Here is a 121896-nt window from a genome sequence, read left to right as displayed (position 1 = left end):
GCACAGGAAATGAGTGGCCGAGGAGAAGCTCACTGCAGTGTGTATGAGAGACAGTCTGCGCCACTAGGGTTGTACGTTGTACGTGTTCTCAGACTCTGTCAGTCACGCTTCCTTCTCTTTAAGTGTGCCCATTCACTCACAAAAGCTGAGCCTCTTTGTCTTTTCAAAAGCGATTTAGCTCCTTTTCCTCCAGAAGGCTTTGGCCTTTGTGTAAAACTGCATGTGTATAGCAAAGGGGAGGCGATGCTCAATGTAAAACACATGGCTGTTGTGTGGCATATGAGCATGGAGGGAAAGAACATGATTCTTGTATGTGTATGTGTATGTAATGCTCTTCATGCAAGAATGACTTCATAGTCTGAGCGTGGTAGGGGATACTGAAATCCTCAGGTCCACACAAAATATATAAAAGAAGAGGTTCATATAGTAAGACTTGAGGCTGAGAAGAGGAAAAGTTCTCGTCCTTGGCCAAAAATCATGGAGCTTTATGTACACATGGGCATCAGTATCGTTTCTGATCAAACTGGTTTGAAGATGGATTCATCACTGAAGACCCAATGTTATGAGGATGATGATGGTAAAGATGAAGGTTGCACTAGGAACGTATGCCGCCCGTGCTGCTCCAGGTATGGAAGCTCCGCCGCGTCCGTCTTTAGCCAGTCTGGGAGTCAGGAGCAACTCGTGAAGTGTCAAGTCATCAATTGCCAAGTTATCTGCCAAATCTTAGAGAGAGAGAGAGAGATAGAGGGAGAAATTATATGGATGGATATGCACAGCATAAAACTGTTTCAAACTGTTTATTCTATGGCTTCAAAAGTCCCATATAGAATGCATGGCTCTAATGAGTCAGTTCTTTTTACTGAATCAAACACATTTTGGACAATCGGTGTAGTCTGATTGCTGAACGAATGACTACTCTGTCTGTATTATTTTAAGTTATGCAAACAAATACAGTGCAACTAGTGTAGTCTGATTCCCGAACAAATGACTCAAGTTGGGTCAAACACATTACGAACAATCAGTGTAGTCTGATGCCTGAACAAATGACTCAAAGAGTCTGTTATTTTAAGTAAAGCAAACACATGCAACACAACCAAATGTAGCATGTAGTGTAGACAATTAATAACTCATTAATCATGAGTAATCATGATCATTAATCATGACTGAATCAAACACATTCTGAACAATCAGTGTAGTTCAATTCCTGAATTAATTACTCTGATGAGTCAGTTATTTTGAGTGAATCAAACCAATGCAGCACAACCTGACACAACCCGAACGAATGACAAGAATCAGTTCTTTTTTAGAGAATCAAACACATCAGACTATAACTATCATAACAATCATTTACGTTTTTTACAATTCACTTTCCTACTGTTTTCTGTGTGTGTTTTCTGTGAGTTTTCACAACTGCAATGTGTCACTAAAATATTCAGTAGTTATTTTTGAGACATGTATGATAGAATGTATGTGAATCTGCTCTTTTTTTAAGGTGTTTGTACCCCGTGATTATAACATGAACCTTTCCAGTCATCTTGGCGACGTATGTGTGCTTACTTAGTCTGGAAAAATAGCTACTTCCATCCTCTAATAACCAGTCATTAGTTTTGTTATGTCGTCATCTTACTGGAGTGAGGAATATGGCAGCATTCCATTTTAAAACCATTTAACAATCGTTTTCTTCACTAAAAGAAAAAGATCTTTTCATTTATCTCAGCATCTACAGATGAGGTGTATTGTCTGGGAAATCAGCCATGAGGGAGACAGAACTATGAGGTGAAAATTATGAAAAGGAAAGAGGATATCAAGTATGGAGAAGCACGCCAGCTATTTATCCCCTGTGAAGTGTCCCTCTACGCTGAGGAGAATCTTATTCGTTCAACACACACACACACACACACACACGATCTGTGGCAGATATATACACACATGCTCCCCTGCCTTATGTAGCACATACCTCAAATTCCTGCTCTCCATCTGACATAACTAAACCATATAGGCAATATACACTGAAATAACTGAATATCTACGATTTAAACCTGGAAATAAACAGTGTTTTAGAATTTTGTAAAAATGTAAACGTAAAAATAGACTGAATAGGAAAAGACTTTAAGGTCACTAATCAAATTAAGTAGATTTGTTACATTGATCATGTGACTGGGTGGAAATGGTCAGATGTTATTAAGGAGTTCATGTTGCTCTTTGGATCATTTTCAAATCATGCTGGAGAACACAAACCCGTGGAGTTCATGTCAACTTGAGTGCTGCTGTCATTAAAGAAAAGGGGTCAAACCAAATACTGAGACGTTCTCAAATTCGTTCATTTTTCAGTTAAGCATTTCAATCAAGTTATGCTGCAAAAACTGTAAACTTAAAAAAAAAAAAATTAGACAAATGGAAAACAGAAGTAAAGATTAAAAGTGCTTTACAATGTCATATGATCAAACAAAACTGCAAGAATAAGAAAATACATAGAAAAATGGTAGATCGTTCTCACAATCTTATTTTAATTTGCCCTTATGAAAGGTGCAGTGTGCGATTTCTGAGAAACACTGTTGATATTTGAAATCAACCCAAACAAACACACCCCTCCCTTCATCGTTCCACCTCCAAAAGGCAAGAATCTCTTTATTATAGCAGAAGCGAAGCAAAATAACGCTTCGCGAAAATATGACGAATGAACAACAAGGAAGAACAAAAAATAAACAGACAGTACACAAGAGTATACAAACAAGAGTTGGTTGTTATAGTCGCCAGCAGCACAGACAAACAATGACACTCAAAACTGTTCTGTTACTATAGCTTACATTATTACAACAACAGGATATCTTGGTTCTGTGAAACAGCAAAACCAATGTTACTCACGTATGGAGCAGAAGCAACGCAACCTCGGCATCCATTTTCAGGCCTTCCCGCTTCAATCACTCCAGCAATTGAAAGCTTTTCTAACATTAACGTGGGTCCTAAAGCTCTTTTCTGAACACAACCCTTCTTTCTCCAGTGATATTCCTCTGACCTTTTCTCTTTTGTAATGTCTCTCAGCCATCTCTCTTTCTACAGTCAAATCTTCCTCTTGCTCACTTTCTCCCCTCTCCCATCATGAGTGCACACACCCCCTACTGCTGATTGGCTACAAGTGTGTTGTGATGCTTAGTCTGATCCACTTTCAACAGAGCTTACTGCACCTTTGATATACTTCTTTCAAATATATATGCTTAAGTTATATATATTGTAATAGAATTGCCAATAGTCTGAAGTCTTTTGTGCTCATTTAATTATCTGAACACCAAGATGAGAGACGCATTTTCACCCCACTATATACAGATGTAAACACAATAACCGAGCATAACAAATGCAGTCTGTGTTTGTCATGTAGTGCTTACCTCAACATTGTTGGAAGGCTGCGAGCATTTTAAAAAACTATAGAAATCAGTTTACACAACATAGTGGGCATCTGGACACCTGTTTGTATGCTAATATTCTCTGCAATACATTGACTGGAAACTAAGATGTATTCAATCTCATCTACTAAGATCAAATGCCATATTTAATACCCTCCTCACCAGCGTCTTCAAGTTGCTTCCTTCGTTTGTGGGGAATTTTAACCCCACAGGGAGGAAGTCCACCATTTGGGCCAGCGGCTGCGTAGTGGTGGGATCAACAGGAAGGCATACAGCTTAATTAATTCTAGGCCCTGAACTCAGCATGCCAGCCAGTGAGAACCAGGCCGAGAGCAGGGAAAAAAGATGGAGGCCGTCTCTCAGGGGGTCCTCTGGATGCCCGGGGGCCCATTTCAGCACAGTCGACTTTAAAACAGAGGAAGGAGGCAAATAAATAAAGCCTCGGCGCTGAAACCTCCTTGAGATTTCTGTGCAATTACGACAGAGCTTGAACGCGAGCCAGAAAACAATTAACTTTTTCTTTCCCTCCGTCCACTGACAAGCCAGCGGTTAGACATTCCACGGACCCTGAAAGGCTGATTTTTCATTGTGACAGCGGCACACTGTACCACTAGTCCAATTAAAGCAGAGGTGTAATTCAATACAGCTTTTATATACACTACACCCTAAATCAGACGAGGTGTCGTGTGCATAGGAATGAAAGTGAATAATGTGTGTGTGTTATTGTTTGCTGTGTGAGTACGGAGAGGTGTGAGTCACAGAGTAAAACCCCAAATGTTCATAAAAATAATAGGGGTGGGGGTCTGGCTGCAGCAGCCAAAAGAAACGACACAGAGCGCAAACTGTGTATAACCCAACTCCACAATGTGACCAATAATATCCAGTTATAATGAGCCGTGAACACTTGCGAATAATAATGTGAGTGACGGGATCCAGAGAATGGTTGATGGTCCGGTTGACATTTGTTTTGGATCTGATATCCACACAATGGCAATTAGTTGGATGGATATGTGAAGGCTGGCATGCTAAATATAGAAAACAGAAAATCCTACAGACAACGAATGAGCATGAGATAGTCTAACCAATAGCACAACGGCTTGCAAAGGCTATCAATTTTCAGCAGTATCAGTCTCCAGGGCTCTCCTCCACCATGCATGCAGAGCTCTGACTGGCTTTATCACAGAGTTATGAGCTCCAGTTACGACACGGGTCAGAGGTCAACAGTCAGCCATTGATTGCTAATGGTGGGCTTGGACCAGCTCAATCCCCGCAGCGCACTACATCACAGGCACAGCAAACAGGAACACAGAAACAAGTTTTAAATGTTTATTGCAGCACTCCATAGTAAGAATAAGACATTAGCTGACTGCTTTAGAGGACTAGTTTGTTTCAAGACCTGGTTTAAGAAGATTTATAAGCTCTTGCTGTTTAAAGAGAGGCGATGAGGGTGTTTAAGTGCTTTGCTCTCCTTAACTCAAGAGGACAAGCTTTGTTCTTCCAAACAACAAACAAACCTACGCCAACCCAAGCGTGAGGATAATTCTTATTAGGGTGCATCCTACTACTACTACAGCTCATACTTGGGGATAGAGATTTCAACAACTTAAACTTACGTTTTAGAGACCTTTTGACATTAATAGGGTTTTGTGGATTTTAGTTTATGTCTAAGAGCATTGAATCTACACTAGCGCTCAAAAGATGCTATAGATGTAATATTGTGAAATATTATTACAATTTAAAACAACTGTTTTTAAATTAATGTTTTATAAAATTGAATTTATTCCTTGTGATGGCAAAGCTTCATTACTCCAGTATTCAGTGTCACATGATCCTTCAATAATCATTCTAACATGCTGATTTGATTGTCAAGAAACATTTATTATCATTATGAATGTTGAAAACAGTTGTGCTGCTTAATATTTTGTTGGAACCGTGATATCAGATTATTCTTTGATGAATAGAAAGATCAAAATTACTAAGGTTCCATTAGTTAATATTAGTTAACTACTTTAGTTAACATAAACTAAGAATGAGCGTCAATACGTCTACAGCATTTATTAATCTTGGGGAATGTTAATTTCGACATTTATTAATACATTATTTAAATCAAATGTTGTATTTGTTACTCAGCAACAGCGACATCCTGGGAACCATCCACAACACAATAGCATCATTACTCTGGTGAACACGGTCACATTTTCTTCATAAGAAAAGTAATACATAACTAGATTTTAAACTAGAGCTCATTTGGCACTAAAGTGTACACATATACTAAGCTCAGAGGTATGGTTCTGATGAATTAAAAAGAGAAATACTCACAAAAAGAAAATATGCCTCTCTCATCAGTCTGGCCTACATAGTTAACAATGTATACAGTCTCCATGCAGAACATTCATCAAAATCTAATAGCTCTTTAGAGAGATTCAAAAAGTTTTGAAATGCAGTTCATCACAGAGCACAGGATCTCTGCCAACTCCCAGACAGACCTCCACTCCACCTGGACATACAGTTGCTGTGTTTATTCTGGAGCTCCCATCCGCCTTACAGGTGTTCACCAGGACTAGATAAGTACATGGAATGTCAGTCTCCAAACACAGGTGCTGCTTATGAAAGTGGCCAATACTGCTTTACATTGCTGCTACATTTGTGAAGCCGGGGTTATGAAAACACACAGAACGACAAAAATGTTATAGAGCATTCCTTCAGCATAAATGTCTTTTAGCTATCAGACAAGACGCAGCCATCTGATCATTAATCTTCCCAGATATCTTTTTATTTTAATAGCAGTTTAAGTATCATATATAAAGCCACTTTATTATAAATCACAAAATATCATTAGACTGTGCTACTGACTTGGCTTTTATGAGCGATTATGGTGATTTAGATGCACTGCCTGGAACCAATAAAGCACATTTCGTGCTGTGCAGGTGTCAAATGAGACATTTTCATTTCCAAATGTTTCATATCAATATCCTTTCCTGACAGACATTAAGATACAAAGCATACAGACTTTTATTGCCAGACCCAAAATGTTGCTCTAGGGTTACACTCAATGAGCATACAAATGATTTTATTGCAAAAAACGAATTTCTGCAATACGCCGCCATTCAAAAGTTTGGGTCAGTACGTTTTTTTTTAAAGACATTAACCCTTTTATTCAACAAGGACAAAAGTGACAAGTTATTTATAATGTTACAAAATATTTCTATTTTAAATAAATGCTGTTCTTTTGATCTTTCTATTCATCAAATAATCCTATAAGCAGCACAACTTTTTTTTAACATTGATAATAATGAGAAATGTTTCTTGAGCAGCAAATCAGCATATTAGAATGATTTCTGAAGGATCATGTGACACTGAAGACTGGAGTAATGATGCTGAAAATACAGCTTTGCCATTTCAGGAATAAATTACATCATCACTGTATTTTGATCAAATAAATGCAGCCTTGGTGAGCAAAAGAGACTTCTTTCAAAAATATTTGAAAAACATACCGACTCCAAACTTTTGAATGGTGTATGTCATAAATAAAACCTGATATTTCAGTACCTCCTACACCTCTATCTCAACAAACGTAAGTGAACACACTCTATGCTCACATATGCAGCTCAGTCAGTGTCTCTGGCCGAAGCTGCTGCTGGTTCTGGTGAGGACAGAGGGAGGAATGTGAGCATATGTCTCCACACCCATCACTCTGACCACAGGCCCACTCCAGCAGGCAGCTAGCAGCTCGCCAAGAAAAACTAGCCAGCCATGAGGAGGCCAAGACACAGTTACAGAACACTGAGACGCAGCTAAAGCACATCCAGACAGAGACGCCACTGCTGCACACTGAGCAACAGCAATGCTGTGATATGTTGTTTACAGCGGGAATGATTCTTTTGTACCTGCTTCAGTTATAGAAAAAACACTGAGACATTGTGTAAACTACCATTCAAAGTTTGAAGTCAGTAAGAGATATATATATATATATATATATATATATTTTTTTTTTTGGAAATACATTAACATATGCTTCTATTCATCAAAGATGCACTATATTAATCAAAAGTGACAGGGAAGACATTTATAATGTTTCAAAAGATTTATATTTCAAACAAATTCTGTTTGAATTTTCTATTAATCATGAAAAAATGGTTTCCACAAAATATTCATTGATAATAATTGTTTCTTGAGCATCAAATCAGAATATTAGAATGATTTCTGAAGGATCATGTAACACTGAAGACTGGAGTAATGATGCTGAAAATTCAGCTTTGTATCACAGGAATAAATTACATTTCAAAATATATTAATAAAGAAAACTGTTATACTTTAAATTGTAATATTACTTCACAACATTACTGTTTTCACTGTATTTTTGATCAAATAAATGCAGCCATAGTGAGCATAAGAGACTTCAAAGGTGGAAAACAGGGTAACACTTTAGTTTAAGGTCCAATTATCACTATTAACTAGTTGCTTAGCATGCATATTACTAGGATATTGGCTGTTTATCAGTCATCAGTATCAGTATTCCGTTGTCATGTAGTTGTTTCAAAACTATATGAATTTCTTTCTTCTTCTGAACACAAAGGAAGATATTTTGAAGAACGTCGGTAACAAGACAATTGATGGACCCCACTGACTTCCATAGTAGGAAAAAAAAAAATTAAGAAGGTACATCAACTGTTTGGTTACCGACATTCTTCAAAATATCTTCTTCCGTGTTCAGCAGAAGTAAGAAATTCATACAGTTTGGAAGCAACTTGAGGGTGAGTAAATAATAACAGAATTTACATTTTTAAGTGAACTATTCCTTTAACAACTACCTTAATAGCTAATAATAAGCAGTAATAAGGAGTTTAATGAGGCAAAAGTTGCATTTAATAGTTAGTTAATAGTGAGAATTGGATCTAAAGTGTGACCGAAAACAGTTTGTGGGAGGTAAAGCAGAGAAAGAGGGAAAAATCTTTCTTTCGCAAGGAGTCTAACACAGTATATGATTGTTCGTTTGAAGATAACTGATTCTTTTCCTCTGTGAACCGTCCTAACCCTATGTCAGCATTCCCCATCAAAGCCCTTCAATGGGCGGCATTGTGGGGCAAATTCAAGTCAACACATATTAATTAGCACAACCCAGTGTGAGCGAGGCCACTGGTGTCAGCTATATGGCTCCTCTCACTAAATCTGCTCATAATTAGATTTACTCAAATATATTTTTAGCCTCTAAAATTCAGATTAGACACAGGGAGAAATGGTCACAAAAAGGGATAAAACAGATTCAGAGACAGATCTTACCACAGTGGGAATATAATTTCCTCTGGTATGGTGAAGGTCTAATTGCTGTCTCACCATGAGAAATCACCATGTAAAGGTCATTTCAATGAGCTGAGCTGATGGCACACATGAACTCACTGACCATGAAACGCTTAGAAATGCTCCAGCTGCTGTGAGACATGCTGACTGAGATTTAAAAAAATGGACCAGCAGAACCTGAAACCTCATGGGAATGAGGACTAACAGTGACTAAGACAGCGAGTCTGTACTAAAAATGTAACATGGCAACTATATTTTCTTTCAGATATAAGGAATTAATATGGGATACTCTATATAGTCATTCTGTTATTTTGTTTTGTTTATAGTAATGGCTAATACCAAGAAAAGCATGCGGTGCGTGTGCGTGCAAAACATGGCATCATGATGCTGCTGTGTTGTGGGTGGTTGTCAGAGTATAGATATGGTTGCTAGGGCATTTGCTCTCTTCAACAAGCCAGGCCAGGTTCATGCCCGTACCACAAGTGTTTTTGAGTGTTTTGTAATTCTTTTATTGAAAGTGTTTTTACATTTTGTGTTTTTACATTTTCCATCACAGTGGAACTAAAGAGTTAGCTTAGGAAAGTTTTGAGTATTGTGAGTAAACTACTTGATATCCCTCTAAGAGGTCTAGAACAAATTTATCAAATCAGATGCCTTAGTAAAGCTATGAAAATCATATGAGACATAATAGGCAACCTCTGTTTAATAAATTTGAGAGATTACCATAGCGGGAAAAAATCCTTCCTGCCACAATCAGTAAAATCCTTAAATGAAAGGTAGTGTTGGTGTTTACTGAGCAGGTCTCAGTGATGATAGTTTTTTCAGTGGGTGCTTTCGTGTTTTTATATTTATGTAATTTGTTGGTTCTTTGTGTGTACGCATGTTGAAACACAAGCAACAGAAATTTTCCCATGGGGATAATAAAGTAATCAATCAATCAATCAATCAATCAATCAATCAGTCAGTCAGTCAATCAATCAATCAATCAAGTATGAGTGCAACAGCCACTGTCCAAGTTTTTAGTCTTGGAAAAGTATTTTTCCCATTCTTTTTTTCCATAAGGATTAACCCTTAAACGTATATCTTGGGTCTTTAGTGGCCTGCAATGTCCTTCACTACCCTTCTCCTCATTCATTTTTAAAGTTAGACTGCAATCTTCTTAGTAATCCTCAATCAATTCATTATAACATATATTAAAAATAAGACAGAAAAATTATAAAAGAATGCCACTTTTCCCATTCATTTTTCGTAAAAATTGTATAGGGTCGCTAACGACCTGAGGTGTGTAACAGTGTAAGCAGTGTAAGTAACTTTTTTACTCACCGGCCAATTTGGCTATTACATTTTTAAGTTATCGGCCATTCAGAACTTCTACTAGCCAAAAAAAGAAATGAACTAGATTAACTACGTCACAGCTATATATATATATATATATATAATTTTTGGTCCTTTTCACCAAAAATTTGTTTTAGGTGGGAAGATCTATACAGTACAAAGAACATGTAGGATGTTGGATAACAATGTCTTTTCTGTTAACCAAATGCTTTTTAATCATCGCTATTGCTTTAATGTAAATGAACAAGTGCTGCGTTTTTTGTTGCGTAGTGACAGGCATGTTCCAGTAAGCCAGATATGCGCAGATTCTGTGCAATACGCTGTATTTAATATATCATGATGACTACGAGTTGAGTATTTGCACTAAATCTGCGCAGATTTGACTTGCATGAACTTCCCCAGCAAAGTGAGTAAACATAATAACACGCCAAATTGGCTAGTGATATAACAGCGGTACCCGCCACAGTTGATTTTTACCCGCATTTGTGTAAGTTTTCTGCACAACAATTATTGAATCTTTGATGACTGAATAAGTGCAATTCACATTTATTCCACAAGGTGTCAATGTCTGATACACTATGATGAAGTGACGTTTCACTCATAGTTACCGCAGGCAGAAAACAAAAGAATAGGAAGTATCATCAGCAAAACTTGAAATGGCTCAGAGATTTACTGCAGATTTACAGCTGAACGCAATCAAATATTATTGTCACTGTCACTGGATCTGGTGAAGAAGCTGTCAGTGATCAAAATATTGATTTTGAAGATGTTTAAAATGATAGTTTTGAGAATATGTCTGAGATGGCGAATATGAGCTGAATGTACTGGGAAATGAGCTCTGACGAGAACAGTGATGATGGTATAAAACATCTGCTCAAACTGAACCCTTCCAAGATCCAAAAGATAACAAAATATGCTTAATTTTATTCTTCTGTAATTGTTACTCTAATATGAGGAGAGTTTTATATTATCGCGACAGGTAGAGATCCATCCATGTTAGATATATAAAACTATTGATTTATGCAATTAAGATTGCTGCTAAGCTGTTTTGGCGTGGTTCGTTTCTACAGTAAGGGCGACTTGTTTAGAAGGATACTTTAATTTATACCTTATTATTAAACATTTACTCTTAGTAGTAGGAGTAGTGTGAATGGGATTTTTACTTCAGAACCTGACTGTTACACTATATAGCGATGCTTGTCGCAAACTAGAAACTAGGTTCACTATCGTGATATTTTTCGCACTGAACAGAAACGACTGTCACTAATTAAATCCCTGTTAACCTCAAATGCAACCTCACAGCTCTTTCTGTGCCTCCTGGCTTACGGATGAACCACAGTAGGTGAGACACAGTTTGTGTTTCTAGTCTTTAGGGTGACGGACAGACATGACGCAGAAAGATGTCTGGAATCAATTCTGGACATCCTGCTAATGTAAATAAAACCTTCACACAAACAAACACTTTCTTTTGGAAACTCTCAGACACAGAAATGAATTGGAAGGAGAAAAAAGGTGTTCTCTGTGTGAAATATGAGCTTAATTGGTTTATTAACTTTTGCCATAACACAACTGTCGAGCTTCCTTTACTATCCTTTTCCTTAAATGTGACAGCACTTTTGTTAGTGTTTGAAACCAGCCTACCGTATACAACAATGTTTGGTGAGATGCCATAAACTCCCAGCCACCATGTTAAGCCTTCCACAATGGGAATGACTGTAGATGTAATCCATCTAGCTCCTGTGCATATTGAGTCAGGCACTGTTTACACAAATGCTGGTTAGGTATCATTATTTCTCTGTGTATGTGGTTATCTGTTAAGTGCATATGGTTGAGTGTGTGTGTGTGGGGAGGGATTGTTGTTTATATACAGAGGAAGAAATAAGGATCCCTTGTAGAAGGAGCCAGATCCATTGGGCTGTTTCTCATGGCAAACTTCCTCTCTCTGTGATCAGGATTATTTGCAGATGCGATGGTGCCATTGCTTCTTTCTCAAAGAGGGGGGAAAACCCACCATCTGCTCTCTTCCCGTTTACTGATCTCACTTTTCTCATCTCATCTCATTTTACAAACAGCCTTGGATGAGCCCTAATCTAACTCTACAGGTCACAAGTGGTGAGATTTGACCATTTTCAGTTGTTAAGTGAGAAATCTTAACATCCTTGAATCTATTTTCTATTTTGCTCACTACAGTGCCCATTCATTCTCCTGGTACCTTCTTCATAATTTGTCCTACTGTGTTCTATAGCGAAATGGTCCTAGGGTGAGTAAATGATGACAGATGTTTCATTTTTAGGTGTACTATCCCTTTAAGAGTTGGGCGCTCAAAGAAATAAAGATATAAACAATTTCTAAAGATATTATTGCAAAACAATTAACATCAAAGAGAGAAAGAAAATTGAAGCAGGAAGTGGCACACCAGTACACCAGATGATCCTTAAACTTCATTGGGATGTTAGAAAATGCTAGAAAACATATATTATCCTTAAAAAAACTAAGAAAACTATCACCTGTTTAAAAGTTTGGGGTCAGCAAGAACGCATTAAATTGATAAAATGACAAAAAATAATATTTATAATAAATAAAAGACATTTTGTTCGTTACAAAATATTTCTATTTCAAATAAATGCTGTTTTGAACTGTTCAGAGTCCTGGAAAAATGCATCACGGTTTCCATATAAATATAAAGCAGAACAACTTTTCAACATTGTGATACTGAAGACTGGAGTAATGATGCTGAAAATTCAGCTTATTAATTACATATAAATTAAACTTTAAAATATAATTAAATAGAAAACAGTTATTTTATACAGTAATAATATATATATATTTTTTTTCAAATAAATGCAGACTTGATGAGCATAAGAGGCTTCTTTCAAAAACTTTTCAACGGTCATGCTTTTTCACTTTTTCATTACTTAGCATAATCTCTACAGAACAGGGCTGAACAAAGACTTCATACAAATTATTTCAGAAAATTAATAGCAAATTTCATGTGACCGTATTTTATTACTAAGACGTAAATTTAAGAAACATTCTCAGTCTTATTGTCTGGGTTTTGGTCTTTCAGGGTTGACATTCACCATTTATTAAGGGAAGCTAAAGATAACTGAGAAATGACTTTACTTTTGCTCATTTCCTGAACATTTTGCCCTATTCATTTCCAGGTGTGTTTCAGGTTGATTTCCACATTACACTGAGCCGACATCTGTGTTGTCTATCGCTCCAAGCACCCGGGCCACTGCAGCCAAACATCTGCAGTCAGAACACCACTGAATATGCCCTTACATACACAAACATGGACATGCATTCTCATACCTGCACACAAACTCCTGTACAACAAGAACACACACACACATTCACACTGTTCACTTATCTAAATGAGGTCGTACCATAGACTTAAGATACATAAATCTAAACATAAATATTGCAGACTAACTCAAACCCACAACCCCCCCCCAAAAAAGAAAGAATGAAAAAGATATAGAAATTGATAATGTTATAATTTAGTAAAGTAAAGTAAAATAACAATTTACTACTGTTTGTTAATGCAACAGCTAACATAAAAATAACAGCAATACTTTACAATAAGGTCCCATTAGTTAATGTTATACCATGGTCTGGGTGAATACTCGATTCTGATTGGCTGCAGGGTGTCCGTTAAAAAGTGATAATGTACACCTAAATAAACCGTCAGGCGTAACCAAGGAAACCAAGTTATTGTTTGTAACTTGTAACTTTAGATTTCGATTGTAAAACTAATTAAAATATAAACTAATGTTTTAAAAATGTGTTATTTGGCAAGTGACCATGGTTAATGCCCTTCGAGGTGTCCATTGTCAGGTATTAATGGACTTCGGCGGAGGCAACCGTCCGACGCGCAGCGCAGCCGTCGTCCATTAATACCTGATAATGGACACCTCGTCGGGCATTAACCCTTACTTAGTCAATGCAATCATTTATTGCAGTATTTATTCATCTTCATAAGCGTTAGTTAAAAACACAACTGTTCATTGTTAGTTCAAGACAAATAGATAAAACTTTTGATTTTAATAATCTATTTGTAAATTGTCAGGGTTCTCGCACTTCGCTAGTTCGGTTTCAGTGTCAGGGTTCGGATATTCATGTTAACTAATGTGGTTAACTAATGTAAACAAAATTGGAATCTCGTTGTAAAGTCTTACCAAAATAATATTTAACATTGCTGTGTAACATTGATGCATATGCTGTTTCATAAAGTTGTATACTTACTGTAAAGTGCCACCAAAAAACATTAGTTTATTTATGAATCTTTTTTTCACCAGATATGTTCTCAAATGTCCCTAAAAGGGAGGTTTTTGTCATATTTAGCTTCTCGGGACAAATTTCTCCTCAAAAGCAGAGCTAATTAAACCCACCCACCCTCTCACACTCATATAAATGTATACTTCCTCAAATAAAAAAACACACACACACTAGGCAGGCCGGCCTCATATGCAGCTTGTTTACGGCTGTGTGCAGAAAGCTTGTGCCGTAATGTTCCGTAATAGAAAACGTGTGCTTTGCTCCTCACCTATCAGGTGCTAGAGGTCAGAGGCGACACATGGAGCCTGTTAGCATTCCAGCCTCAAGATCAGAAGAAGGATGAAACTATGTATGCTGCAAGAGTAGCGTATGCTCCGTGCGCTTGTGTTTGAATGTGTTTGAATCGTTTTCTCACAAATTCACACCATCCATCACAAAATTTCCTCTCCTCTCCATCCCTCTTACTCTCTCCATATCTTAAGTAAATCTGCAGCAGACCTGAGACTCGGGCCCTGCCCAGGCTCTCACCGCGAGCTGCATGTTTCACATTACAGGCATATTTCCACATTGTATTTTGCTAACCCTCGCCTGCTGATAAAGGGCCAAAGAGCTTCAAAGAAAAAATGCTCCTCAGCACTTACAGTGACCAAACGTCTGCTGAGCACTGGAAAATAACAAGAGCTCTTTTGACAGGACCCATGCTGTGCGGCGGAGTGGTCAAGGCTGCGGAGCCCGGCGCACTTCGACCAGCCCTCTCGAAAATCCCCCGACTACAGGAGTTTGGCCTTTCAGTGATAGCTACATTCATCAACTCCTCCTGGGTTCCTCCTTGATAAAATGAGAAGGGAACCAAGGAGCGCAGAGAGGGTGGGAAATGTAAGCAAAGCACTTGCAACAGATGGGCTGAATGAGACACTTTGTTTTAAACTACATGGAAACACAAAATGGGGTGATCGTTCAGGGTCTCGATGAAGAAAAAGATGAGAAAGTGTGATAGAATGGGGCGGAAGCTCATAAAGAATGAAAGGCAGTGATGACAGCTGGGCACGAGGTTTATGGTTTGGCTTAGTGCAGACGGGCTGTCCCAGCTAAAAGCGATGAGACTGAGAGAGCAGGTCTATGTCTGGTTTATCTTTCACACACTCACCACTACACACAACAGTTCTCAATTCCACTTATCTAATACAATTTTGTAAATTAAAAATGAAATCCATTCCTCTTATTTGATTGGCCAAGCACCATTTCAAGAATACTGATATTTCTTTTAACATTAACACTTTACAATAAGGTTCATTTTTTTAAAGCATTTGAATACTTATGAATAATAATATATTAATAATTCTATATAATAACAATAATGTACACTAATTTTACGTAATATCAGTTATGAATTGTATTTAGAATAGTATAATTAATTATTACATTAATTTTTAATGATAATTAATTTGGAATAATTCACTTTATTTATTTATTTTAACAATTGTTGAACCTAGGCTAATGTTAAATTATAAATATACTGTTTATATGTTGTTCATTGTTAATCTATGCTCATTCATAGTACATTCATGCACATTTACACAGCTTAAAAATGTACTAATATGTAAGTAGAAATGAACCAACACTGTTTATTGTTAGTTTATGATACAAAATGATACAAACTGCATGACCTCATGTTAAAAAAAATGTAACCATGGGAGGTTTCACTTTATATCACTTTTCTTGTTTGTGTTCAGTCTCTGTGTTGTTCTGTGACAACGCTTGACCCTGCTTTTGCCTTTTTTTCACTATTTATGTTGGCAGTGAAAAAATAAACATAATAACTGGCCAGTTATTCCTTATTAATGTTTTGTTTACAGAACTGTTGCATTACATATACTGTATATATCACACTTGAAACCAGAGTGTTATTTTCGTTAACAAAAACTGTTTAACAAAAGCTTTTTTCACATGAGTAAGAGAAGATGATGATGAGACGACAAGAAGGTAATTTAACAATAACTGTGACTATATTAACATCCAATATTGTAGACGAAAAAAGACGAGACTAAATGTAAGTTTAAAAATAAAAACTTTACCAAAACATCTCTTTATTTTTGTAGGGGGAAAAAAGAGGAGACATAATGCAGACTTGGGATGCCACAATTCTCAGTATAATATTGAACTGTTCGTCATCCACGGTGCAATACGTCCTTGTGAATTGCGTCCCCCCCCCCCCCCCGGCTTTGCGTTTAAATAATTAAATAAGTGCATTCTATCTCTCTGCGAACTAGCTCTGTTTAACCATTATGCAGCATGATGAAAATGTGTTGACTAAAACTAGACTAAAATAGCCAGACCTGGTTTCACAGACAGGGTTTAGATTAAGCCAGAATTAGGCCTTAGTTGAATTAGGACATTTAAGTAGCTTTCATAAACGTGCATTAGAAAAAAGCATTACTGGTGTGCATCTTGAGACAAAACAATGGCACTGACATATTTTAAGATATATCAGTGCAAGTTGCTCTCATTTAAAACAGCTCAAACATGCATTTTAGTCTGGGACTAGCTTAAGCCTTGTCTGTGAAACCAGGGGTTAGTTGACTAAACAAAAACGGGACAAGGTTGACTAAATATGATAAAAACTAAAAAGTACATTTGACACAGGACTAAGTAATATTATCAATATTTGACATCAATATTTCACATTAAACAACTAAAGTAACACAAACTCTTTCCCATAAAGCATCATATAATATATGACAACAGCACGTTTGATTAGCGCTAGACTGCTCTGTTGGCCACATTATCTTGTCTAAACGGGGCGGCTGACATTAAAGTGAGTTTGGTGAGGCAGATGACAGGACCTCAGCGCTGGCTGTGTGTATCTCGGGGTGTGTGCATATGACACACACACAGCCCGTGTCCTGGAATAGCTCTGCTGGCCTGGAATGCATGGGTTGGTATGGGGGTTGGGGGCAGTCCTGGGGGGTGAAGAGGCCTGGAATCTGTACCCCAGATGACGATTTATCAATCAATCCGGATCACTCAGAACATCCTCAAAATTACTGGCCGGCTGACAGCTTTGATTTACGGGGGGTCTGGGCCCAAGCTGCGGCCTGTCTGCACCTAGTTGTTGTTCTACCCATCACGTTCCCCAGACCCCTGCGCAGCGCCGAAGCCGTGTCTCTTCCACAGAGCTCTGAGAAACCAGATCTACGTCGTCCATCTCAGCGCACCAGGCACAGACAGGACTTCCATTAGTGAACCTGCCTAACCTTTGGCATTCTGACTTCCTGACCCCTCCCTAAACGACCAAAATGGGATGAAAAGACAGCAGGGCTGAAGCATGGTTTACTGGGTCATCAGCTTTCTGCCTATCTGCTGTTATCTATGTACCTGTTTCATCAGAGGCCTAAAGGTCTATACTAAAACAAACAGACATATTTATACAACACTTGAGCAAGTATATTGGTCAAATATTGCACAAAAAAACATGAAACTATAGGCAAAACAAAATGTACAATTATGAACAATAGCTGGATAGAAAAACTGATACTTTTGTAAATGCATTAACAACAGCAGAGAAGCAGAATTTAGCTGTACTTATTTTTTTAAAATAATCTTTCTATATCTTACTGTCTCCTGTGACATTTAAACATGAAATGTTGTGATGCATGTCAAAATTTTTAAGAAAAAATGCAGCAAGAATCCCCCCCCCCCATGTTTACAGTGGAAAGCAAAGCATTGGAATGCAAAAACACATTCTGTGTGAATGTGATTTACATTTTTTGGCAAATATTTGCTTGTAAAATCCAGTAAATTAAACAGGAATCCACGCGAATGGGAAGTACGAAAGATTTACCCACACAGATTTTCCAACAGGTTCACAAAGACCAACAGGAGGCTGCTTGCTTTGAAAGTGATACATTGCTACACTACTGACAAGAGACAATGGACCTTAACACTTGGAACAAACATAGGCCTATACTGTATTAGCTTTAGACATATAGCCATATAGCCAAGTGATATATAAACTTATGCCAAAACACCAGAAAGATTGATTACAAGACATCTCTTGTAATTGTCCTAACCTGCATGATTGATTGTATGGTTGCAGTTTATTATTATAAATATTATAAATGCTAAGCATTTAGCACTGTTTTACCCCGCTGTCCATGACACTATCAGAACAAATCCTGTAATCCATTCTTAGGTCACAAACCACTGCCCTAACACACACACAAACAAACAGCGAATGAGAGAGGACTGAGGGATATAAAATTCCAAGACAGGAAAGATATATGGCCAACTGTTCATCCCAGCGCCCAAAATGCATTCTCTTCATTCTTAATGATTAAAGCAGTAAATCGTCTTCGAGAGGGAGGGAGGACGTGCACACAAACACCACCAGCTCGCAGTTCATAGAGCATTCAAACTCAGTGCTCGATGCTGGACGTTTTATCACCGGTTCGCTTCCTCTGTGTGAATCTGAGTGCTGATATGTGTTATCCTGACCTTCCACATGTGCTTTATATGTGGGATTCTCAGTCAAGCCCTGGGCCCCTGACGGCGCTACCCAGAGCGCCCAAATCTCTGCCACAACAACACGACCAGGACGACAACTCCCTCTGTTGTGTTTGCTCAGCTGGTCCGGCTTTGTCAGTCAGTATCAAACTCCTTGTTCTTGCCCCTCTGCTGTTATTCTTTGCCTCTGTTTAGTTTCTTTGCACTAACATGGTTTGTTGGTTCTTTTGTGCTTTGTTTTGCATCAAAGGGAACATCTCCCATGTACCCTGTTTGTTCCCTTGGACAATGATAGGGTCACGGGGTCACTGATAACAGACAGCTACCTGTAACCTGTGAAGTTGAGGCAACCAGGGCATGACAACAAGGACTGGCTGATGGTCCAGTGCCAGCGTAAAGGATGATGGATGTTGACGGAATTGTCAAGGTCCCAATCGGGCACGTACTGAATTGTCATAAAAGTTTATCATTAGCATGTGTTTTTAAGTCTTGCCAATTTAAACATTCAACTGTCTGAGACAGTTTTGTGCACACACACACCGAAAATGCTTGCACAGGAAGCCGCCTCTCAGACAGCGTGCAAATACCAAACTGAGTTCTCTTTTGTGTCTTCTTGTGCTTGAACGGACCAATACACACAGAAATATGCCAAAATGTCTTGGAGAGTATTCTAGTAAACAACATAGTCGGTTATGTCTTAGGTCAACTTAAACAGTTGAGAAGAAAACGCATGAGTATAAGAATACTGAATCTGTGCTTTATGTCTTAAAGCAGGGGTGGTCCTGGATGGCCCCTGTCCTGCAGAGTTTAGCTCCTAACTTGCCTCAACACACCTGCCTGGAAGTTTCTAGTATGTCTAGTAAGACCTTGATTAGCTGGTTCAGGTGTGTTTCATTTGGGTTGGAGCTAAATTTTGCAGGACAGTGGCCCTCCAAGAGAAGGATTGGACCTGTCTTAAAGTGACAGCAGCCTAATAAACCTGTTGCTGTCTGTGTTTTTAATGTTTATTAAACAACAAATCACACTGCTCTTGACTGAATGACTTTTGTAACTTTAATAAGGATTAATCTATATTTAAATTATACAGTGAAGATTATGTGTTAATTTACATTTGATTGTAAGCTAGTAGTCTTAGCTTTGGTATCGAGAATTGTGAAATTTCACTAGTATCTAAAACCTTATTTATTAGAATTCATGATTAAATGAGTCAAAAACAATGAAAACAATAACTTTTTTATTTTATTTTTTTAGGGAGAGGCACTAGCCTGGCTAACGTCAGACCTCGTCTCATTGAGACGTGGTCTGGGAACCACATGTTCTTTTTCTCGTATTTGAGGCGTGGTTTACGAATGCCCAGAGCCATTTATTGGGCGCTACGAATGTCTATCAAATGCACCTGTACGTAGCTCATAGCCAATCGTTTCAATTATACCAGATGAAGTATGTAGAGCGACAGAAATTGGACGAGGAAGAAGACGAAATAAACTTGCGTTCTAAACTACTTAGAACACTATCTAAGGCTGCATCGAAAGGTAACTTCGCGTCTGCTGCCATGTTGGATCCATAGATATAAACAAACTGCTTCGGTGTGTCGCATAGACGTCGTCATCGTCTTGCTGCTCCCTCCCCGTTCTGTGGTTGGTTCCCTTTTTGAGGGGAAAATCTGGTCCATGGTATCCAGGCTGCCTAGCAGCGTGAATAAAATCGCGCTGCGCTCAAGGCAGCATGGGGAAACCCAGGCTAGAGAGGCAGGGCAAGTAAAAAAATTTAACCATTACCCAACCGGGCCAGCAGAAATAATCCTTAGCGTTGAGCCCTGTCAACTTTCACAAATATATTAGCCAATATAATTTACAGTAGCACAGTATAAAAAAACACATGGCGTTGAGTCTGAGTGAGTGCTATATCACTGACCTGCAAAGATGCGTAGGCGTTTGCGTCTCGGGGGTGGCCCGAGTCCTGAAACACCAGTACACTCATCTTCATCATCGCAGTCCCCGCTTTCTAGACCCTCCTCATCCTCGTCTGCCTGGCCTTGTCCGGCTGGGTCTCTTCTCGCATTGCTCCCTCCTGGTCGAGCCCTCCATCGCTTCTCAGGCAACGTCACCATCCGTAAAAGCTACAGATAAAAAGACCATTAGCATTGAGAATGGTGGAAAAACGGAATAAAACATTACACCTTGATGACTACAGAAGTATGCTGAACATATTATGCTATTAACCGAATCAGAGAACCTTCAACATGAAAATATGTGAAATTATTGTAATATTAACTTAAAATATCAAAAGGTACTTCAAGTAAATAGCTTGGGTTAAAGAGAAAAAAGTTTGGGAATCCATGCTCTAGAACATGTATCATATATCAGTATGAGATTAGGTTTATGGATTTGTGCTCAGATCACAATGACACTGTAGATGAAATCTGCCAAACAAAGTCATGGCCAAATATTTCATTTCAGCACACTAAGTAAAATGGCCGACATCTGGAGAGAAACTAGTTATTTACTGGATATAGTTGGAGTAAAATCTGAGAGATTACTGTAGAAGACAAAAGAACAATAGCAGAACAATGGACCAAAAAATTAAGTTTAGATGTTTTGCGGTAGGTGACAATTCTGAGCATGGCATGTCCTAAGGTGTCACTTCAAAAACAACTATTTTAAACACCATTTTGTGATTCATTTTATAATTATTATGCAAAATAATCAATCTGATATGACTTTATATTATCTGAAAAACTACAAGGAATATTTATATTGTTAAAAATTCATCACTCTGCAGGACTATTTAATAAAGTGAAAAGTTGCTTATAAATGCAAAAAAAAACAAAAACAAAATCGGTTATGGAACCTAAATTACACACTTTCACTATTATTGATTGAAAAGTCTGCATCAATCACCATCTCCTTTTGATTTTATTAAACAGGTCAGCTGCTTCCTGACAAAAAATTTAATGTCATATATATATAGTTGGATACAATGGTATGTGTAAAACTTCACACTGAGAATTGATTTTGAGCTTGATAAGGTTAAATATATAAAGTTAATGAAATCAAGCCATTTATTTCCAAAATACTTTTTCTTGTCTTTCTTTTTAAAAAGTACTGCACTCAAGTAGAGTCAGGCATAAAAAGATAAACGTTAAAAGAGTTGATTCTTGCATCAACCGCTGTTTTGTTTTGCCAAACTATAATTGCTGAAAATTCCATCGTCCCCCTCCGTCTTCTGCTTTTCCTTTAATCTTTCTACTCTGTCTCCCTCTTTTATTGATTTCCTTCCGATGTGCGGACACAAGCATGTGCTTGTTGTTGTTGCTTTTTTTCATTGCTGTTGTTGTTTTTGTCTACAGTAGAAAATTGAGATCAGATGGGTCTGGCTATGTATGGTTTCCCTCCGAAACAAATCAGAGGGCAACAGCTTCTGACCAGCACACAGATCTCTCTCTCTCAGAATAAAAATGGATAATTATTATACTATACCCCTCAGAAGATAAACAGGCCTTACTAAACAAACAAACCTCTCCATCTGTAATTTAAAGTCAGCACATTCTCAGGAGGTCAGCAGGGAAAGTCATACAACATGTTCCACCAGAAATCCACACAGGCCTCCATTCAGGCCCGAACACGGGAGGCACAGACCGCCTCTGTTTGAACAAGTCCGCAGGGTCGGTTATAGCACTGACAGAGAAACTGATTCATTTATGCAGTTTGCCCACTGGCAATGACACCAAAAAGCATAAAACGGACAAGAGACGCCTGGTAACGGTGTGAAAATGGATAGCGCCACCTAGTGAAACCGCACTCCCATCAACGACTTCTGCTGTTCATAAAATTGAAAGAACAACAAACGTGGCTGTTTTCCCTGAGCAGCATTACAGCGAGGAATGGGCCTTTAATGCACTCTTGTTTCAACAGCATGTTTTTGGAGAGCTGCATGAGTTTAAGCCCTAAGCACATTTACTGAGGGCTCTGAATTCCTTCCTGAAGACCGTTGCCCAGTAACGACGTGAGACGGGCCGTCCCCACAAACCATTTAAACTCTGAAAGCAAACAGTCTTAAAGAGAAAAAGAGAGAGAGAGAGAGAGAGAGAGAGAGAGAGAGAGAGAGAGAGAGAGAGAGAGAGAGAGAGAGAGAGAGAGAGAGAGAGAGAGAGAGAGAGAGAGAGAGAGAGAGAGAGAGAGAGAGAGAGAGAGAAACGCGGTCAAGGGTATTTTAAAACAAACTCTAAAAAAGGTAGAAGGAGAAAAAAAAAAAGAAAAGCTTATGGACAACTGTTTGGCACTGGATATATGGAGAGAAGGCCAAATGGATGGAGCACAGCTACTTGCCCCCTCACACACACACACACACACACACACACACACACACACACACACACAGTGCAGTGGCCAGCTGAGGTAGCACAGGATGCTTTGGTTTGGCTGGTTAGAGTACATTTCTAGACCGTGCCATTGTCACAGTGAAGGAAAATGGGGGAACTTATTCAATGCAGCATGCATTTAATTTGCCTACCATGTTGACAGGTTACAAAAAATAAAAATTCACATTGTACACATACTGCTGCGTAAAAGAAGAGTAGGTGCAACCATCGTTGCGAGTCTATTTTTGTCACACGTGGCGTGCTGAACTTAGCAGAAAACAATGAAAATGCACTGTAAAACTATTTAACAACTCAGTGTTTTGTAATATATGCTTTTATGATGCAATATAAAATAGTGGAGTGAATTACTCACCCATATTTTGAAAAAAGACATCTGTCACACAGTGACAGATGCACAAACAGTCTATTCAGTCAGACAATTTAAGTAGTATGTAGTCTATGCTCTGAGCAATGGGCTCGTTCCATGGTAAATGTGGCCATGTTTGTAATAAACAGTTTGTAATAATCGCAGGTTCAGCTGGGGTCCGACAGGTAGGGGGAATCAACACTGAGCGTCAAGCGATGGTCTACCTTTCAAAAGTTTGGGTTTGATAAGATAAAAAAAAAACTGTAATATTGTGAAATAATATTACAATTTATAACAACGGTTTTCTCTTATAATATATAGAAATTTTATTTAGTCCTCTGAAGTCAAAGCTGAATTTCTTCACACATGATCCTTCAGAAATCAGTTTTATTTATGCATCTTTGCTAATTTCTACTAATTTCTTTATTTCAAAATAATCTAACATCTATTTAAAATATGTTTTTAATAAGTGTAGAATACACAGAAATTAGTGAGTTAATGAAGTTTAAAATACCAACCAAATGAGAACAGCACCAGTTGTAAACACTGCATAACCTACATATTGCTGTGTGTCTTTAACCCTTAAATGCATACCTCGGGTCTTTAGTGACCCGTGACGCCATAACCCCCTCCTCATTCATTTCTTAAAGTTAGACATCAAACGACCCGAGGTGTGTAACAGTGTAAGTATATTTTCTGCGCAACAATTATTGAATCTTTGATGACTGAATAAGTGCAATTCACATTTATTCCACAAGGTGTCAATGTCTGATACACAATGATGAAGTGCCGTTTCACTCATAGTAACCGCAGGCAGAAAACAAAAGAATAGGAAGTATCATCAGCAAAACTTGAAATGGCTCAGAGATTTACAGCAGAGCAAGTACTGAACGCAATCAAATATTATTGTCACTGGATGGTGGATCTGGTGAAGAAGCTGTCAGTGATCAAATGTTAATTTTGAAGATGTTGAAAATTATTGTTTTGAGAATATGTTTGAGATGGCGAATATGAGCCAGATACTGAATGTACTGGGAAATGAGCTCTGACGAGAACAGTGACGATGGTATAAAACATCTGCTCAAACTGAACCCTTCCAAGATCCAAAAGGTAAGAAAATATGCTTAATTTTATTCTTCTGTAATTGTTAATTTAATATCAGGAGAGTTTTATATTATCGTGACAGCTAGAGATCCATCCATGTTAGATATAGATCCGGGATTCCGGGTCGCTAAAGACCGGAAAATGTAATAATGATTGTCATTTAAGGGTTAAGCTTATGTTGCTGAATGAAAGTATGTGCCTTGATAAACAAGCATGGTTAAAATGCAAAGGGAAAAAATGTGAAAGAGCAATACCAAAAAGTGTGTTATGTTCCTGCGTTCCCACTAATAACTCCCATTGCCCAACTCCTGATAACCATTTTACAATTTATAGCAGTTATTAAAAGAAATAGATATCACTTTATTTTCTGTGTGAAGACACAATGCAAGCCTGAAGCTGCAGTGACGCTACTGCAGTGAATACTGGAGAGCCTTTAAGAAGCAGAGGACACAACTAAAACAAAATATGCTTGATAAATCAAGAACAAGCCTCATATTTGAGGACTCCCCTCCTCCTCTTTCTCTCTGCGGTTCAGAGGCTTTGGGAACATGGAGCTCATGGAATGCAGTGAAGCTCAATGCAAAAAATGCAATTAGTGTCTGTTCAGCCATGCGATCTCTCCTTTTCCTAACTGCACAGAATGCAAACGAAAACTCCACTCACAAACTCATACAAAAGGCTTACATATGGCAAAGTGCTCAGGGCAGAGCAGTCGCGAGAGAGACGCAGTGACCACAGACCTGTTGCTGAGCCCCGCACCAGGCCTGAACTCTGCTCAGGGTCAGCGCTCAGAGCAATATTGTAATGCCACATGGCAGTTTACTGTTTAATCAAGCAGACAAGCAATGGAGCGTATAAGAGGAGAAAACTCACAGATGGGTTTCTGGAAATTATAAGACCATGACTAAACAATGATTAGCCCAGTGCAGATCTCATGCAGAAAACCTGCTGGCACGATGATATGGTCTTGTGGGTGAGTGTTGCATTGGGTTTGCTAAGGTGTTTGTAGTGTTGTTTTAGTGTGTTGCCATGCGGTTGCTGTGTTTACTTCCTGACCCAAGACAATGATTCATAGAAGTCTGTGATAGTCTGGTCCCTAAGTATGGCTCAGTATCCCTCCTTCAATGTAAGTTTATGGGATTTATAAATATTATTAGACCACCACATGAAAATCTTACTCTCTTCCGAAAATATAAAGGTGGCTATATATTTTTATGTACATGGTGTTTAAAGGTTTAGGGTCAATAAAATAAAATAAAACTTTTATTCAGCAAGTTTTTTTATATTTTGTAACATTTATAATGTTACAAAAGATTTATTTTTCAAATATATAAATTATTTTAAAAGTTCTGGAAAAAAATGAGCAAATCAGCATATCAGAATGATTTCGGAAGGATTATGAGACACTGAAGCTTAGAGTAATGATGCTGAAAATTCAGCTTTGCCATCACAGGAACACACAGAGGTGAACAAAGTACACAACTTTCTTACTTGAGAGAAAGTACAGATACTACAAATATTGTAGCCAAATATTACTCCGTTACAAGTAAAAGTTGTAAAGACCGTACTCATTTTTAAAAGTACTTAAGTATCAAAAGTAAAAAGTAAATGTCAATGCATTGTTTTATCATGGTTGCATTGTTGAATGTAATACAGTACTTTATGCCTCTGAATCAATGCCTGCCTACCTACCCTCATATCAATATCAAATTTATTTCTAGAACACAGTTCCAGTAGTGGGATTAAATGTGAGATTGAATAAGTGCACTCAATAACGTCCACAATGGTTTCGGACACCCAAATGGCTGTTCCCTCAAATAGTGCCCTATTTAAAGTTTTTTGGCTTTTAGTATGAATATGTTAGCCTTACTGTTATCTATAAGCTAGTGTGCTCCGAAACAATGACAAAATTTGCATTTAGAAGACCAAACCCGGCGTTGAAAATGAAAATCAGGTTGATGTCAGAATCCAACGTCTGATTGACGTTAATCTCCAATGTTGGACAGACGTTGTTTTGTGTATACGTTGTTTATAACCCATCTTTCATTTCCAACCAAGATCCAATGTCTGTCCGACGACGGATTCTGACGTCAACCCGACTTTCAAGGACTCAAGGACCTTAACAGAAATGTAGTGGAGTAAAAAAGTATGATATTTGTCTTTCAAATGTATTGAAGTTAAAGTAAAAAGTTTCCAGAAAATATAATAAACACGTAAAACTCAAAAAGTGTACTTAAGTACAGTACTCAAGTAAATGTACTTTGTTACTGTCCACCTATATACATTACATTAAAAAATGTATGAAAATAGAAAGCATATTTTAAGTGTGTGTAAAATGCTACAAGGAAAATATTTCTAGGAAAGCTGACACTATCTTTAAAAACATTTTAGAGTACTGTCAGATGTAGAAACCTGAAGAGAAACATAAAACTTGTCTTGTCAATAGAATAAACAATTGTGATTAATTGGATAACGTCTGTCAAGTTTTCAACAAATTCTATAAATAATTATTTATTTTGATCTACATACCCCTGCAACCCCTTTAAAAACTCTGATTTGAGATACATGTATCTGTAGCATCAATATAAAGTGAGTTTAAACCTAAAGTTAGGGGTTTGTTTAAATCCTTAAAACTTAGTTTGAGCAAATAGTTATTCGTAAGCACCTTTAAATATTCCTTAACTCCATTCCTTATTTCTGATTTAAAACAGAGCTTGTAGCTAAATTATTTTTTCTTTTGATCTCTTCCCTCAGTCAGTCTCGCAATTCATCTCCAACACAAAAAAAAAAAAAAAAAAAATCCACCTACTGTGGAGAAAACATGAGAGGACAAGACTTTTTTCCTCCGTCTCTCTTTCTGGTAACCACAACACACGCTGTGGGGCGGCAGTGAGCAGCTGAGGGTTGTGTACGGCCTGGGTATAAAGACCCCAGAGGGGACAGAGATAAACGCCTGTGGTTTGGCCCTCACACTGCAGCACCATATCCAGCATGTCACCGCTCTGAAGTGTAACCCAAACAGGGTCAGTACAGGGACACAGCTTCCTCCTACGGCAGCCTACATGTTTGTTTGCTAGAGAGAAACCGAGGAAACCGGATGAAATGTAGCGAAGGATGGATTTTTTTCCATTCTACCTCTGATTAGCATCATACCGTGTATCGTGCCTGGCCTGCTCGACACGGAATACGAGCATGTCTGGACATGCGCCGTAGCTTGTGGTCTGTTCATAATGTGTTCTGCATGCTGTCATACTATATATAGGCTACGCAACAGCTACACTCACATTACCGCTCAGAAGTTTGCGTTCAGTAAGATTTTTTAAAAAGAACATAATTTTATTCAACAAGGATGCATTAAAATTGATCAAAAGTACAGTAAAGAAACTTATAATTTTATGATATCAGTTTAAAATAAATGCAGTTCTTTTGAACTTTCTATTCATCAAAGATTCCTTCACAGAAATGTATCAGGGTTTCTAAAAATATTAAGCAGCACAACTGTTTTCAATCTTGCTAATAAGAAGAAATGCTTCTTGAGCAGCATATCAACATATTAAAATGATTTCTGAAGGAAGACATAAGTATTGAAGCTGAAAATTCAGCTTTGCCATCACAGGAATATATTACATTTGAAAATATATTCAAATAGAAAAAATAAACAAATGCAGCCTTGGTGAGCGTAGGAGACTTAACTCAAAAACATAAAAAAATCGTACCAACCCAAAACTTAGTGTACACCACTTCTGTGCTTGAAATACGAACACTCAAATGCTCGCAGCGGACATCGTTCTTCAGAAAAGAATCTGAATAATCGAATAAGCCTGGTGCTTAACCTCAGTGTAATTTCGTTTGAATTGTAATTTCCTGCATTCTCAACATGATTACATTATGACCTCTGCCCTACATAGAGCGCATTCAAATGAAAGCAACCAAAGGTCACGCACGCATAAACAGTTGCGAATTCTCCGGAAAGAGGTTTTTATTTTATAGATAGGTTAGGACCTTACAACCACTTTAGTTGTTGTGGTTCATACTTGAAGAAAGAAGGGATTAAAAACAGTACATTTCCACTGTGTGAGTCATGGAAACTTCAATACAAACCCGCATGCGCGCACAGATTTCATGCATTACTCAACATTTATTGAATTTGAGGTGATAAAGAGGGGGTTTTGTGGACATTTATTCCTTCTCTCTCTCTCTCACCTGTCTGAAGCAGAGGCAGTCACGCATCTGAGACAGATGAAAGAGACAGATTCATTTCCTAGAACTAATACCTGTTGGGACAGGAGCACAAAGAGCAGGCCTCCTCTAGTGGCCTTGGGTGTGGGCTTCTCCAAAGATGATTTATGAGTGTTTTACCACATTTGTCTGAATCAGTTCCTTTGCAATCTAAACAAGTCTCTGTGGTAGCTTCCCCAGTGCTGTAACAAAGCCATTGATCAAAGAAAGCAAGCAAATTACAGATTTGTGTGCCTTTGAACAATGATATCTCTTTCATTCGAAGAAAAAAAGGCAAAGCTACACAATTTCAGACAACTGGGCTTTCTTGTTTTGCTACAAATGTGCTTTTTATTGCTTCTATAACAAAAAAATGGATGGAAGAGCTGTGACGAATTAAACACACACACATGCTTTAACCTTTAGAAAGTTGCACTTTTCCGCACTAAATAATTTAAGTTAAAAAAAAGAGGAGAATTTCCCATCCTTTTATCTAGCAGTGTAAATGTTGGCATGTTTGCAGTAAATGCAGGCGATTGTTTGACAGAGAAGTTGGAGCTAAAAGAGTTTCTAAATCGAATTAGTGTCTGAGGACAGGCTTTGCTTGTCTTCTGCTGCAGGGCTTGACATGTTATCACCAATCGTTCCCAGAGTCATGTGGTCTGTGAATCTGATATCACCATCTGATTCCCAGCTCAGCATTCTCTCATGGAAACACCATGTGTGCTTTAAAGGAGTGGTTCTCAAGCAGAGAGCCGAGACCCACTAGGGGGCCACAGCAAACATCCAAGATGACTTAAAAAGATTTAAAACAAGACAAAACAAGCATTAAAATAAGCTAAAACAACTAAAAATATATGTTTCTTATTTTAATTCACCCCCTCAATAACTTTTTTTCTTTAAAGAACCAGGTTTCTAGCCTGACTATGTCAGACTGAGTACCTCCGCTCAATTTCATTTCGCTTCTGTACTCAGTCTGACACAGCGTAATAGCTTTCCGTTTTCCTCCAGCCTGAAAACAGCCGGCCAATCAACGAACAGAGGGCGGGCTGAGAGCCGTGACGTAGACACTGATTGTACCGTGGATGCGTAGATTTACTTCACATAATCGGCAAAAGTCGTTCACAGCCATGTTCACTCCGGAATTTCGCTCGATGGTTTTGTTTTCGCATCATACATGTGTTTACAGTGGAAGTTAGATGCAGCTGAGCATGTGCATAACACACGCCATAACCAAACGTTATGTGATTGGCTTACGGGTAACCAATGATTTTAAACTTCAGACAAGCGCCACCCAAATCCCCCCAGGTTTCCCATGGTCTTGAAAAATTGGATATATAGCCTAATATTAAAAATGTGATGTACAAAGAATGTACATTTTCCAGTTATGCCAGACTCTACAATATTCTATAATGATTTGTAAAAATCCTTATTCAGTAAATCACAAACAATGGGAACCTATAAATATGGTTGAGGACAATGGGGGGCCAAAGTCCAAAAAAGGGAGTCAAAGGGAGATTTTTCATTTTAAAGGGATAATTCACCCACAAATAAAACTTCTGGCATCTTCACGTGGCTCCAAATCTGACTTACTTTATTTAGTGTAATTCAAAAGAAGATATTTTGAAAAAAAATGTGCTGGCTGGTCTTTTCTATTACAATAAACAGGCATTGAAGCTTTCAAGTATAAAAAAAAATTAGTCCACATAACTCACTATGCGCTACAGATTTCTAAGGCCACACAATAGGATTGTGTGACAATAAATCATTATTCAGTCAGCTAAATAATTCTAGGTAAAAAATGGTCAGATTGATCATTTTTGCCACTAATTGATTATATTAATATTGATTTGATTAGTTAGGGGTAACTATGTGTTCATGTTTAATTTTAGACTATTTCAGTTATCTAGCCAAGAGAAGTTGTGATTTTCTTATCTAATGTCTATACCTGAACACTATTATCCTCATATGTGTACATTATTGTTACAGACCTGTATAAAAGCCTCTTGTACATCGTGTAACTCCTCAGGCTCCCTTTTGTTTTAAAATGACTTTGACAACCATACATTTTTCACATTTATGCAGACAGATGTAAAAGTATAATATGATCTATACAAGTAGCTTGAAAATATCTATCCATACAGTCTTGAAATGTGTGTGTGTTTTCGCAGTAACGTCCCAGGTCTTATCATAAGCACTGACACTGATCAGTACGCCACATGTGTGAGCATGCACTCCTTCCTCTTCAGTCTCTCTCATACATCGCAGAGACATCGATTTGAGTTGTGAGGCCCTCGTAACAAAAGGAAAGAGAGACAGAGGAGACCCTATGATGACCCTGCGCGGAGAGGAAACAGGAAGTGAGACCTCTGACCCGCCGAGAGGCTCCTGTTGTGTTTTCCGGCGAGGGTGCTGATGGAGCTCTGCGATTCTCTGAGGTTCCTCTCTCGGCTCATGCTGGGAGATACGGACGAGTCATGAGAAACAGCACATAAAGCCAAATCTCACAGGGAGCCCAAGGGAGGTTTGAGTTACACTATAGCCTGAGAAACAACACGACCGTAACCCTTCCACCTGTAAGCTTCTCTCCCTCTCACACAATCACATCTCAAAGTATTCAATCTACAGCATTCTCAAGGCAACACAAATCATGTTTGTCAGGAACACTGACCCCCGAGACGTGAGGCAAGGCTCCTGGTGGGGGGACAGAGCATATCAGGGGAGACCGGGGTTAAACAAGAACTAAAACCAAAATGTAAAACTAAGCTAAAATAAATAATTAAAGGCACACTATGCAGTTTCCACTTTTCTCAAACAGCGACCCCTAGAGTACTTGTAACGTTACGGTCGTAAATACCACTCACGCCCTACTACGAGTTCATCATCGAAATTATTTCGAAGCTGTTATATTAAAGGGGTCATGACATGAGAAACCAAATTTGCCTTGATCTTTTGGTATATAAGAGGTCTTTGTACCATTAAAACGTCCTGCAAGTTTCATAGCTTAAGACGTCCTCCCCATTATAAACGAAGCATTTATTTAATCAAGCTCTAAATACAGCTCGTTCTGGATCCATGGTATGAAGTGACGTCACGGTACGAAGTGACGTAGCAGTCGTTTGCATATGACCGCTTCCAGCGTAGACAACTACGCTTCAAGCGCAAGATAACTAGGCTACCTCATTTCATCATCGAATCTGTCACGCGCTTCACATGTGTTCAGTCGACGTGCAGGAGTGGGTCTATTTACAAGAAGATTGCGATGTCATGCATGTGCTGTTCCTGGCTGTGGACAAACAACATGTTTGAATAATATACGCTGCTGAAAGATCCAGACGTCAGGGGAAGATGGATGCAGTTTATTTTTCGCGGACGTCCCAGTCACGGCAGTGTTAATTTAAGCGTGTGTTCTCCACATTTCAAGGATGAGTGACAGTTGAGAACAATTGCAGTTTGATGCTGGCTTTGCCAGAAAACTTTTGTACAAGATAAGGCCGTGTGGACTATTCTGGGCTACACAACTATGACGCAAACTGTAAGTAATGTAGGCTATTTAAAACGTAAAACTTTTTTAAAACGTTAATTGAAGTTTAATTCATTATGAATAATCACCATGTTTTTTAGCCTACTTATTGTTTTATAACCGTCATGTTCATGCCCCGTAGGCTATTAAAAGATGTAGGCTGTTAAACTGACAAAATAGTTTCACACTTTCTATGTGGACGGGCTGATACATTCTTAGTTGTGTTGATGGTTCGTTTCCTCTGATTCCGACTCAAACATCATTGCAATCGCCATCGCCTCGCACGCATCACCCGTTACTATGGTAACGGTAAACACAGCTCCGCAAAATCTGCACGTTTTGACAAGGGGGCGTTAACAATTGGTGCTTCACAGCACCAATCTTGATTTTCAGCATCATTACTCCAGTATTCAGTGTGTCACATGATCCTTTAGAAATCATTCTAATAAGCTGCTCTTTTTTCAGGATTCTTTAATTAATAAAAAAGTTGAAAAGAACAGCATTTATTTGAAACAGAAATCTTTTGTAATATTCGAAATGCCTTTACTGTCACTTTGATCATGTTAATGCATCCTTGCTAAATAAAAGTATTAATTTCTTCTTCTTCAAAAAAGTCTTTCTGACCCCAAATTTTTTACCTGTAATTAACAAAATGATTAATAAAACTAACTAACATTAAACTGAAATTTAAAACAAATTTGAAAACAGTATTAAAACAAAAAGAAATCTGAAGATGCAAAACTCTAATAGTCTTAACAGTCTGTAATCAGTCCAACATGACAACTTCTGGCTCAACCGTCTGTCTGCACAAAGAATGAGGTGATATAGGTGTTTGTGAACACGTCAGCCATCTTAATAGGCCCTACATGCAGTTTTGTTTATTTTGTTTCGCTATTAGAGTAAATACTGTAGTTCTGGTCTGTCAGGGTCTCAGGAAGTGCCCTCTGTAACATTTCCATGTCATAGGAAGTCTTTCCAGCAGAACAGGATAACAAATATGTCCTGTTAGTAAACAAGTTTGTCGTTGACCATGTAGGTGTAAGCCCATTTCTTTCAGCGCAGATGAGCTGGTTGTAGGGTTGTTGTTGGCTGGCTGTGTGGTAATTGTAGCCAGTGGGGTGGCTGAAGTGGGTGGGGGTAGATTGGTGGCAGTAGGGGGGCACCAAACTTCTGGCCTCCGGGATGAGGGGGCTTTGCTGAAAGGACCGCTGGGAGGAGGGACTGCGGGCTTCAGCCTCATTAGAAGCTGACTAATTGGAAGGAAAAGACCTCTCATGTGCTCTGTCTGACCTCCTAGACAGCAGGGGAGAGAGGAACAGATAGATGAAAAAGAGAGGGGGTGGAGAAGAAGGAGGGAATGTGAAAACCTACTATAGAGGGAACGGCAGAGGAGAGATGTAAGAAAGTGCCCAGAGGTTGCCAGTTTCATAGCTCAGGTGACTTCAAGTTCATGGGGTTTCATTTAACTATAAATTTGGTCTCAGATGTTTCTTGTAAAATTCCTTGGTGCATATAAAAATAGACACAAATGAGACAATCAGAAACTTCTTTGAAACTAGCTTGTCAGGCTGCTCTTTTGAAAACGTAGTTTAACTTTTTCAAACTACAGAGAAGCTATAAGGCAGCAAAATCCTTTTAAAAATACATCGAACTGATATGACTCTCAAATGAAATCTGAGTCTACTTTAAAGCTGCACTATATTTTTTTAAGTGTTTACACACTGCTTTTCTGCATGAATGAATTGGATAGTTTGAGGAATCCACCTTATTTTTCAACACAGAATTAAGGTTTTTTTTTTTTGAGAATGTGTCAGACTTTTGATTTATTAGCTGCTATAGGGAAGTAACGAGAAGAATATATCAAATTGCAGTAAACTTTAAAACTGTTTGACCTACAAACCAGCATGTTTATAATTAAGACACTACATAAAAATAATACGGTAAGAAATAATACCAGTTATTAATCAATATCAAGCAGCATAACAAGTTTTGTACTATTACAAATGGCCATTCCCACTCTTACCTGTAAAATAAGATGGATACCGATGGTTCCCTGTGATCACCATATTGGTACAGATCTGTCATTCTACCACAAGACCAACTAACAGTAAGAAGAAAGGCCTGCAAGGTATATATCTAAAAATATGTCATGGAAGCAAACAAATAGCCTATCTGCTACATCAGAACTTTTTTCTCTGTTTACGGACATGGTGTAACCATGCAAGGATGAATGGCATATTCCTGAAATTGACTGTTGTGGGAAATGGCAAATTCCTGAAATTTTTCACATTGTTGCAGCACCTCTCTTTCCAGTCTGTCAGTAACGCTCTGTTTAGCTCCTGTCTAAAAGCGCTATGCACTCTGATTTGTCGGCTGGACTGGACCAATGTGTTGTGATTGGTCAATCGGTTCGAGCATGTTTCAAAAATATCACAGCCTTTACCATAACAGCAAGTTTCGCCAGGCCTCGCCCCTTTTTTATGCATGGGAATTATTTAAATGAGCAATACTGTGACATGTGCCTTCCCGGAAGAAAACTGAAGACTACAATCGAGGCATTTCAGGGATTTCAGAAAAGTGTTTGCTGATGACTACCTGTGGAGTGACTTTTGGCTTTGTAACTTTGCAGATCTTTTTCAAGCTCAAACAACACTGCACACTAAAAAGTATTAGGACCCATTGAAAGAGTTTTTCTTACCAATGAATGACAATCAGAAAGGGAATAGGAAAACTAAGGAGAAGAAAGTGTAAAAAGTGGTGAAGTTTTTGAAAGTAAGAGAAAAAGCTGGAGGAAAGAGACCACACAAGACAGATCAAGGTTGTCAGAACAAAAAGTCTGCATTAAAAAGGACTTATTTTCTAAAAGAAAGGATATCTCTATAGGAGTTTTTGGTGTGAGTGCCACAGCAGATCAAGCCGTTGAGAACAGAGGCATGCAGAGGTGATCAGGAGCAGCGCTGGGATCAGGGTCAAGCCAAACCCCCATTCCACTCTGGATTTATGGAGGTCTTTCTAGACTGCTTTAATGTCAGGTGTCAGTTTATTTGAAAAACCCTCACAGTCGTGCACCTTCAAACGGACCAGCATCCACTGAAACACACATTAAGCAGCCATTTGAAGTGTGCACATGTGTGTGTGTGTGTGGATGTGTTTGTGTGTACTAGACTCAAGCAACCATGGCAGGGTTCGTTTAATAACCTTTGAACTACCACCCAGTTAAATCTCATTTACCATCACAGAAGTACATTTTTACCAGTAAATTTCATATTATAACAATAGTACAATACAGATAAATTTGCATATTGGATGAAGGTGGTCTCAGGGGGCTGAATAACTGAATAACTACCATCATAATGGTACATCTTCAAAAGGTCATGGTATTACCATGGTACATTCAACCAGTAAGCAAGCTAAATGTGTCATTGGCAATAAAAAATAAATAAAAATTCAGGGTATTACCATGGTGAATGTACACTATAGTGAAAAGTTTGGGGTCAATAAATGTTTTTGAAAGAAGTATCTTATGCTCACAAAAGCTGCATTTATTTGATCACAATACAGTAAAAACATGACTATTTTTAAATATTATACTTGAAATAATTACTATTTTTTTATTGTAAAATAAAATGTATTCCTGTGATCAAAGCTGAATTTTCAGCATCATTACTCCAGTATTCAGTGTCACATGATCCTTCACAAATAATTCAAATTTATATTCATCTGCAACTGTTCCCTTTTCCAATTTGCTTCTGATGTGAAGAGGCATTTAGAGTGTGGTACTTTTTGGTACTTTTTATTGGAGTCGATGAGGTGTTGAATATAAAGGTCCTGGTGGAGTCAGCGGCAGCGGGACGGGAGGCTGCGTGCTGGAATGTGGAGCTCTGGTTTGTTTTGCCGTCTGCTCTCCTGCCTTACCTGCGGCCCTACCCTAACCCTCTCTCTCTCTCTCTCTCTCTCTCTCTCTCTCTCTCTCTCTCTCTCTCTCTCTCTCTCTCTCTCTCTCTCTCTCTCTCTCTCTCTCTCTCTCTCTCCATCCCTCCATCTCTCCCTCTCTCTCTTTCCTCTCTCCATCCCTCCATCTCTCCCTCTCTGCCTCTGGATCTAATTAGAGTGAAGGAGGGCTGCAGGACTGGAGTGTGTCACATACAACTCAACACAGTCAGGAAGGAGAGCAGGAAAGAAAGTGGGATTAACATGGGAGAAAAAGCATAAGAAATGTAGGGTGGAGTTCAAAGAGAGAGAGAGAAAGAAAGAAAGTGAGGGCATAAACCAGGGAAAAGAAATGCAAAGAAAAGTTCCAGCCAGGAAATGAGAGAAAAAGTGAGCGTGCGTGAAAGATATCTAGCCTAGAGTTGTTTCCCACAGCACATGAAAAAAGAAAAACAGAGCATCTAATTTTTCACAGAACATTCCACAAATCTAGGACAACATGAGAAGTGACATGTAATATATGCTCACCTCTCTGCCCTACACATGGCAGACACATCTCAGCGCTGGAGGGAACTTCTATAATCAAAGGCCAATCAGATAATTGCAGTGTTTTACCACTATCCCCTGAGCTCCGCTGGGAAAAGGCTTTTTAGAACAGTAACTCAATACCCTGGAAAGTCCAGATGGTCCTAATGACGGCACCAGCGGAAAGACATATTTTCCTAAATATGAAAATCTAATTTGGCAATATGCGTAAATTAAACTATATGTGACGGCAGCGGTTGACAGAGAATTAGCCGATTTTCTTTCGTTGGTACTCCAACATTATAGGCTTAATATATGACAGCACAGTACAAAATCTGGTAAAAGTTTAATGTAATAATGCACAGTAACATCCAAGTGCTTAAATTTCCTTATCGATCTCCATTATGTCACCAAAAAGTACATTATTTCAGTCAGACTGGGTTTCAAATAACTCATAATAGCATCATTATTATAGAAATATCAGTCCCACTTTAAGTACTATGTACTTACATTGGCTTTAAGTACTATGTACTTACATTGAAATTAATAATTTGATACAATGTACTTATTGTGTAACTACATGTTTTTACATTGTACTTACATTTTAAAAATTCCTGCATGTAATTAATTAATTTATGTAATTACATTTGTAATTACACAGTTGACCCTTCCCTTACACCTTAAAGGGATAGTTCACTTTGAAATTAAATTTTGGTATGTTTTAGCTTACCTCAAGGGCATCCAAGATGTAAGTGTCTTTTTTTCCACAGTAGTTTCAATTTTGATATTTTTAGGTCAAACCGTTCTTGTCTGTCAGTCATATCATGCAGGTTTATGGTCACTGTCTCAAAGAGCATGCACAGAGTCCAAATTAAAACAATTCCCCATCGTAAGTACACATTGATGGCCTAAGACACGAAACGAGCGGTTTGTGTTTGAAAACGAACAGTATTTATATCGTTTTTACCTCTTATAACACAGCCACGTCCAAGTGATTTGAGGGCGCGGGCGCTTCCTGCTGTGTGACCTGTACGCAGACTGGTGCATAGATATATACACTAGAGTCGCATTAAAGACATTCGTTCCAATGAACTGCCGTAGCCAAGGCGACATCTAGTGTATATATCTATGCACCAGTCTGCGCACACTTCACACACCAGGAAGCGCGCGCGCCCTCAGATCACTTGGACGTGGCTGTGTATAAGAGGTAAAAACGATATAAATACTGTTCGTTTTCAAACACAAACCGCTCGTTTCGTGTCTTAGGCCATCAATGTGTACTTATGATGGGGAATTGTTTAATTTGGACGATGGGGAATTGTTTTAATTTGGACTCTGTGCATGCTCTTTGAGACAGTGACCATAGACCTGCATTATATGACTGACAGACAAGAACGGTTTGACCTAAAAATATCAAAATTGAAACTACTGCGGAAAAAAAGACACCTACATCTTGGATGCCCTTGAGGTAAGATAACACATACCAAAATTTAATTTCAAAGTGAACTATCCCTTTAACTCACCCTTAAACCTACCCAATCCACCACACCTGTCCCTAACCTTACCTGTATCACACCTCAATAGCAGCAAAAGTGTTTTACAATACAACATGAACACAATAAGTACATTGTACTTATTTTTGGATGTAAGTACATAGTACTTAACGCCACTTAATATAAAGTGGGACCGAAATATCTAAACAAATCACAAACAGTAATGTGCTTGGCCTTACACCACGTCCTTACAGGGGACAACATGCTTTTCTTTTTTTTTTTCTGTTGGATGCTTGGTTCATTTTATGCTGACAAGAACCACACACTATGACATCACATCAGTACAAAATTCCAACCCACATAAATGAATAAACCTTAAACCTCAAAAAATATTCTGATTGACTGCTTTCATTTTGGACTGAAGATTTACTTATGTCTGTCTCTGGAAACTTTGTTTCACCACATTTGTCCTAAAACTTTAACGCAGGGGGATTTATCTCAGCAAGATTGTACACATTTCTTAAATAACATTTTTAATAAACTGTGGAGGAGGTTTTGTAGTTTAACAGCTCCCCTTAAAGGAAGTAAACTGTCCACAAATGACGCACCATTCTTGTATAAACACAAAGAGACGCAGCAGACTTTACAGATCAGCATGAGTGAATGTTTGACAGTCATGGGAACAAACACAAACACACACGAAGACAGACTGGGTGTGTGCTATGATCTTCATCTCTGAACATCTCTGCATTTCCACAGCACAAATAAATGGTTGATAAACACCAGCATATTATGTATGCTCAAGCACTATAATATACAGGGTTTGAAATTAACACCCAACTCGCAAAACGCATGAGAAAATCAACCATGGCAGGTAACAATTAGCAACTCACTAGCCAATTTGGCAGGTTATGATTAATTAATTAAGTCCCCCAACATTATCAAACGTACGCTAGGCGAAACCTGTAAAATTCAAATATAGCTATCCATTTACTTTGTATTATGAAACATTTGATACCATTTTTACCAGTCTGTATAAATGTTTTTTTTTTTACATTAAAATCTTAGTATTTTAAAAATAAGGTCTCTTGTAAATCATCATATTTGGGGGGCCTTGGAATAAAAAAAAGAATGAAACACCTGAAGCTTCAGCGCAAACTCGCATACATTTAGGCCTGAGAGACCCGTCTCTGACTGAGTCATGTTTAGGCATGCAGATAAGAACACACAGCCTCTTTGAGCACTTGCCCAGTTGGAATAGTTTGAGCACCAAGTCATTTTTTTTTTTCATTTATAGAGACGAGCTTACTCTAAACTTGGCTCAGAGCAGCCATTACATCAGCCGTATTAGGCGTGAGAAATTGGGGTCTGCAGAGCTGAGGGAGGGTAAAGTTTTGTCTTTTGGTGTTCAGTGCAGTCCCCAGTGTCTGTCTTTCAGAAGAGGCCCAAATCTAAGGCAACAAGCCATCTCTACTGCCGCTAAACTAACACTCCTTGGGACACGGGCTTGTCACGCTATATGCCCCGGGAACAGAAATTTTTCAAACACTGTTAAGAGCTTCCAAAAACCTTATTGCTCTATAAAATCAAATGGGTCCACACCCAGAATGTTTTATAGAACTACAACTGCTGGAGAACACTTAGAAGCCCCCTTAGAAGCACAGGCTAAAAGTAACAAGCCTCCCAGGCTAGAAGATGAGATGTTGGCTTTCTGAAACACTAGGAAAAGTCTGATAGGAGCGTTCTGTCTGTCCGCTCTGGGAAATAACTCAAACCCCTGGCTATTGGAAACAAATGAGAACACACATTAGCACAGTGCCAGATAACACCAGATGTAAACTATTATCACAGGGTTAAGTTAAACTGAACATTTGATTAAAACATGTTTGAGTTTCTGCTGATGTAAAGGACACACTACCAGTCTCACTAAAGCCCCATTCACATTGACAGCGGTTTAATCGAGGAAGGACAAGAGACAGATGTGTCATTGGTAGTTAGTAAATATTATGTCACTCTATTATGACAAGGACTGAGTTTAATCGGAGAAAGAGTTTGTATTGACAGCAGCAGAATGAACACGATTTTTCCGATTATTATGAACCAAAAATCATTGGTACACTGTAAACCCAAATGCTCAAAATAATTAATTGGTTTGAGTAGGACAAACTTAAATTAAACTAATTAGCTCAGTCAAATGAACTTTTATGAGTATTTAGCACTTTCTTTTTCTTTCAAGTTCACAGAACTGATATATTTTAAGTAAACTGAACTGTTTCATTGTTTTGAGTTTTATGAAATGATTTATTTTAATTTAAACAAACTTAAGTTTAACTGAAATGGCTGGGATTGATTGGAGAAAGAGTTTGTATTGACATAGCAGCAGAATCAATGAACACGATTTTTCCGATTATTAACGTATGAACCAAAAATCATTGGTAGAAGCTAATTTGCATAAAGTTAAACTTTTCTCAACTTTATAGAGTCACCATGATTAGAGTTATTTAACCAATAATTAAATAATGAGTCATTTATGATGGATTTAAACAGTCTCTGTCAGGGTGAAGGGGGCTTAATTTGGTTAGGCTTTGATTTCTAAGTGTTGCTTATGCCGTTGGACGTTGTCGTGTCTTGTTCTATCTCATTTAGGACATTGTGTACTTTCAAACGACTTAACTGCAGTATTATTCTCATGTTGGTCAGAGAACGCATTGTAAAGACATCACATGTTCACACAGTCCAATAATCAATTCTGGGTTTCCTTTTCTCACACACACAATCATCTTGTTCTACATGACTACTTGTGAGGTCTATGTCCATACAAATATAGTGAAACCTGTTGAACACTGACTAGTGAGCTGGTAAGGCCCGTTCACACCAAGGACGATAACTATAAAGATGACGATAAAGATATAATTCTAAAAATCTTTCTCCATATTAAAGAATAACAGAGTTCACACCACAACTATAACGATAAAGATATGAGGAACGATATCGTTGGGATCACTTTCAGAACGATTTTTTTTCCAGCTGTCGAACGATAAAACACTGACAGCCAATCAGAATCCATTCTAATTTAAAGGTCTAGCGCATTTAAAATGGATCTGGATCATCCGGGAGTGCGCGTGCTTAGAATAAAAAGACCGTTATCGGTCGTTGGTGTGGACGCATATATAGTTATCTTTATCGTTATCTTTATAGTTATCGTGCTTGGTGTGAACGGGCCTGTACTCACTATTTAAAAAGGCATATAAATCAGGCAATTCATGTTTATATTTAAATCTAGTGTTTTGCACAGGTTTCTGTAAGGGTTATGTTTAGGGGTCGGGTCGGGTTAGGACATTAACCTGATATAAAAACAATGAAAGTAAAGTGAAACAAATGTGTGTGTGTCTCTACATTTGTTTATGTGTTTATAGGGGCAGCTGATGTGTTTATCTATGGTTCACAGATGCCATAGAGGTCTTTTGAAATAAGCTTGCCATTTGCCTACCAGACATGAACAGCACTGACATCATAAAGTCACCAGACCTACAGTATATCATGTGCATCTGTGTGATTATACAATATCACAATACAAACGCTGTTATACTGAACATCAGCATGAGGTATTCACAGCCATGCTGACATTCAGATCAACCACAAAATTTTGAGTGTGATATTATTGAATTATTTCTCTTTTCCCCTTTCTAACACACACAACAAGTCTATAGTACATCTTCATTTTGATCGTGTGTATATTTGTCATGTACATAAATAATGTGACATGTATCTTGAAACAACAGCTGGACACTTCACAGGTGCAGTGCAGGAGGAAGAAACTGATAGAAGATGATCAGTATTTCATGGACAGAAAGAGAAGAGAAGAGAAGAGAAGAGAAGAGAAGAGAAGAGAAGAGAAGAGAAGAGAAGAGAAGAGAAGAGAAGAGAAGAGAAGAGAAGAGAAGAGAAGAGAAGAGAAGAGAAGAGAAGAGAAGAGAAGAGAAGAGAAGAGAAGAAAGTCTGTTTGTAGAGTAACAGAGAACGAAGGCCTGTCCCATGGAAGGCTTGACCTCACAGCCCGAGGGCAGACGAGACCCACAGCTCATCTGAGCCGCTCTGATGTCTCTGTGGTCTGTTTAAACAAGAGCGCTGCGCTAATCCGCTCAGATGGGGCCATTGAGTATGAGGCCGCAGTGGGTTTCTCTCTACACACACACACACACACACACACACACACACACACACACACACACACACACACACACACTAACACACACACACACACACACACACTCAAGTCAAGTCACCTTTATTTATATAGCGCTTTTTACAATACAGATTGTATCAAAGCAGCTTCACAGTGATGAAAATAATACAACAAAGTTTGTTTCTAGAAGAAGATTGCGTCATCGTCCACCTTAAGTAAGGCAGATCAATAATATTTTTGAGTATTAAATGTCCCCAACTAAGCAAGCCAAAAGCCAAGCCACACACACACACACACACACACACACACACACATACACACAGAACTATATGCAAAGCAATGCACTTAAATATATCTCATCCTACTTTAACGCAAGATACACAGGACCTAACACGCTCTCTGTTTTGTTTTTTCATTTTAATTTATATTGATGATCAAATAAAAAATAATTTTAATTAATTCATAAGTTTAAATAAAAAAATATTAAAATAACAATGAAAAGGGGGTAAACAAGCAGTATTGACAGACAAAAAGGCAGAACAATAAAAAAATAGTAAATAGAAAGTCTACAGTAAAAAAAAACAATACAACAAAATAGGACAAAGCTAAAATAAAATAAATAATACAATTTAAAAAAATCTAAAATTAAAATAAAAATACGTTTAACAAGTAGTATTAAATAAAGCGGAAAAACTGAACAAAAATAAAAAAACCAGACTATATATAAAATACAAAACTAAATGGAAAAAGCAGACTAGAAATAAAATAAGTCGAATAAAACAAAATAAATTAGTATTGACAAGTAGTTAATCAAGCAGAACAAATAAATCAAAAATTAAAAGAGAACAAAATAGGAGAAATGAAATAATGGGGGAACATTTTTAAAATAAAAATCAACTGTCTTTAGAAAATTTGAAATTAAGAAAAAAACAAAGGGATAAATTACAAAGGTCTCATTAATGAGTTGTTAAAAAGATGAGTTATATCTTGAGTTGAGTTAATATAATAATCAAGAGGATATCTCTGCTCATCTCTTCTGTGAGCACTTGACTGTGTCCTGCTGACTCTTTAAAGGAGAACTCCGGTCAATTTTAACATTGAGCTCATTTTTTTGTAAATTTGGAGTGCTGTCAGTACAGAGAACAATGACAAAAATCGGTGTTGCCTACACCGTGTTATCCTCTTTTTAAAATTTGCACCCTGTTGACTTCAATGGGGCAAGTTTTAAACCTGCTTTTAGCCTCTTAACATCCTTGATGTGTCATTAGAAGTGCACAGCTAATGTGAGTGATTCCTTCAGAGTGATCACGGGTGAATCTGACTGCAGTAGATGTGAAAGATATGAATAAAAATGATGTTATTTCAGCCAGCGCACATACCTGTATTTTCTGGTACAATAACGGTATAATTTTGGTCAGACAGTTATTTAAGAATAATGGACATCTTTTTAATTACTGTGAATTCCTTAACTATTATAAGATCCCTGTAGCGGCTAAGGAGTTTGCAGTGGTTTTTGATGCCATTCCTAGTGGCCTTATTCAACTTTTATCAGGCAATGTATCTTCCGAAGCTATCCCCATATATACTACTAATCAGTTAAGTATTGATGGTGTGAAAATTATAGATAAAAAGTTGAATAACTTTTATATTAGAGAATTATGTAGGATTACGTTATTGCCTAAATGCAAACCTTTTTGGAACTCAATGTATAATCAGATTGATTGGAAAGAGGTCTGGAACTTACCCAGTAAATACTGTCTGACCAATAAAGTTAAAGAAATTGCATATAAGATTATTCACTTGATTTATCCAGTGAGACAAGTAGTCTCAAGATTTTTTAGAGACATGGTAACTACATGCAACTTTTGCAATACAGAAGAAGAATCAATAAAACACTTATTCTTTGAATGTGTATTTACCCAACTGTTTTGGATTGATGTTGAATATCTGATATTTAAATTCACAAAATTAAAGATTCAACTATCTGGTAAAGATATATTTTTGTTATACAAAAATAAGAGTGTGGAACAAAATTTTGTTGTTAACTTAATAATTATGTATGGAAAATACCATATACATAAGCAGAAATGGACAAATAATAAACCTAACATTATATTATTTAAAATTGAGCTTAAACATTATATTGAAGCCCTAAAAGATGTTAGAAATAAAAAAGCGAAACAGATGTATACAATTTTTGAATCCTTTTCTTTGTAATTTTTTATTTTTTCCCCTGTGTTATTTTTTTTATTTTATTTTAATTTTATTGTTTCTTTGATGCTATTATGAATGTAATAGATAATAATACATTGTGTTTCCTCTGTATATGTATGTTGTTATGCAATAAAAAAAAAATAAAAAAAACATACCTGTATTTTCTTCCTGTTTTCGGTCGAAGTCCATAGTAATCGATTGTCGAGTTCACGCGCGTGATCATAGGTAACTAAACCTATGTGTGTGAACTCGACAATCGATTACTATGGACTTCGACCGAAAACAGGATGTAAATACAGGTATGTGCGCTGGCTGAAATAACATAATTTTTATACATATCTTTCACATCTACTGCAGTCAGATTCACCCGTGATGGGGAAACGGATTTCGACAGTTGAACTATTTTCCGTCGGATTCTATTCCTCCTATGTTTCTTACACAATGTAAGATATTTATCACATTGCAGTACATTAAACCCAGCCAAAAACACACATCCTCCAGGTACAGAGGAAGCGTCCTTTAGATCGCCCAGTGAGCTTCCTGTGGATGAGCCAGATGCTGTTCTCTCAGGATTACCAGAGTATACACACAGAAAACCTTAAAGGGTCCAATATCACTTTGGGATCTTGTACACAATAGGGAACGAACTGTACATGAAATATAAGCAGACACACCCTTACACACACACACACACACACACACACACACACAGTCAAGGTGATATGACACGCAGCTGTTGTTTTTTAAAGGCAGGCAGGAAGAAAGAAAGTGAATGAAAGCCTCTGCTTTGTCTGCGTTAACGTACAGATACCGGCAGCCCCTATCGCACATCCTGATAATCTCCAAGACTGCGCTTCATAAAACAGCGTGCAAACATGTGCATCTGTGTGTGTGATGACTGGCAGACTGTTGTGACGGAGTTAAAACCGAGGTGATGAGTTTACGCACAGCTGTATATCTCTGTGATGACTGATGGCATGGCAGTGTATGATTATTCACAGATGTGCACTGTAAAGTTCACATGTAAAAAAAAAAAAAAGTTCATGTTTTCTGATAAACAGCAACTCACCTGATTGATGTGTTTGAGTTTGTCAATGATCTGACTGATGACAGGTTCAGGAGTTTTTTGTCTGGATTCTGAGCCGTGTGGATGGACTCTCTTCAGCCCTGGACCAGGAAACCTGCAAAATATATTATTCACACTTAAACTAAATTACAGGTTTTAAAGCGCAGCACACTAAGAACATATAGTCCATTATATAGTTGAACATCCTTGTCAGGATGTATGCTAGTGTGGCTTTTATTGTGTTCACTTATTTGCCCAACAGCTAAAACAAAACAAAAATATAATGAAATTGGAATTTTATAGAGACCGCTGTGATCGTCCACAAGAACATGAACTCTAAAATTGGCCTCTACTGCCACCTAGAGGCAAACATGTGACCATTGTAATTCTTGCTCAAATTAAATTCCTAAGTATTAGACCTTTAAATTCTTCCCCCCATTCAGCACATTGATTCAGTCATGCTGCATGAGGACACGGATTTCAAAGGCACCTAACAAAACAAACTCTTATTAGTAGATGCCAAGGACTTTGTGAATAAATTATGCCTTGTGTAGTCTGTTGTTCAAAATTACTCAAAGCTAAATAAACAAAAACAGAAGTATAAATATGAATGGTATCTACCAGTAAATTTAAATCTGCATTCAGCCCCCCCCCCCCCCCCACACCCCCAGTAAAAGTTCCTGTTATGTTGTAGCTCTTAACAGACACACACACACTTAAGCGAACAGTAAAACAGCACAACTGGGTCAGACATGTGCTGGCATCTGAATGTTTCTGAGCAACTGGAGCATATGTTGGGCATCATCAACTGCTAAAAATGTGTGTGTGTGTCTGCGCCCAAGTGTTTCCCCCGATCCCCCCGGGCCCGTTGGACTCATGTTCCAGTTAATTACTCCCTATTAAAAGCTAATTAGTGTTGATGCACACGGGCACATTGGTGCAAGCACTGAGGCGACAGAGAGACAGTGAGTGACATATTCCATGCCTCGACACCAACCTCAACTCATCAGCGAAGTCCATACACCACAAAAATCTGTGTTTTTATTTAAATTTTATAAAAATATCCACAAATTGTTTTGTTTGTGTGTGTTCTTGTATGTTTTAATGGGACAAAAATGTATATAATGACATATGTATTACACTGTAAACATGATTTATGAGGATACTTCCTGTGTCCTCGTAAACCAAATGGCTTAATAACATAATTAATTAAAAAAAATCTGAAAATGTCCTGTGATGGGTAGGTTTATAGGGGTAGGGTTAGTGTAGGGGAATAGAATATATAGTTTGTACAGTATAAAAACCATTACGCCTAGAGAGTCCTCACAAACCACATATTCAAGTATGTGTGTACCGTGTGCTTTTAGACGAAAGAGCCAAAGATATGACCTCATGTTCCATTCTTAGGAATGACATAATCCTGAACAAGTCTATCCAATCATCTCTCACGGCACGTTATTTTACATGCACTGCTTATTCATTAAGCCAAATTACATTTCCATACTTATTTATTCTCCTTATTACTCACGATGGCAGCTCACCTCCCGCTTTTAATTATCACATTAATAATACAGACATGAGATCAGAAGACATGGGCAGCGTTTAATGGAAGATGAGATTAGCTGGAGCTTCACGCATGAGGCGCCCACTTGTGTGCTGACCAGGGTGCATCACCATCAGGTCAGATCTGTACTGAAAAACTTTCAGATTTGTTCTATTTAGGATGGTGGGCACATGATACAAAATTAATCAAACGTTATTGCAGAAATGCTAAAACGTAATGGGGTAGCTAAAGTGAGGATTGTTTCAGCACTAAGAAGCCTTCCCTTATGAATTTTAATTAGGTAAATTAGAGAAAATAACTATAGAACATCAGAATCTGTTCTAATTGGCCAATCACATTTCAGCACTGAAATACACAATAAGAAACATTATTTGAACATTTTAATTGAATGTCCAACAAGTCTTGCTTTTTTCACTTTTGATTAAAATGTCCTTGTATATCGAGTCTTTGTTTAATGCAATTTGGAAGCGTGTGAATAAGGAGGGTTTAGTCTATTCTTGTGGATTTGATCTATAGCAGATTTTCATATTTTATCTTGCAAGATGTTTGTGTTATAGGAAAGACTGAAAGCTTGACATGTTAAAGGGTTAGTTCACCCAAAAATGAAAATTATGTCATTAATGACTCACCCTCATGTCGTTCCAAGCCCGTAAGACCTCCGTTCATCTTTTTAAGATATTTTAGATTTAGTCCGAGAGCTTTCTGTTCCTCCATTGAAAGTCAATGGACGGCATACTGTCCATGTCCAGAAAAGCAATACAGACATCATCAAAGTAGTCCATGTGACATCAGTGGCTCAATCTTAAGTTTATCAAGCGACGAGAATACTTTTTGTGCGCAAAAAGTAAACAAAAATAACGACTTTATTCCACTATTAATTTCCTTCTCTCTGGGCCTCGAGCTATTGCACGTTCCATTTACCTTGACAAGCTTGTCTTGATAAAAATAATCATTCTAGAAGAAAATTTCAGATGGCACTTAGAGGCTTTTGCATCTGAACTCTTCATATATATCCTGTGATACCTGTGATAATGCTGATTTGCAGTTCAAGAAACGTTTCTTATTATTATGTTAAAAACAGTTGTGCTGCTTAATATTTTGTGGAAGCCGTGATAAAAGAAAATCTGGATTTTTTGATGAATAGAAAGTTCAAAAGAATGGTATTCGTTTGTTTCAGTGTTTCTGAATAAAAGTATTCATTTCTTTTAAAAAAAATCTTAATGATCCCATATTGTCTAAAGGTAGTATGCATTAAAAATACAAAAGTACATTAAAATAAAACAATCCAAATGCTTTGAAAACTTATACTTTGTGCGTTTTTTGGACAAACAATCTGTAGAAACTTTTAAATGATTTCATAAAATGAAATGCTAGTATGTTTAATATTTTTTGCATTAATGTTAACTGCCATGTTCAATTGTATATGTAAAAAGGATTCAAAGTAGACAGAAGTTGGCATTTTCCATGTGTTCTAATGTAAAATATACTTCATTTCATCAGCCACATTATGATTCCTAAAAAACAAAAACAACCCACGACAGGCATTATTGTACAGCAGGAGCACAGGCAACCCAACTGTTACTACAGGAAATGACTAAACACCCCGTGGATGTACAGTCTGGACCAGCTACTCATGCTGAACCTGCTCAGACTCATGGACCTACTGAGCACCCCTCAGAGATCCAACATGCCCCACTGCCCAAACCCGCTGGAGACCACGCGAATCAATCACGAGGATCTTCATGATGTAACTGAGGAACAGCTGAAGGAGACGGGGGTTATTGAGCGTGAAGAAGAGAAGTGCTCTAGGACTCGGAGGAAGGTTTACAAAACACAATGAATTTCCTCCAATCTTGACTTCTCACAGTTATAAATGAACAAGCTTGTCCGCCACAAACTCCCTTCAAACCGAAAAATGAAGAGGTTGAGGTGGTATAGGCAACAACAGTGATGTGGCGTACCAGCTGGAATATCTCAATAAACTTATACAAATTATGACTTTAAAATAAAATTATCAGCACTGTCAACACATTAAAATAATATGCTTATGTTTTAGTCAATTTGTGTGGCTTATACTTATTGCAGAACATCTGTGCATATGTAAAGACAGCGGAAGAATTCTGTGACACTGCTGTTTATTCTCACTCATACACAACAACTCTCTATCCTATTTTCATCCCATTAAATGTCTCAGTCAAACAAGCGAATACCAAAATAAACTCCTTTTTAAATAATAGATTCTGTATTTATCAAACTACTTCAGATGTAGCTCCTTGGTGAGTCTGTTTTTCACCCACAGAATCGATTGTTTTTAGTTTAACAGTGAGTTATTGTAACGGTGATCATTTTAATAACATTACTGATGGTCCAAATGATATCTAGTATAATATTAGGAGTATGTTTCTGGTTTAGAGTCGATGAGGGGGTACTTGAGCCGAGCCGATGGGCCTGTGGGAGTACATAAGACCAAAGCGGTTAGGAAACATCGGCTAAAATGAAGAAGGCAGATACTGAGAATGCTAAAATTGATTCTCTAGAAGGCAGAAATCTGTGCCAGAGTTTTGGTGACTTGATCCTTGACATTGAGGGCTCCTCTGCACTGTCTCCAGCACAGGGGGAAATATCATTTCTAGCCAACACCAGGGATGCTAGAAATGAACTTTACAATCAAATCATCTTTTGCAATAATAATTGTTTTAATCCTGACATGAAATAACATTTCTGCACAGTTTGGACTGTTTAGATTTGTATGAAAGAATGAGCAGGAATGTTGTTGTAGCTGCTCGTTGTGTTTATTTGATTGTGGCGTTAATGAATTCGCTTTATGCTTTGACATTTTTGAGTCGACTATTTAATATATCAGGGCCACATAAATGGTGACATTCTTTGGCACGATTAAGATGGCTTTCTTCCCAGTACAGAATGTGAGAGAGCGCTTCGTCTTCAATACATTGCATAAAATGGGTCTGAACGCATTCCAGAATTAATTATATTTCACTAGAAGCCAAGGAATGACATTGAGATTCAGCAGACATTTCTGGCAAAGCATGGTTATTCTAGTTCTCTCTTCCCCTATCTATTTCTCTCATGGGTCCTAATTAACTCCTGAGGGCCTGAGAGCCACCTGACACAGCTGTCTGTCCCCTAAGGCCAACTGTTCACCACGCTGTTGTGACCAGGCCATTTCATTCCCACTCATTCCTCAACTGAACTTACTGGAGAGTAAACAACGCATAATGCTGTAATGTTGACACACATGTCCAACAGTGAGCAGACGGATACAATGAACAGATAAAGCAAAAACGGATATCAACACTTAGGAGCTAACCTGTACATGTCTGAAAAGTGAAAAATACTTCATCATCACTGTTTATGACATTGATAAATATTTGCATAGTTATCGCTAAATCTAACTTGATTTTGTTTTAGCTCATTTTATATGATGGTGTCTTGGAAGTGTGTCTGAAACCAGTTTCCTTGGAAAGTACATTCATGCACAAAACATTACCTGTTAACTATATTGAGCAATGTTCCCTCCCTCTAATTTTTGTTCTTGCTGAGCAAAACCTTTTTATATTGGACAGAAATGTCAGCCATCTGAGCAAAAACCCCAAATCTGTACAGGTTACATAATGCAGTTGTAACTTTTAACTTTAAATTGTCATTTCTATTCAATAGGAACCCTAAAAACAACTGAAAACAAGCAGTTAATTGCTAATAATAGAATCAGAATTCTATTATTACAAAATTAACTAATTAGGGCCCGAGCACCGATGGTGAGAGGACCCTATTGTTTTTGCTCCGTTTATTATTATTCCTCTTCTCCAAAGTGAATCGCTTTTTAGAGGGCCTATGCTCGAAAACTCATGAAACTTTGCACACGCTTCAGAAGTGGTGAAAATTTACGTGTGATATGGTTTTCAAAATTGGGTGGGGCAAATTCGGTAAATTATTGCCCCCACATTTTGCCCCAATACCCACAAAAAAGTCTCTTGGAGCATAGCCCTAAACACAACAGGAAGTCAGCTATTTTGAACTTCCTCCTAGATTTTGTTAGCCTGGCAAGCCAGACCTACATCAAGATGTTAGATGTAGCCACAGTCACGGCTCAATCCGAGGGGCGGGATAAACGGTCTTTCAAATTCCCTCTGCACGCAATAGGACAGCGCTTCAACCAACCAGAGTGTTTTCCCAACAGCGGAGCTTAGTTGATAGATCCAACTTTTGCCATATCTGGCCGGCAAAACGACGAACACATCTTCCTTTTTTTAAGAATGACTTAAGTGCCGTTCTTTGCTCTTTTCTCAAAGAAAAAATTAAGTCCTCCAGAGTCTCGGCCAAAGCCGATTCGAAAGACCGTTGTTCTCCATCAGCAGCCGCCATTCTTTGTTTTCAAGTAGCAGCAGCAGGTAACTGTCGCAACTCTGTCGTGTATGTTAAGCCCGCCCCCGCCTACTCTATACACAACGTGATTGGCCTGACCCAATCTGGGTTTTTGCAGCGAGAAGGTTTATTGAGAGTTGCTAGACGTACCTGGCTGCGAAATACATTTTGCTGCCGCTAGGGTGCGTCTAGATTTCTAGGCTAAGATGTGCATTTTTCGTAATTTCCTGATGTTGTACTTTAACAAACTCCTCCTACAGTTTTGATCTGATCCTCTTCAAATTTGGTGAGTGTAATCTTAAGGCCTTTACTAAAGGCGCCGGGTGGCGGTGGCAGGGGTGTGAGGGCCTTTTTCATCGCTGCTTGCAGCTTTAATTCATTATTATTATTGAAAACTTTCTTTGAAAACTTTTTTGCAATGCTGTGTTAAATAAGCAATTCATTACTGAGAATTCAATTTTAAAAATATCACGCTAAACAGTTCATTTCTTTATTAGGCTTATAATATAATATAATATAATATAATATAATAATATTTGAAAATAAATTGAAGCATCTAAATTGAGGTCTATCAAATAAAGAAACATGAACTTGTGAATTCTGTTATAGTGATCTAATGTTTGAGATAATCCTTAAAAAATTGGCAATTGGTCAACATTATCCAACAGACAATTATCAAAAAAGTAAAGTCATTTCCGAGGAATTTATTACAATGAGATTAAAGATTAGGATGTCTTTGGAATAATGTGCACTGATGAATCGTTGTAAGATTAGCAATAAGACCAGGAATGAGCATTAAGAGAGTAAATAGGACCCATTTTGATATCATGTTGACTTTAAAGGTTGTATCAGTGATTTCAGGCCCCCAAAAAAATCATCACATTCATCTAATCTTTCCTAACGATCCGGTAGCGGCCCGCCCCATAAGCAGGCCGTCAAAAAAACGCGTCTCTGTAGGCAGCCTAGGCTCTGAGATCAGCACACAAAAACAATTGGTTTCACCAACCACTCAAAACCAAAACAGTGATTGTCCAACGCATCCTCATCGCATTCTCATATACTGGCGCTTTTGACATTTCGTCTACATCGAACGCACATGGCACCCTTTAGCGTCAATATGACACGCACAGAGCTTTGTTCGGTTATGGGTAGGTTTATGTCTGGTGTAGGGTTAGGGTTAGACCGCTAGGAGGCGCCTTCTGGCCCATTTCTATCTGCTTCTCATATTGACGCTAAAAGGTGCCATGTGCGTTCGATGTCGACGAAATGTCAAAAGCGTCAATATATGACGCCCTAGGATGAGAACGGGCTGGATTGTCAGTGATTGGTTGGAACACTATTTGTTTTGGTTTTGAGTGGTTGGTGAAACCAATTGTTTTTGTGTGCTGATCTCAGAGCCTAGGCTGCCTACAGAGACGTGGTTTTTTGACGGCCTGCTTATGGGGCGGGCAGCTACCGGATCGTTAGGAAAGATTAGATGAATGTGATAAACAAAAATTGGGGCCTGAAATCACTGATACAACCTTTAATGATCACTTCACTTTTTGAGCTGATATTTCCAAGTCGTTAGGATGAGATACTGTAGCTCTATGACAATTTTTAAATTGGGTTCCAAAGGGCGTGCGGAAAGCCAGGCACAGGCAGGAACAGTGCGAATTAGCCACCAAACCACCCGACATCAGTTACCCCACAAAGACCACATCACAATTCACACCCTGTTGCCTGTCAGATGGAACTGGAGTCAGCCAAACTCATTAGATACACACGCACACACACACACACAATCATCCGCTCAGCTTCTAGCCACTTACACGGTCTACGTTTAATTCAGAAAGCTCTTTAGACTTCAGGATTTGTGACAAGCTCAGGGGCAATATGTCTCTTCGGGGCAATTTTGAGATTGTAGTAATACTAGAAAGCATTTAGGAGGCTGATTCTATTGTAATATATGCTACTTTTACCCACTTAGTATAAACTGTCAGAATAAAAACACTAATAGAGAGTGTGCGTGGGTCATAAAGAGATAAAAGCCTCTTCCATCCTGAAATAACTTATATTATACAATAGGAGTCTTGGATGCTGAGTGGACAAGCATTCCAGCCATACAAAAATACATACAGCATGTTGTACAGCTGGTACCTTGGTGCCAATCTTTTAGCAGACGAAACACTGAATTTTTTTTTTCAAGCGGACAAACAGAAAATGAAACATGACCTGGCTTAAACCCAATTTAAGCCAGTACAACTTATGTTTGTTCCCTCATGCACTCATTTATTAGCATCAAATTAAATATGCTGTCTACCCTGGCAAGGGTCCATAGTAACCGCAAGGATGTGAAACAACAGCACCCATTGAGAACAACTATTAATCTTAGTTTACATGTCAGGGACTATATCTGCAAGTGGAATGATGCCACTTAATGAATTTGCTTACTTTTTAATGAACATTTATGTCCTAATTATATACTAAAAGACACTATATTGTGAGACAAAAAAAAAAAAAACAGTATTAGGACGTGGCCATCAGTGCTGCCACAAATGATAAACTCACTTGTCTGTCATCTCCTGTCCGTTCCAGCAGAGGGAGCTGTTGAGTGCCGTCGGCTCTTTGCTGCACAAAGATTCTCCGAGACCACTGTAGAACTGACTGAAGCCCCTCAGACCAGAGATAAACTCCCTGCAGCAGACAGAGAGGAAATTGAGAAAGTATGAAAGCAGCAGAAAGAATAAGCCATGTGGACTCAAAGAAAATGAAAACTGAAATTAGATCTGCACAGAGAGGCAAGATTAAAAAGAACAGCACAAAGATCCATGTATTCATGGGGAAAGTGAGGGGCATGGAGAAAAATGAAAATGGGTATGGGGTCAAACGCAGTTTGAAACGTGATCTACTCCATTACATGTCGTTTACTGTCAGGCTAAGTTGATTTGAGATGCTTTGACTGATAATTGACATTATGCTGGAAAAGAAACAGCATACTGTTTTGGCTCATCTGTTCATCAGAGTGAGGGAGAGTGGAACAGCACAGGACAGAGGGGGCAGAAGGCGACTCAATGTCACTCACACGGCAGGAGACAAAGCCTGTGTTAATGAGCCTCTCTCTGTCACCATCAGCCTGAACACACACACCTCAACTAACAGCACAAACACACTCTGCATTTCAGAATTCATATACATGTAAGCTACCTCCACCCAGAATGAATCCAGTCGCCCACCTAGTCAGACATGTGCAAGCTCAGATTTTTGATTTCGCAACTTCCATTGAAAAGTATATCTTTGATATAATTTGAATAAAATATTATATAAATGGCCCTGTTTACACCTGGTATTAAGATGCGTTTTGGTCGACGCAAAATACAGGTGTAAACGGGGTCTAAAGCATTTTGAGCTTGTCCACTTTCAACCACTTCCAGTTGAAAACACATTAGACTGGATTGCTTTTATAGTGTAGACACTCATGTGGTTGAATGTGTTCGAACAGCCACAAAAGACCTCTCTGTAAACTGACTTAATGAGTAAACATTATGGGAAGTGCGCTAGCCAGACGGGATTTAAACTTTGTCAGCTGAAGACCCAAGTTTGGTTGGAAGACAAAAAATGTACCAAGCGCAATGTTCTCTCACCATTTCTGGTTTCTAACAAGCACTCACAACGATCACAAGAGCAGAAACGAAAGCTGATGCTATGTTCATCTCCGGGCGCATTCAAATGTAAATTGAACTAACCTTATGTTGTCCATTAGATCGAAAGATCTGAAAAAGACCATAGATTTACCCGCCCATAGATAATAATAAGAAATGTTTCTTAAGCACCAAATCAGCATATGTGACCCTGGACCCAAAATGGGGAATCTGAGGGTGCAAAAAAATCGAAACATTGAGAAAATCACCTTTAAATTGCCCATTTATGTTCGCAATTGTGCTGCATTCACTCACAAAAATAAATGTTTTATATATTTACGGTAGGAATTTTACAAAATATCTTCATGGAACATGATATTTACTTTAATATCCTAATGATTTTTGGCATAAAAAAAAAAATCGATAATTTTGACCTATACAATGTATTGTTGGCTATTGCCACAAATATACCCGTGCGACTCCAGGGTCACATATTAGAATGATTTCTGAAGGATCATGTGACACTGAAGACTGGGGTAATGATGCTGAAAATTCAGTTTTGCCATCACATATATTACTGTTTTTACTGTATCTTTAATCAAATAAATTAAGTCTTGGTAAATACAAACCTTCTTTCAAATACATCAAAAAACAACCTTTTAAACAGTAGTGTATAACAGACATAGAATTTATTACATTATTACATATTATAATATTACATTTTATTTATTTAGATATATACTTTGTATTAATGTAAATAAATGAATGTAGGCTATATATTAATATACGTAAATTAAGGGACATTTTACTCAAACCATCTTAGAATCAAGTGATACACTAAAAGTAATACTCTACTAAATTGTTAAAAAAGCTTTTTTGGTCATGTCTTATCTTTAATAGGAAAAGAAGTGGAAGAAAAGTACAGAAGTAGAAAAAAGGTGCATGATACTCAGCATCACTCAAATACTCAAAAATATAGAACAGACTGTTTGAGTGGGTTGGAAGACCCCTAAAAGGTCAGTAAATCTACAGTATACAGAGAAAACCACGAAGGACGAGATAGAGTCAGAGGAAGAGAAAGAGAGAGAGAGTGTTTCAGAGGCGCTGAAGTGGAGAATCTATTACAGCATCAGAAGATGTGAGCTGTATGAAGAGATGCATGAGAACGACATTATGGTTGGCTGTAAAGCCCATTCCTCACATTTTATTTTCACAGAATTGATTATTGTCAATTCTATAGCAGCAATGCTTTGCAGCCTTCTTGAGTGGAGTGTTTAGAGCACTTGAGAGATTCAAATAAAACAGAAATGTGTGTGTTTTCAGCAGCTGATTGTCATTTTAAGAGCTGACGGTTAAGAGTAGTCAGGCATACTCATGTTTCAATACTGCTGAATAACAAGATCAGCCATTAGAATCAGTGAGGCAGTTAAGCTCCAAACGCATTAAGTACCGTGAAAGTGTCGATTTATTTAAAGTATTCAAAATAGCTTTATTTGAGAAACGGACTGAAATTTAAGTCATTATTTGTTTTCAGGTCAGCTTTAAGTCTTTTCCTCACACAGAGCTATCTAGGACCCTACGATTCCCGTGATGCAGAAAACGCAGTCTCCGAATCTCAGGGAATCTGGCAAAAGAAAGCACAGAAGCTCAAAGGATTTGCACTACAACCCTCCAAAATTCTGTTTAATTTGAAGTAATTTCTTTAATTCAGCTAAGAGGTCACGCTGTGTCTTATTGATCTTCTGTTGGTTCATTTGACACAAATTCGCAGGTCAAAGTTCACCAAACTTGAATTTTGGAATGCAACAATGCAAACTTCTTCGCATAAGTTTGCCACCAGTCTCCAGCTCTCACAAGAATGGACCGCCCTGTTATCGAAAAAGAAAAAATGTAGGACAGGAACTTCTATTGATCAGTTTCTGACTGGATAGAGACAGATCTAAAGGCACGCTGGAGGTCAAAAGTAAAAAAGGGGAAGGGGAAGTCCTGCATACGTCACCAGAGAGAAGTTTTCATTCACAATAAGATCAAAACATGCATTTAGAAAATAGATGACTTTACATTTTCATTTTGACTGTTACTGTATGAGAAACATGTTAACTGATTGCTGTTAAATCACTTTCAAATATTGAATCATGACGTTACCTGCGGCGTCCAAAGAGGGTCTCATCGGGGTCAAAGTTCACCGGAGGGCGGTTGTGGGGCACCGGCGAGGCTGCCGCGTGTTCTCTCGACAGGGCCAGGGCACGAGACACCCGCGGGGGCGCGTGCGCACATATCCCGCTAACCTGTGAACAGGAGAAGATTGGCGGGATGAGTGTGATCACTCTTGGACACAGTCCTGGAAGACATCCAGCTGCGAAAGCAATTAATAAGACAAACTGTCCCTGCAAAACTTCTTCCCCATTCAGCTAATTGTCTGGCTGATGGTGCCGCATTTGCCTCCTGTTTGTTTGTTTGTGTTTGATGACAATAGGATTTACATAACAAAACGAGGCATTGTTGAGTCTGTCAGACACTCTGGCTGCGCTCTTTCAATAATCATAACCCTTTGCTGACATAACGAAAGTAAACAAGCCTCTCGTTCCCCTTCTCGTGCGCGCTAAATGCTATTGTTTTTATACGGGACAACATAATAATAATAATACCCCGCTACCATGCTGGCTGTGTGAGATAATGGAGTCTTGCCATTCTTTCAGGTGCAATAAAAATGCAAATGCTTCTTAATGTTTAGCTTGTGGTTTAATGATTTGCCGCTGTTTAATTTCCCATGGGGGCTGGTCCAGGGCGTCATTTTGCCATGTAATGCTTGTGGCATATTGTGCCTGCTTGTTCATGAATGAATATGTGTGTGTCTGGGTAAACAGGCTCTGGAATTCTGATGGGATCCGGGAAAGGAGATCAATAGTACAAGGACATCTTCATGCGAACAGGGGCGGCCGGGGGATTGGTCGCTGCGGCTAAACATAAGAAGATACACTTTTTAACATGTTCTGAAACATCAGTGTGTGGGGTGATCGGATTCACTCTAACACACCAACAAATATTCCAACAAATAAACCAACAAACTGCTGTTGAGATAAACGACATGATTATCAGCGTAGATCAATAGAAGCTCTTTCTAGCAAACAGCCCAGGGGAGGGTAAATAGATACTGTTGATGTGCATGTGAGTGTTTTAGTGTGTGAAAGAGATTAAGAGAAAGAACAAAAGACACAGAACTAGACAGCGACAAAAGAGGTACGGCGGAAGATCAGATCAGAGAGCCTTGATACAAATGCAATCCTGATGCAACATATTCCAGCACTGCAACACTTTCTACTGTTGCTTTTCTCTCTGTGGTTCCTCGGGTCACAGGATATCTGACTCAAACCCAAGCTATTTAAAATGAGCAGGTAGCTAAGTTACAAACTACTCTATATAAAAATAGCTAGCCTGTTTATTAAAAAAAACTGATGAGCAATATTGTTTGTAACACATATTTAAATACAAAAAATATATAGGGGAGTGCAGGGCACAACCTAACGCGGGGCTAGTTGTAACACGCTTGTTTTAAATTCTTCCGCACATGCTTGGATGACGAAACTTTGTGTATTTACTAGTTGCCATATCAACACTATATAGAAAAAAAAATTCCGCCAAATTTTTTATTTTTTTTGGAAGATATCCATAGACATTTATTAAAGGTGCATTGCGCAAGTCTCTGAGTTTTTGCAGAACTATGCCCCCTCTGGCAAGAAGCAAAACTGCAATATAGGCAATTTAATAGGCCCAGTCTCAAATTCCGGCCCGAATCCCTCTTATTTATTTTACTGTACAGGATTATAGAGGCAATCGCAGTGATCAGAGAAGGGCTCATTCAGCCCATCAGGCAATTGTTCAAGCATGTATGGGTTAGAAAAACGGGTATTTTTAACATGAAATGTTGCGCAATGCACCTTTAAACCATAGCAAAAGTAAATTTCTTACTTAAGTTAATTTTTCATCTCTATTTTTTGTTTATTTAAAATAAGACAAATCCGATATTATTTTAATCTCCAAGATGTTATTTAACAGTTGAGACAGCTATTTAATGCTTCGCTAACTAGCAGAAGACACTAGCAGGGTTTAAATCCCAGTTGTGCAGGTGGGGTTACAATGTGTTACACTGCGTTACAATGTGCCCCTATTAGAAATATGCTATTATATTCTATACTTTTATTAATTTTATTGAGAAAACATGAGAAAAAGGTGAATAAAGACTGAGAGTCAATGTTCAGAAATTACTAATTATTTATTTGTTTTGAACTATGTTGTATAGCTGTGTTTTCCTGTGTTCGTAGTCAAAACTCAAAAATTTGTTTATATTTAATTATTAAAAATTGCCATTATTTTATATGAAAAAGTTTTTTAATTGTATTTTATTTAGAAAATATTTTAGTTTTTTTTTTTTTTTTTTAGTTGTATTTTTTTTATTAGATCAGATAACATTTTAAGCTGTCATATGTCATGTTACAATGTGCCCCACACATGTTACAATGTACCCCACCTATGGGGCATGTTGTCACATTTGACTTCCATTCTTTCGGGGTATATCAAGAAAAAAGTATATACTGTATTAATAAAACAAAAACACATAATTGTACTAGACATGTGGGAAATTAATGTGGGAAAAAATAAATACTCTGAACCATAAGTAGATTTACACAAATTGAGAAAGTCAAAAAGCGTTACTTTGTGCCCCGCTCTCCCCTATATTCAGACCAACAACATTATTGGTTTTATGCGACAATTCAATAAACAAGAGTAAAGGCTCATTCATGCCAAGGATGATATCTTTAATGATAATGATAGATAGTTTTAAAAATCGTTGTAAATGTAAAAGAATAGCAATGTAAACAGAGTCCACACCACAACTATAATGATAACAGCAGAGAGAAACAATATTGTTGGAATCACTTTCTGAAACTGGTGTGAACGGGCCTTTATAGAAGTTAATGAGTAAATTACGTTTTAGACACAATACTGTCACTTTCTATATTTTTGTTCCGCCAGCTAAAACAATTCCACTATGGTGCGTCTTTCTTGTATGAATCAACTTTTTATTAAAAAATCGGTTGAATTAATAGTTGTTTTTTTAAATACAGTCACTTGCTTCATTGCTGAATGAATCAGTGCTTTTGAACAAATCAGTTGAATAAATCTTTCACGAATTCACTTATAACAACACTCACATGCTGCCATCTACTGGCATAAGGATGTAAATGTCTTTTTGAACACCGATATAAGCTACAAACAAGCACATCGGTCATAATGCAAAATGATTCTAAATGACTCCACTAAAATCTATTTTTGGATGCAGCTCATCATATTAGTTTAATGCTTTAACTAATTAGTGGTACACATGTAGTCGCCTCACCTGAACGTGCTTGTAAAATTGTTTTGGATGTCTTTGCCGGAGAAAGCAGCTTTATCTTCAGACTGCAAATTAAACATTTAAGCACCTCCCCCACCCTCTCCCCTCCTGAGACATGGTAAAGTATAAGGGGATTAGACAGGAGTCATTTACACTGGAACAGCTCTGAAGGACTCTAACCCAAACTGATGAATTGTGATTTCAACGGTTTCCATTTTTCTTTAGAAACAAATCAAATGCAGATGTTACTAGGAAAAACCATTAACCATCAATTGCAGCCAATTTTCAGCTGCACACCTGTAGAAACCAACTTTTTATTTTTGTTCATAATGTCTAGATAAATATTATATATACAAATTTAATAATTTTATATTATTTTACTAATTAATTAGCACCTTATTTTAATAAAATTGTATGTTGTTGTAATGCTGTTTACCGTTGCTGTCGAAATATCTCCATTTTTTCATAAATCATAACTATTGGTAATCTTTTACTGTACGTCTGTGTGTTTTGCAAATATTTAACCAATGAAAAGTATTAGAAAGAGGTAGTGACTAAACCTTGTAACTCCATTGGATCTTCAAACTGTCAGTATAACTCCACCTCGTCTCTATCGTGAATGAAGTGCCGCACACATTTTGGACCATCTCTGTATGTTTGCAATGCAAGGGTTAAAAAAAATGGTTCTTTGAATAAGTACAGCATTTTCTTTACTCAAGAAACACTATATATAGCTATGATAAACTTTATAACTTGTAAGTTTATGAAAAAATAAATGATGATGCACTTACTGTTCTAGACGGACAAAACATGTATGGCCGAAATTCTCAAAAGTTTGCTCAAAAACCTCCATTTACGCTTGTTTTTCGGTAAAAATTGTAATGATATAATGACACATGCAAGTGTCTGACCATATACAAAGCCACAATATCCTTATATATATACAATATATACTTTGACAACACAATGTTTAATTATTTAAAAAATACTGTGTTTTTTCCATTTCCTGAAAAGTAGCGTTTTGTATATAATGCTTTGGTAATATTGTATGTAAACCCAATCATGCCAATAAAGTACTTTAAAATTGAAAACTTAACACTGTACATAGTAGTAAAGGTGGCTGTATGGATTGCACGAAGACAAAGGGGAATCCAAAATAAACAAAACAAACATGCAGGAGATTTCTGGAGCAAAACTCTAATTTAAATCTAAATTTAGATTTAAATCTAAATCACATAAGTGTAAACGAGAACTGGTCCAGAGTAAAGGAAACACGGGGCTGTAAATACAGTGATAGAACAAAGGAAACCAAGCTAGACACATATGCAAACAAATGAGGACATAATCAGCAGCCTGACCGGGAACAGGAAAACAGGAACAAAAACAAACTAGAGCACAAACAAACCAACATACTCCTGACAAAACGTGAAAATTGACTTCAATTTTTTAATTGACAATTCTTATTTTTTAATTAAATATTGCAGTATTTATTATATATCACAGCAATGGCAAACTACAACAATCAATTCCTGATGGACAAAATCAAGTCCCGCTCAACATTTTTTCTTATTCAAGTAGCCGTTTAACTCGGATATACGTCACAACAGGGAAGAAAAGACTATCAGAACTTTCATTTCAAACTCACAGTGTTGCTTTTAGCAATGCTACTGCTCAAACCTGGACACATCAAACGCCCCGATCGGCCCTCATGTTAATACACTCAACCTGATGAATTCTACAGTATCAATACCAAGCCTGCATGTACACTATCTAATCTAATCCCAGACACCCACACATTCTTCCCCAATGCTCCCTGTGGTGTGTGCTCATGGGAAATCATTAGTGGCCGGTCTGAAACATGGCTCTTTCCTGCTGTAATTTACTCTGTGTTGCGGGTCTGTGTCCCTACGGCCTTGATTAATGTGATTGGGTGTGTGTCTGTCTCTGTGTAAGTGTGTGTATCCGGGCGCTTGGGGAGCTGTGGCACAGGAGTATAGAGATAGTTTGTATATGTGAGACTGTGTGTGATTGTTTCTCTCATTAGAGGGGTATTAATATCAGGCAGGCAACAGAGGATGTGCTGGCTAACAGTAACACTGAGATAAGAGGCGTCTCACAGAGAGGCTCTTTAAATATCCAATGCCTTTTATCTGTACCTCACACACCCCTGAGAGAAGCATTAGGACAGACACACACACTCATGAACAAAAAAACAAACACTGTTTTTGCACCTCGTTTCCACCAGAATGGTTCACATGCACTTCATGACATCAGTGCGCAATGTTTAATACAGACATGTATCCTCAGCTGAAACAATGGCTTATCAGTACAGCTGAAAAGACAAAAGGGATAGAATGGGAAGGTTAAACGACAAACGAGGCCCAAGTAGACTGGGATTGCTGGGATTTCTGTTATAATAAAGCAATAACCAATTCAAGACCACACAATGAAGTGATTTTACATCTACTTAAGGAGTTTGAGCAAACATCCAATGGATGCAGGATGACTTAAAATAATTGAATTAATATTTATTTATATAATTAAATAATCGAAACTCTAATTGAAAGAATGCTAAAAACACATAACATAACATGTAAATGACAGAACTTTGAACAGCTCAGAAGTTCTTATTTAGAAAGTATGTTTATTTATTATAAATATTATATAAATAGTCTTGTGAGATTTAGTTTAAACTATTAAATAATAATATTTAATATTGATTTAAATATGTTACAGGGAAAATATTTCAAGCATAGAAAACGTACATAGTTGACAATAACTGTTATTCGAACTGTTATACAATCAACATGTAAACTCAAATCATATTTTTCCTCCTTCAATAACTATTGTTTTTATTGAAGAACATAGAGTTTGAAAATTGCATTGAGTGAGGTTAGTGTAAAGAGGGGTGCAAAAAAACCCTGTAATGAACAATCAATGTTTATACTAATACTACTAATAATAATCACAGCCAAATTTTTTTCTGAAGAAAATGTGAGTGGTGCTAGCACTAAATGTAGTTAGTAGCACTAAATGTAGCCGAATTTAAGTGGCGTGCAGCAACAGGTTTGTGTGGGCTTTTTTTTTTTTTTTTTTTTTTTTTACAATGGTTTTGAATACGGCTCATCACATCAGATGTCAGGTGCAAGATCCATAAGCGTAGATTTAGCTAGGGATGACATTTTCCCAAACAGCTTGTCTATAAAACAAAAATCATTCTGACAGAGCATTTGACGGATAGTAATGCGCAAGATCCGTTTTGAGGGCATTTGAAAGAGCCACGTCCGATTGAAATCACATAAGAATACAGCGATTTCTTGGAACTGTCTTTCACAATTATCTTTGGTCAATGGATGCATAAGCTGGAGTGATTCAGAGAATATGCAGAAAGTGCCAGAGGTCATGAGCAGGGGCATCACTAGGCCCATTTTAGTAGAGCTTTAAAATAGAAAAGAGTGATAATGGGCCCTATCTTGCACCCAGCGCAATTGATTTGTACACCGACGCATGTATCATTCCTATTTTGCACCCGCGCACAGCGGACTTTTCCCTCCACAGACGCACGTCGGTAAACTAGGAAATACATTTGCGCTCCCTGGGGCGGTTCAGCGCAAAGAGGAGGCGTGTTCTGGCGCAAACGTTCCCTGATGCTATTTTGCAGGTTTAGAAAACAATTCTGCCACTGACCAGGAAAAACCTAGTCTAAAGTCAGTGGCGCGTTGCGCATGTTATTCATATTTTAAGGGCACATGCTTGGCCATAATCAATGTAGCGTGTGCACAACGGGCATGCACTTTGATTCTCTCATCTACACAGAAGCAGCAGTTTCCATTTTTGCAAATCATACATTATTACAATAGATAGATAGTTTAAAAGCATAAATCTAGCTTACACATTTAGCCAAATTATCATACGCCTGTTTAACCAAAGTTAATTTGGGTGGGTTTCTCCCATCCCCAATGTCACTTCTCTGTGTTTTACGGCCCTGACGAGAAAGTCGGTCTCCTCGGCTGTGAACCGCTCCTGGCGTGCGCCTGGCAAATCCGCCGTTATAATAGCAATCCGCCATGGAACAAGCGCGCCTGCTCTTAAAGGGAATGTGAGATGTCGCTCTGATTGGTTTATTTCACGTTACGCCCAAATCACACCTATGAATAATGAAGCTACTTCAGACCAACACATTTTAGATTTGTGTCGGGCGCAAGAGTCATTTATCCCGCCGGTATAATAGCAACAGCGCCCGGGATCCGCCCACAAAGTTACTTGCGTTTCGCGCTTGATACTTGCGTTTCAGATCGTTAAAATAGGGCCCAATATTTCACAATATTACTAAAGTAAAAAAAAACTTAACTTAAAAAAAAAAAAATTAATTCAATCCAGGAAAACTTTTCCACAATATTAGTTTAGGTCGGCGCAGCAAGAAAAAAAAACTGGTTAATTTAAGCAAACAAAATTTTGTTGAACCAACTTAAACTTAAGTTCCTCTGTCATAACTAGCAATATCACACATCATGGTTGTCATGTAACCAATCACAGCCTGTATGAGCAAAAGCACCACTCTTCTGCGCAAAGGTAACCTCAAAACGCAAAAACATATATCTTCAACATAACTGTACATTAAACACTAAAAAGTCTTTCTCTTTATTGAGAAACCTATAAAATAACACTTAATTTCAAAATGTACTCTCCCATTTCAGTCCCACGCAAAGTATGCTGGGAACTACAGATCAACTGCTCAGTTAGTTGTCAGCAAAAATGTAATCACATGAAGTCATGTAGTCCTAACACAAATTATTAAGCTAACTTCCATTTTACAAATGGATTTAACATATAATGAAATTACTATATATATATTTATATATATATACACACAGTATCTCACAAAAGTGTATACACTTCACATTTCAGCAAACATTTTAGTATATCATCGTTGTCGGGCAGAAATTTCCTATGTCCAAATTTTGTCAATTTCAATTTTTTTCACAAATCTATGCTATTGGTCAATCCCCACGTGGGTCTGTTATTTTTACAAATTATTAACCAATCTAAAGTGTTGAAAATAGCTTGAGAGCAAATCTCTTAACTCATTGGACACTTCAACTGTCTGAGAAGTCTTGTAACTCCACCTCTTCTTTGATCCGCGGCATTTTGTCTCCTCAAGATTGAAGGTCGCAATGATTAAGAATTCCTCGTCGAGCAACACGTTCTCTGAGGTTTTATCTGTGTTAAACTATGATATCAGTTATTGATGTATCTTAAATATCTACTTATTACTAGGCTTATAGGCTTATTATACATGTGCATTGATGTTTTAAAATGTATCTAATATAATACTTGAATTGAATTGAATGTTATGGATACCACCATTAAATTATTGTTTTTATTATTATTTTACTGACTCGAAGTTCAGCTGTTAGGCCTACTTCTAGACTATGCCTCTCTTGGCACTGTGCATGTAAAATACCCCAAGTAGCAAAGGTTTTATTTATGGGAGAAAAAAGGGCTGTCTACTGGCACCAAGTAAGCCTTTCTTTGGATAACTCTGTTTTTTAGACAATACCGAGTGAAAATAGTTAGGTTAAATACATTTCAGTAGCCCTGTTTTGTTAAAAATCGATAGCTGTAATGCTTTGGTGCAGAAGGAAGCCCGTGAGCCACGAAGGTGAGTTTGCGTGCAGATTAGGCTAATTTCCGCCTATTAGACAGCCTAGTCAGCTCATAGTTTTTTGAATTGCATCAATCATAGCTCTTAAACGTTTAGGAAGATGTATGTAACCACAAACATTAGCTTTGATTTGCTTCTTAAAGCTTTGTCTCTTGTCAAAAGGCTCAAAGCGACCGCAGACTTTGATGAACACTGCTGGCAGCAGCGACGTCTGTGTCCGTACCATTCTTATCAATGACAGCGTAACCTCGTATCTCCCTGCTCTCAAGTCATAAATCTTGTTTCTCCGATTAAACATGATTTTGGGGAAATGTTGTTTTAATATTGGTACACAACAGTATATGATAGCAATATAAGGTATAATACCAACTTTAACGATACAATGTTTAATAACTCAAAAAATATGGTTTTTTTTAATTTCCTGAAAAATAATGGTTTTGGAGATGCAAGGATTCCGCCCGACAGCGACGATATCTTCTCAAGGGACAATACTATAGAAATGATAGATTTACTGTCCTCTGAAAATAACTCAACATACAGCCATTATTGCCAAAATAGCTGGCAACAAAAGTGAGTACACCCTAAGTGAACATGTAAAAACTGTGTCAAAAGTGTCAATATGTTGTGTGAGCACCATTGTTATCTTGCACTGCCTTAATCCTCCTAGGCATGGAGTTCACCAGAGCTGCACAGGTTGTTGCTGGGATCCTCTTCCACTCCTCCATAATGACATCACGGAGCTGCTGGATGTTAGACACATGGATTTCTTAACCTTCCGCTTGAGGACACCCCACGGGTGCTCAATAGGGTTCAGGTCTGGAGACATACTTAGCCACTCCATCACCTTCACCTTCAGCTTCCTCAGCAAGGCAGTTGTCATCTTGGCGGTGTGTTTGGGGTAGTTATCATGCCGTTCTGACCAGTTTCTGAAGGGAGGGCATCATGTTCTGCTTCAGAATGTCACAGTACATGTTGGAATCCATGTTTCCCTCAATGAAGTTCAGCTCCCCAGTGCCAGCAGCACTCATGCAGCCTCAGACCATGATGCTACCAACACTATGCTTGACTGTAGGCAAGGCACAATGTTCTTGGTACTCCTTACCAAGTCATCGCCACACATTCTAGACACCATCTGAGCCAAATAAGTTTATCTTAGTCTCATGAGACCACAGGACATGGTTCCAGCAAATCATGCTCTTGAACAGGTTTGTGGGCTTTCTTGTGAGCCAGCTTCAGAAGAGGCTTCCTTCTGGGATGATGGCCAAGCAGACTTGTTGCAGTGTGCGGTGTATGGTCTGAGCACTGACAAGCTGACTTACCGCTTCTGCAACCTCTAAAGCAATGATGGCAGCACTCATGCGTCTGTTTTTTTAAGCCAGCTTCTGCACCTGACGCACAGCACGAGGACTCAACTTCTTTGATTGACCCTTGCAAGGCCTTCTTGGAAAACCTCTGTTTGACCCTTGCCTGTACTGTAACTCAGTTTCAGGGTGTTACCAATCTTCTTATAGCCTAGGCCATCTTTGTGGAGAGCAACAATTCTAATTCTCAAATCCTTAGAGTTCTTTGCCATGAGGCGCCATGTTGAACATCCAGTGGTCAGTATGAGAGAATTGTACTCAAAGCACAAATTTTAACTGCTCTAATGCAAGATACAACAATTTGTATGGTCCTGTCAAGCAGACAAAAACATGAACATGATGAATAGGACATGTGGCTTTGCATGGTTAAACGCCGCACAGCTATTATCACTTAGGGTGTACTCACTTTTGTTGCCAGCTGTTTTGACAATAATAACTGTATGTTGAGTTATTTTCAGAGGACAGTAAATATATACTGCTATACAAGCAGCACAATGATTACTCAAGTTTAATTTCTATAGTATTGTCCCTTGAGTAGATATATTAAAATGTTTGCTAAGTGTGTGTGTGTGTGTGTGTGTGTGTGTGTGTGTGTGTGTGTGTGTGTGTGTGTGTGTGTGTGTGTGTGTGTGTGTGTGTGTGTGTGTGTGTGTGTGTGTGTGTGTGTGTGTGTGTGTGTGTGTGTGTGTGTGTGTGTGTGTGTGTATGCATTTTTGATCAAATAAATGTAGCCTTGGTGAGCGTAAGAGACCACTTTCAAAAACATTAAAAAAATCTCACTGACCCAAAACTTTTAAACAGCACTGTATGTTTTTAAGTTTAGATGTCTGGTTGACGTCAGATCTATTAGGAGCTGTCACAGTCCCTCACTCATGACAGGTGATGTTCAAAGCTTTTCCCTCAGGAGTTCTGTCTGAGAGTTTCGAGGTGCAATGAGTGAGTGTGAAACAGCACAGGTCTGTTCTGTTCTCATCCTCAATGTCAGGTGAGATGTAACTACAGCAGAAGTCTGCATGCACCTCCTCATTTACAGCTGAGAGGTCAGAGGAGGAGGAGCTCCACTCCCTCGGGCACACATCGGCTTCCGTAACATATTTCTGCTCACTCCATCACTTTCATGCACCCTAAAAGTGTGCTTTTCAATCTTGTTCTCTCTCTCTCTCTCTCTCTCTCTTGTCACCATTGCTCCCTCACTTCTGCTCAGTAACTGGTAAAAATAGTGCTTCATAAATCATGCATTCTTTTCCAGAGCAAAGAAAGAGGGGGCACACTTTAAAAGGAGAAATGAGAGATAGAAAGATCACATTCAATGAGAGGTTTGATGAGTGAGATGTCACACTGCCGCTTGATAGAAAATGGCCATGGGGCTCTTCAGACTGGGATGTAATATCATTGTTTTACAGCAGAATTAGATTCAGGTAGGAACAAGAATCATTCTGGAAACTTCTGAGGGTGCTGAAGCCAACAGGATGAAAAATGGTTATCAGCCACCAGGACAGACACTGTTGCAAGGATCGGATGTAGCTTTTGGTTTGACACTGGAGAGTTTAAAGTCAATCAAATTATACAGATGTAACATTTTTTATCCTATACTGTGAAAAGTTAATTTTAAGAATAAAAACGTGTCAAAAACATACAATTATATGTGAACACACAAAAAATGTGAATGTGAATACAGTGTGTTAAAAAAAGACATGAAATTGTATCATTAGTTATGTGATATTTTTATATTATACAAATAATATATGGTTGTTTATTATTTAGTTACTTAGTTCAAGGTCAGATCAAATTTCAAATATCAACAATTTATGCAAAAATCCATGGTAAATAATAAAAGTATCTGAACGTTTCACATACATTTTTTCTTCAACTGTACATTCTGTCAGCTGTGATTGCTAGAAATATTGCTAGGGAATATTCAATAGTCTTTTTAAATTGGTAGAGAAATGTCCCTGTCATCCATACTCAAATCTACACCCATGTACCTTTGGCTTAGCAGTGTCATTTTGACACATTTAAATGTCAGTCTTCCTTGAATTCATTCCTCCATGGACAATCCTAGAGCACAGGTTACATCAAGGGAGGAAAAACCATCACAGAGATTTTGCCAAGCAAGACGTGTCCCTGGTTCAACATGTTTTGTTGATCCTGGGAAAACATTCCTGTCTGAAAATGTAGTCCTAACTCTGTCCCTACCCCTAAACCTAACCCTACCCATAACGTATCACTAAAATCAGAGGGAAATGATAGGTGAATAACACTGATGTAGAAGCACATAACCCTGGTTAGAAGCCGAAACTTGACAAACTGTAAATGTATCCCTGAAATCTGATTGGATGATTGGAATGTTGTTCCAGGATCAATAAAAAAGGTTGATCCAGGATCATGTTATACTTGGTGAAATCACGTTCACCAAAATCACAGTCAGTCGGTTCCGATCTGACGGCACTTTACAGCCAACTGACAGACAAACATGCTCAAACACCATCTTTGGCCTTATTGGGCTCCTTTTATCTGGGTCAACAGCTGTTGATCATAGAGAAGGGAGGAAAAAGAGGATTGAGTGAAGGAAAGAGCACAAAACCCCTTTTCTTCAGCACTGTTCCCTTGAAAAGAAAAATGCACACAAAAAGAGCTTAAACTCACAGATAATCACACACCAGACTGCCATGAATGTCATGAAGTTTCTGATTGATTCTCAACAAAAGATGAGCTCTATAGTCATTGAACTCAACCAAGGGCTTTGCTGTTTGTGAAGCTTTAGCTTTTAAAATTCAGAAACTGTATGGAAAGGTCACACACCTACACATATGCTCTAACCATCAGTGTTGGAGAGTAGATAAAAGTATCAATGCCACAAACGTAACTACATTTTCAGTAGTGTGATGGTAGTTGAGCTGTTTTCAAAGTAATGTAGTATTGTAGTAAGCAGAAATGTAACATTACAATTTCTTCAATGCTGTTTTTTTTTGTCAAAGTGCCGACTTCGGTCACCCTGATGAGCCAGTCTCAGTTTTTTCTTGATATCAGGGGACAACATACAACTGGATCGTGTGATTGACCAATCAGAATCAAGCATTCCACAGAGCCAGGTAATAAGAGTAAATGACAGCTAAATATCAAAACATGTTTCCATCCAAATTGTGAATTTAATTAAAAAAAATAAAAATATTGCAAAAACTAAATGTTGACCTGATCTGATGAGGCAAAATCACAGGACTTTTTTGAAGCACATTGAGAAATTTATTTGGTAAATGTATGATAGTTTATGTGTACGGAACTTCACATATGACATGCAGAAAAAATAGATATTGTGGCCATGAATAAAGAATTCGTTCCTACGATTTAATTCGGGCCATGTTTTATTAATTTACTTCCTTGTTTTAGTTAAATCGTGATTATTTTTGCGTTTGTTTTAGGTAAATCATAGCCACGTTTAACTAATTTGTACCCTCTTTTTAATTTAGTTAAATCATTGCCACAAATCTGACCAACTCAAGTGAGACAAGTGATTTTTCTAGGGTAATTTTATTTCTTTATGTCTATTTTATTTCTGTTGAAACCCAGCTAGTGCTAACCTCAAACCTGAGACACGCTCTCTCTCCGTCACACGCACTGTCCTGTTATTAAGCAATAAAGTACAGAACCAGCTTCACGAGCGTCAGTGTCAATAGCACTTTACGCTGAAGGACGCATTACCATATATATGGAGGTCTAGGTAAACATACAAACACCTGTACTGAGTAAACACAGACTTTAATATTGCATCTCTCTCAGATATCCAGAAAAATTGATTGACTGAACATTTCTAGAGCACATATATTTAGCAACAGAGACAGAGATTTGGACATTAGGAAATATTATCATTCAGTGTGATGGCATATATTAACAGCCTTTGGCAATGTGTAGTGAGGTTATTTTTATGTGCATCACACTGTAGAGCTTTAATGTGAGGTTACATGGCCAAAAAGTATAAGATGTAATAGTTCCTCTAGGACCCCGCTGTTAAAACTTCACAGGAGCCCCATCAAGCAGCCCGATTACCCCTTCAGGAATAAATAACATGTTCATATTCCTCTTATCAAAGCCCTCTCTGATCTCCACAAATACTGCGTGAACCAAACACAACCACAGTCATAAACACACTTACACACACCCACGCTGTACCGGCGAACCGAAGGTGGAGTATTTTACACATCGCGGAGGAGGGGATAAGTGGAGATGGAGCTTTGATGAATAATGTGAGTGCATTTCTCTGCAGCAAGCGAGTGTGTGAGTGTCTTACGCCAACGGGAAGCTAGGTGTTAAAGTGGAAAGTTTAGTACGTCGTCTCCATCATGCAAAAGCAGAACAAGCTCCACCATTGCTCACATTCAATATTTCATGAGCACTTGCCCTCCTGATCTCGCTAACACACGCTAGCAATTTGCTGTTTAAACTCCTCCTGCCCCCGTGAAAGGGCCATCAGCGAAAAAGGTTTGTCGGTTCCTGGAGAGCGAGGGAATACTGTAAGTGTTCGGGTAAAAATGTTTTAGAGTGTTCTTATGCAAGCAGCGGCCAGACGAACACATCTGAAATGGTTAACGAAGGGAAAGGAGTGAGAGAATTGTTCACTCTGTCACAAATAAACATCTATCCTGTGACGAACTTACTCTGATTCATTTGTAATACTGCAACTTTTTTGGTTACTGAAATGTTTCTACGGAGGCACGTGAGATTGGAGGAAAAATTATATCTCAATGCTTTGGCATTTCCTCTCAAAACTTTTGTGTTTCGTCACAAAAGTATTGTTTTCCCCAAGAAACTGCACTTTTCTCGCTTAGTTTTTCTCCACCTCATATGATTCCCCATCACCAGTTTTACACTCAGCTGCAAAGTTTTGCAAGAGAACACAAAAGCACTGAAATATCATTTTCCCTCCCATTCCATTTTTTTCCATCACCATGTCCCTTTAGGACAGTGGTATTCAAACGGAAGACCACAGTCTGGTTCCAGACCCTGGCTTGGTTGCATCTGGACCACGTGACATAATTGCGCCATTTTACCGTTTCTACAGTTTAAAGTGAGCAGCGCGGCAAAGTAAGTTTTTGGTAATGGTCTTTTGGCGCTACATCATATAATATTTTCATCAAGAGAGCCAAACGTGCTTTATTCAAGCCCTTTCGCTCCATGCACGTTGCCTCTCTCTCCCGCTAAAGACTAAAGTGCCACATTAAGAGCTGCAGAAACAGTAGCAGAAACACGGTGAGCAGAAAGATAGATACTTTTACTAAAACATTGCAGAAAACGAGAATGCAACAAATACAATTATTTTTATCTGTCATACGGATGACTCCGACCAGGTTTGTGACAAGTTCACGCGTGACACCTTTAGATGTTTTGCTTTTTTTCATACATTTAGCATTATTAATCAGCATATTAAGAGCATTTCATAATAAAAAATGTTATGATTTGGAAAATTATTTAGAGATGGCAAGGGAAGACAAAAAACTTTAAAAATCAAGTTAACATTGTTTTGTGCTCGTGATGAGAGTTTTGATTATTAGATTATGTATGTTGTTTGTTTTTACTAGTTTATTCAATATAAAAATGGTCCATACTTTTCTTAAGAGGTAAACCCTGCACCCCCACTATGTTTTCTCAGTCCAAAGGCCTTCTATATGCCATACACGTAGGTGTCTAAATGTAAAAAAAAAAACATTGGGAGAAATATTTAGTTCTTTGGTAAAATTGGTAAAAATGTTTAGACCACTGCTTTGGCTCTTAGGGCCCAAGATTCTCATCTTTGATGACTATTTTGAGTGTTTAGGATTTATTATTTTACAAAGTACTACTGCTGCCCTAATGAAAATGTATCACTGTTCCAAAAAACTATTGTCCCGACCTCAGCTGGGAAGGAAATATAGAGACGGGACCTCTTGGAACTTTAATTAAATACCCCTGCTTTAAGGACTCCATAGATTTTTGTTTTTTGAAAAATACATGTGTATATTTTCAGACCTTAAACCATTTTTTGGAGAACCATACATTTAAAAAAATTGTTTTTATTATTTTTATTTGAATAATTATTGAGATAATTTAAATCAATTAAATAATGAATAATAGTTAAATGTACACATTATGCATTTTGTTATCTTATAAATCTAAACAAATGAAATATTACCACATTTTAATTTGTTTAGTATACATTTTATTGTTTAATAGTAAAGGCTAATTATAGGATTGCATTTACACGCCTTTAAAAAGACTGAAAAGTCATTAAAAAGTCTGTGCAAATATAGCCTGGTAATACTAGACTCTGCTACTTCGCTTTGCTTCGTAGAGAGAGTCTGGAGTTCCGTAATAGAAAAACGTTTTCTTTACCGCCTGGGGGCGCTAGTCTGAAGCTTAAAATCATTGGTTACCCGTAAGCCAATCACATAACGTTTGGTTATGGCGTGTGTTATGCGCATGCTCAGCCGCATCTAACTTCCACTGGAAACACATGTATGATGCGAAAACAAAACCATCGAGCGAAATACCGGAGTGAACATGGCTGTGAACGACTTTTGCAGATTATGTAAAGTAAATCTACGCATCCACGGTACAATCAGCGTCTACGTCACGGCTCTCAGCCCGCCCTCTGTTCGTTGATTGGCCGGCTGTTTTCAGGCCGGAGGAAAACGGAAAGCTATTACGCTGTCTCAGACTGAGTACAGAAGCTAAATGAAATTGAGCGGAAGTACGAAGTCTGACGTAGTCGGGCTAGTGCAAATACACATTGTGCAATAATTGTTTTAAATTTATTTAATAAAAATTGCGTTACACTACTTTTTTTATATTTATTTTTTAAAAGTACTAAAAGAATCATTAATGGCCATTAGAAAACCGAAATGTTAAGTAGAATTGGAAACTCTGCATGTAAATGTACTAACTAATATATAGATGTCCTGAGAAATCTAGATCGTTTTTTATTTTATTTTGATAGCCCTAGGCTCTGAAAACTAGCCAATCAAAAAATCCCTGTGAGTCATTTCACTCATTCAGGTCTGCTGACATTGGGTTTGCTGACATGTCTTTGTAGGTTGAAGTTTTGGAGACAGAGTGTTAGCAAAATGGCTGAAATCGCCTACAGCGCTCAAATTCGCACCCTGTTACTGAGACCATGTGTCACTCACCTGTGCGCTGACTTTGCTTTTGGCCACCACAGCTTGTTTGAGAGCCTGTCTGATAATGACATGCAGTCTGAGCACAACAGACTCGATGTCCTGCTCCCCTTTCATGGCAGTGGCGAGTGATCCCAGTTCCTCCACGTATGCCCTCCAGTGAGGCTGCACCTCCGACGCCCCCCCTAGACACGCTCCCATGGTGCTGACGCACAGAGGACGGCACGGCCGGGCCTCCAGCATGCCTTGACAGTGAGGGCAGTACCAGAGCTTCAGCAGCGAGCGCCCACAGTCCCTGCCCGCTCGCAGGTGCTGGGTGGTGTTGACAACTTCGATGCCCAGGTTCAGCGCTTGCAGGAAGACACGAGTGGCCAGGAGCGAGCGAGACAGCCGGGTCATCATCATCTTGGGAAACGACCCGAATGCAGAGGTTCCCCGCCAGGCCCCACGGAGGCATTCTTCCGAGATGCCCGTCACTGCCCCGTTGCCAAGAAGACGCCTGTATGTGAGAGGAAAAAGGCGGGAAAAGAATGTGGAGACCATGTCGTTTACATTAGCGTCCGAGCCCAGGATGTAGAGAGACATGTCCATGAATAACTGTGATACGGCTCCACTGGCTCCGGTGCCCAAACCGGGAAACTCCTCCCGTATCAGCGTCAGAGTGGAATTACGACCTAGACGGAGCACCATGTCAAAAGCCTCTGAAAAAAAAACAGAAAGAAAGAGATGAATGGAAGGGTAATAACAGAGTACACTAACTCTCAGAAAAAATGGTGCAAAAGCTGTCACTGGGGCGGTACCCTTTCAAAAGGTACTAACTGCAGCCAAAAAGGTACAAAGCAGTGGCGGCTGCTGGTCTTTCAAAGAGGGGAAGCTCATTTTCGGCCTACATTATAAAAATTATTCATTTATTTATACGTAAATTCTACTTTCCTTTTCAAGAAAATGCTCTGTGAAAAATGAATGTAATAATATTATAAAGGTAGAAATAATAATATAATAAAGTATAATAATAATTCTACTAATAATAAGATATTTTTTTAATTATTTTTGAGTTATTACTAATAATAATAATATAAAAAATATATAATAAGTAATAATATAATAAAGGTATAAATGTATAATTGTGTGAAATGTATTATAAAAATTGGCTAGAAATTTTGACAAGCAAATACCAAGAAAGAAATAAGTTGCAGCACTTTGTCTTTGAAAAATCCGCGATGGGACTGAGCTCGAACAGCTTCAACATCAGTGACTTTTTATTGTATGAAATCGCTGTCAATCAAAAGGAGACACAGCCTTTCGACAGACCCTCCAATCATCACGCGGAAGCCCGGAGTCCGGGCCAGCCCACTCCCCGTTCACCCCCAGAGAAGCTGAGCTTCCATGGGCGGGACATAATCGTAGCATTTATCCAATGACCGTCTAGTTTCAAAGCGCTGAAAAAAACGATTGAAGCAGCCCCATAGAAGTCAATGGAAGCTGGGCTTCAACGGGGAAATGCACTGTGACGCTACGGGAATGTAAGGAAATCGAGTCAGCCGACCTGCTGTATGTAACTGATTCTGAACGAACTCGTCTTTGAGACGAACGTCTTCTAATGCATTTTAGTCAATAAAATGTTAATACAATAGTACATATTTGACCATTCATTTTTTTGACATTATAGGGGAAGCCGAGCTTCCCTTGCAGTCTTAAAGAAATCGCCACTGGTACAAAGGTGTACACTTTGAAGAGGTACCACCACTGTTTTTGTAAAAAAAAATCTCTAAAGTATCCTAAACTATTTGAGCATTGAACCATTCAATTTAGTTTAATTATAATACTTTGTATACATTTCACAGAAGCCACAGACCAGGAATAAGGCTAGGGACAAAATGGCAGACAATTGGATTACATCACTGAGCTTGTGTTCTGTTCTGAGTGATAGACTTCAGCCCTTTAGATATATACAATGATTTTAATTATGTTGACTTCTTAGGGCTTTTTCACACCAGACACGCATAAATAAAAACGGCAATCATGCTCGGATCTGCACCAAAGCAATCGCTTTGAGTTCATCTGAACAAGGAGGTCTCGGCCTGATTGAAAATGAATTCGGTTCTCCTCAGGTGAGAAAGCAATCCATCCAAATGGACCAACGAACCAAGCAGTATCAAAATTCGTAACAGGAAATGTTATATAAAATGCAGCAGTGTCTGATTCTGTGAGTGAGCACATTAGTTATCTCAGTTGAAAACCAAAGAGCGCCTCTTCATCTAAAAATGTTGTATAATTTGCTCCTCTCCATGAATTGCAAGAATGCTGTCCCGACAAAGCCTTGATTCCTGCTCTAACTGCATTTAAATTACATATACTGTATATATTTGGAACAAAGCAAGTGATATACAGGTCTGAAAATGCCCTTAATGGCTCTCAAACATGAAAATACACTTTCAAAAATATATCAATTAAATAATTACATTAATATGTATAATTTTCCAATTTAATATTAGTAATTACGTATTGCCTCTGACTAATCTAAAATCCTTTTTTTAATATTACATTACATATTTACATATTACATATACTATTTAGACTATATAATATAATTTATTTGAGTCAAAAGTACTTAGACATTCTACAAGTAACTAAACTATACTATCTAGAACTATACTAGTTCTGTACTAGGCTATAACTACAAGTAACTGTGCAACTACATGTCAACTAGCAGTCAATAAATTATTAGTGGACTGTCTGCTTAATGTCTGCTAAAACTTTATTTTGATGGTTCCCCAACAGACATACTACTGACTAAATGTAACTTGTCAACTTATTCTACTAAACTGAACCCCAAAATCTAACCTAACAGTCCACTAACACTCTAGTAAATCTGTAATGGAGTTAGTTGACATGTAATTGCAAAGTTACTTAGTAGAATGTCTTAAGTGGACCATTGAAATAAAGTGTAACCCAAATAAATGATGTTCTTTTGATATTTCTATTCATTACAGAATCCTGAAAAATATGAATCACGGTTTCCACAAAAACATTAAGTAGCAAAACCATTTTCAACATTGATGCTAATAAGAAATGTTTCTTGAGCACCAAAGCAGCATATTAGAATGATTTCTGAAGGATTATGTGAAACTGAAGAATGGAGTCATTTTAATATACAGTATATTATTTTAATTTGCAATCATACTTCACAATATTAATATATTTAATGTAAATGCAGCCTTGGTGAGGATTTAGAAAAAATGATCTTACCTGACACAGCTACTCAACTGTTCTGTTTACAATATTGAAGACTGCTAGTGACGAAGGTTTCTGACTACTAGATAAGTTCTGCCACAAGAACTAGGTGCAACTGAATTAAGTACTAAGTTTGTTACTAAGCCCTTAGTGTGAACTTTACAAAATAGCTAGTGCAACTCTAACCATGAACCAGCTAATCAAGGTCTTCAGGATTACTAGAAATTTCCTAACAGCTGTGCTGGAGAAGGTTGGAGCTGAACAGAAAGGTGGTTCTCCAGGAGCAAGTTTAGACACCCCTGATATAAGGGGTGTCTAAATATATAATCTATAATCTATTCATTGACGCTCTTAAAATTTTACTGATGCAGAGAGGTCAATGAAACTGAAATGAAAAGCCCTTGGATACGCAATAATCCACAGAATCTCTTCCTCACAGAGACACGCACAATCCTAATCCCTGAAAGACGATAAAAAGCGAGAAAAAAGGAAAATAGAATTAAAGCTTCCTCTCTAGATGAAAACCACAATGTCCTTTTAAAACAACAAGGGTGCTTTTCAAGAGCCTTATAGCTTTAAAAAGCGTTCATTCATCCGTGCAGGATGCTGTGAGAGAGATTCTGAGATTTTCCGAAAACAGAGCACAAAGAGACGAGACATAATCAGTAGCATCTGAAAGCTCTCTGTGAAGCCTTATCAGTACGCAGGCAAAGAGGGATTGCAACCGAACCCACCCAGGCAACCGGGGAGACCAGAGACGAGAGGCTGAGGGGATTTAGGAGCATGTGGAGAGGAAAAATAAAGGCTAGAGGGAGGGAGAAAGACATATGAGTGAAAGAGAGGAAAAAGTGCCTTGAGTTCTTCATCCAGAGAGGGTGAAGGTGATTGAGAAGAGGGGAGTCTGTAATTAGACCTTTAGTCTGCAGAGCTGTGATATAAGCATGCTGCCGAGCAGACTGTTCACAGCCACATACGTGAAGAGCTCCATCCATCTCTCCCAGGGAGTCCGGCTCTCAGGGGCACGGGATATTACATCAGCACAACATGCTGGAGGAGTTTATGGATTGCACTGATTGAGATGAGATAGAAACCACTTAGCACTATATCAAAGAGCAGTTAAAAGTCTCAAGGTGCTTTTTGACAACCGGACATTCACTCTCACTGGTAATACTCAGAATTACATACTATCGTAATACTCATATATCTTTAGTATACAGTATGCACAGTGTACACAGCATGAAAATGTTTTGTTTGCATGGGATATAACCAGATGACCAAAAAATTCACGAACAACCCCCCCCCCCCCCCAAAAAAAAGTAGCACGGCAACAGAGCATAGTTTGCAGATACTGTTTGCGACAATGCAATGTGCTCCATTTTTTATTTACTGGGTGATGAACTGGACGTAATATCAACCACAACTTTTAACAACTCTTTTTTTTTATTTTTTATTTAGATGTACATTTTTCATAAAAAGCACATAAAAAGCTAAATCTAACCATAAACATTTTATACAATAGTATGCTACACATTTGTCATATGACCTCATTAGAGAGTATAATCCACATATATTAATCTCAGTAATATAAACATTTATTTTGCATGTTTAATCCCATTTTGCGTAAAGAATGTAACCTTTTGGCAGTCTGATCAAATGATGAGTCAAGATGGAGGTTAAATATCTCAGTTAATATTGCCTCAGGTTCATTTGTCTCACTGAAAATGGAAGGTCAAGTGGAGCGCATTGCATTGTGGGATACAGCATCTCACGCTGTGCACGCAGCACATTTTGGCAAATGCAGCAAGTCACCCGAGTATTTAATAGCCTACAGACACACATTTACATACGGTGCACAGCATACATACTGCATACTGCAACACCAGGAGTAGTATGGCATTTTGAACATTCCCATTGAGGCATACAACAGCAAAGCGGCTTAGAGATCAGCCGGCATACACATACACAGTCAATGAATGATGCCAGGGTGTGTTTGGCTAAGATTTATCATACCAGGGTGAGTAATGTGGTGTTTAGGGAGACAGTGTCTAGTGCTCAATGCTGATGTTAGCAGTAATGCAGCGTCGCGGGGACAGAAGCGAGTGTTTCTGTGGCTCACTGTAAGTTTGGGCTGTGAGTTTACCCGCCTAGCAGACACCACACAACACACACATACACACTTCTCTCTGTGATCAACGAGCTCTCAGATACACTGAATGCCAAACAGGACGCTCAGGGAGACACTCTCGCATGTTAAAGAATAACAACAGACACACATACAGAATGTCACACGCACGTCAATTCATATGCAAACACATTCATCACAGCACGCCAACTCATGCTGTTTGCAAAAGCACCAGCATAAATATCACACTCATGTCAGACAACAGTATTTATATTTATGAACAAACAGTGACACACACACACACACACACACACACAAGATGAAATGTAAAGAGAAATCACAATGAAATTTGTGATTAAACCAGGTTACCAGGTTATATAACAGAGTTGGAGTTAAGATAGAGATCCAGACCAAAACCTAGCCCTAAGACTTGGTTTTTCAAGAACCAGGAGGTTTATTTTACTTAATAGTGTTCATTTTAAACACGCTGCATGACCTTGGCCAAAATTGGGTAATTTCCTGTAATTTATTTATTATTTTTTATTAATATAATTTACATTCAAATAACTTTTTTGTGTAGCATGCCATATTCTTTATGTAGGCTAAAACTAACTTAATTGCTGTTTATACATCAGTAAATCAAGACAGTGGAAAAATAGTCAATTTTATATTGGCCCTCTTAGGAGCATGAAAACAAAAACAATTGTTCAAATCTTGAATAATTATACACAGAAAGCAAGCATCGTGACAATATTAGAACACCCCATTATTACTGAATCTGTCACTCAATGCAACTTTCACTCGACTGATTGAGCGTGTGTGTGCCACCGCTGACAACAACTCAGAAGTGTTTATTCCCTTTTTATTCACTGTTATAAAATATGCATTTGTGGATGAGACCACTTACTCATTAGGATTGGTTGTTGTAAATAAATTGTATTACATTACAATGAAATGAAATGGAAATGCTTAATGCTGTCATTATTAGCTTTAGTATGATGTTATGGGCTGTTTTCCTGTCTGTGACCACAAGTTAAGACCCAAATCCAGATCAGATTAGACAGTCAGACAAAGACCAAAGCCACATTTTAGTGTTCTTAAAAACCCTCAAGACCACCAGACTAAGACTCCATCTCTAACTGATCTATATAAATGCCGCACTAAAACACCATAACCCATCAAATGCATACAGTCACACAATTTCACTTTTAATCATGCATACACAAAGGCTATATCCTGCAGCTTTGTGTTACTAATGTCTTGAGGTGTCTGCTCCCAAGCCACCAAGAACAAAAGATGGAGAACGAGAGAGAGCTCTGCTTCTTTCCTCTCTACTTCATCAATCTCTCTGAAAGCCTTGTGTAAGGCAGACAAAAGCCGCTGTATCACTTACAAAGCCATAGTGAGCTTAAACAGTGGGAGAGAGTGTCTCGCTCTCTTAATGTAATGCTGTATTTGAGCAGAGGGGTCATACAGATCACTGTTGAATTCAGTCTGCTCTTGTTTCCTGCGTCTGATCTGGGCTATGGGTCCACGGGCAGGTCTAGTATCAGGTGTCCTCTAATGGGTGAGCACAAAATACAAAATACAGAGCACTGGTGAATATGGTGGTTGCGTTTGCTAGATCGGTATAGTAGAAGCCTGGCAGCAAATCACCACTGGATGAGGATGCCGTTTGACCAGGAGTTTCTTATCAAAGTTACAGTATAAGCTCAAGGAGATTTCTAAATCCAACTTCAAGTGGTTCCATCATTTCATCTGATGCTTAAATCTGCTCGAACTAATAAAATATGCTTTGCATCTTAAAATATAACCAACATAATAATACACATGCACTGAAATGTGTTTTCGTAGAAACAATTTTCACTCAGATATTGCTAGCAAATTTAATAGTGACACAATTAAAGTCAAATTCTGTAGTAGAAAGTAGTAGAAAGTAGAAAGACTGAAATAGTATTTTCCTTGTAAAATGTACTCCGATAATAACTTAGTAACTTAAATAACTTAATTCTACAGTAGTACAAATAGGTTCTGTACTCACGTCTGTAACGACACCCAGTTCCAGCACTAATATTTTGTTGGTAGTACCAGTTTGCAACAATTATTAGTTAACACTAAGTTGTCAACACTTCGGAAAAAAATAATAATTCATCGTTACACTACATCCTTATGCATCGCTTTCTGACAGGACTTTTACGGGTTTGCATTACATTACAATGAAATGCTTAATGCTGTCATTATTGGGGGGTGTTTGGCTCAAGGTCATGGTGCAAAGGACCTTAGGTTGATTTTACTCCGAACCATCCCTTAAATTTGAGTACAATATAAAATTAAACTAAAAATTATATGGTAATTCAGACTGTTTATTTCCAAAAGATCATATTACTGAATTTAAAATCCACTTTTGGTTGACATCTACCAAAGAGGAAATCCAGTTGCTTGTGTCCTGCTTTTTACACTGAACATACATGACATTGACAAAGGATGAAGCTGAGTTTTATTTTTACATATGAATCACGTCTGTTCTCTTTTCTAAAGAGAAAATATGTATATCCTTTCAGCTCACAAAGTAAGTACCTCTTCAATCATGGTTAAGAGTTTAGATAAGAGTTACTCTGCACTAGGATGTTTCACAGGTATCTGATTTCCAACCACTCAGGTGATTTATCATTAATGCCAATGGATGTGTAACCAAGGAGCTCTGATGGTGCTATATTTATGATCCAACAGATAGATGAACGCAAGCCAAATCCATTCAGTCATAGTGTAAGGAGTATGCATCAACAAGGGCAGAGTGAGTTATGACATCGCAGGAGGCCAAAACTATGAGTGCAAAGTAATTAAGAAACTCATAAATATGTATGATATTACATTTAAATCACTGTATATGATTTGTGAGCTGGTGAGAATCTTAAACACTTACTAGGGATGCACCAATAATGATACTGCGCTCGTGTATTCGTAAAAATGCTCTGATACCAACAACCGATGACGATACCACACAGTACAGTACCGTTACAAACTTGTCTTCGAACTGTTGGGGAGTTGCCATTGGTTACTCCATGTATTCAGGCAAGATCGTAAACTGATAAGCTAAGGCTAAGCAGTGACTACAGATGCGGTGGGGACTCTAATGAGAATGAAGTAAATCGCCATATGACGGATTTAATTGTTTGTGATATCCTGACTGGGTTAAATAGGCTAAAAATATTTAAGAATGAAATTGTGATAAATGTGGTGATTATTCACGAAATGTTAAATGTTTTATTTCATGTTTACATTTAAAATTGTGCACAATCTAGTTGAATAGGTCATTTAAAATGTGTTAAGCATTTAATTATTATTATTATTATTATTTTTTTTTTTTTTTTTGAAAGTTGAAGTATAATGTTAGAAGTAGAAGTTGATTAAGCTCACAAGTTGATGAAAGACACAATGTCATTTCTGGGGGCTTGTGGGGAAACCTTAAGTCCTGTAGAAGAATATTTAATAGGGAAAACAGATGAGAAGCTCACTGCCATGCAAAAAAAACTCACTCTAGTTCTTGCGAACGACATCTTACAGAGACGGGGTAAACAAATGCGTGAAGAGGAAGCGAAAAAACATTAAGGCGTTTTTTTAGAGCTTATGAATCCTGGAAGAAGGTGGCAAGAGCTAGGACAGGACTTACGGGATTCTGTGTGAAAGATGACCTTGATAATATAAATCAAAATATTCAAGGTGGAAATGACTATGTAAATCAAGCTTATGAAGTTTTTCAGCACAATCCTCTTAATACTTTAGATATTTTGAAAAAAATGGATGCTTGTAATACACTAACTACAGAAATATGTGATCTTGTCTGTAAACGATTTGAAGTTGGCCTAGATCAAAGGACTTTTAAAGTTGAAAGGATTTGAAAAGGAAAGAGTGCGAATGATTTTAAGTAGAGATGAATATAAATCAATTTTTGGCAACACAAATACAGAAAGTATCATGTCCGAGACACTAGACAACCCATCAGTTATTAGTTCTAAAGCCTCTACTAAAGCTTCTAGCAAGAGAGTAGAGGCAGAAGCAGATTTTGCAGCTAAATTGGAACAAGCAAAGTCTATGCAAGAGATACAAGCTCAGACGGCTAAACTCAGTAAGCTTGAAAGTGAACAGAAACTTCATGAGTCACAGATGACGGCAGAAATGAAATGAAAACTAGCTGAAATTGAGCTGAATTTAGAAGAGGAGAGAACAAAGTTAAGAATGATGCAAGTGGATATGGATGTTAAGGTGGCTGCAGCCTGGGTTCGAACATATAACCAAACTGAAGATAATGTAATGGGAGAACCAAATGCATCTACATTTGCTGCTGGAATAACTTCAGATGTGAATTTAAATGATCATACAACAGTGGCATTACCTCAGCCACACATGACATCTCAGAACTTACCAGCTAATTTAGCTGAAGCAAATGCAAGGTCATTAAGTTTAAATTGCCTGCCTGTTCCTGAACTAATTGTGTTTGCCGGCGATCCATTGAAGTTTGTCGATTTTAAGATGTCATTTACAGCTTTGATTGACAGGAAACCTATCACTGTTAGTGAAATGATGCTGTATTTGAAGAGCTATCTTACAGGAGAAGCACGTAAAGCTGTGGAGGGATTCTTTTATTGGAGCTCCGAGGATACATATCAGGGTGCCTGGGCAGTTTTAAAGGACCGGTATGGAAATCCATTTGTTGTGCAGAAAGCATATCGAGACAAGCTTATGAAATGGCTTATGATTGGTTAAAATGATTTTTTGGCATTTAGAGATTTTGCAGACGTCTTAAAGAGCTGTGCAGAGGCTATGCCACATGTTAAAGGATTGGCCATTTTAAATGATAGTGAAGAAAATCATAAGCTGTTGAAAAAATTACCGGACTGGGCTGTATGCAAATGGAGTAGAATTGTTGTAGAGGAACTTGATAAATCCGAAGAATATCCAACCTTTGAATGTTTTGCCGGGTTTGTACAGAAGGAAGCCAGTATAGCTTGTAATCCCATCACTGCTTCTCTTTTATTGAGCTCTAGATCAGTAGATGAGAAACTGCCTAAAAGAGCAAAGGCTTTTAGTACTAGTGCCCAAACAAAACATCCTGCATCGAAGAAAAGTCTCACTGTTTCTAAGCCAAAATTGCCATGTCTCGTTTGCAAAGAAGAGCTTCATGGCATTGCGAAGTGCCCGTCCTTTGCTTCCAAGTCAATGGGAGATAAAAGGTCATATATACATCAAAATCATTTGTGCTTTGGATGTTTATGGAAAGGACATGTTACTAAAGACTGCAGAACATGGCATATTTGTGGAATGTGTGGCCTACGCCATCCAACCTGTTTGCATGAGAAGAGAGAGAGAGGTGGTTTGGGGAAGTAGTGAACGGGGCTACTACCTCCACAGGAGAAATTGTCCAGGAAGTCCACAGAGTCTTGTCTCATGCGCTAATTCATAAAGCTCCTGCCACCTCTAGCATTGTCCCTGTCTTCTTGTCGCCTAAATGAATCTCAGAAAGAAATTCTTACATATGCTCTTCTTGAAACGCAAAGTAATTCAAGCTTTGTTTTGGAAGATCTTGTGCGAGAGCTGAATGTAGATACTCAACCTTTGCAAATGAAGCTAAGTACATTGACTGCCACACAATAATAGTTAGTCAAAATGTGCGTGGGATTTAAGGTTTTCGTTCCAAAAAACATATTATGTTGCAGCAAACATATACACGTGACTTCATTCCTGTTGACATATCTTGTATACCAACTACAGCTAGAGCTCTGCAATGGTCTCATTTTAAACAATTTGCAAATAAATTGCCATCACTTCAAGATTGTAATGTGGGAATGCTAATTGGATATAATTGTCCTCCAGCTTTTGCTCGTCTTGAAGTTGTAAGAGGTGGTGAGAATGAGCCATTTGCACAGAAGACTGAGCTGGTATGGAGTATAATAGGAGCGGTCAATCCTCACCTGGACAGGCAAGGAGCTAAAATATTTGTGACAAAGTTGCAGTGAAAGAAATGCCAGTTCCATCAGCTGCAGATATTTTCAGAGTTCTGGAGTTGGACTTCAGTGAAAGGCATTCTGAAGGTAAATATGTCTCCCAAGAGGATTTGCGTTTTATACAGCTGCATAGAGAGGGTATTCATCAGAAGGAGAATGGTCATCTTGAAATGCCTCTACCATTTAAAAACTGTAGTTCTCCCACTTTGCCAAACAATAAGAAGTTGGCCATTGTTCGCTTGCAGCATCTGAAGAGGAAGTTGAGAGCAAACCGCCAGCTTACGACTTCATAATTTCGACATCATAAGTTCAATTCAAACGAGAGTGAAGTTCTTTGCTGTGTAAATCCGTCTGAAAGAGCAACAAGTGTAGAACCTCTTGATCTTAATCTAGATTCAGTCCTCGTGGAATATGCTCTGGGCATTCGTTGACAAATCAAGAGTGACAACTTCAGTTTCAATATAAATTTGAAAGATAAGCCTGATACACGCCGTGGCATCCTGTCAGTCAAAGCTTCTTTGTACGATCCTTTGGAGTTTATGGCTCCATTCATTTTGAGTGGAAAGAGTATTTTGCAGGAGTTGTGCTGCAGAAGTATTGGATGGGATGAATTACTTCCTGAAGATTTGTACCCACGGTGGGAGGAATGGAAGATGGGTCTTCAAAGATTGAGATTTGAGTTGTTATCATCCACAAGATTTTGGCAAGAGTGTGAGAATAGAACTGCATCACTTTTCAGACGCCAGCAGTATAGGATATGGTGCATGCTCTTACCTGAGATACAAGAACGACAAAAATAGAGTCCATTGCAGTTTCATCATGGCTAAGGCTAGAGTTGCTCCATCAAAGGTCACAAGTATTCCTCGTTTGTAACTTTCTGCTGATGTGACTGCAGTCAGATTGAGTGTTCTGCTGAAATCAGAGCTCCATATTAAGATTGATGAAGAGTTCTATTGGACAGATTCTCAAGTTGTTCTTGCATATATCAATAATGTCCAGTTGATCAGAGAGAACACCAATGTAAACCAGTGGCTTTATGTTGATACGACAAAAAAAACAGCTGACTATGCCTCTAAGGGACTTTGTGCATCTGATATCTTGTCAACAAACTGGTTGTCAGGTCCCGAATTCTTGTGGAAGGAAGAAGTCTATGAGGAATTCATTCCAACCAATGACTTACTGGTTGGTGATCCAGAGGTTAAAGCAGCTAAGGTTTTGTTATAAGAAGAAATGACCATGCTTGATTGTCTTTCAAGGTTTTCATCTTGGACAACACTTCTTAAGGTAGTCGCAAAAATTAAGAGACTGTGGTCTAAAAGGAAGAGTCTTGATGTTGACTGCCAAGGAGTGTGACAGAGCTGCTAAGGCAGTAATAAAGCTTGTCCAACAGCAGGCATTCAGGCAAGAGATAAAGGTGCTTCAAGCGGAAGGATGTCTTTCCCGTTCTAATCCTCTTTTCAACCTTGATCCAATTTTGAGAGAGGGTATACTTTGTGTCGGTGGAAGACTTAAGCATACATCTCGCAGTGAAGAATTTAAGTACCCGATCATTCTGCCAAATGATAGCCATATCACTCAGCTTATTTTGCTACATTACCATTCTCAAATATGCCATCAAGGTAGAAGCCAAACTCAGATGGAGCTTAGAGCAAATGGCTTTTGGATTATTGGCTGTAGCAAGTTGCTTGCTAAGTTGATAAACAGTTGTTTAAAAAGAGCGAGTGGAAGCATCCGCTTCATTTCCGTATTGTGGAATGGATTGTTCGGACCATTTATTGTTAAAAGGAGTCGTAAAGAGTACAAGAGGAACGTTCTGATATTTACCTGTTTTTATTCACGAGCTGTCCATCTGGAAATGTTAGAAGATATTTCCACAGACTCTTTTATTAATGTCTTGCGATGCTTTATTAGCCTAAGAGGAGCTGTGTGCCAACTCTATTGTGATCAAGACAGGAGTTTCGTCAGAGCCAGGAATGAATTAAAGGAAGCACTTAAACAGTTTGCTTTGCAAATATTCTTGGCTGAGAAGCAATGTGAGTTTGTTTTTAACTCTCCGTCAGCAAGCCATACTGGCGGTGTTTGGGAGAGCCAAATACGTACCATCCGAAATGTATTGAATGTTACTTTCGCTCAAAGCTGCTTGGGAAGACTTGATGATGCCCCTCTCCGAATGCTCCTTTATGAGGCCATGTCCATCGTTAACAGCCGTCCTCTAACAGTAGATGGAATAAATTATCCTAATTGCCTTGAGCCTTTAACACCTAATCATCTGATTCAAATGATGTCAAAGGTTGCCCTTCCACCTCCAGGGGAATTTGTGAGAGAGGACGTGTATGGTACAAGTGCTGGTGCTGTATTCAATATCTGATTAGGCTTGGGTATCGAGTATCGAGTATTGATTGGAACCGGGACTAGCTTTGCGATTTTCCCGGAATCGTTCAAAAGTTTAAATTTCGATTCCTAGTTTCGGTTCACAGTCCGCTGACCGGAAGAAGAAACCGCTGAACACCAACGAAGAAGCGTCCACCGTAAGTGTTGGCATAACCGAGCCGTTTATATACTGTCTATGAGCCGAGCGAGTCGAACATGGATAGCGTGCGTCGGCGTTCCAAAGCGTGGCTTCACTTTTCTAAACAGAACGAAATCTCGGCAAAATGCAACATTTTGCAACAAGATTGTTTCGGGTGCACGCCGAACACGATAAAGCACCTCCGAGTTCATGGAGTAGAAATAAATGTGTGCCACGTCTTTGATGCGCTGCACCGACCGTCCTCCGCTGCCTCTTCCTCTGGCTCTGGCTCCGACCCCGACCCCCAGCTTGGCACCGCAGTGACTGCACTGCAGTCCGAATCCGGTAAGTAAAACAATACATACACAATAAATAATATGTCTTGCGCCAACATTGAGGCAGCTAACAAATTAGCCCACGTATTTTTTCATAGACAATTTACGACCTGAGATTGCGAACGTTAGCCAGGCTGGTGACTCCACAACTCCGCGATGTGCTGAGCCTAACGTTACTCCGTTCACCATAGCAGCAAGGGGGAAGATGCCGGTGCAACAAAAGGAAGAGTGCCACAGAAAGGTCACTGCACACATCGTGAAAAGGCTGCATCCCTTTTCAGAGGTGGAATCACCAACATTTAGGTTAGTTAAGCAATAACGATAGAGCTAAGCTAATTGATACTTAGCTAGGGTGCGTTTCCCAAAAGCATAGTTGCTAACCTGTTAGCAACTTAGTTGGTTGGCAATGGGAAATTGCAATGCAAACAACAAAGTTGCTAACTTAGTTAGCAACTAAGGTTTTGGGAAACGCTCCCCTAAACAGTAACAGCAACATTACATGTTTGTTTATGTTTGCAGGGACATGGTGAAAACTCTAAACCCCAAATACACACCACCTTCCAGGGATTACATGTCAAACACATTAATCCCATCGTGGTACAAGGTTGAGAAGTCTAACATTATTACAGAGCTCAGTGAAGTCAGCGCTGTTGCACTCACATGTGATGGCTGGAGTAGCATCACACAGGACCACTACCTCACCATCACAGCACACTACATAGAAGAGGGCAAAATGCAGCAAAAAGTGCTAAAAACAAAGGCTGTGAACAAAGCACAGACCGGTTGTGTTGTTGCAGAGGAAATGATGTTCTGTCAGAGTTTGGCATATCTGATAAAATTGTAGCAGTCACTGTAGATAATGCTGCCAATATGGATGTGGCTATTAAGCGCCTGCGATTTGTGAAACTGTGCTGTTTCGCCTTCACACTTAATTTAGCAGCACAAAGTCTATACTCCCTAAATTCAGTGAGTCAGTGGGTGGCCAAGGTCCGAACCATTGTTGTGTGGATGAAGAGGTGCTCAATGGCCAAGGTGGTTCTCGAAGAGAAGCAACAACTTCTACGTAAGACACACAAAGTTCACTTTATTTAACTGTTGTGCATTGGCACGTAATGACTTTATATGTCTGATCTATCTTATTATTATTTATGAGCTCTGCAGCAGAGTAGTACTACAGTATTTGAATCCAATTTTACAAAAGTATTGTCTCCTAGGATGAAAAGCATCTGTTATATGACTTAAAATTGATGTTATTGTTTTTGTCAGAGCTGCCCCGACACTCACTCATACTTGACGTGAGAACACGGTGGAACTCTCTGTACCTAATGCTGGAGAGATTCACAGAGCAGTACCCTGCAATTCAAGCAGCCAGTTTGGATCAACGGCTGAGAAAAAATATGGATAGGGACAGGTAGAGTTAGATAGACAAGTTTAGACAAAAAATACCAGTACACACAAAATACGAATTCAAAGAACAGTATTAGAGTGAATGTGAATATGCTAAATCTGCTAATGTAGGGAGTGCATATGTTAGGTGTTTTGTTAAGAAAAAAAGAGAATATTTCTAACTCCAATGTATGTGTTCTTAATTCTTTTACATACAGACTTGCTCAGCTAACTGAGGAGGATTTTAGAAAAGCTGAAGACTTCATCAACCTGATGAAGGTGCTCTACACCTCAACACTCTGCATGTCCTCCGAAAAGAGTCCCACATGCGGACAGATTCTGCCTATCCTCAAAAAGCTTGAGGCACACCTGGCTGTAAAAGAGGGAGACACAGTCTTTGTGTCAAACCTTAAAAAACAGGTTTGGGCAAGAGCTACCAGGTAAGTGACTGAGGCAGGGCACCTGGAAAGAAATTGTTCTAGAATAGAAATAACCTTTGGTTTGCTAAAACATTTAAAGAACATGTGTTTTGCAGAATGATGAGATCAGGAACTTTCTCCAAGTGGCCACTGCGTTGGATCCACGCTTTAAACATAAATTGGATGATGATGACACCATCTGGGACCAGATCCAGAGAAATCTGATTGAACAGGTGAAATGTCATTCATGCACAACTGTCCTTTTCAGCTATTAAAATCTAAGATCTAAATGCTAATTATGTTCTTTGTAGTCAACAGAGGAAGACGGTGGAGCTGATGGGGACACCATGCAGTCTGAGAATGAGGATGAGCAGGAGAGTGTAAGTGTACGATATAGGTTTTTAATTTAAAAAATGAGGTTTTCCCTTATTTTAGTGATAATACTACTGATAAACCTTTTGTTTTGATTTTTAGCAACAGCCTCCCTGCAAACTGCCCAGGAAGACTCCACTGGAGGAGCTGTTCGCTGAGGAAGAGGCACAGAACATAGTGTCACAGCAGAGCTCCATGTTCATCAAGAAACGAGTGGAGAGAGAGCTGCAGATATACCAGGAAGTTCCACCGGTCCTTATGTCTGAGGACCCTGCTGCATGGTGGTGGAACCAACAAAAGACTTATCCTTTGCTCTCAAATCTCGCTTTCTCCTATTTATGCGTTCAAGCTTCTTCTACACCCAGCGAACGTGTTTTCTCCACAGCAGGAGATACTATCTGTCCAGAACGCTCACGCATCCTGCCTGAGAAGGCAGATATGATAATTTTCCTAAACAAGAACTGTTTCTGATTTTATACTGTACCTGATGCTAATCTGGACTGGGTTTTACAAGTTGTTTCTTATTGTTTATTTGCTATTCTGCACCAGGTTAGCCCATCAGTGGGAGCACGGTAACATGTTTAAGTGCCTGCAGCATCATACACTCATGTGTAAATGTGTTTTCATGAGGTTTTCAAAAATAAAGCTCTCTTGAGGAAAGTGTACTGTGAAAATATATTCATAATTTATAATACTTATATTCAAGTTCATAGATTTGATATTTATATTGTAGTTGAAAACAGCCCTGTGAGAAATTTATAGTAAAGTTCATAAAAAGTAAAAAGTTCATAGAATTAAAATTGGAGAAGGTCAGACTATTTCCTTCAGAAAGACCGTTGGTTAGTTAGCTCATTTAAAATATCCTAAACTTTTTTTGACAATGCCTCTTGGAATCGGAATCGTTCAAATTCAAACGATACCCAACCCTATATCTGATTGAACAATTTTGGGGTCGGTGGAAGAGAGTGTATCTTCTGAACATATCCATGTGGCAGAAGTGGCATACGGTAGCCTACAGCGTAATCTCAAGGTGGATGATGTAGTTATGATAAAGGAAGACTTCCTTCCGAGAAATCAGTGGCAGCTGGGACAAATAGTGGAAACAACTGTGGAAAGTGATGGATTAGTGCGAAGAGTGAAAGTTTAAACAGTTTAAAAGTTTAAACAACCGATCTATCCAACACTGAACTCACGAGACGTCTGAATCGGTGTATAACAAGTTGGTAACACTTTACAATAATGTTCTATTTATTATACTCTAGTTAACTACATTAGTTAACATTTACTATTAATAAACTGCACTTCTACAACATTGCTAATGTTAATTTCAACATTTAGGCTATAGCCTACATTATTGAAATCAAAAGTTGTATTTGTTAACATAGTTAATGCACTGTGAAGTAACATGAACAAACAATGAACAGCTGTATTTTTATTAAAGCTCCAGTATGTGACTTTGGTATTTGACCACAAGAGGGCGCAGTTTCCAACAATAACAAAGGCGAAGCTTGATGACGCTATGAAGGAGGTGACGATGGGAGATGTGGTTTATAATGCGTTTTCACCATCTAGCGATGTATCTAAATGGAATTAATGAATCATGATCACGGATGAGGTAATTTATTCGTTTTTGTATTACCTGTATGTCTTATCGTATTATTTTATGTCATCATAATTAATGAACTGCAAGGGACGTGAAATGTTATGCTATATTAGGCTATCCCGTTACAACATACAGCTATTTGTCAAATGATTTGTTTGGTTAATGTTGTGCAGTTTTACGTTTTTTATGGTTAATGCCGTGTTGTTTAACGTGTTCAAACCAATATCTAAAAGTAAATTTGAACGAACATTTGCAAGTAATGACTAAATATTTTTTTTAACATCATCTCCGATTGTAATTGTACTGCCATAATCTCGGTCACCACACGTGATAAAAAGCCTTACCAAAGTACAAAGAGCAATATAACTTTGTTTATAAGTGCTATTATTGACAGTTGCATGTCTTACCTGTCTCAATACACTCGCGAGAGAGTCTCTGACAAGTCCAGACGCGCAGCTCTCTCCATCTCGAAAACGCCTGCCGATATTTATCCGGGTTTTATTCCTCCGTTTGTCACACAGTCCGTGACTCCGCGTGTATCCGAATATGGACGCTTTCGTTTTGTTGGCACTTCAATACTCGCCAAAGAGTTCGTGATCCATAACAGCTATAACCATACAGTCTATGGCTATAACGCTTTAACCACCACTTCCGCATTTTACCATGCGATATTCCGGTGATGTGGGTCATATTTTTTATTTTATTCCTTTTTTTATTCTTTGTCAGATGTCTTTATTGTTTATTGTGATAAGAAAAAAACCTCAATAAAGTTGTAAAAAAAAAAAAAAAAAAATCCGGTGTGGTGGAATATCCTATCACATGGTCCACACCGGAAAGAAGGATAGAGAGAGCGGACATTGCGTCACTGAGGCGCGACATTTCTTTTCCGGGACGGCCAGTTATTTAAAATCGGAATTTCTCTGAAATAAAAAATCTTTGGAGACTTTTGAGATATTGTAAGTACATAACTGGAGGAAATATATCACACTGTGCAAGTTATTTTTGGAAATTTTATTACAAAATCCCTACATATTGGAGCTTTAACTAAGATAAACAAAGATTAATAAATACAGTAACAAAAGTAGCCTATTGTTCATGGTTAGTTCATTTTAGTTATTAACCTAATACATTAACTAATGTTAGCAATTCAAACCATATCCTAAAGTTACAAACAAATCATTTACTCAGAACACCTCTTAAAATGAGAATGTAGGTGTGCTTACCCGATTTTTCTTTGTAAGAGAAAATTAGATTAGATTTCATATCGCAATATATATCGCAGAAAAATAAAATATCGCAATGTAATTTTTTCCCAATATCGTGCTGCCCTAGTGGGAGTGTAAGCAATCATTTAAAATGCTGTATTTACATTCCTAAAAAAGAGACTTTTGTATCTTGAATGTCCTCGATGTACCTTGTGTGTGTGTATATACACTCACCTAAAGGATTATTAGGAACACCTGTTCAATTTCTCATTAATGCAATTATCTAATCAACCAATCACATGGCAGTTGCTTCATTGCATTTAGGGGTGTGGTCCTGGTCAAGACAATCTCCTGAACTCCAAACTGAATGTCAGAATGGGAAAGAAAGGTGATTTAAGCAATTTTGAGCGTGGCATGGTTGTTCGTGCCAGACGGGCCAGTCTGAGTATTTCACAATCTGCTCAGTTACTGGGATTTTCACGCACAACCATTTCTAGGGTTTACAAAGAATGGTGTGAAAAGGGAAAAACATCCAGTATGCGGCAGTCCTGTGGGCGAAAATGTCTTGTTGATGCTAGAGGTCAGAGGAGAATGGGCCGACTGATTCAAGCTGATAGAAGAGCAACTTTGACTGAAATAACCACTCGTTACAACCGAGGTATGCAGCAAAGCATTTGTGAAGCCACAACACGTACAACCTTGAGGCGGATGGGCTACAACAGCAGAAGGCCCCACCGGGTACCACTCATCTCCACTACAAATAAGAAAAAGAGGCTACAATTTGCACAAGCTCACCAAAATGGACAGTTGAAGACTGGAAAAATGTTGCCTGGTCTGATGAGTCTCGTTTTCTATTGAGACATTCAGATGGTAGAGTCAGAATTTGGCGTAAACAGAATGAGAACATGGATCCATCATGCCTTGTTACCACTGTGCAGGCTGGTGGTGGTGTAATGGTGTGGGGGATGTTTTCTTGGCACACTTTAGGCCCCTTAGTGCCAATTGGGCATTGTTTAAATGCCACGGCCTACCTGAGCATTGTTTCTGACCATGTCCATCCCTTTATGACCACCATGTACCCATCCTCTGATGGCTACTTCCAGCAGGATAATGCACCATGTCACAAAGCTTGAATCATTTCAAATTGGTTTCTTGAACATTACAATGAGTTCACTGTACTAAAATGGCCCCCACAGTCACCAGATCTCAACCCAATAGAGCATCTTTGGGATGTGGTGGAACGGGAGCTTCGTGCCCTGGATGTGCATCTCACAAATCTCCATCAACTGCAAGATGCTATCCTATCAATATGGGCCAACATTTCTAAAGAATGCTTTCAGCACCTTGTTGAATCAATGCCACGTAGAATTAAGGCAGTTCTGAAGGCGAAAGGGGGTCAAACACAGTATTAGTATGGTGTTCCTTATAATCCTTTAGGTGAGTGTAAATTGTAATCGGAATTTCGCAAACACTTGTGCTGAAATTGTCTTTTCTCGAACACCGTAGTGATCATGTGGCATAGTAAGCTTGACGGGCAGACATGAATGTTGGACTCTGATTGTTGAGCCTGCGTTGTTTTAATGTGGATTTTATGCTTTGCATCATTTAAAGTGAACTTGACGCACATCTGATGTTGACGAAAGGATTATCATATTTGATTTGCACTCTTTGGGGAGCGTAGCGAGGTATGTTGATTTTAATTAAAGAAATGAATGTATGAATGAATGTTTGTTGCACAATGTTATATTTGTGATGTTTATGCAATTCATCATGTTATGAGTCTATGTTTGAATTGTGGATCTTGTTGTTTTTTATGTTATAATATAGTTTTCACGGTGCTGTGAGGTGCTGTGAGTTGGTGTACGGACAAAAGATGCTGTTTGAATACATTGTGTTGTCGTGCATGGTGAATTAAAGGACGCTTCACGCATCAGTTGAGGCTCTTGGGATCCAAGGGGTTGCTACAATATTAGTTGGCTTAATTTGTTTAGCAAATATTTCGTTCTGTTATTTTCATGCTTAACTAAGCCTGCTAAAATGTATTGTATGAGTTTCCGTTACTTTCACTGTTCTTATTGCTCTATCATATTTTATCTTTCATTTAATTGCACAGCACATATTTAGAGCTGATCCAGCCGGGCTCAGTGCTAAGGATTGGGTCAGTGATTCAGATGTTTAGATACCAGTGAAATATCACAATTCTCTATTACGATTTTGATACTACAAAAACTACTAGCCTAATTAAAAACATTATTAAAGTAAGCAGTCAGTAATGAATAAGATAACAAATAATCCACTCACAAATAGCACAAATAAATACAATAGAACAAAGATAAAAAGAAAAGAAAAAGTGTTTTTTGGGTTTTTCAGGTAGGCCTAAGTCTAACAGTTTAGGTACATACATTTGAATAAAGTAATCAAATGTGAAATAACACTGCATATTCATCACTGTATAAATTAAATATAGTTGGATCATTATAAAGTTACAAAAGTTATTCAGTCAAGAGCTGTGAGTGATTTCTTTGTCCTTTGTTTGATTACCAATAACATTAAAACAAAGCAGCAGGTTTATTAGGCTGCTGTCCCTTTAAGACCGAATGCAGGGGACCAATACTGTCTCGTTCACTTGAGATATAACCGACTATGTTTACTAGGATACTCACCAAGACCCAAGATGTGCATTTGTACATAATTTTACATAATTTTGTGTGAATTCGTCCATTCAAGCACAAGACGTGAAAGAGAATTCAATTAATTAACACTTAGACACGGTTTTCGAATCGTGCACTTAGGATCATGGTTCGAATTACGTGGGAGCCAGTGGGAGCTGAGCTCCCATAGAGAGAGGATGAGCTCCCATGAAAGCAGTAAAATCATATACCTGTGGGGGTCTCTAAAAATCATCAGCACCATTATTTTAAATTACAAATAAAGAACTTTTTCCTTCAGACTACTGTAGCATGATCGTCATCACACTACATCCTTATGCTTAAATCAAGTGATCAAAGTGCTCCTTGCCGCTGCGATCAGTGGCGCGGATACTGTGTTTGTTTGTGGCTCGCGCATTCTTCACTCGGACGCGCGCTTCAATCCGTTGGAGACTCTCTATTCGTTCCGGTGAAATTACAAAACAAAATACACACAAACGTGTCACTGCCTGATATACAACCACTGATACACATAATCGGATTTGACAAAAAGATAAAAGAAAACCTATACAAATACGGATTCGAACCCAGAACCTCTGACACGCTTGGCAAAAGTTCTGCCACAGGACCACTGATTATTTACTTTATCTCTAACTAACAACATATTAGACCTCATTAAACGACAAATTAAACCAAATGTACTATTTAAATTGAATTGTGTTACCAACGCTTTTTTTTTTTATTAAATTTGTATTATATTTACTAATTTTTATATTTTTATATTACATTATTAAGATACACCGCCCCTGCTCATAGGCTAAGCCTACTTTTTTTTTTTTTAAAGAGACCCCCACAAAGATGAAATCATAATTCGAACCCTGCTTAGGATGATTGCGTTCATTAAACTTCTTTACATGCAAACATCCTTTAATAATGTAGGGAACCACTCCTTATACAGTACATAAATCACGTAATAGTTAATGTTGTACTTTTTAGTTTTAATTAACACAATTACCTTTTAATCCAAATGACACGTGTGCTGAGTGAACGATCAGCAATCAAGAGCATGCAACACAGATTCATTTACGTTATAGACAGACTTCTTTTTTATCCCCATTATACTCTGTTGTCTGTGTTTCTTTGTCTGGACACAAACACTGTACACACACTGCGTGGTATCGGTTGTTAGTATTGGAGCATTTTAATGAGTACAAGTACACAAGAGCAATATCGGGCCAAATACAGATACTGTGAAGTTCCCTACTGCGATTCCCTACTATGAAGTAAATGTAGCAAATTAATAGAATGTTAAACAAATTAAATATTTACGCCTATATAGCTGGTGTGTGTGAGCTGATAAGCTTATAAACACACTGAGTGGATTGAGCTCGCAGCAGCACAGACGCACAAGTTTGTTGAGCGCATCCCTTTTTCACAGACATTGCTGGAAAGTTTGTTGTTCGGTTGGATATGTCATTATCAAATAAAGTAAAACGCGGCACATATTACTAACAGTAACTGACGGTAAAGAGAAAGATCACACTTCTACGGGTTTCCATCTCTTCCAAACTACAGTAGATAGCAGTGAATGCAGCATAAACTCGTTGTTTTGGTTCAGGAGGAACTATAAAAGGTGGCTGCTGTTTCGGTTGCGATGCTCTGTGACTGACGTCTGTCTAACTCTGCATAGCATGAAACGCGCTGATGAAGAGTGATACGTGGAGGTATGGGAATAAATATGTTGTCAGGCTGGTAGGACATTGTATCACTGCATTCGGACCAAATGATTGGATGGACATTTTATGGCCCTACGACTTCAACAGACAATATAGTAAATGCATTTAGACCACTTAACTTAGTGATTGCTATTAAGAGGTGACGAGACTTTCAACCAGCATAACAAAAATGTTTCTGGAACAAATCACCTACCCTGCCTTTAAGTGAACGTAAACAGTTGAGAAATAAAACGCATGTGTAACAGTAGGCTACATTGGATTTTTACATTCGGTCTTAAAGGGACAGCAGCTTAATAAACTTGCTGCTGTGTTTTTAATATTAATCAAAGTCTATGCAGTGTTATTTTACATTTGATTACTTTATTTAAATTCTGTAGCTGAAAACTACTGTTAGAAACCTGAAAAGCACTGTTTATTTCATTTGTATCTTCTTTGTTCTATTGTATTTACGTGTGCTATTTGTAATTGGATTATTTGTTCTTATTTACTTGTTTTTAATAATGTTTTAAATTTACATTAATTAGGCTGGTAGTGTTTGCTGTGGTATTAAAATTGTAATAGAGAATTGTGATATTTCACTGGTATCTAAACATTTGAACCACTGACCCAACCAGGCCAGTAGAAAAAAAATCCTTAGCCCTGAGCCCTGCTGAAGCAGCTCTAAATATGCCCTGTGCGAAAGATAAAATATGATAGAGCAATAGAATGAACAGTGAAAGTAAAGGAACCATGTACAATACATTTTAACAGGCATAATTAAGAAGGAAATATATATTTGCTTAACAAATTAAACCAATGAATATGATTTCATATGTTAAGCTTGTTTACCTTAACCATTTTTGATTGTGTTTGTTATGGTAGTTACCCTTGTGTGTTAATAGCACCTCATTGCCACTGCCATAAAGGCAGTATCATTCTTCTACAAGATCATAAAGCCATGGAAGCACAAGGTGTTCAAAAGGTTCACGAGAAATTGCCATCAAGACACTGACCGCATGACCCACACTTCAGGACCATTTACACAAATGGACTTTCAGCAGGGCTTCCTCTTATACACTATAGGAGGAATTTAGAGTGGATGTCACATTTTCCATGTGTAAGAATGAACAAAAAGCACATTACAGTAATAAATACAGTATAAAGCTCACAAAGGTCAATGACACAAATGTGCTTATTTGATTAGTGACCTAGAAGTAGTGCAGAATCTTAAATTCTTATTCATTTCATTATTCTTTTTTATCATTTTAAAAAATCCTAGAACTTACTTTATTTCCAGGTTTAAAAAGGATTTAATAACATTTCACTGTAGTGTCAGACTTTAGGACCCAACTATACATGTTTACATGAATGTCTACAGTGGTCCTCTCTGATAAAATTTTCCCACCTTATTGTCACATGACAAGTCATGTCTTTTCATTTTACTCTAATTCGGAGGATTAAAATATTTTAAACATCAATAATAATATTAGTAATATTAAAGGTGCATTGCGCAAGTCTCTGAGTTTTTGCAGAACTATGCCCCCTCTGGCAAGAAGCGAAACTGCAATATAGGCAATTTAATAGGCCCAGTCTCAAATTCTGACCCGAATCCCTCTTATTTATTTTACTGTACATGATTATAGAGGCAATCGCAGTGATCAGAGAAGGGCTCATTCAGCCCATCAGGCAATTGTTCAAGCATGTATGGGTTAGAAAAACGGGTATTTTTAACATGAAATGTTGCGCAATGCACCTTTAATACAATATAACAAAAATCTTCAAATTGATTTCAGTTTAAAAATGTAAAGTATGTTAACTCTACTCCCTCTTTATTTTTCTCATCTTGAGGCAGGAAGTCAAAATGCACTGTTCCCGCTCCACTTTCTGCAGACCCTACAGGTATCAAAGCAGTCAGTTTGAAAGGTGAACATTTATAGAAGAGTATTAATTTAGATTAGACTTTAATCAATACATCAATCCAGCGAGCGCTCGCTCTAAACCAGTTGCGTGTTCTGACATATGCAGGGCCGCTGCAGTAATTCAAGCTGCTCAGAGGCGTAGTTCGGACATCCATCAGAGGCTCATACGCTCATTATCCCCGCCAGGCGCAGATCATCAATAAATTAGCCATGCAACGAGCCCAATCAATTTCCCTGATGGAGTGTCACCTCTAGACGCCGGGGAGAGTGATGGGGGAGAAAGCAGTGGCACCTGGCCCCTCCCCCGCCGGACCGCCAAGGAGCTTGGAACCATCAACGCTAATAAAGTCTCTATCTGCCAGATGTAAAGCGCGCTTCATACATCACCCGTAAGTTATATGCATTTGGAATGGCTCCATTGATTAGGGCCGAGTTTGTTTGCCCAGACGAAGGATGAGGGAGCGTGCGATAACTCAGAGTGCCCTCGTAACTCGAGCGCCACACCTGCAGAGAGGTTTCAAATGGGTGGTCAGGGTCTGGATGCCAGGGGGTGATGAAGTAGCGTGCGGGAAGCTGCAAAAGTGCAATGGTGGAGTGGTAAGAGGAGGATAATATTTCCTGTAAGGGAGGAGAAGGATTTCTGGTAAGGTCCCGATAGTATCGCTCCGGCCACGGGCTGGACGGCATTGGGTTACCAACACACTCACTCTTTTCCGCCTCTCTCTCCACTCCTCAACCATTTTCATTGCCTGAGAGACCTCTCTCATTCATTGACAAATGGACTTCTGGGAAGACACACAAATGACTAACCAAAGAACAGGAACTGCTCTCTCCTCCTTCACTCCTAGATCTTATTATTAGAGAACCAAAGCAGGCCGTATAATGCAGCATGTTCATGTGATATCAACTTCATTTCTCACTCATTAATCCTTTTAAATCTTTTCCAAGTAAACATGCTCATTGTTTATTAAATTCTCAATTTGAAGGGTCAGTGGATGCAGCAATTGGCGCCAGAAACACGGACAGAGTGATCACAGTGACTTTTTTTGTATGGATCACATTGATTTCCTGTTTTGTGACTTTACAGGGGGCAAAGTTGAGTCCAGACTCCAGAGGAAAAAACCACAACCTCTGTGTCGGACTGCAGCTGCAAAGCTCCTTAACAATAGATGGCTGATCCCATAGATACACACACACAAATGTCTGCTTTATACAACCACCTGGCGCTACTTAATCTAAATCTTGGTACGAACCTTGGTGGATCCAGGAAATCAAACTGCATTGATTTCTGAATCTCAGAATCTAACTGTGAGCTGGTGAAGACAAGACAGCACAATTTGCCTTTATATATATATATATATATATATAGGGATGAAATTTCCAGGTCATATTTCACCTCAGGTTAGTGGTGCAATGGATCACAAAATTCACGGTTCAGATCATTTACGGGTTTTGAGCCACGGATCGGATCGTTTTTCGGATTAGCAAAAAAAACATTTTTTTTATATATATAAAGCTGTATTTTGTTGTTTAAGTAAGGGTTAATGCCCTTCGAGGTGTCCATTGTCAGGTATTAATGGACGATGGCAAGGCGTAAACTGTCCGACGCGCAGCGGAGGTCCATTAATACCTGACAATGGACACCTCGAAGGGCATTAACCTGCTTATACCATGGTCACTTGCCAAATAACACATTTTTAAAACATTAGTTTATATTTTAATTAGTTTTACAACCGAAATCTAAAGTTTTTACAAACAATAACTTGGTTTCCCTGGTTACGCCTGATGGTTTATTTACTAGGTGTCCTCGATCACTTTTTAATGGACACCTTGCAGCCAATCAGAATCGAGTATTCACCCAGACCATGGTATAATTAACATTAATGACACAGACAACAGTAGGAATATTAGGTGTCTGCTGTCACTTTCAGACTGAATGCATGAACCAAAAAAACTGACAAACATCCGGTTTCTTTCACAACTAGTCACTTATGACACAACCGAGAGAATACTTGCCGAGACGGGTATTTAGACATCAAGAGGAATCAATTCGGTGTTCGAGCGCTATCTAAAACACGCCTCTCTCCCAAATTATAAACTTTCACTCTATGATGGTTAAATTTAACAGTTAATCCACGAATCCCATGCGTGCCGAACCGTGGGGCCTGGTCCGTACGGATCACGGATTAACTGCGATCCGTTGAACCCCTACCTCAGGTATAAAAAACAAATATCAAATATTATTACTTATAAAAACTCTTTTTTTCTTTTTCCACCCTGTGATTTTTAGGTGAAATTTGACCCAAGAGATTCACCCACATGCATGCAAAATGACAGGTTAATGTGTAAGTGAGATGTGAGGGGACAAACATCAGCAGGTGGGGAAATGGGCGGTATGTGATCTGGAGGAGGTGAATGGAGAGCTCAGAGAACCTGCCAGCACATGTGGAGAGAGAGACTCACAGGCTGAGCTTTGAAGCCCCTATCAAAGACTGCTGGAGTCTTTGGCAGCATCCCAGACACATGAAACATGTACTCGCAAAAATCCACCGGAGTCACCACTGTGACCAGACCTTGCTGCTACTTAAGGCCTTGGAGTTAACACACAAACATGCATACATCTCTCATTTTAACAACATATGAGGATCATTGGTAATGGTCTACACTCCAACACAAAACCATTTGTAAGGAGTATTTTTCATTCCACCAACCTGAATGAAACACACACACACACACGCTCATCCCTCAAGAGCACGGAGCACTCCACGTTTTAAAGGATTGAAAACTCAAAAGCGGATGAATGAATGTATAAATAACTGAAAAAGGAAGCAATAACAGACGTACTGGCACAGATATCCACTCAAACAAGATTCCCCTCCTCTGCATCGTCCCGTTTCTCCATGCATGGCTTACAAAGTGCTCACCCCACACCTCTTCCAGGCCCTTTCCCATCCCTCTTCTTCCTAAACATCACTCCCTCTGTCCCAGTTATCCTCCCTGCCTGATTCCTACAGAGTCAGATTCAAGAATTTACACAAATATTGGCCGCTGAATGCATATTAATAACAAACTCTAATAAGAGTACAACACTGATAATGAAGGGGAAAAATCTTTCCTTTTTGAAGTGGGGTTTTAAAAGCAGACAAGCAAGGGGTTGAATTTTAAAATGAAGCAGCGAGGGGATAGAGATGTGGTTTGAAGTTCTTGTACCAGATACGAGTGTGAGCGAGTGAGTGATAGTCGGCGAGAGGAAAGGCAGGGAAGAGAAGAGAGTGAATGGTGCACAGAGACTGGGAGAGACACTTTGGGGTCATCTGTACTTTAAAAGTGTTAAAAAAAGAATCAGAAGCACTCAGACGAATCTTTCAGCCTGAACTCTTTACATGGGGATGAACTATAATCCATTAAACAGACTAACAGCTTATCGGTCTCATTCTGATAGATGATAAATTTAATCTCCATATTAAAGATGTTCAGCGTTGTATACTACACTCTTGAGAGATCAATTAGGGAGTGTTTGCACAGATTATTTAATGGCAAGTAATCAGTGACATACTATATCTTGAGGCCTGTGAGCCATGAAATGGGCCATGTCCACAAATGGGGATGTAATGCACAGGTATTTGTATCAGGGTGCAATAATTCATGTCACAGATAAAAGATAAGCAAAACTATTTAAGAATATACACTATCATTACAAAATTTGGGGTCGGTGCGATTTTTTTAATTGTTTTTGAAAGGTCTCTAATGCTCATTTATTTGATCAAAGATACAGTAAAAACAGTAATGCATTTAAATAATATTAATTTAAAGGAAAAATAACCATTTCCTATTGGAATACATTTTAAAATGCATTTAATTCCTGTAAAAGCAGAATTTTCAGCCTCATTACTCCAGTCTCCAGTGTCACATAATCCTTCAGAAATCATTTAAAGACACTATCTCTTTAAAGGGTTAGTTCACCCAAAAATGAAAATTATGTCATTAATGACTCGCCCTCATGTCGTTCCAAGCCCGTAAGACCTCCATTCATCTTCGGAACACAGTTTACGATATTTTAGATTTAGTCCGAGAGCTTTTTGTCCCTCCATTGAAAATGTATGTACGGTACTGTCCATGTCCAGAAAGCTAATAAAGACACAGTGTAATAAAGATAAAGTGACTACAGTGGCTCAATCTTAAGTTTATAAAGCAACGAGAATACTTTTTGTGCGCAAAAAACAACTGCGTAGCGCATCTGTGTTGTACGACACACGTAGGCTCACTATTGGCCGACGCTGGTCATGTGTGTGATGTACAACACAGAAGCGCTACGCAGTTATACTACATGAAAAAACTCGAGGCCCAGAGAGAAGGAAATGAATAGTGGAATAAAGTCGTTATTTTTGTTGTTTTTTTGCGCACAAAAAGTATTCTCGTCGCTTTATAAACTTAAGACTGAGCCACTGTAGTCACTTGGACTACTTTGATGATGTCTGTATTACATTTTCTGGTTATTTATATATATACTATATATATTAGATATATACTCTCGGACTAAATCTAAAATATCTTAAACTGTGTTCCGAAGATGAACGTAGGTCTTATGGGCTTGGAACGACATGAGGGTGAGTCATTAATTATTTCAATTTTGGGTGAACTAACCCTTTAAATTACTGATGGATGGTAATCTAAAAAGTAGGTATACTTAAAAAAATTTAACCAATCAGTGAGTGACATGAATGACAGGGAACTGCTTCTATTACTCTTGAATGGAGCTCCGAGCTAAAAACTGTCTTTCACGTCAAAGTCAGGCACCTGTACACCTCCAAGCCGTCACGTCACTCAGCCATTGTCGTTTTTTTGGTTCACTGCGCACATGAATCAATAATCAACATTCCAGCAGCTAATACGTTGTTTCTGTTTATTGTGATTGAACACCGTGAGGGGCCTCCCCGCAGCCATATGCCAGTGCGGGTAAGTGGAAAAGCCACCCGATAGTCTAAATGACTGGTTTCCAAACTTCCTCTGCTGTGTGTGCAGCTCACACACCCCCGCCTCTCGGCTTTGGCACGGTTTCAACAGACACCGCAAACACATGTGGCAATCAATTCCAACCGCTTTCCACAATCTAATCAGATTTCTTTCCGAGGCATCCATTAATCTCTGAACTGCAGATAGATCAACTGAAATATGATCGCTTCAGCAAACTCTAAAACTGCCTTACGGTAAAGGTTAGATATAGGGAGCAGCTTTGCACGACTCCTCATTTTGTTTCAGGACACAGGAGAAGACAGCTGTGCTGAGATCTATGGATCAGTGTTGCTACATCAGCTGTGATTCACTGCTCTTCCGGCTCGCCCAGCGCAGCGGGAGTCCAACCGTCAGCCAGGCCAGACGTTAGTTTCGCTCTGCGGAGCAGCACTGGGTAATGGTGTCCAGACAGATGAGATCCATATCAGTAAACGCGTCTTTGACAGACCTAAATGTGAAGCACACAGACTCGGCTGCAGGTATGGCACTAGATCAAGAGGACCAATTTTTACTACTTCAATTAACTTTACAGCAGCTCAGTGGCAGGGCTGGGATCAAACCCTGTCTTTTTTGGCTAGATAGCAGCGCTGGAATAGGCTGCAGGCTGTGACTATCAGGATCTGATATAGGATCTCATGAGGAGTAATAACTTACTGTTAAAGAGTAAGATTGCTAGCGGTGAGGCATTTTATCGTAGATGGGGGAACAACGTTAGACCTTCCTGGCCCCAATCATCACATCGCCAGCACTGATTATCTGTATTTGTGTCTCGTAATCAGCATATCTAATCCTACAGATTCAGTCAGCTGTTCACAATGTGTCGTTTATCTTTTCTAAAGGTCATTCCACAATCCTTTTAGCAAAACAACATGGTACATTTTCAAGGTTTATGCTGATGGGCCTGTAGAAGAAAAGCACAATTTTCACCTCAAGGCAGAAATCTGGCAAATAAATGACACATTCTCCCTGTGAGTCTAGGCTATTTACAGGAGATGCTGAGGAAGAGTTCACACCTTCACCTCCCTCTCCATCCAGTCTGACGCTGTGGGGAGAATCTCATTTCTGTAACTCCCAGAAAATGTCAAAGATCACCTGCTCTGTAGGAATGGATATCCCTGTTGAAAAGACCTGCTGGTTTAGAAAGGTGTAGACTGGTTAGAGCTGGTTAGAGGACTGGTTGAGCTGATGACGGGAAGTGACTCATTTCCGTCATCATGTGGTCCCTGACATTTTCATTTAGCAAGGGTGCAATAAACTGATCAAAAGTGTCAGTAAAAACATTTATTATGTATGAAGGATTTCTATTTCAAAATAAATGCTGTTCTTTTAACTTTTTAGCCATCAAAGAATCCTGAAATAAATGCCATGGGAGCAGAATACGCACTCATGCCCTCGTGCAGAAAGTCCACAAGTGAGACTCATAGAAGTCATTACACTTATGACATTCCAGGAAATCCCTTATATGGACAAAGGAATCCAGCTATCGCTATAGTAGCTGAATAAAAAGCAGAAAAGTTTTGACTGATGAAACGTGAAGACATTAAACACACGATTGCGTCAATATATGGTTTATGTGTGTTTTTCACAACATCATGGGGTATTTTCATAATAAAGTATATGAATAATGCAGTGCTAATTAACATAGCCTTTATTACAGTATAAATACTATTAAATGTATTTTCTGCTTACTCTGTGATAGTTTTTTTTTTACATTGTATCATATTTATGGTGACTTAATGCACAAGTGTTTGTAGGACATAAACCAATCATACAATTGTTATAAGGAATATATAGGGAAAAAAATATTATAGAATACACATTAGTCATTGTTTAGTGGAGTATTTTATTTCTTAGAGATAAGAATAAATTAAACCTGTCAATCAGATGAAGGTCAGAAAAAAAAATGGTATTACACTTGACATTTCTGTCCCCCTCACTTCTGAAATGATGGCTACGCCCCTGAGTACAACTGTTTTCAACATTGAAAATAATATTAATATGTTTCTTGAGCACCAAATTAGCATATTACAATGATTTCTGAAGGATTGTGTGACAGGAATAAATAAGGTTTAAAAAATTATATTGAAATAATTTTATTAAAGTTATATTAAACTAGTATACAATGAAAAAACATTCAAGAGAGATGGTTCTCGGGCTCATTGAGTTTGTGACTCAATGGCTCGAGAGCCACTCAGTCTGGATTCGTACACAAACCAGTTCAACGGATTGATTGAAACGATCCGACTGACATAATGATTTGTTAATAAATCAGTGTTCTCGCCAAGCTGATGGACTAGTGAATCCAGCACAGTCGTTATGATAAAGCTGATTGTTCGAGTTCATATAGTTATATGCAGGTCTTTTCAGCAGTGATAACAGCGACCAGGCCTGGGGAAACTGCTATGAAAAGTCTAAATGTAAACATTTCATCTTTAAACTAAACTCAAAGCTTTTCAGAGCGCGTCTCTCGCAGTCGCTGTCACGGCGAGCGTGTTTGTGCAGAAGAAAGAGATAGGAGAGGTGTGCCACCCACCGCTGCAGTGTCTGCTCGACGACAGACCTCTCAGTTAGTTGGTTTGTTTTTGTCTCTAGTTTGTTAGCTCTGTCCTTGATGTGCTTTGCGCAGAAGCACCCCGGAGCCTCCGCCGAATCAGGTGCTGCTCTGATCAAAGGCTGACGTGAACGCCGCACTCCTCCCTCTCCCTCTCTTACGATTGCTTTTCATTCCTTTCTTCTTATGTCTGTTCATTTGCATCATCCTATTCTCGGAGACCCGAGCTACATTTCAGGCCTCTCACTGTAACACTTGGTTTTACCTTATTTTCCTACCTTTGTTCACAGACCAATCCTTTTAAAGAGAAAATGTTGCCTTTGAAAGGAAAAGCAAATGGTTATAAGCAACAAAGCACATGCTGACGGAGGCTATGGGAGGAGGTTAATCTACACAACTAAAGGCCTGTTCACACCAAGAATGATAACTTTTTCCAGCTAATGAACGATGAAATCATTGCCAGACAATCAGAATACACAGGCCCATTTACATGAAGAGCGAACTATAACTATATGAATGTCCACACCAGCAATAAAATTGTTCTGAAAAGGATTCAAACAGTGATTGTCATTTCTTCAAAATGGTATTCGAATTGCTTGTTTTTTTTTTTATATATTTGGTGACACTTTATTGTACAGTGTCCTTGTACTTACCATAGTAATAACAGTAAATTATGCATAATTGCATGCAACTAACCCTCAACCAAATCCTAATCCTACCCAAACCCTATAGTAAGTTACTTAATATTACTCGTACTTAAATATAAAATTACACTGTAACAATGACACCTTAAAATAAAGTGTAACCAAATATTTTAAATACAATGGAAGAACAAAACACAACTTGGTTACGGTATTTATCTGACAAAATTATTTGTCAAAAAAGGCAAACTACAGCTAGAGGTTTTATTTTACTATGCAAAAACAAAATGCACTGAAAAACAAAATGCTCCCAGGAAAAAGCATACATTGACTACAACATAATTAGTTATTAATATTTTGTTGGCTCTCTTTTGCATGTGTTCATAATTTCTTTGCATAACATGCAGGCCAAGAAGTGTGTCCGCATAAATAAAACAGACTACACAATATGCTTAAAATCTCATTTTGAATAATATTAGAATAAAGGGTGAAGATGGTCATTTTTCTATGTCGGACATCAGGCCACTGCATATAAGTAATTTTTTTTATTTTTGCTAACATGTAAGTAAAAGCATGTTGTCCAATGAGCCGGTTGGTTTGTTCCCTGTGTGTTTTTTAAATCCCCTGAAATTCTCAGAGACCGAATGCCCCAACGTCCCTCATTACGTCCTTCCCATCGTCCCCTAGTGCTCACCTCAGCAATACATACATTATTATGAGGACTTCTGTCAGCTACACAATAGAAACATCCCTACTTTTAATCATAGCACCAACCAGCTGGGAGAGAGCCTCCTTCACCCCTCCACCCTCTCCTCCCTTCTCATGTTTCTTCTTTTTTTCTTGTTCTATCCATTCATCTCCCTCTCTCTCTCTCTTTCTCTCTCTCCCAGAAGTCGTAGTGATGAATAGTTCAGCGCTGGCATCTGATGCCCACCAGCAAGAGGCAAGGCCCTTTTCAACAGCTCTCCTGGATCAGGAGGGGAAAAGAGATTAATTAATCCGGCAGACTGGGAGGCAGGACACTTTGGGTATAGAGTTTGTGTGTGTGCATGGAGGCTGATGATCTCTTTAAATAAACGCCACAAGAGTACACACCAGAGCAGCCAGAGGCAGGGCATATGAGACCGTCCTTGACCTCCCAACACACACACACACGCTCCCAAACTGTTCCCTCAGAGACTCCTGCCTCACAAATCCACAGTCCACTGCTGATTTTCAGTCCAGACATTGGGGGGAGGGTAATGTGCCTGGGTTTGCCCTTAAATGCACACCGCACCACTGCGCACCTACATTACCACGCCATATGATACGGTACGGAGGAGGTAAATGAAGTCATCATTCTGACCGCTGCCGCGTCCTTCAGACCAGCTGAACGGACCGGTTTACCGGCCGCTGACGGGGTGGTAATGTTAGGAGATTACATTTAAAAAATAAATAAAAAAGCTTTTCCTTAACTAAATGTTCTGCGGCAGTACCATGATACAGTGATGTTGTCAGATGAATTTAATATATTTACATCACACCCCAAAGCGTGTAAAAGAATGTCATATCATGGTACACGATTATAAACCTTCTTGGTTGACCAAACAGAAAGGAAGATTCTTTCATTTACTCTTGCATTATAAATTTTTTTTTACTTTCTTTCCTCTGTAAAACACAGAATGTTTTTTTTTTTTAGAGAATCTTTCAGCTGTCCAGTATATTATTGTATAATTTTGTCAATACAATGAAGTCATTTGGGTCCAAAAAAACAAAAATGTGTTGTTGTTTTTTTTCCTCTTTTTTTACACAAAATATCTTCTTTTCCACAGAAGGAAAAAAGACAGACATTCAGGTTTGGAACAGCATGAGGGTGAGTAAATAATGAAGGTTTTCATTTTTGTGTTAATGAATGAACAAACGAATAAATGAACATTGATAGAAGGATCAAAAGCATTGATGCGATATTAACATGTATAGATGTTGGCAATACCATGGTAATTTTAAATGGAAAAAAATACTGCAAAGAATCTCAAGTACTGAGACAATACTAATATAGTTATACAATAGTAATCCCATGGTACTTTTTTCAAATAAATAAATATTGATAGAAGGATCTAAAAGTATTGATGATATGTTATACCATGGTACATTTTAGATTCATTTTTTTTATATAAACTGATATTATACTGATGCAATATAAAAATGTATAAATTCGTACCATGGTACTTTTTTTTGTGGTGAGGAATCTAGAGATGCCGAATATAATCAGTCTTCAAATGATATTCCTTTAGTGGGTGTAATTTTTCACATCTAGATATGAAATGAAATTCAAATGTGACCCCACACACAACCTTATATTTGAAATAGACTACACAGAATTTGATGTTTTAACTCGTCATTTAGCAGATGGCTTTCAGCCAATGAGACTTACTCTAGACTAATTTCACAGACGGCCTCTTTGGAGCACCTGTGGTTAAGTGCCTTGCTCAAGGGCATAATGTTGATAGAGCGGGACTGTGATCTAACAGGAACTATTGAGTTTCTGGGTCATGTTACATGAGACTGAACCAGCAACCAAGTAGCAGCTCAGATCATTAACTATTAGGGTACCAGAACCTCATTGGCAAACCACTAATGCGTCTACAGCCCCAAAATGTCCAGCGACACTTAACAGGACAGGCCTTGTAAACTAGGCTATGATGTTCAACAGAGATGAATCTATAGTGACGCCTCTGGAGACACAGGAAGAGACACAAAGGAGAGGAGGAACTGGGGAAAACGGAAGGCAGGAGTGGAGGGATATTCCCATCTGTCTCCCACCCTCATGGATGAGTGCAGTGACCCAAATATAGGGGACGGGAATAGCAACAGGGTAGAGGAAAGAAAGGAGAGGAGGAGGAGTGCATCAGAAAGATGAGAGATGTTCTTCCTTCTTTGCATGTCTTCTCTTGGGCATATAATCAAACAAGATCCAGAGGGAGCTTGGAAAGTAATGGAGGCAGGTAAGCATGAAATAGTCTTGAGAGGGGAAATAAATAAAACACAGGTTAGGTCAGTACATACTTTTCAAATAGGTTTTTAAAACGTAAAAAATAATTAAATAAATAAAAATAGCAAGTCATGCAGTAAACGGTGAAGGGGTCTCACTTCAAATATTCGTATGAAATCTGCAGGATTTGTGGCCTTGATAAAAATTTTTTTAATTAAACCTGAAGTTAAAAAAAAAACAAGGACAAGTATACTGCACCGGATAGGTCAACTCAGGCCCCGACTGCTGATAAGTGGATTTGTGATTCAAAGACAAAGGGCCCTATCTTGCACCCAGCGCAATTGACTTTGTACACGACGCATGTATCATTCCTATTTTGCACCTGCACACAGCGGACTTTTCCCTCCACAGACGCACGCCGGTAAACTAAGGAGTGAACTTGCGCTCCCGGGGGCGGTGCAGCGAAAAGAGGAGTCGTGTTCCGGCGCAAACGTTCCCTGGTGCTATTTTGCAGGTTTAGAAAACAATTCCGCCACTGCGTTGCGCATGTTATTCATATGCTATTTTAAGGGCGCATGCTTGGCCATAATCAATGTAGCGTGTGCACAACGCGCATGAACTTTGCTTATCTCATCCACACACAGAAGCAGCAGTTTTCATTTTTGCAAATCATACATTATTACAAGGAAAAATATTAACACACGAGGGAAATCATTGTTGTGTCCATGAAGATGTGAAAAAATAGGCTTTTTAAATCTAGCTTACACATTTAGCCAAATTATCATACGCCTGTTTAACCGAAGTTAATTTGGGTGGGTTTCTCCCATCCCCAATGTCACTTCTCTGTGTTTTACGGCCCTGACGAGAACGTCGGTCTCCTCGGCTGTGAACCGCTCCTGGTGTGCGCCTGGCAAATCCGCCGTTATAATAGCAATCCGCCATGGAACAAGAGCGCCTGCTTTTAAAGGGAATGTGAGATGTCGCTCTGATTGGTTTATTTCACGTTACGCCCAAACCACACCTATGAATAATGAAGCTACTTCAGACCAACACATTTTAGATTTGCGTCGGGCGCAAGAGTCATTTATCCCGCCGGTATAATAGCAACAGCGCCCAAGACCCGCCCACAAAGTTACTTGCGTTTCGCGCTTGATACTTGCGTTTCAGATCGTTAAAATAGGGCGCAAAGTCTTAAGGTTTGTTCACACCATGGATGATGAATATAACGTTAACCATAAAGATAAAGTTCTAAAAATCATTCTATATATAAAAGTCTAAAATACAACTATGATAACGACACACAGAAACTGTAATTTTCTACATGTTTTTTTCCAGCAGATGAACGATGAAAACATTGACATCCAATCAGAATCGATCCAGCTTTAAAGAGCTCAAGCATTTAAAGGGACAGATAAAACTGCAGCACATGCTTACAATAAACAGAACGATATTGTTAGTGTGGACGCTAATTTAGTTGTCGTTATAGTTATTGTTCTTAGTGTGGATGGGTCTTTACTCTTTTTATATTGTAAATTTTTTCCTCACCTCTCTTTCACACTATTATCTGAGTCTGAGCTGAACTTTTCATCATGCGAAAGCAAATCAAACGCAACACATAATAAAAACAGCGGAGAAAATCTGCTGTGTCCTTCTAAGAAACAGGCAGAAGGATCATAGAGTGATTTCTGTTATAAGATCAAAAAATAGGGATTAGTTTGCAGGATGAAAAGCTCTAATCACAAAAAGGCAAAGCTCTCGACTGAATGACCAAGAGCTGCTGCATGACTGTCACTATCAATGGATGTGTCTCACAGTAATGGTCCTCCTAAATCAGAAACCACTCTCCATTCAGACAAATGCTCAAGTAGATATCCTCATTATGTCCTGGGCACTGGAAGCAGTGGGACTTTTATAGTCTGAATAAACTGAATTTATTCAACTGATATCATATACTTACACCACCATTCAGAAGTTTGGGGTCGGTAAAAATGTTAATGTTTTTGAAGGAAGTCTCTTATGTTGACCAAGACTGTAATAGTAAAAACAGTAATATAGTGAAATTCTATTACCATTTTTCTATTTTAACACATTTTGAAATTTATTTCTGTGAATTTTCAGCATTCTTCATCACATGATACTTCATGCTGATTTGATGCTCAATAAACATTTCTTATTGTTATGTGTTGAAAACAGGCGTGCTGCTTAATGTTTCAGTGGAAACGTAATACTTTTTCCAGGATTCTTAGATGAAAAGAAAGTTCAAAAGTTTTTGATTAATTTAATGTGTCCATGCTTCAAGTCCATGTGAACCGGAAGTTGTAAACGAATTTTCTCCAATGTTTTGACGTATTTCCCAGTGAAAAGGAATATTGAACAGAGGGCAGGGTTTTACTCTAGCGCTCCTCCTCTCCATCTCTCGCTCATAGCAGACTAACGGTTTGAGGGGAGTGGTTAAGCGTTTCTCAACCCAAGCTGTCAAACCTACGTCATCAGAGAAGGAACGCCATTCCAGACCGGAAGTAACTTTTCAGACTTTGATTAAAGATTATGACGGCAAACAATTTTTTTCTGTGTATTAACTTGCACAGATTAATTTTTCACCACAAGACTAGTAATATGCGCTAACAAAGTAAATAGGGTCAATTTTGATTTCAGATGGACTTTAAGAAAAGTATTAATCTCTTTTTTTAAAAATCTTACTGACCCTAAACTTTTAAATGGTAGTGTATATAATATTCTCATATTAAAAGTGCATTGCAAGTATAAACTTTGATTTTCTTAGTTTAAACATCTGATTTCAAAGGTATAAGTAACCGGTTATCCCCACACTAAGACAGAAAAATGACAGAAATCTGATCTGAGCAGTGATTTATTGATCTACAAAATATCATAAACAATTAAAAAGACATTAAAGGGACACTCCAGCCATTTGCATTAAGCTTTGCATTGTTAGAAACCCAGTCATACTATTGAATGGTCGTGCAACACTCTCTCATTTTCCCCTGAGACGGGAGAAATCCGTTATTTACCTCTTACACTTCCTCCTACAATGACGCAAAAATCGTCATTTTGCGTCATTGTAGGAGGAAGTGTAAGAGGGGGGGATTTCTGTTGAGACTACAGACACTCGTTCCTCATCTTTCCCAGGGGGCGGGACCCGCTCACGCTACAGACCTATTACAGATCAGTGGGTGGGACTTTACTCTCTGAAACTGAAAGCAATATCCTCCATCTTGTTTGAAGCTAAGCTAACAGGCGCTGTGGAGACAGATGTAAAGTTATGACAATAGCAGAGGAGAGTGCTCAATATGATATAGAAGAAGAGGATTTCGGAAGTCTGATGCTTAAATCAGGTGTTTGTGGCTACCTTTACAAGCCGCATTATAGCGAAGAGCAGCCGAGGCAGAAGACCTGCCTGCCGCGGACGAGGAGCCCGGACTGGCTCGAGTTAGGGCGGACTGGTGGTGCCGGTGATCTCACTATGCAACTACGAACCGCTACGAACACAGAGATAGAGTCCGTCTGCGGCAAAGAATTTCAACGATGACAATTTCTCCTGGACGAAATTTCTGAATCAGACGAGGACACGGACGTTTGTGTTGTGAACTAGTTTCCTAGTTTCGCACCGCATATGTTCTGATTGAACATCCAGGTACCATGCAATAATTCACCTTTTCGAAAGAAATACAAACGAGGAGTAATGCACTAATGAGTTCGCCAACTAACTAGACATTTTGTGTGAATGTGAAATGAATTTCAAGCTCTGGTGGTAGCTAGCCTTGTAGACGGAAGAGTGATTTCTCTTATAGGCAGATATGCGCTTTCTGGATTAGTGGGAGTGGCTTGCGGAGCTGTGCAATGTGGTGCATTGTGGGAGTTGTTGTCTTTCATACAAATGCGTCCTGAAGTTATTTTTTGTCTTTCCTCGGTCACGAAGGCACCAAATTCAAAATTTATTTTACATTTCGACTACATATATGACCCACTTTAAATAAAAAACAATGTTCAAATGGGTGGAATGCCCCTTTAATTGATGAATCCTATGGTTAATACATTTTAACAAGTGATATTGACAGGGCTTTTATTAAACAAAAATCCCCAAAAATAAAACAAAAATTAAACAATAGCCTTGTGGGCAACTAAATAAAGAAAACCTCATCCTCTGGTTGCTGCTTTCAGCTGCACAGAATGCAGCGCCTAAACTCACATCCAGCATTACAGTCTGACCACAGTCATGACCTAACGGCTCTGCCAAGGAGTGTCAGAAACTGCACACACATATGACCCATGAGGCCAGCTGGGTATTACCGAACAGGAAATGCACTCATCAGTTATGGCTTAATATACAGTGAGTGTCCACCCACAGGTCCAGTGGGTTATTGTAGGGCTCTCACATTGACTTAATGCTCCATGTATTGATTCTGTTCACATTATCATTATCCTTCTCTATTGTTACAACATTAACCTGTCTGGTGTATCATTTGCAGAAGCTCTGATGATAATACACAAGTTTTTATACACAAAACATTGCTATGAATATAATGACTGCAGCATGTCTGTTGTTTAATTACAGTCAATTAGAATCTTACCAATAAAAGAAGTGTCTATTAAATAAAGTGTTAATCTTTTACAAGGGGCAATAGCTGATGAGGACGAGCATGAGGGCTTTAGCACCCCTTAAAGGAAGAGTCCGACAGGGAATAAAAAGAGCAAAGGGAGCAAGAAAGAAATGAGGAAAAACCTTCACCTTCCCTTCCTCTTTATATTTCCCCTTTGAAAAAAGAGATGGCTAATAAAATATTTATCATGCCAGGCAACAGTTTGTGTCAAGATGAATGCATCTCTGACATTAAAAGCTCAGGAGGTGGAGGAGAGGGATGAAACGAGAAAAGGGATTGTGATATATATGAGTTCATTGATGGTGGTGAGTGAGGTGTGAGGCGAAAAGAAAACAGAAATCAGAGATATAAGAAATCAATGTAAAGGCAGAGAAAATGGAAACGATGGAGAGACAGATGGAAGCATGAACTTTAATAATTTAAAGAGGTTAAGAGAGGGTTAAGAGACTGTGTTCAAAGATTAAATGCGTTAAATGAAGTGTCTGAGACACAGGAGAATATGTATGGAGCAAACCAGGGGTGTAGATTTCAGCTGAACACAAAATAAACAACTTACGCTTCACTTTAAACCATAGCATGTAAAAAGCAGTGTGATATAAAAAGATAAACTTGATCAACTTTAGCCAACCTTATAAAACTGACATGTTCGGACCGGCTGTGATGTGATCACATGCTCATATTGATAATGCGACAAGTTGCAGCTTGGTCACCACAAATTGTCTACATTTAGGACAACTGAGTCTGATTATATCACTTGGTGTCATGCTAAATCATACCCCCTTTGGACCACAAAGGGTAACTGTTTTCAAAAAGAAATACATTTTTAAGTTTATTAAACTGATATGTCATCTATACAGTAATTAAGAAGACATTAATTAACATATAGTAGTATTAATTAATACATTAGAAAAAAATTAGTCATTTATAGAGGGGGCATACACTCCTAAATCTCTGTTTATGAGTGCAGGATCACTTGAGCTGTCCATGGTGCTGAATTCTTTGACAAGTAAACTATGTCAAAGTGTGCGCGTGTGTGTTTGAGTGTGTTAGAGAGAGAGGGAAAGACAGAGTAAACATCATTGCACGCTGACAATCAGAGCTGTCTCTTGCTGTCTTCATAACACCACCGACATGGCAGATATCAGTGAAGTGAAACTGAAGACCCCAAGGACACAAGGGCGGGTGACGCAGCTAAAGGCATCGAACCTCGTGAGTGACAGGCCCTCGCTATGAAAGCGTGCCACCTAAAAGCCCTACATCCGAGCCCTGAGCGACACACGATCGCTGCTGTGAGTGAGCCGAGGAACCAAAAGTTCAGCGCCCAGCGGGAGACCATCTCGGCTCTGTCTGCGGATGCGCTCTCATGCATGGATTCTGAGTGCCGTGCTATCTATGCCAACAGCCCTGGCTGCACGTCTGGCACTGACACTAACATGCTCTAACACACTCAAGAATTGCAGCCTGTCACAATGGGCCATTAGCCTCCTATAGGGGAATCCCAAAGACAGAGCAAGGCCAGGCAAGAGGCAGGCCATCACTTGGCTAAACTAACAGGCTTCCCTAACCGAATGCTGCCCCGGGGGGGGGGGGGGGGGGACTCTCTGTCACTGCATTTGGCGGTGAGAGATATCACTCTTGGACACAGGGGGCCGATACTGTGAAAGTTTGTTTAAAGCGCCTGGGGCCTCTTTCCTAAAGAGCTGTAATGCTGGCCCAATACAGTTGGCAAGTGACAAAGGGTCTGTGGCAAGATGGATGCATTGTTGCTGGCAAAAATTAAAAATGTCTTGCATATAGCTGGCTTGACCAGTTGAGCCTAAACTATTCTAAACTCTTCCAATATTAAATCAATCATTATTCTCACATGACAGGGAGTAGCAACTCTGACAGCTCCATTCGAAGTCAACAGTCTATTCATCTGAGAACCTTGAAAAAAGCATTATCCATAGAAATATTAAGCAGAATAATTGTTTTAAAGATCATAAGAAATATTTCTAGAGCTGCAAATCAGCATATTAGAATGATTTCTAAAGGATCATGTGACACTGAAGACTTGAGTAATTAAGCTGAAAATTCAATAGTAAAAATAATATTCAAATAGAAAACAGTAATAACATTTATAATATTGTAATTAACATTTAGAATATTTTATTAAAATGCTCCGATTTTGTAATTACTTTTATTTTTTGCTCGATGTCTACAGGTAACTGTTAATTAATGGCCAAATGATGCATTATTTTAGGCTATCGTTTTAGGCAATGTAGCCTAAAATCTTGCCAATAGTTAACATAGTAATTTAATGGTCGTTTATGTCAATGTTAGAAAGGTTACAGCAATAATAGCAAATAATGTTAAGAATTTGAAAAAGGAATGCAATCATTGTAATATTTTGCGATGTTCTCAGCTTTCAGGGTACACCTTGTAGAGTTTTTTCCCCGGAAGGCTAGTCCTCAATAATTTTTTCTTTTTAAATATCCAGAAATGCAGGAGTACAATGGGTTGTGAATGCTGTTTCATGTCGACTTTAAGTTGAGAAAGGGAGAGGAACAGGAGAGCTGAGGTTTTAGGAAAGTGAGGACCTGATATGAGTGTAATTGATGATATCTGAAATTCTGATGACAACCTCCAGTAAGGCCTGGCAGGACATTTATCTCTGGATAAAGAGAGATATGATAAAACAACTGACAGAACACATTATACCGCACTATTGTTACCGATGCACAATTTCAGCCAACACTGTGTTCTACACGTCTGCAAAGCGGTCAAACATAAAAACTCCTAAAAATACTTCCTGTGCTTGCAGTCACATAAAAGAAAAAAAGCAATAAGAGAGGACAAAGCCGTTCAGATTGTCCTGCAATGCCAAAAATAATCTCTTATATTTAAAAATTTCTGAAGAAAATGCAACCGTTGCTGTTGGGTGTTGTTATCATCTGTCTGGCTTAATAATTAATAATCATTTATTGTATTTAATTGTACTAAATTATCATATTATTATTATTTTTATATGCTTGTCCAATTATAGCAATGCCACAACGAGTTACTTCTCAAAGTTTAATACTTACGGGTGGGCTAATAATAATAATCATGATAATTTCGTTTAATTAGTACATTTAAGTAGATTTTATAAACATGCCTTAGAAAAAAACATAATTGGTGTGCATCTTGAGACAAAACAACGGCACTGACATGTTTTAAGATATTTCGAATTTTTACCTGAATTTCTGGGTTTACATTTTCCTACAGTTTACTTTCTGGTGACACATGCTGTACTTTCTCCATTCACTCAGTCTGCTTAAACCCTGAGAAAATTGTTATCTATCAAAGATTTAATCACTCTCTAATGACATTCAAAGTTTTCACTGAGGCGGTCTTAGTAATATCTCCCAACAGAGATCCAAGAGGTCCGCTGCATTAGAGAGTTCTCCCCACCTGTCCAACTGAGCTCTAATGAGGCCAATGAAATATCAAACCCAGCATGGAACCAAACACATTCCCATGTTCGCTCTTCCAGTTTCACACATTGGAGAAAAACAGCAGATCAACAGATCAATACTGCCTTCAAACACACATCCATTTTGGTACCAATTATGTTTTGCAGGGTGTTTTTACGGCTGGCGTATTAAGGCTCCTGCTCTGTAATGCAGTCTGTGTGGTGTGAATAGATTGTGAGTGTTACGCAAGACACCGAAAGGATGTCAGAAAGGCTTTTGTAATTATGTTGGCTGGCTTTGATCCAGTCAGTCAGGCCTCCCTGATCTTGCCACCTGTTGAAGCGCAGTGCTGTCTGAGGCGGGTTAATTAGACGGGCAGGAACGGCCTCTGCCGAAGCAGGTAGACAGAACACACACACACACACATCACACGCACACAATCATACGCATGAAGGCAAAAGTTACTGTCAGGTGCATCCACCCACAAAAACAAACACACAAACGTACCCACACACAGGAAACAGGCCCAGCAGCACCTGTTTGTTTGTTCTGGCACTGCGAGACTAATTTGAGATGCTCACTGTACTTGCATCTGTCTAACCAGCAGCAGCCGTCTGGCTCTATATCACAGCGTACAGCGGCACTGAGAGTTGAGTCATCCACTAAATCCGAGGATACATCAGAGGATACTTTTGCCCTTTTGCAAAAGTTGTGTGTGACTGTCACTGAGCCCGACGTCCTTGGTCACAGCAGGACCTTGGCGTCTTGGCACTCGCCTAGGACACACTAATTCAAAGACGTCCAAAGGCTTTTCTTGCTTATGCTTCCTTTCAAAATAATATACACAAGATCATTCAAGGTCAAAATCTGAACACTCAAATGCCTTCACAAATATGCAAATGTGTATATTATCAATTATACATAAAGATTACCACATATAAAATGAGAATTGAGAATGTTGGCTGAATGAGTAGAGAGAGGAAGAAGAATAAACACAAGTGAGCACATAACCCAGATACCAAGATGTCAGTCATTTAATGTTGAATCAAAACATTTTGAAATAAAACATTCTAACTGAACTAAAACTGAGTTGAATTCTGTCCTCTGCGTACCGGGAGAGGCCAACATTGAATGGGTCGTTAAATTGCTTTCTTAATCATGTAGTGCTTTTCCTTACCCAAAGGTCCACTTATAATCTTAGTATTATAAAGTTTTTGTGCCATAATTTAGACTTCCATTACCATTTTATACTCTCTCTCTTAGGCCTATGTCTACTTCATTTCTCATGTTCTGCTTCTTCTCGTGCAAAGCTGAATTGTGCAAGACTTTCAAAGGTTTCACAAAAATATTAAAATCACCATGAAATCAAAAGCAAGAATTCATACTTTTTATGGAGTATCGCAGTGTTTATTATAAATGATTTCTCCACGCACATTGTTTTTTTTTCTTTGTGTGCCCTTCTTTAAAGGAACACTCCGACTTTTTGGGACTTTAGCTTATTCACAGTATCCCCCAGAGTTAGATAAGTCCATACATACCTTTTTCATTTCTGTGCGTTCTGTAAGTGTTATTTGACGCACCCACCACTAGCCTAGCTTAGCACAAAGACTGGATGTAAATGGATAAGGTAGCATACTAATCCCAATAAGTGACAAAATAATGCAAACATTTTCTTATTTACATGTTGTGATCTGTATAGTCACAGCGTGTACAAATAACAAGGCTATATGAGACAGAGACCATTTTTAATCGTATACTGGGAACTATATTCTCACTAGGCGTAGGAGCACAGCTACTTGGGCGGAGTGGCTACTTTGTTTACGGAACCATCAACAGGGCATCTCGTGTGCTGCGCTAATCACTCCGCCCAAGTAGCTGTGCTCCTACGCCTAGTGAGAATATAGTTCCCAGTATTTATACGATTAAAAATGGTCTCTGTCTCATATAGCCTTGTTATTTGTACACGCTGTGACTATACAGATCACAACATGTAAATAGGAAAATGTTTGCATTATTTTGTCACTTATTGGGATTAGTATGCTACCTACCTTATCCATTTACATCCAGTCTTTGTGCTAAGCTAGGCTAGCGGTGGGTGCGTCAAATAACACTTACAGAACGCACAGAAATGAAAAAGGTATGTATGGACTTATCTAACTCTGGGGGATACTGTGAATAAGCCAAAGTCCCAAAAAGTCGGAGTGTTCCTTTAATCAAAATCAGAATTGCGAAGTGCGAAGAAGTAAAAAAAAATGGGAAAG

The 121896-nt window shown here is 38.5% G+C and overlaps 1 protein-coding gene across 1 annotated transcript; it reads right to left on the bottom strand.

Moving 5' to 3' along the window:
* Window positions 1–543: 543 nt before the first annotated feature.
* Window positions 544–75627, bottom strand: gpc3 (glypican 3; the record flags this gene model as incomplete). Its single annotated transcript, XM_081382100.1, has 6 exons — window positions 544–722; window positions 20733–20937; window positions 45808–45919; window positions 54302–54427; window positions 57517–57659; window positions 74950–75627. The coding sequence occupies 6 exons, from the start codon at window positions 75625–75627 to the stop codon at window positions 544–546; spliced, it is 1443 nt and encodes a 480-aa protein (XP_081238226.1).
* Window positions 75628–121896: the final 46269 nt, after the last annotated feature.

This window comes from Scardinius erythrophthalmus, assembly GCF_964197995.2.
Source record: "Scardinius erythrophthalmus genome assembly, chromosome: 13".
NCBI classification, from domain to species: Eukaryota; Metazoa; Chordata; class Actinopteri; order Cypriniformes; family Leuciscidae; genus Scardinius; species Scardinius erythrophthalmus.
Note: the sequence above shows the minus strand (reverse complement) of the source record. Positions and strands in the feature narration are given on the sequence as shown.